This window comes from Emys orbicularis, chromosome 15, assembly GCF_028017835.1.
Source record: "Emys orbicularis isolate rEmyOrb1 chromosome 15, rEmyOrb1.hap1, whole genome shotgun sequence".
NCBI lineage: Eukaryota > Metazoa > Chordata > Testudines > Emydidae > Emys > Emys orbicularis.
The window spans coordinates 4,845,268-4,971,929 of record NC_088697.1 but is presented as its reverse complement, the minus strand read 5'-3'; the positions used below and the strand labels follow the sequence as shown (position 1 = coordinate 4,971,929).

Here is a 126,662-nt window from a genome sequence, read left to right as displayed (position 1 = left end):
TTGCTGCAGTTTAAGCCCATTGCTTCTTGTTCTATCCTTAGAGGCTAAGGTGAACAAGTTTTCTCCCTCCTCCTTATGACACCCTTTTAGATACCGGAAAACTGCTATCATGTCCCCTCTCAGTCTTCTCTTTTCCAAACTAAACAAACCCAATGCTTTCAGCCTTCCTTCATAGGTCATGTTCTCAAGACCTTTAATCATTCTTGTTGCTCTTTTCTGGACCCTTTCCAATTTCTCTACATCTTTCTTGAAATGCGGTGCCCAGAACTGGACACAATACTCCAGCTGAGGCCTAACCAGAGCAGAGTAGAGCGGAAGAATGACTTCTCGTGTCTTGCTCACAACACACCTGTTAATACATCCCAGAATCATGTTTGCTTTTTTTGCAACAGCATCACACTGTAGACTCATATTTAGCTTGTGGTCCACTATAACCCCTAGGTTCCTTTCTGCCGTACTCCTTCCTAGACAGTCTCTTCCCATTCTGTATGTGTGAAACTGATTTTTTCTTCCTAAGTGGAGCACTTTGCATTTGTCTTTGTTAAACTTCATCCTGTTTAACTCAGACCATTTCTCCATGCAGGGAGGGCGGAGCAAAAAAAAAACACGGGGCGCCCCCCCTCCTCCCCGCCACCAGGTGGCAGTGGCACAGCCCCGTCTCCACCCAACTCTCGGCTCCAACCCCCGATACACAGGGCCGGCTTTAGGAAGTGCAGGGCCCAATTTGAACATTTACGGCAGGGCCCTGGCAGGGATGACTAACAAAAAAAAAATGTAAAAAAAAGCCTTTCATTTCTTCCATGTATTATTTACTTTCCATAACTATATAAATAATAAAATTATATATTATGTACATTGCATCATATATGCTGTTGATCGGTTATTAATGAGCTCCATTTCCCATGTGTGGGTCCCCGCCACTCCCTGGGGCTGTGCTAGGGTGACCAGATGTCCTGATTTTATAGGGACAGTCACAATTTTTGGGTATTTTTCTTATATAGGATCCTATTATCCCCCCACCCCCATCCCAATTTTTCACACTTGCTGTCTGGTCACCCTAGTGGTGTGCATATGTGTGGGACCCAGCTGCTCCCTGCCCCCCTCATTGAAGCAGGTGTGCAGGGTTACTGCCCTGGGAACTGCAGGGCACCAGTGGACATGGGGCTGGCTGGAGGCAGGGCAGGGGATGACTGGAGGTAGGGTCTGGCTGCAGGCAGGGCACGGGGTGCAGGGCTGGCTGGAGACAGGGGTGTGTGGGGTGGGCTGGCTGGCTGGCTGGCTTCGGGCAGGGTCGCAGGGGGTGTGGCAGGGGCTGGCAGGGCTGGAGACAGGAGTGCGGGACTGCCTGGCTTCAGGCAGGGGGGTGCGGCAGGGACTGGCCGTAGGCAGGGTGGGGGGGCGGGGCTGGTGCAGGCAGGGCAGGGGGGGCAGGGCTGGAGGCAGGGCAGGGGGTGCAGCAGGGGCTGGCTGCGGGCAGGGGGTGCAGGGCTGGCTGGAGACAGGGGCTGGCTGTGGACAGGGCAGAGGGTGCGGGGCTGGTGCAGGCAGGGGGTTCAGCAGAGGCAGCTGGAGCTCTGGCCCTTTAAATAGCCCCGAGCCCCCGCTATCCCAGGGCTCTGGGGGCTATTTAAAGGGCCCGGGGCTCCCCTTCTTCTACTGCCCTAGCCCTTTAAATAGCCGCGGGAGCCCTGGGGAAGCGGCGGGGCTCCAGCGGCTATTTAAAGAGCCAGGGCGGTAGAAGCAAGGGGAGCCCCAGACTTTTTAAATAGCCCCCAGAGCCCTGCAGCCCTACCCCAGGGCTCCAGCAGTGGGGCTCTGATGGCAATTTAAAGGGCCTGGGGCTCCAGCCCCTGCTGGGAGCCCCAGGCCCTTTAAATTTCCCCCTGGGGAAGCTGGGCCACGCCGGTACACTGTACCGGGGCTTGGGCGCGGGGCCCTCTTAGGCGCAGGGCCCAATTCAGGAGAATTGGTTGAATTGGCCTAAAGCCGGCCCTGGCGATACACCCCCAGCTCCCCCATCCCCTCGCTCCCGGGCCCAGCCTGGGCTCCGAGCTGTGCAGCCGAGCCACGCTCCGGGCCGCTCCTGCAGCTCCCCACCCAGCCGCTCCCAGGCTCCGTCGCCCCGGCCCCGCAGCAGGGGCTGCTCCGCTCCACCCCGCCTGGGACACTCACCCCCCGCAGCCCCGGGCAGCCCCTCTCCGGCCACGGGGAGCTCGGGGACCCACCCGGGCAGGAGGTGAACCAGGCAGCCGGGCCCGGCCCCTCCCGGCAGGAGCGTGTCCGCCCCACGTGTGTCTCCGCCCCCTGCCCGGGCCCTGCCTGCTCCGCATTGCCCCCAGACCCACCGCACTGCCTCGGGGGCTGCAGGGCTGGAGCAGCCTCCGCACTGCACTCCCAGCCCCGGCCATGGCCCGTGTGCAAACCTGGGAGGGAGGAGGAATGCCGCGTGGTTGGAGAAGAGGCGGGGCCAGGACGGGGATTTGGGGAGGGATCCAATGGGTCAGTGAGGGGGCAGGGCTGGGGGTGGGGCCAAAATGGGGATTTGGGGAGGGATCCAAGGGGGAAGGAAGGGGTGGAGTCGGGGCGGGGGGGGGCGAGAGCCCCTCCGGGCTCCACCTGTGAGCCGGAGCAGAGGGCAAAATTCCTTGTTTCTCCAGTGTCTCGACTGAACATCAGTCGGGATGCGGGACAAACAAGCAAATATCAGGACGTCTGGTCACCCTAGGAGAGACTGAAAAGGGGTAAGGAGAAATAAGTGGGGAAAGCAGCACCCCGCTCTTTTCTACTGCATCACCCCTGAGTAGATTGCTCCTGAACTCTGGGTAAATAGCCTCCAGTGTCCAGGATATCCCAGATCCCCCTGCCTCCCCAGGGAATTCATATATGTGTCTCGTTCCTGCCAGACATGATTACAAGCAGCTAGAGGTGTCACCCTTATGCCATGATTTGAGAAAGACAGCAAACCTTGGGAACATGTGTCTGTATTTATAGTCCAGTGTGACAATCCTCGCTCCAGGAGGTGTTTGTTCTCTACTCCTGCTGGATGGGCACAGAATGGGGCAGCAACAGGTTTGTGCCAGTATTTGTTGCTGCAGATTCCTTAACTTAGAATAGGATGAAATGAAGAAAATGGAGATTGAATTAAAGGGAAATATACAAATAAAAGTTCCAGCCTCTGTTGCTTATTGAAAGAAATTACTCAATATCCCAGTTACATGATTTATTAACATGAACAAATAAATCCAAGCGCACACATCACTAAGGCTAAATGACTATAGACACCACTCAGCTAAGGGTTAAACAATACAGTGACAAAGTTCAGGCCAAATCAGTAAATCAATGAGTTAACAAGGATATTGCATTGGAATCAAGTCATCAATTTAGTCAAACCATCAGATTAATATAGCAGAAAACCAACTCTTATAAATCCTAAAAGAGCAACCCAAGAAGGCAGGTTTGTATTTAGTGATGCCAAAAGCCCAGTTAGAGATTTCTACCCAGGCAGTGCAACCCAGGCTAGCTGAATATTTCAATACCGAAACCAAATTATTGCTTACATTTAGCCTACAATCTCAAAGCTAATTACAGTTTTCTCCTTAGATTGTGTAGCTAATACTTCTTGTCTTCTCGCCCCAAAACACATACAGACCTTAGCGAGACATGAGTAAAAGAAGTTCAAACAGCTCTTGCTGAACAATATATATCTGACAGCTCAATTCCTTGCAATGCTTCCATAGGTGAGGAGCATGCATTCAGTCATTTCATAGGGCAGAGTTTTAAGGCTATTAAGATTTGGGGAACTAGTCTTCCTAGCATTGTCACTTTGTAGATGTCAGAGGTGCACACACACATGTGCATGCGCACACACACACACACTCCGCACCACCTCCACCCCCAATCTAATAGAAAGGCTGGCAGGTCTCCAAATTCATAAAAAAGAAACAGACAAAAAATAGAAAAAGGAACAAAACATTTTAAAGATTATAAGGGGTCGAATCTCTGCACCTCTCGGTCTTTGGATTCACCTGGAGTAGGAACTGTCGCTGCAGTTTAGGAACCAGATAATGGTATAGATGGTCCAGCACTTTAGGCTAGCAGGCTTTACAGGTACAGGGAGACTTCTGAAGGCTGCATAGCCTGTCGACGTTGTGCTTCATTCCCCAGAAGTGATCAGTCCTGGGATCCTGGCAGTCAGTCTCTCTGAGCCTATGTCTACACTGGCAGAGCTATAGCGCTGGGAGTTACAGTGCCGCTCAGAGAGCGCTGAAGAGAAATGCTATTGTGTGTTCACACTGCCAGCTGCCTGCGCAATAGCGTGTTCACACTTGAGGCACTTACAGCGGTACTTGGAGCGGTGCACTCTGGGCAGCTATCCCACTGAGTATCTCTTCCTCTTCTGCTGCTAAGAGTTGTGGGAAGGTGGAGGGAGGTGTTTCCTAAGCCCAAAAGTGGTCAGCACCTCCGTGAATGCTCTGTGATGCATTGCCGCACATCTCAGCAATCCCTGGGCTTCCGTCCGCATTTGGCGCCATCTTTCAATGATTTGTGTGCTACGCGCTCTGCTTATTCGGTTTGTGGGAATGGATCCCGCACTTACTAACACATCACGAGTGGCAGTGAAGTTATTCTTTAAACTACAAAGGCAAGAGGAGTTCGACATTGATTTCACCATATATAGTCGCTACAACACAAGATTGCTTGTGGCATTCACGGCGGTGCTGACACAGTGGAACACCACTTTTGGGCTCAGGAAACAAGCACCGAGTGGTGGGATCACATCATCATGCACATCTGGGCTGATGAGCAGTGGCTGCAGAGCTTTCGGATGAGGAAAGCCACATTCATGGGACTGTGTGATGAGCTCAGCCCAGCAATGTGGTACAAGGACACAAGAATGAAAGCTGCGTTGGAGAAGTGCATGGCAATTACAGTATGGAAGCTGGCTACTCCAGACTGCTACCACTCGGTCGCTAACCAGTTCGGAGTGGGAAAGTTGACCATTGAACGCATGTTAACAAGTGTGCAGGGCCATTAATTGCATCCTGCTCTGAAAGACTGAGACTCTGGGCAACGTGTTGACATTGTGGATGGCTTTGCACAAACGGGCTTCCCTAACTGCGGCGGGGGATAGATGGCACACATATTCCAATTCTGGCACCTGACTACCTAGCCACCGAGTACATTAATCACAAGGGGTATTTTTCTATGGTTCTCCAGGCACTTGTGAATCACCATGGGCGTTTCACAGACATTAACGCAGACTGATCAAGCATCTTTCAGAACACTGGCCTATTCAGGAAGCTGAGAGCAGGGACTTTCTTCCCGGACCAGACGATCACTGTAGGGGAAGTCGAAATGCCCATTGTGATCCTGGGAGACCCTGCTTACCCCTTAATGCTGTGGCTCATGAAGCCATACATGGGGAACCTTGACAGCAGCAAGGAACGGTTCAACAACAGGCTGAGCAAGTACAGAATGACTGTTGAGTGTGCTTTTGGCCGTTTGAAGGGATGCTGGTGCTGCCTATATGAAAGGCTGGACCTGGCTGATGACAATATTCCTATCCTTATAGCTGCATGCTGTACGCCCCACAATATTTGTGAAGGGAAGGGTGAAAGGTGAAAGCTTCACTCAGGGCTGGACGACTGAGGCTCAGCACCTGGAGGCTGAATTTGAACAGCCAGAGACCAGGGCTATTAGAGGGGTGAAGCGTGGGGCCATAAGAATCAGGGATACCTCGAGGCAGCAATGTGAAGCTGAAAGCCACTAATATTTCTTGCTATGTATGGGACTGCAGTGCTTGTAATGCTAAGAGGTGATTGTTTCTTTGCAAGGCTCTGTTTGCTTTCCATTAATGGAATGAAGATTGCTTTCAACCCCAAACTATTCTTTTATTAAAAAGCAACCACTGGAGGAGATGAAAGAAACAACAAAAAGAATTCAGCACTGTGGGGGATGGGGGAAGGGAGGGTCCCATGAGGAGGTGGGGTCCAGGGACAGTTAAAGATTTGTAAAAAGCAACAGAGGGTCCTGTGGCACCTTTAAGGCCTGGTCCACACTAACCCCCCACTTCGAACTAAGGTACGCAACTTCAGCTATGTTAATAACGTAGCTGAAGTCGAAGTACCTTAGTTCGAACTTACCGCGGGGTCCAGACGCGGCAGGCAGGCTCCCCTGTTGATGCCGCGTACTCCTCTCGCCGAGCTGGAGTACCGGCGTCGACGGCGAGCACTTCCGGGATCGATCCGGGATCGATTGCTTACCGCCGGACCCGGAGGTAAGTATAGACCTACTCTAAGGCCTGGTCTACACTACGACTTTAATTCGGATTTAGCTGCTTTAATTCGAATTAACGCTTGACCCGTCCACACAACGAAGCCATTTAATTCGAATTAAAGAGCCCTTTAATTCGATTTCTGTACTCCTCCTCGACGAGAGGAGTAGTGTCACAATCGGTATTGTTAATCCGAATTAAGGTTAGTGTGGCCGCAATTCGATGTTATTGGCAATTAGATGTTATTGGCTACCCACAATGCAATGCTCTGGAAATCGATGCTACTACGGTAGCTTGGACGCACACCACCGAATTAATGGTGCCTAGTGTGGCCGAATACATTCGAATTTATAAAATCGGTTTCCTAAATTCGAATTATATAAATTCGGATTAATCCTGTAGTGTAGACATACCCTAAGACTAACAGAAGTACTGGGAGCATAAGCTTTCATGGGTAAGAATCTCACTTCTTCAGATGCAAGTGAAGACTAAGTGAGGTTCTTACCCACGAAAGCTTATGCTCCCAATACTTGTTAGTCTTAAAGGTGCCACAGGACCCTCTGTTGCTTTTTACAGATTCAGACTAACACGGCTACCCCTCTGATACTTAAAGATTTGTGTATGTCCAGGTATCATATGCAACCTTACCCTTTAGAGTACAGTGTAGCGGGTACTGTACTTCAGCAGGAATAAACTACAGAGGGACAGGTGTTGAGTGCACTGGGTACCGGGCGTCCGCAGAGCTGGACTGTGACGGGGCAGAAGTACAGACTGAAGCCAGGAGATTGCTAAGAGTGTGTTGGCACTGTCTAGGGGGTGCATGGCAAAGAGTTTTGCAACAGCGGGTACAGAGGAGGGTGGTCACAGAGCTGCTCAGCTTGCAGTGCTAGTAGAGCCTGGACCATGTCTGCCTGGCACTCCATAATGTTTAAGAGCCACTCCATGGCTTCATTCTGGTGCACTGCGTTCTCCTTTCGGTCACTCTTCTCACTGTCCCACCACTCCATTGATTCTTGTTTTTCAGTTGCGGAGTGCATCATGACCTCATGCAGAAAGTTCTCTTTAGTTCTTCATGGCCGCTTTCTAATTCTGTGCAACCGTTCAGCCGGCAGTAATAAAGAGGGAGGCTGGGATCCCAAAGGCATATCTGTGAAGCCAAAATGCAACATTTTACAGAAGCAGTATTGTTTGCAAAACACAGCCCACTGATGCAGTGATTTAAAACACAGCCACTATTCACATACCTATCACTAACTGGCTAAACCCAAGCAAGCACACATGAGCCACAAGACCCTCAAAATGGTAACAGCAGGGGCAGAGGAAATCACTGTTCCAGGACCATACTGTACACTGGGCACGTGGCTCTTGGGGAGAGACAGAACTGTAGGGGGGACCTTATAATCATGTCTGTGCCCACATTTTCCACAGGCTGTGTTCATTATGGAAGATATCTCACTGCTGAGGGTGAGCAGGGACTCAAGGGAGGGTCTTCTCCAAGACTGCGGCATCTGCCCTGGACCTTATGTGGCTCACCTGTGTGCAGCAATGGTCCCCGCCCGCCCCTCCTGTGATGGCAGAGTAGTGCAGGAAAGTTACCCTTAATGGGGCAAGAAACAAAGCAGCTCTGCCAAAGAACCTGCGGCAGCAGATTGCCCTGTATCTCCATGAGAGTTTCGTGGAGATCTCTGGGGCAGATTCCCGAGAAGTAAGGGAGTCAATCATCACCCTGTTCCACCGTTCAGACTAGGCATGTGGTGGTACACACATCATACAGACACAAGCCTCCTTTCTGCAACCCTCCTGCCCCCAACAACTCGCTTCAGTGATTCCCAAAATCAAAGCCACTTACCAGGGGCCTCCTCTCCTGTTTACGCTTCGCCACGCTCCGACACCTGTGACTGGCTAGAATCATAGAATCATAGAATATCAGGGTTGGAAGGGACCTCAGGAGGTCATCTAGTCCAACCCCCTGCTCAAAGCAGGACCTAATCCCAACTAGTCTCCGGGGTAGAGAAGAACTCCTGGCTGCAAGCATCTCTGACCTCCGACACATCCTCTGCCTCTGGGTCTCCCTCCACATCCTCATCCAAGATTTCCTCCTCCTGGCTCGGTCCACTCTCGACTGGCACGTGAGCCACCGAAGTATCCACAGTGGCCTTCGCAGTGGAGGTGGGGTCACCACCGAGTATCACATCCAGCTCTTTATAGAGCCGGGAGCTCATGAGTGCAGCACCAGAACGGTGGTTTGCCTCCCGCGCCTCGTGGTAGGAGTTTCACAGATCCTTCACTTTGCAGTGTGTCCCAGTCATGGCCCCTTTGTAGGACTCATGAATGAAATTGTTTTTAATTGTTTACTTTATTAATGTAACTTCATAAGTAAAGTTTTATGAATGAAACAATATTCATTCATAAAACCGGTTACCCCAATAACTGGCTAATTAACAGTTAAGATGCTTGTTAAGAGCCATAGCTGTTCAGTCAGCTGCCTTTGTAAGTTTCACTATCAATCCAATTCCTGCTTAAATCACTGAGACTTGCACTGTTTCAGTACTGTAATTTCTGTTCACCATTTATTACACTTGCCTACAGTGTAACTTCTGTTCACTGTTTGCCATCCATTATACTTGTCTATATTGTAACTGCTGTTCACTGTTTGCCATATTGTAATTCAAACCCCATTTTTAAACGCTTACTCCATTTTGTAAGGGCTTGCTGCAACCTTCATTTTTGCAAACCCTGCTGTAATCTTATTAGTTTAGTTTAGATGTGTGAATGAGATATGTATGGATGATGGAATCAACCTCCAGCCCCAGCCTGTCCTGATTAAATAGAGTTCAAACACCAATGGCTGAAGATGCAGACAAGAGCCCTAACAAAGTAAGAAGAATCCACCCTAAAAAGAAAAGGTACAATAGAAGGAAGATCAAAGCCCGGTCCGAGGCTGAAAGTCATGTCTGCAATTGACAGGTGATCAATCACCAAACCTGGAGGCAGCGTGACATAGCAAGACCTATAGACTCTGGATTCAAACTAACGCCTACAAAAAGGATGGGTGAGATGGAAAACTTTGGAGGAGGGTAACATTCTGCTGCCAACATGGAAGGGCATCGGTGCATGCCCAACAGAGACCCAGCTCGTCCTTGTGCCCGGCTTTCCTGGCCAGTTAGCCGCCACAAGCTACGAACCCAAGCTGCAAACTCAAGCCACAGACTCAAGCAGGACTGGTAACTATGCAGCAGCTGCAGAACATCTGATGGATGTGTGTGTGTGTGAATGTGTGTGGGTATTAGGTATAATGTGTGTGTATAAGGATTAAGATATTAGTTATAAGTCATAAATCAAATTGTTATCATAATAAATGTGGCATCTTTATCTTGTCCCCTTTAATAAGATCCTGCTAGTTTTTATTGGTATAACACCTTTCTCTTATGCATCGTGAAATCTGTCCATAGGTATCATAATTCCTACGGCTGGAGCACAGCCTCTTCTCCCCAAATGTTCATGAGGTCCAGCAGCTCAGCATTGCTCCAAGCCGGGGATCACCTGGTGTATGGAGCAGGCATGGTCACCTGGAAAGATGCGCTGAGACCACTGCATGCAATACCGAGCAAACAGGAAGGGGACTTTCAAAATTCCGAAGGAATTTAAGGGGTGGGGTTCATGGCTGGTCACCTGAGGGCAGTGCAGTAGAATTCAAACTGAATTGAGGCAGACTTTGGGCCAATGTCAGTTTGGAAAAGGCTCTCTTAACCCAGCAGGTTTCTCAAAGTATCTGTTGCTGAGAACCACATGTAGTGTGGATGTGTGAACCCCAAAGATATCAAACATGAAAGAAACAAGGCCAGTTTTGGGGAGGTTTCCAGAGCCAGGCCTGAGGGTTAAACAGCTGTGCTCAAAAGGAAAAGGGTCCTGAGCACCTATCAAAATAACTGGTTGCAAAATATAAATTAAATTAAGAAACCAAACCAAACTGAAAAAACAACCCAGAAAAGCTACCATCACACATCCATCACCATTTTAGATTCTGACATCTCCTGCCTGATGTGACATCTTTGCTTTGCAAACAAGAAACCTGGAGAACTCTGTGGCTGTTACCCTCTAACTGGCTAAAAGGTTACACATCTTGTCTCAAGTAATTTTCCTCTAAAGGGAAGATTTATTTTAAAATTTCTCATAATAAATTCCATTTTAAATAGAAATAATTACCGTCTATACTGGGTCTCTATTCTCATACATGCGATTTCTCTTACATATTCCCCCACTCTAATTCCTTTGGAGTGAGGTTTTAATTTCAGGATTAGCCACCATTTCCTATGTAGTCGGAGGGGGCAGGGAGAGAAAACCTGAATTATATTGTAACACTGAAAGTTATCACATGATCAGCATCTTCCGTTACACTAAATAACTTCATGTTTAATTTCATTGTCGCTGGTAACAACTTATTCAAAGATTACAAAATATAAACATATAGGGCAGTTTTCTCTTGATTTTCACACTTTCTAATCTTCCAAAGTAGCAGCAGGAGAAATGATACAAATGCATTAGACTTAATAAGCAAAACGAAGAGACCAAACCACAGACTCTGGACTTAGCATTCATGTATCCTGCAGTCTGAACTTGGAATCTGATACATTCCCTCACTGGCTACCATTGTTTGCCCAACATGGCAGTGCTTCTTGTCCAACAAGGCAGACAGACTGGGACCCATAGGCATGGAATGGCTCTGAAGGAATCAGTGGTCTCTCTCTGTGCTTCATGAAACTTTGGATCCAAATGGTAAAAGACAGTTGTGCCCAATTTAATCATGGCATCCTTTAGGAGTGTGACCAATGCCACTTAACAAAGGAGCAGGGTTCTAAAAATAGTTTACCTGGGCCACAGGTCACCATAGCTTCGATCTCTGGGGTGAAAATCAACCAACACTACCTGCAATTTCTACCTGAGTTCTTGTCAAATCTTTGACATTACTTGGAGTAATTTTACACTTCTCTGGCATACAATTCTTCACCAACCACACAACATATCAGTAGTGATAGTGAGGTATAACTCCCCCAACTATGCCCTTTTATTTTTTAATCTAGTGGCACAGATTTAAATTTGGGACAAAATTCAGATGCGGCTTAGAATCCCTGTAAGACGCCAAATGTCAGGTATCTAATAAAAATAGGTATCTTTCTGCAGCTATATCACATTCAACACGGATTTCATTTTCTACACATTTGCAGCACCTCCCAGGAGTGAGCTGAAGAGAAATGTCACTTCCATTTTTCCCATCTCTACCGAGATGGGGATTGCATTTCCCAAATAATAGGCAACATGCAGCTGATTAGGAAGGAGCTATCTTCAGGAGTGACCTCCTGCAGGGCCTGGGCCACAACTGCTTTGGGAGACCAATGAATGGGTATTTTGCTGAGTTACAAGTCTTTTACTAGGGAATCCTCTTGCCAGCCCTTTAGAAAAAATATTGACCTAACCAACTGAACAACAGGGGATTGGGATGGTGATGGGGAATAAGGGAATCCCTCTGACTTACCCTTACTTCTTCTGTTGTTACAGAGGGTGAAATGACAATTTTTCCTATCCCTGCTCTGTTCCTGCTCTTTGTTATAGTTAAATATATTTTAAGTGAGGAAAATAGTAGTAAAAATATCTGCATTCCAACACAACTTGAAGCAACATCAGAGTAACTGGGAATGAACAATTTGTTTCCGAAGGGGGAACTCGATGACTAACAGTTGCTTTGAAATGGGGGAACAGTATAACCGTGATGCTCAGGGTTTGTTTAGACTAGGAAAAGTCACGGAGTTTAGGTCAGGTCAAGGGGAAAGCTAAGGCCAAACCCTGCACCTGGGCTGCATCTGCTCTACAACTATAATTGTCTTTTTACACTAAGATCACTAACTTGAGCAGCCAACACCATGTACAGTCCTAGCAGATGTAAGGCACAGGTAGTTTTTTGCCTCAGGCCTGGTCTACACTACCCGCCTGAATCGGCGGGTAGAAATCGATCTCTTGGGGATCGACTTATCGCGTCTCGTCAGGACGCGACAATCGATCCCCGAATCGACGCGCTTACTCCACCAGCGGAGGTGGGAGTAAGCGCCGTCGACTGGGAGCCGCGGCAGTCGATTTTGCCACCGTCCTCACAACAGGGTAAGTCGGATCTGATACGTCGAATTCAGCTACGCTATTCGCGTAGCTGAATTTGCGTATCTTAAATCGACCCCCCCCCCCTGTAGTGTAGATGTAGCCTCAGTGTAGCTTGTTGGTATTAAACCTCTCTCTCCCACCTGGAGCTGATGAACATTCCTGGCTGGAGGGACACACACTCCTACGACTCAAAAGGAAAAGAGTTAATAGAAAAAAATCACAGGATTGACCCCAAAGAACGGGGAGCTGCAAAAGGCAGAAGCAGGCAACTCATCTAGGGGAGCTGAGAGACCATGGTGAAGATGGTGCAAAGGTCGCTATGTGGGAATTAGCAAATCTGATTTTTTTTTAAATTTTGCCCAGCCCTAGTCAAAGGATTTATTACAGTTCTCTCTCATGTGGATTTTCTGATGTCTAATAAGGTTTGAGCTGTGATTGAAGCTTTTTGCACACTCAGAGCATGTGTAGGGCGTCTCCCCTTTGTGGATTCTCTGATGTCTGATAAGCTGTGAGCTCCAACTGAAGCTTTTCCCACACTCAGAGCATGTGTAGGGCGTCTCTCCTGTGTGGATTCTTCTATGTGTGCTCAGGGCAGAGCTCTGATTGAAGCTTTTCCCACACTCAGAGCACATGTAGGGTGTCTCACCTGTGTGGATTCTCTGATGTCTGATAAGGTCTGAGCTCCAACTGAAGCTTTTCCCACACTCAGAGCATGTGTAGGGCGTCTCTCCTGTGTGGATTCTTCTATGTGTGCTCAGGGCAGAGCTCTGATTGAAGCTTTTCCCACACTCAGAGCACATGTAGGGTGTCTCACCTGTGTGGATTCTACGATGTGTGATAAGGGTAGAGCTGTGATTGAAGCTTTTCCCACACTCAGAGCATGTGTAGGGTGTCTCCCCTGTGTGGATTCTCTGATGTGTGATAAGGTTTGAACTCTGACTGAAGCTTTTCCCACACTCTGAGCATGTGTAGGGCATCTCTCCTGTGTGGATTCTACAATGTGTGATAAGGTGTGAGCTCAGATTGAAGCTTTTCCCGCACTCAGAGCATGTGTAGGGCTTCTCCCCTGTGTGGATTCTCTGATGTCTGATAAGGTTTGACCTCCAACTGAAGCTTTTCCCGCACTCAGAGCACATGTAGGGTGTCTCACCTGTGTGGATTCTCTGATGTCTGATAAGGTCTGATCTCAAACTGAAGCTTTCCCCACACTCAGAGCATGTGTAGGGTGTCTCTCCTGTGTGGATTCTCCTATGTGTGCTCAGGGCAGAGCTCTGATTGAAGCTTTTCCCACACTCAGAGCATGTGTAGGGCATCTCTCCTGTGTGGATTCTCCTATGTGTGCTCAGGGCAGAGCTCTGATTGAAGCTTTTCCCACACTCAGAGCATGTGTAGGGTGTCTCCCCTGTGTGGATTCTCTGATGTTTAATAAGGTTTGAACTCTGACTGAAGCTTTTCCCACACTCAGAGCATGTGTAGGGTGTCTCTCCTGTGTGGATTCTATGATGTGTGATAAGGTGTGAGCTCCGATTGAAGTTTTTCCCACACTCAGAGCATGTGTAGGGCTTCTCCCCTGTGTGGATTCTCTGATGTCTGATCAGGTATGACCTCTGACTGAAGCTTTTCCCACACTCAGAGCATGTGTAGGGTGTCTCTCCTGTGTGGATTCTCCTATGTGTGCTCAGGGCAGAGCTCTGATTGAAGCTTTTCCCACACTCACAGCATGTGTAGGGCGTCTCCCCCGTGTGGATTCTCTGATGTTTAATAAGGTTTGAACTCTGACTGAAGCTTTTCCCACACTCAGAGCATGTGTAGGGCGTCTCTCCTGTGTGGATTCTACGATGTGTGATAAGGTGTGAGCTCCAATTGAAGCTTTTCCCACACTCAGAGCATGTGTAGGGCTTCTCTTCTGTGTGGATTCTCTGATGTAAGATGAGGCCTGAATGAAGAATGAAGCTTTTCCCACACTCAGAGCATGTGTAGGGCGCTTCTCCTGTATGGATTCGCTGATGTGAGATGAGGGCTAAACTATCAATGAAGCATTTCCCACACTCAGAGCATTCATAAGGTTTCTCACCCGTGTGGATTGTCTGATGTGTGATAAGGACAGAGCTCTGATTGAAGCTTTTCCCACACTCATGGCATGTGTAGTGTGTCTCTTCCAAGTGGATTCTGTCACGTGTTATAAGGTCTGAGTGGCTACTGAAGTTTTCCTCCGGCCTCTCCTGAGTCTCACAGGCTTTTGCTTTTTCTTGGAGTGCACAACTCCCGGAAACATTCCCTTTGGATCTTCCTGATAACGTCCCATGTGGTTCTACTTGCTCAGCATCTTCCTGATGGGGTTTCTCCTCCTCATTCTGACTCACCATCCCATCACCTGATGGGAGACAGATAGAATCCAGACATAGGTCACTCCCTGCACCAGAAAGAAAGAAAATCTCAGAGAGAGGAATGGAAAAAGGGATGAACAAACCAAAATATGTGTGGGAGAGATCAAACCCATCAGGAGCTGATTTTCCCCAAACCCTTCCCCAGAGGAGAGAGGAAGGGATCAGTTTTGGTCTGCATCTCACCAGAACACTCAGGGGTAAGCGAGATCGGGGAGAGACCTGCTGCCAGTTGTCAGTCAGAATAGGAGGGAAGCCATAAGTGACATCTGCCATAATGATTCCACATCTGCAGGGAACAATCCTGAACTTGGAGAGCTCACAGGGTCTTTGTAGGGCATCCCAAATGTTTCCTGCATTCCCAAACAGTTTTTGAGTTGGTTTAACCAATTCCTCACCTGTGAAGGCAGCTCTTGGAAGCACTTCTTTCTCAGAGCCCTGGAGGTCCAGGACCCACGGCTCTTCCCCTCGTTCCAGCTGTGAGATCAAATCAGGTTTGGAATTTGGAAACCCTACTCCAGGCAAAGAAAACAAGGGAGGTCAGTGGAATTTGTGGGATACTTGTCACAAAGAATACTCCATGGTTTTAACCCCCAGCTCATTTTTAAGCAGTAACATTCCAAGTCCATCTTCCTTGGCTCAAAGTGGCACGAGAGTTATTATTATTATAAATCACATGCATTACCGTAGTGCCTAAGGACCAACTAACAGTGGGTCCCCATTGTGCTAGGCAAAGTACAAACAGAAAATAGTAGATGGGCCATGCCCTGAAGAATTTACAATCTAAATAGACAAGACAGACACAAAATGGGGGAAGGGGTAGAACCCAGTCTTAGAATATAGATATTCAGGCCTGCCTGTAAAGCCTATACTTTAAGAACTTAGGTGTATTTTTATCACTTAGCTACTTACAGAACTATAAAAACAAAGAATCAAAATCTCTGTCTGTATTTGTATGGGCCTTCTCTTACTGTGACAGTCTGAGGCCTTGTTCGTAGGCTAAGGCCTTTGGCTAAGCAGCAGGGGCAGCCATAAGCTGGGAAGCGTAGGGTCACATCCTCACATCCCAAAGCAGTCACATTGAAATAAGGTGCTATTTGGCTGTTACGAAAACAATCCTGTCTGGATAGTGCCCATCACCACCAGATAAAGAAACATATTTTAAGATGGTTAAAGAAAACTTAGTTTGATAGCATCCTGTCTGGCAAGAAATCACTTACCAATGCTTGTGGTTGTGAAACCCTCATTTCTGTATTGTTCTCTCTTTATGGCCACCACTTTTACATTGTTAATCAGTCTGGTTCTCTGATTGTTTCTATACAAGTGGGTGGGAGATAAGGCAAAAAAAGGTGGGCAAGGAAACCTGCAAAACTTGTATGATGAATAAAGGTATAAAGTTATTACTACTCAGGTTCTTTAGAGACCTCATAGCTTCTAATAACCCAGGGGACAGGACTCCTTACCCAGCAAGACCACCGTCACATAGTTCTCCTGCATGACATCCCTGTAGAGGGCTCTCTGAGTGGGGTCCAGCAGAGCCCATTCTCCCTTGGTGAAATACACAGCCACCTCCTCGAAAGTCACCAACTCCTGAAAGAGGAAGAGTCCAACACTCAGTACCTGCTGCCCCACTCACAACCCCACTATTCACGGAACAGCAGCACCAGGTAAATGGAAGCTCCATGAGGCACATATTAACAGAGTCCCACCCCACCTTGCCTAGAACAGCCAGGAGGCATCAGAGGGTAGAAAGAGAGAACCTTTGTGTCTTCCAGCCTACAGACAGAGGCAGGTTCATCACATTTATCACATACCTACTAGCCAGAGCTTGATATAGGAGATGGGGCTGTCTCTGGACCCTGCTGGTAGCTCCCTGGTAGGAATCCTTACACTCTCCAAATAAAATATATGGAAGAAAGGGGAAGTCAATAGTCACGAATGTAAGTTAGAAGGTCAGAATTGTAGAAAGTTGGTAAGGGAAGCTGTCAGAAATCCATGCTCAATCAATGAAAATAAGAAGGAAGTTTTTAAAAGCAGATTAAGTACAAAATTAATCCTAACAACGGTAGTGGTAAATTACTAGATGGAAATGGCAGAATTATCAAAAATAATGCAGAAGAGGTAAAAGTGTTCAATAAATATTTCTCTCCTGTATTTGGAGAAAAACAGATGATGTAACTCATATCATAAGATGTTGATGCCAATAGTCTTTCCAATCCAACAATAACTCACGAGGACAGCAGCTATTAAAGTTAGACATGTTTAAATCAGTGGTTCCAGATAACTAGAGTTTTGAAAGACCTGGTGGAGGAGCGTGGTGGACTATTAATGTTGATTTTAATTACGACTTGGAACACTGGGGAATTTCCACAAGACTGGAATAAAGCTAATGCTGTGCCAATATTTAAAAAGTATAAAAGAGATGACGCAGCTAATTACAAGAGTATTAGTCTGAAATCGATACTGGGCAAGAGAATGGAGCACCCGATACACAATTTTATTAATAAAGAATTAAAGGAGGGTAATATAATTAGTGCCCATTAACAAAGGTTTAGAGAAAATAGATCCTATCAAACTAACTAGATATACTTATTGGATGAGATCAAAAGTTTGGTTGCAGCTAATAGTACTGATGTAATATACCTAGACTTCTGTAAGGCATATGATTTGGTTCAGCACAATATTTTGACTAGAAAGATTCAAAATTCACACAGCATACATTAAATAGATTTAAAAATGGGATTGTAAATGGGGAACCATGGTCAAGTGGATTTATTTCTAGCGGGTTCCCGCAAGGATTGGATCTTGGCCCTGTGCTATTTCACATTCTTATCAATGACCTAGAAGAGAATATAAAATCATCACTGATAAAGTTCGCAGTTGCCACAAAGATTGGGGGTGGTGGTAACTAATGAAGTGTCTGTAGATTCAGGCTCCAGCACTGGGAGTCTGGCAAGTTTTCCCAGCCCTGGATGGAGGGTTATTTCCTGTTCCACAAAGAGGGGAAGTTCCGTTCCCAACTCCTGTGCCTTGAAATTAGGCCCTATCTCACACTACACCCCACATTCAGCATAGTGGTTTGATTATAATAGGATTAGGACATAATTATGATGCATTTTGTACAAGATGCGTCATGTGCGGTGTCATTGGAAAAGTTATGATTTATTGAATAAGATTATCCTATTTGTGTGCATGGATCATATTTGTATCTGAAGTTATGGATATTGACTATGTATCTGTATTTCAAATGTGTTTACTCTGGGTAACACCCACAACTAGCCTTTCGGGTACAACAATGAAGAAGCCAGACAGTGCTGATGGCTCATCAACAAAGACAATGGACCGTGGAAGAGCTTAGCCCTCCTGTGAATGTTTCAGCCAGCCGATGAGTCATGGCTACTATGACTTAGCAGGGCATGCTAGGGCATGTGACCAGACCACATGACACTGAACTCCATTTTGCTACCTGTATTTTTCCACAAACTGGACTGGGAACAAAGGGTTCCCACCATATGAAAAAGCTACATAAGGTCGGGTGTGACGTCATCTCTTGGCCTCATTCCCCACACAAGACAACTCCTGGAAGCACCTGAGGAACAAAGACTGAACTGGGGGAAGTGTTGGTCCCAGGGTAAAGGGATTTCCAGCTTGTGTATGGAAACTTGGTGGACTGCTTCAATCATCAGTCAGGGTGAGAAATTGCTAATTCAAATTCTATCCATCTAGTACAGGGGCAGGCAAACTTTTTGGCCTGAGGGGTGCATTGGATTTTGGAAATTGTATGGAGGACCGGTTAGGGGAGGGGGGCGTGGCCCAGCCCCCACTCCCTATCTGCCCCCCCTTCTCACCCCTGACAGCCCATCCCTGGGACTCCTGTCCCATCCAACACCCCCTGTTCCCTGATGGCCCCCCGGGGCCCCTGCCCCATCCACCCCCCTGCTCCCTGTCCCCTGACCGCCTCCAGAACCCCCACCCCGACTGCCCCGCCACACCAGCCAATCCCCCTCCTTCCTGACTGCCCCTCCGGACCCTTACCCCCATTCAACCCTCCCTGTTCACTACCCTATAACTGCCCTGACCCCTATCCACACCCCCGCCCCCTGACCACCACCCCAAACTCCCCGGTCCTCTATCCAACCCCCCTGCTCCCTGCCCCCTTACCGCGTTACCTGGAGCACCGGTGGCTGGTGGTGCTACAGCCACACACCGTGCAGCATAGAGCACCGGGTCAGGCTGGGCTCTCCCGCGGCACTGCCCCAGGAGCTCGCAGGCCCGCCACCCAGGGCATTGCGCTGGCAGCGGGGTGAGGTGAGGCTGCAGGGGAGGGGGAACAGGAGGAAAGGGTCCGGGGGTTAGCCTCCCGGGCCAGGAGCTCAGGGGCCAGGCAGGAGGATCCTGCGGGCCGGAGGTAGCCCGCGGGCCATAGTTTTCCCAAGTCTGATCTAGTATGTTAGGCTTAGTTTGAGTTTTTGGTTATTTGCTAAGTAATCTGCTTTGATCTATTTGCTATCACTTATCTCTGGGAAATTGGCTGTTATCATCTATCTGTCCTTGAGTGGCTTAGGTAAAGCACTCAGGTAGCTTAGTTGAGTGTATGGCACCACCTGCTCTCGTGTTGGGTGATAACAAGGCCTAGAGAGAGTGGCTGAATCTCCAGAAAAACAGTGTGAAAAGGGCCAGCCCAGCTTCAGGGTTAGAGGGCACAGCGGTTCCCAGAAGCCCCCCAGACTGCACCCCGGGGGTGACAACCCATCACACACTAAATTACACAAGTCTCAGCAGGTTTGTCACATCCTGTCCCCTCCCTTTCCCCACCCTAGATATTTCCTGCCTCCCACCACCTCGAGCAGCTCCCACCCTCCTATGCCTTTACTGCTCCTCCCCCTCCAAGCAGAACCCACCACCAGCTCCCTGATAATCCCTTACCTGAGCCAGCTCCATTGCAGCCATTTCCTTCCTGCTGGGAGCATGGAATGATCTGGAGTGAAACGTGGACGTTATTCTGTAGCCTGCCAGGGAGAGAAGGGCACTGTGAGAGCATTCAGATGGGGCTTTTGTTCATTCCACAAGCCGATTCCCCCTAGATTTTTCCCTGCTAATGGACATTCTAGGTTCTGCCAAACTGTGAAGCCCAGAGTGACCTTATTCCAGTACAGGCCTAGCCTCCTCCCACCAGGGTGTAACCCTCTAGACATGGTGAAACCCTCCCAGTACCAGAGTCTCTCTCTTACACTTATCAAGTTTGCGTATGATACCAAGCTGGGAGGAGTTGCAAGTGCTTTGGAGGATATGATTAAAATTCTAAATAAGCTGGTCAAACTGGAGAAATGGTCTGAAGTATATAGGATGAAATTCAATAAGGACAAATCCAAAGTACTTCATTTAGGAAGGAACAATCAGTTGCACACATACAAAATGGGAAATGACTTCTTAGGAAAGAGTACTGCGGAAAGGGATCTGGGGGTCATAGTGGATCACAAGCTAAATATGAGTCAACAGAGTTACACTTTTTTTGCAACAGTAAGTATCATTCTGGGATGTCTTAGCAGGAGTATTGTAAGCAAGACATGAGAAGTAATTCTTCCGCTGTACTCTGCACTGATTAGGCTTCAACTGGAATAGTGTGTCCAGTTCTGGCCACCACATTTCAGGAAAGATGTGGACAAATTGGAGAAAGTCCAGAGAAGAGCAACAACAATGATTAAAGGTCTAGAAAATATGACCTATGAGGGAAGATTGAAAAAATTGTGTTTGTTTAGTCTGGAGAAGAGAAGACTGAGAGGGGACATGATCAGTTTTCAAGTACATAAAAGGTTGTTAGAAGGAGGAGGGAGAAAATATTTTCTTTTTAACCTCTAAGGATAAGACAAGAAGTAATGAGCTTAAATTCCAGCAAGGGCGGTTTAGGTCGGACATTAGGAAAAACTTCCTAACTGTCAGAGTGGTTAAGCACTGGAATAAATTGTCTAGGGAGGCTGTGGAATCGCCATCATTGGGGATTTTCAAGAGCAGGGTGGACAAACACTTCTCAGGGATGGTCTAGGTAATACTTGGTCCTCCCTTGAGTGCAGGGGACTGGACTAGATGACCTCTCAAGGTCCCTTCCAGTTCTGTGATTCTATAAACCAAAGGCCAGAGAAGAGCAGAATCAAAGCAGTCACTTTGGGGGATTCTCCCTGTCATTGTCCCCAAGGCAGCTGTCTCAGGTTAACTAAGTTGTTTGATGCTCCAGCCTTTATACAGTCTCTCCTTGGAGTGCCCCCTTTCATGGGATGGGCCTAGTTTTAGCTTTTGGCAAGCATGACCCTGAGGGCTCTGAGACTGGGCCTCCTTGCCTCAGTCTCTCTGTGGCTCCACAATGAGTCCAAATGAGTAGATACTCCTGATAGAGACTGTGAACATAAGAACGGCCCACTGCGGCAGACCAATGGTCCATCTAGCTCAGTGGCCAATGCCAGGTGCTTCAGAGAGAATCAACAGAACAGGTAATCATCAAGTGATCCATCCCCTGTCACCCATTCCCAGCTTCTGGCAAACAGAGGCTAGAGACACCATCCCTGCCCATCCTGCCTGTGACACTGGCAGATGAGTGTTAGCTCTTGCAGAAGCTCCCATGTCTTAATTGAACAGGGACAAACACATAGCTGGAATCAGTCTGACTCACCTGTGTTAGTATTGTTAAAACAGGTATTAGAATTATAAGAATGTGCTTTATTGAGTTGCTGCCTGGGTTAATATCTGACTAGTTGCATTGTGAGCCTCTGTGGCTATGTAAATTACCGGACAGGAGAGAGACTTTACCTGTGTGAAGTGCTGATTGGCAACAGAACGCATTACATCCTGCCTGGCAGGAAAGGTCCATCAACACCAGATAGACTATTATGGGACATTAAAGAAGACAAAAGACTGTTGTTGTATTCTTGACCTCCCATTAGCTGAGTTTCCAGCTAAGAGCACATGGCAGGAAGGAGATAAAAAACCCCATACAGAAGGAACTGATTATCTGTATGCTGCTTGGACTCTGGGGGAAAAAGTTTCTAGGCATAAGCAAGAGATCCCCAGCTGCTTAGCATGCATTAGTCGTAAAGAATATGTAGAGCTTGCTTATTATAGAAGCTTCTATTACCTTTTGAAATTTAAGACTATAACTCGTCTGCATCTGCTTTAACCTGCTTTAAATTTGTAAACAACTCTCGTTTCCTTTTAAATAAATCTTAATACAGGTTATGACAGGACTGGCTACAAGCGTTGTCTTTGTTGGGAGATCGAAGATTCAATTCACCTAAGGAAGTGACTGGTTCTTTGGGACTGGCAGTAACCTGAACATTGCTGTGATTCATGGTGTAAGGCAGTGGTTCTCAACCAGGGGTCTGGGGCCCCCAGGGGGCCCATGAGCAGTTATCAGGGGGGCTGCCAAGCAAGGCCAGCATTAGACTCGCTGAGGCCCAGGGCAGAAAACTGAAGTCCCAGCGCATGGGGCTGAAGTCCAGGCCCCGAACACCACCTCCTGGGGCTGAAGCCAAAGCCTAAGCAATGTAGCTTTGTGGGGTCCCCTGTGGCATGGGGCCCCAGGCAGTTGCCCTGCTTGCTACCCCCTAATGCCAGCCCTGGCTTTTATATGGAGAAAACCAGTTATTGTGGCCCACGTGGGCCATGGAGTTTTTATAGCATGTTGGGGGGACCTCAGAAAGAAAAAGGTTGAGAATCCCTGGTGTAAGGGACCATCTGTCACAAAGGTGAGCTCACCTGTGTGGTGAGATATATGGGATGAACCAACGGGACTGTCTGTGATTCCATTTTAGTGCTGTTACATTGCCTGAAATGTTTACATTGGATACTTGGTTGGTGAAATCTACATATAGACCTCACAACCAATTTGGGGTTTGTTCCCTGCTTCTTACCAGTCTGCCTGAGGCTGGTGCTCATGCTCTCGAGTCACTGAAGACAGCGTTACAGAGACTTACGGGCGCAACGCCACCAGCAGCAATTTGCAGCAATGCAGAGCAGGCTTTACAGTGACACAGTGTGGGCCAAATGGTCCATGGACTCAGTCAAGCCCCAGTTCTCCGCCAGTGCACGTCAGCATCCCGGCAACCTTCAAGGAGGGTCAAGGCTGCCACTCCTTCAGTGATGATGGATCTCCAGCATAGCATCGTCCGCACCTCATGACCCATCTTGTCTCCTCAGACATAGGTGAGTGACAGAGGGTGCACAACGGATCCTGGGGGGGGTAGGGAAACGGATAACAAAACACACCTTCTGGGGGTCACCCCTCAGGAAGTGAAGGTGCCAGGCATTGTGGTGACAGTAAAGGGGAAGGGGAGGGAGTGGGAGGAGGAGAAAGCAGCACCCTCAAAGGCAATGCTGCCCGTGGGGCGCCCCACCACATCAGGCATTTATATAGCCCTTCACAGGCACCTGAGCCTGGGTGCCTGTGAAGGGCTATATAAATCTCACGCTGGCACAGAAGGGGTTAAAATGCTGCTTTAGTCTGGACTGTCCCAGCTCCTCCCCACCTGCAAACCATGACAGGACTGAAGCAGAGTTAACAGACGAGACCTACTCTACTCAGAGGGGGGCCACCCTGGGAAGGGAACAGTCTGTGGAGCATCTCCCACCCCAAAGAGAGGGCTGGCACCATTCAGGGCTCTGGCCTTCACTGAGAGAGTGTGGAGATCCCCAGATCTCAAAGGGGGAGCAGGCTGAAACTTGCGCTGGAGACCCAGTAAACTCTGAAGGGGACCGAGACGCTCCCACAGCCCCCAGAAGTAAGAGGGGTCCATATCCTGATGGGACCTGTCCACCGTTTCCACCCGCCCATGTTTCTTTTCTTTCCTTTCATTCCTTTATTTATCCCTGTTTGCCGACAGTTGGCTCTTTTGCTGTTTCACTTGGTACCCTGAGAGAGAAAGAAAGTGCCCTGAGGCCTCAGCCAGAGGTTTGAGCCCTGACACACCCCTGGCTTAGCGGTTCTCTGCCAGTAGCAGTGAGGGAACCAGTGTGGGGGCAGGATCTCTGTCAGGGGCTGTGCAATGCCCAGTACAATGTTGGGGCGTGATCTTCATCGGGGGTCACTGCAGTGCCAGGCCCAACGGGGACACAGCACAATGGAGGCAGCAATCTGGGCTACAGTCGTGCGCTGCCTGGCACAAGAGGGGCCGTGGTCTCAGTTTTACCTGGCACAATGGGGGGGGGGGGCCTGCTGTCAGTTGGGGTCTCTGCATGGCCCAGCACTACAGGGCCACAGATCTCAGTTGGGGTTTCCACAGCACCCGTCACAACAGTGGGGTCTGACCTCTGTTGGGGTCTCAGTTTTACCTGGCAGAACAGGACCCAGATCTCAGTTGGGGTCTCTGCAGCTCCAGGAACAAAAAGGTTCCTAATTTTTTTGCCATCTCTGCAGCGCCTGACACAATGGGAGCCTGATTTCACTTAGTGTTGATGCAGGGCCTGGCACAACAGGGGCCCAGAGCTCAGTCAGGGTCACTGTAGCACCCGGCACAACAAGGTCCCTGCTCTCTGTAGGGGTCTGTGCAGTTCCTGGCACAACTAGTGCCCCAAACTCGGTCAGGGTTTGTGCAGTGCCCAGCACACTGGGGGACCTGATCTCAGGCAAGGCTTGAACCACGCTCAGTCTGATAAGAGCCTTGATCTCAGTCAGACACCTGGAGAGAAAAGCGGGAAGATTTTCAAGAATTTGATATTAGTATTTCAGAACTGAGGAGAAAATGGGGCACAAACTAAATATTTGCCAATATAAGAGAGAAGCACCAACATCTGGGGAGATTTTATGTCACCATTCAACAGTTCAAGAGAAAGGAGGGGAAATTTGAGGGGATTATACAGCGATATTCAATCAACAACAGAATGGGATGGATTCTTCTTGTCGCATATTCACATGGTCAGCAGGGAGCCCTGGGTGATGCTGCTTTCACAGGGGAAAGGAGTGAGGATGGAGCCGGGAGGTCACTGGCTGTGGGAAGGGGCTGGCAGTGGCATCTGGGAATGTGACTAGCAGGCTATGGGTGGGGGTGGGGCTGCTGGGCTGGGCAGGGTGGGGGAAGGGGGAAGTAGCTGGGACTGGGAAACCTGGGGCTGGGCCGTCTCCATGGGGGACGCTTGCTCCTCCCTTCCCTTCCTGGGCCTTTCCATGCCCTGTTGCCAGCAGAGAGTGCCCCCCCCCCCCAGCCCAGCCCAGAGGTATCCCTGTCTCAGGACTCTCCCAGCCTCTGCCCATTAACCCTCTTCCCAGTTCAGAAATCACTCAGGGGAACAATTTCCCACCTAAACATGGACAATTCACTGCAGGTAAAAATGGGGGGGAAACAACCAAAACCTGAGATTTGAACTGGACATTGGTGAAGTGGAGGGGAAATGGGGCACAATCGGGGAGAGGAACAGAGACCTTCTCAGGAATTTGATGGGGGGGGGGGGGGATCACCATGGATGTTGATCATTGCTATCTAGAGAGAAAGGGGTCACGACTGGAGGGGATGGGGGGGTCCCCACGGGAGAGGACAGCGGTAAATCCAAGGGGATCTCAGCCCCTCCCCCCTTCTCTCCCCGCTCCTCGGGGATCACCTGCTCTTCTCTCCCTGCCATTTCCTGGCTGCCCCTTTTCCCGGATGCCCCTTTTCCTAGGTTTCCCTCCTCCCTTTTCCCCCCAGCCCGGTCTCACTTCTCCCACCCGGCAGCCTCCCGGCCAGCCCCACGCAGGGACCCCAGTGGGGGCTGGTCCCCTCCCCCCGGGACCCTCCAGCAGCTCCGAGCCCCCCGCGGGCGCTGCCCCCATGGAGCAGATCCCGGCGCTGCGAGATGCCGGGTCCCCCCCACGGACACTGGGGCAGAGTCGCCGCCCGGCCCCGCCCCCGGGGCTCGCTCCGGTACCTGGAGGCTGCAGCTCCACAGCGGGGCGGGCAGAGCCTGGGGCGGCTCCAGCGGTTGAAGGGCCCAAGCCGGGCAGGGCGGGGTTTAATGAAGGTCTCCCAGACACAGACCCTTCTGCTCTGCCTGGGCTCCCAGATCACAATGGAGAAGCAGCAGCGTGGCGCTCACCCAGCGGCTGATCACACTCCGCCCCTCCCTTGTTCTCCCGCCCCCCCCTAAAGCAGGGGGTGGGGGCATGAGCCAGGTGCTCTGGGAAATGCAGCCTCTGTGAGCTCTGCCTCTGCGCATGAGGGACTCTTCTCCCCCGATCCCCATCCCCATCCCCTGCAGTGCCCGGCTAAGCAGATGGTGTCAGCGGAGCAGGGGCTGCTTCCAGCCCTTGCAGACAGCCCCAGCGAGCGCTGCAGCCCGGGTGGGGTTTGCAGGGCACAGGAAGGGGCTGGAGCAGCTGGGAGCGGTGGGTGCCGGGAGGAAGGAGGCAGGAGCCTGGAGAACAAAGAACCGAGAGCATCAGACCCCGGGCAGCTCCTGAGAGACCAGACGCTGCTGCCTCCATTGTGACCTGGGAGCTGAGCAGCTGCTGCTCCCCCAGCGGGGTCTGTGCTGGGGAGAACCCGTCATTAACCCCTCCGTGCCCGGGGGGGGGGGACCTTCTCCGGCTAGAAATCGCCCTGGACTCTGCTGACGGCAACTCCCGAGCTGAGACTCCAGGTGACTGAGACCTTGGGGCTGGGCAGGTACCTGACTCTGCACAGTGCCCCCCCCCCCATCTCTGCTCCCCGGGTGTGCGGGGCCCAGAGCTGCTGCCATCATTAAGGCCAGAAGGATCCTTCTATCAGCGAGTCTGACCTGCTCCCACGGGCTCTCTGTTGTGTCCAGTAACTTGTGTGGATAAAGCAGGTCTTCCTGACTGGTACCTCTTTCCCCGCACGTGCAGAGCCGGGCCAGCCACGGGAGAGAGAAAACCCCCAAGAATGGGATGGTGACCACATCTCCCATCCAGGGGGGTAGGGTGCTAGGAAAGAGAAGGAAGAGATGGAAGAGGGTGTCAGGAGAAATTAGAGGGGGCAGGGGCAGATTTCCAGATCTCTGACCCCCGCCCCCCAGGCACACTCACTGCAGCATCCCTGCACAGGGTCACTTTCCTGTGAACAAGGTGAGGAGCAGAGAGAGGAATAAACAGCCCATGACTCTCCCTGTTCCCCCTGCTGCAGGAGTGTGCTACCCTGGGGACAGTGTCAGGGGAAATCCCCCCAAAGGGGCTCCTTTGGTTCTGGTCTTTCCCAATGTTTAATTCACACTCTGTTCCTGGGAGGGTTTGAAAATGTCTCGGTGGGTTTAGTCCTGGTTGGGGAGGGGGAGGGGGGGCTGGAGGACAGGGGCAAGGTCTGTGCTGCACTATGGGGACTGAGCATGTTCCTGGCATGGCAGAATCTACAATCTGTGTCTGCAGGGAAAGAGCCTGGGGGAATCGTGACGTGAAATGAACTAAAGCCTGTTCTGAAACTTCTACAACTGCCCTTCTCACCCTGCCAGGCTGCAGAATGACACCCACGTCTCGCTCCAGCTCATCCCATCCTCCCATGGACAGGGAAGAGAGATGGCTGCAGTGGAGCCAGCTCAGGTAGGAGTTATTGGGGGGTTGCTGATGGGTTCCTGCTGGAGGGAGAGGGGCAGTAAATACTGAAGAGGTGGTAACTTCTGGGGAGTTAGGGATGGAGGGGGCAGGGAATACCCCAGGTAAAGAAAGGGAGGAGGACAGAGTGCGACAAACCTGCTGGGCCTAGATCCTCAGAACAAATGCTTGGGTGTTGGGGGAGAAAATTCCCTAATTTGTGAAACAGGAAACAGAGAAACCAACTCTCTGGGCAGGGCTGGGAAAACTGACCAGACTTCCAGTGCTGAACCCTCAACCTGCTACCCAGAGGCTGGTGTGACATGGAAAGTGGGCACCCACCAGGGAGGTGTAGGGAAGATGCCCCAGCCCCTCACATCCAGCTGCTGGCAGTGGGGATGGTGTTGGGATTCCTTCATGGGGCTGAGCCTGGACCCTACTGGGGGCTTTATCTCCTGTATCAGCCTCTGGCTAGTAGGTGTGTGATGTATCTGCTGGGAGAGACAAGGGGCTCTCTCTTCGTCCCCTCACCCTGATGTCTCCTGGCTGCTCTCAGCGTGTGGGGATAGGACTCTGCTGACTGTCTCTCTCTCAAAGTGTCCATTTGTTTGGCTCCTCTCCCCCATGAATAGTGGGGTTATGATTGGGGCAGCAGGTCCTGAGTGTTGGACTCTTGCTCTTTCAGGGGCTGGTGACCTTCGAGGAGGTGGCTGCGTATTTCACCAACAGGGAATGGGCTCTGCTGAACCCCACTCAGAGCCCTCTACAGAGACGTCATGCAGGAGAACTATGAGAATGTGACCTCGCTGGGTAAGGATTCCCGTCCCCTCGGTTCTTAGAAGGGGAAATGCAGAGTTAAGGTTTACGCCACCCCCACAATGCCACCTTTGCTCTGCCCTGTTTCAGCATCATCCTGATATGCCAGTGACACACATACAAGCCCTCTCCCCTCCCCTGTTACAGAACACTCTGGGAACAGAGCAGTACAGCAGAAAGTCTAACAACTTCTCTTTGCTAAAATAATATTTCGGTTCCTCTCCGTCATAGCAAACAGAAGCTTCCTACCCCTGGCCTGCGCTCCAGTACTGAACCTCCTGCACACAGATCATGTGAGACTTGCAAAGTGTTACCACCCCTTTGCCCTCAACCTGAGTTTTCTTTTTCAGTCACTGCCTTCACTTACCCCTCACTAAGCCTCACAGATCACTAGAACATACGCCACCAGAGTGCTGACAATCCCCATGGCAAGAACACACCCTTGGGCACCTTTGCTGACAAAGCCTACAACACTCAGCACGGAAATGAGGCAGAATCGCCCCTTCCCCCCCAACCCCGTTTCACATGCACCTCTCTTCATAGCACAGTCACAGCTCTGCCCAGCTGCTCCAACCAAGCCCTCCCTCATCCAGTTACAGCTACAGCTGGCACAGTGCACACAGTTGGAGGGCATGCGGATAAATGCTGGGATTCCCATCTGTGAACACAACACAAACAATGGCACATTCTCTTAGTCTTTCCTCATCTCGATTATAGGTTAATAAATTTTAAGGCCAGATGTGACTATTAGGTCATCTACTGACGTCCTTTATAACACAGACATAGACTTTCATCCCGTTACTGCTGCATTGAGCTGAATACCTGAGTTCCTGTGGCAGTTTGTTAACCTTTGCACCGCCCACACAGAACCATTCTCAGGGGTTCTTGCCAGCTGCAGGGTTAAGGGTTGGGGGCAAAAGTTAAGGTTGCATTGGAGGGGTGGCGTTGACATTAACTTTTCATTTCCTGGTTTGCAGAGGTTTAACTTTAGTCCCCGTCCATACTGTTCAAGGCAGGAGACACCACTGGGCAACTTTAACTCTGCATTAATGTAGCTTATGAGCATTTAGTTTCCTATTTTAAAAAATGGACGCTTTTGCCACTATAGCTGTGTCTATAATTGAGCTTTTGCCAGCAGAGCTATGTTGGATGGTGTGCATGTGTACGCATGCATGTGTGCACTTTTTCACAGCCTTAAACAACAGAGCTGGACTGGCAAAGCTTTTAAGAGCTACCTTAGATCTACCTAACTAGTTCCTCGACAGACACCTGACATGCCACCTTTAGGTGAATTAATATGCGTGTACCTGGTCTGTGGATCCCAGTAAAACATTAGGCACCCTGTATCTTCTGCCAGGTGGTATCAAGAGATCCATGATGAGTCACATCCTCCTCCTTCTCCAATCACTGCCTTAGAGTGTCCCTTAGACTGATCCGGCTCACCCCCATTTCAACCTTCTGTTTGGGTTCCACAGAGCTCTGTCCTTGGTCCCCTTCTTTTCTTCCTCTGCACCTTATTTCTGGGTAATCTCATCTGCACACACACATTCAACTACCATTTCTATGCTCATAACTCACAGTTCTACCTCTCTGCTCCTGACCTGTCTCCTTCTGTCCCAACTGAAATCTCAGCCTCTCTCTCTCTCATCTCCTCATTGATGTCTAGCCATCAGCTAAAGATCAACAGCTTAAGCAAAGCTCTTAATATTTCCCCCAAGCCCTCCCCCCACCTTCTTTCTCTACCATGGCAAACAGCACCATTGTCCTGCCTGTCACTCAGGCCCATAACTGTGTAATACCTTTGTCACAGATCTCCCTCTGGGGTATCCTATCCAGGCTGTGCCTACACCTTGCATTTTCTTTTTGCTTAACATCCTTTCCTATCCATCTGCGCAGCTAGAGCTCTTGGTCATCCTCTCCTGTCTCAGTTACTCCAACATCCTTTTCTCTGACCTCACCTTGCGCATCTCCATTTGGAAGGAAAAAGCTACCTCCTAGTCCTCAAACATGACCTATGAGGGAAGGTTAAAAGAACTGGGCATGTTTAGTTTTTAGAAAAGAGTGAGGGGGGACCTAAGAACAGTCTTCAGATATGTCAAGGGTTGTCATAAGAGGACAGTGATTAATTGTTCATCATGTCCACTGAAGGTAGGAGGAGAAGTAATTGGCTTCATCTGCTGCAAGGGAGGTTGAGGATGGGTAATACAAAACACTTTCCAGCTATAAGGATAGGGAAGTACTGGAATAGATTACAAAGGCCTGGTCTACACTAGGAGATTATGTTGAATTTAGCAGCGTTAAATCGAATTAACCCTGCACCCGTCCACACAACGAAGCTATTTAGTTCGACATAGAGGTCTCTTTAAATCGATTTCTGTACTCCTCCCCGATGAGGGGAGTAGCGCTAAATTCAACATGGCCATGTCGAATTTGGGTAGGTGTGGATGGAATTCGACGCTAATAGTTCCTGGAGCTATCCCACAGTGCACCACACTGTTGACGCTCTGGACAGCAGTCCGAGCTCGGATGCTCTGACCAGCCACACAGGAAATGCCCCGGGAAAATTTGAATTCCTTTTCCTGTCTGGCCAGTTTGAATCTCATTTCCTGTTTGGACATTGTGGCGAGCTCAGCAGCACTGGCAACGATGCAGAGCTCTCCAGCAGAGGTGACCATGCAATCGCAGAATAGAAAGAGGACCCCAGCATGGACTGATCGGGAAGTCTTGGATCTGATCGCTGTGTGGGGCGATGAGTCCGTGCTTTCCAAGCTGCGATCAAAAAAACTGAATGCGAAGATCTACGAGAAGATCTCCAAAGCCATGACGGAGAGAGGATGCAGCCGGGATGCAACGCAGTGCCGCGTGAAAATCAAGGACCTGAGACATGGCTACCAGAAGACCAAAGCGGCAAACGGACGCTCCAGATCCCAGTCCCAGACATGCCGTTTCTACGAGGCACTGCATTGCATTCTAGGTGCGGCCGCCACCACTACCCCACCACTGACCATGGACTCTGACGATGGGGTATTGTCGACGGCCGCTTCCTCGGAGATGTTCGCGGACGGGGAAGATGAGGAAGGAGATGAGGAGGACGAGGCGGTCGACAGCGCTTACAACGCTGATTTCCCCGACAGCCAGGATCTCTTCTTCACCCTCACGGAGATCCCCTACCAACCCTCCCAAGGCGTTAACCGTGACCCTGAATCAGGGGAAGGATCAGTCGGTAAGTGTTTTAAACATGTAAACATTTATTTGGAACAGAACAGGAATGGAATATTAACAATGGGTTTTTCATGATTACTTTGCCCTAGGCGCTTAACTTTTTAGTCCTTGCCAGTGCAACTACTGCAAAAGTATCTCAAAATGTCCGGTTTCTCATGATTAGTTTGCCCTAGGCGCTCTACTTTTTAGTCCTTGCCAGTGCAGCTACTGGAAAATTAGGTCAATATGTCCGGGGATAGAGCTGAAATCCTCCTGGGACATCTCCACGAAGCTCTCCTGGAGGTAATTTGATAGCCTTGGCATCAGGTTCCTGGGGAGAGCGGCCTTATTGCGTCCTCCATGGTAGGAAACTTTTCCATGCCAGGCTATCAGCAAGTACTCTGGGATCAGTGCCTCGCACAGCATGGCCGCATACGGCCCTGGTTTTTGCTGGCATTCACGCAGCATGCGGTCTTTCTCAGTGTCCGAAATCCTCATCAGAGTGATATCACTCATAGTGACCTGCTTTAAATTAGGGGAATGTTAGTATTGGGACTGATTGCCTGTTCCTTTACATAAGTGTAACCGGTGGTTTACAGCCACGCGGTGGAGGCGGGACAGGGGCAGCATACAGGGATCTTTCCCGGGGACAGCTGCGAGGGGGGTGGGACAGGGGCAGAGTTCATGCTGGCCGGATTGCCGGCAGCAGGAACTGGCCAACGCTAGGGGCATTGCTTTGAACGTGAAAGGAGGGCACTGCTAAAAATTGAGCTTTCAGCAGCCAAAAGTCTACGGCTTACCATGTCCGCCTGCTACCCAAATTCCGCTGTCCTGCCCCGCTTGTGTGATCTGTACTCCAAGACCCCAGGCAGTGAATGGGAAGGCCGAAAATTCGACCTTGTCCTGAGTGCGCATGTGATAGGTGCTGTGCATGGTCTTGTTCACAGAGAAAGACTATGTTCATTGTTCACAAAAATGTATCTTTGTGAGGAATTCACTCCCTTTTCCCCATCCCACAGCTGCGAGTGTCTCCCGACCTACCCCGGCATCCCCCTCCCAGAGGCTGGCGCAGATTAGGCGCCGTAAGAGAAGGACACGGGGCGAGATGTTCTCCGAACTTATGGGCTGCTCCCGAGCCGAGGCGGCACAGCATACCCAGTGGAGGGGGAGCATGTCGCAATACCAGCGATCACACAGCAAACGGGAGGACAGGTGGTGGCAGGAAGACCAGCAGGCGACTCAAACGCTGCTTGGACTAATGAGGGAGCAAACGGACACACTCCGGCACCTTGTAGATGTTCTGCAGGACCGGAGGCAGGATGACAGAGCCCTGCTGCAATCTATCTCTAATCTGGAAGGGGGGAAACGGGGTGAAGGGGGTATGTAACTGGAGAGGATAGTCAACATTAACTGGGTAAAGAAACGGTGGCAGGTTCAGCTTCTCTTTAAACAAACTTAATAGTCACAGGTTACCCTGCTCACTGTGGAACCTAGCTTTCAAAGCCTCCCGGATGCACAGCGCGTCCCGCTGGGCTCTTCTAATCGCCCGGCTGTCTGGCTGGGCGTAATCAGCAGCCAGGCGATGTGCCTCAACCTCCCACCCCGCCATAAACGTCTCCCCCTTGCTCTCACAGAGATTGTGGAGCACACAGCAAGCTGCAATAACAATGGGGATATTGGTTTCGCTGAGATCAGAGCGAGTCAGTAAGCTTCTCCATCTCCCCTTGAGATGTCCAAAAGCACACTCCACCACCATTCTGCACTTGCTCAGCCGGTAGTTGAAGAGTTCTTTTTCACTGTCCAGGGCGCCTGTATAGGGCTTCATGAGCCAGGGCATTAGCGGGTAGGCTGGGTCCCCGAGGATCACTATGGGCATCTCCACATCCCCAACAGTTATTTTGTGGTCCGGGAAGTAAATACCTTCCTGCAGCAGTCTAAACAGACCAGAGTTCCTGAAAACACGAGCGTCATGAACCTTGCCCGGCCATCCGACGTTGATGTTGGTAAAACGTCCCCTATGGTCCACCAGTGCTTGCAGCACCATTGAAAAGTAGCCCTTTCTGTTAATGTACTGGCTGGCCTGGTGCTCCGGTCCCAGGATAGGGATGTGAGTTCTGTTGAGATGAGTTCCTGTCTGCATCCTGTAAAACTTGCCCATACCGGTATTGCCCTGGCCTCTTCTTTTGTCATTCAGTGTTGCACGCATTCTAAAGCAATATGCATTTCCTCACCTTTTGGGGACGAAGCCAGACTTTGAGGCACCTGCTCCCCTACTTGGTGTAAACTTTGCTTGTGCCAATCAGAAACGAACACAAACAGGTTTTGGGCCCCGTCCCCTATGACACTTCTATGATGTCATAGTTTGTACTTTATGGGCTGCCTGCCATGTGCAGGCAGGGAGAGGAGAAAGAAAAACGAATCCTGTGTATCCTGTGTACACCCGTAACCGAGCCTGATCACCTCGAAGCCTCTCTCTCAGCTCACGTGTTTCAAACAGAGTTTCTACGTTTGCCGGTCATTATGCGTTGGTTTGTATTTGTAAGTATCAGTTATTACTAATTGCTGCATCTTTGTTTATAAATATTGTTAGTAGATATTTTAGTCATTGTGTGTTTTAAGTTTCATTAACTCTATTAGCTAATCAAACGCTGCTCCCTTACCCCTTGTAATTATCCCCAATAAAACTTTAAATTGATTAATTTTAGTTGTGTGTGTGTGTGTCTGCAGTTTGCATCGTGACCCATACTCTCCTTGCATCCCTTACCAATATAGTCTATTGCCACGTGCAGCCTGGTAAATAACAGGCCTGCATTTTCTTTCGCCCCTGCGTGCCCGTGGCAATCCACAAGTTCCATCTATAGCCCCACCGCAGTTTGGGAATCCCATCACGGTGAAGCCATCTATGATGACCTGCATGTTTCCCAGGGTCACTACCTTTGAGCGCAGTAGCTCAACGATTGCGTTGGCTACTTGCATCACAGCAACCCCCACGGTAGATTTGCCCACACCAAAGTGGTTCGCGACTGACCGGTAGCTGTCTGGCGTTGCAAGCTTCCATAGGGCTATGGCCACTCGCTTCTGGACAGTCAGGGCTGCTCGCATCTGGGTGTCCTTGCGCTTCAGGGCAGGGGACAGCAACTTACAAAGTTCAAGGAAAGTTCCCTTACGCATGCGAAAGTTTCGCAGCCACTGTGATTCATCCCAGACCTGCAGCACTATGCGGTCCCACCAGTCCGTGCTTGTTTCCCGGGCCCAGAATCGCCGTTCCACAGCATCAACATGACCCATTGCCACCATGATGTCCACAGCGCGGGGTCCCGTGCTTTGCGAGAGGTCTGTGCCACTCTCAGACTTAATGTCCTCACCGTGCTGCCGTAGCCTCCTCGCCCGATTTCTCAGCATCTGCCTCTGAAAAAGGTGGATGATAAGGTGCGAGGTGTTGACAACGGCCATAACTGCAGCGATGGTCACAGCGGGCTCCATGCTCGCAGTGCTGTGGCGTCCGCGCTGTCACTCACCAGAAAAGTGCGCGAACTGATTGCCCGCCGGTGCTTTCAGGGACGGTTGAATGACGACAGTTACCCAAAACCACCCTCGACACATTTTTCCCCCAGCAGGCATTGGGGGCTCGACCCAGAATTCCAATGGGCAGCGGGGACTGCGGGAACTGTGGGATAGCTGCCCACAGTGCACCGCTTCCAATGTCGACGCTTGCCCCGTTAGTGTGGACTCACAAAGTCGAATTACTGTTCGTAGTGTGGATGCACATGTTCGACTTTGTAATATCGGTTCCACTAATTCGATTTAAGTAAAATCGAACTACTCTCGTAGTGTAGACATACCCAAAGAGAGGTTGTGGAATTCTTGTCACAGGAGGGTTTTAAGAATAGGTCAGACAAACTTATGGCATACTTATGCCTGATCCTGCCGCAGGGCTATGGGAATGGAATAGATGACCTCTTGAGGTCCCTTCCAGCCCTATATTTGAAGATTTTACTATTCAGTCCCTTAGCCCTTTGCTTTGATCATGTCTCCCGGTGGAGAATGCGGACCATTTTTGCGGATCGGCTGCGGGTATAAATTTTGTATCTAGAGTCCTGAAAATCTGCAGATATCCATGGACCATTTTTGCGGATCGCAGATTGGATGCAGATACAAATTTTGTATCCATGCAGGGCTCTACCTCTCTTACTTCTGTCTATACCTACAACTTAAATCTATTTAATACACATTGATTACATTTGAAATAACATATGGGATGACCATAAGAATGATCAATGAATGATAAAAGGAACTAATTGGCTCCATGAACCATGGAGACTCTTCCTTTTCCATCCCCTCCTGCAAGAGCTGCAGTTTCTTCCCTGCATGCTCTTTGGATCTTCAAATCTGTCCCTCCTGAAGTCACATGGCCTGATTCTTATTTTTCACATTCTCCTTTGGCAGAAGAATTTGTCTGTGGTTCCTGAACTACACCATCTAATTTGCCAGCTTTCTCCACACACAGTGTTTTTTATATTCCCTCCCTTTACACCTGACTCACTAGAGTCCCTAATGCCGCAGTATGTGCTTTCCTGACATCTAATGCTGCTCAGATCCTGCATTCAGTGATAGCCCTGCCCTTCCTGTTCCTTACTCCACTGAACCCCACCAGCCCATGCTTACTGTTCCCAGCTTCCCCAGGACTCTCTCATTGTCTCTGGACCTCTCTGTCAGTTAGAAGCAGAGCCAGGGAGACTTGCCCTCTGTCTGGAGTCTTCACTTTCTGGGACATGCAGTTCCATTCTCTGTATTTTAGGATCCTCTTTGATAATGGGTGTCTAGGTGTGTGTGTTCCCAGCAAAGATGGGAATAGTTAAATCCCTGATAAGCAGAGTGTTCTGCACCTTTGAGCACCTGGGGAGATGGCCCTGCTGTTTTATTGGTTTTAAATGGACTGGGGTTAAACTAATAGAATGTTTTTTTATGACAAATGGCCTATGAATTCCCCTGATCTCCCTTGTTTTCTTTCCCTTGAGCAGGGTTTCCAGTTTCCAAACCCTATGTGATCTCCCAGCTGGAAGGAGGGGAAGAGCCATGGGTTCTGGATCTCCAGGGTTCAGAGGAAAGCGAGATCCTGAGAAGTCCCTGCACAGGAGAGGAAACATTAAACCAACCCAGAAACTGTAAGTGCCTGAGAGAAACATCTGGGATTCCCCACAAAGACTTTGAGCTCTGTGAGCGCAGGGTAATCCCCAGCAGATCTCACTCCTGGCTTCCTACAGATTATGACTGACACTTTGGTAAGAGCTCCCTCCCTTCCTAATGAGTGTTTGGATGGGATGTGGACAGGCCCTGCCTTAGGGAAAATGCCACCCTGGATGAACTTGCATTTTGGTGCCTCTGGCCCCCATGGGTGTGGCACCCCTCCCCCATTTCCCCTGTCCTGCACGGGCTTCCCAGGCTCCCTACCCTCCCTTCCCTGCTAACCCCTGCACTGTGCCCCCTTCGCCCCAACCCCTGCTCCCTCTCCTGCACCCCTAATCCCTATACCCCCTTCACTCTTAACTTCTGCCCCCTCCTGCACCCCAACACCTGCACCCTCCTGTGCCCCAACCCCTGCACTGATCCCCCTGCACCCCTTCACCCTCCTGTGCCCCTAACCCCTGCATTGTGCCCCCTTCACCCAACCCCTGCTCCTCCTCCTGCCTCCCTAATCCCTACACCCTCTTCATTCCTAACCTGCCCCCTGTTGTGCCCCAACCACTCACTGTTCCCCCTTTGCCCCAGCCCCTGCACTCCCCTCCTGTGCCCCAATCCCTGCACCTTCACTCCTCCCTCCTGCACCTCCCTCCTGTGCCCCTAACCCCTGCACTGTGCCCCCTTCACCCCAACCCATGCCCTCCTCCTGCATCCCATCACCCACATGCCCCCACCCCTACATTGTGCCCCCTTCACCCCAACCTGTGCACCTCCCTCCTGTGCCCCTAATCCTTGCATGGTGCATACCCCCTTCACCCCAACTCCTACCCCCAGCACCTCAACACCTGCCCCCTCCTGAGCTCCCAACCCCTGCACTGTGCCCCCTTTGCCCCAACCCTTGCATCCTCCTGCACCCATGTGGGGAAACTGACCTGGATGCACAAAGCAGGTGGCATTGCTGCTGGCTCCCCCACTGGATGCTGCTCCTCCACCCCACACGGCCCTAGGGGGCTGGGAGCGGGGGAGCAAGGAGCAACATCAGGGCTTCCTGCACCCAGATCACTTTCCCTGTGGGCTGCGTAAGAGGAGGGCAGGAGAGCAGCAGCTCCTGATGCCTCAGCACAACCCAGGTGGGGAAGTGACCTGGATGCAGGGAGCCCTGGTGTGTGTGTTGGGGGGACAGTATGTGTGTGTGTGTGTGTGTGTGTGTGTGTGTGTGTGTGTGTGTGTGTGTGTGTGTGTGTGTGTGTGTGTGTGTGTTGAAGAGAGTGTGTGTGCCTGAGTGAGTGAATGCGCTTGTCTCTTTAAGAAAGCTCTCAGGGTCAGGAGCCTGAACTAGGCTTGTTTAGACACAAGCAGCTGCCAGCAGCTCCGGCCACACAGAGGCAGCGGCACACACAGATTCCCCCTGTCCCGTCACCCCAGCATAGTGGAAATCGGGTACCCAGGTGGGGGGGAGGGGGATACCCCCCCATCAATCGGCACCTCCCCCCTACAGAGCAGTCAGGAGGATGCTCCCAGTCCGGAGTGGCCAGGGATGACTCCAGGGATGGGCGGAGGCATGCGGGGACAGGAACAGTAGCAGCTGCACACATGGAGCAGGGCAGAGAAGGGGACCTCCCTGCTCCGGAGCAGTCACCTGGCTCTGACCGCTGGTCGTCCAATTGCCCCCTGCAGCTCGGGTCTCTCCCCCTCCCCCACGCGGCTGCTCACCTGCATTCTGTGCCACCTCCGTCAGCCCAGCGAGCCTCTCGGCAGCAGGTCAGGTGGGAATCCAAACCCTGCAACCAGCACCCCCTTGGGTGGGACTCCCGTATGGCCCACCCTAAAGGCCAGCCCTGGATGTGGAGCAGAATTGATCGCCTCCGCTCTCCCCTATGGGGAAGAGTTTGGGGGACTTCAGTCCCCGATTTTTATTTTCTGTCTCCCCAGCACTTACTTGGGTTTGCTCTCTGCCTTTCCATCCCTAATTCTGAGATTTCTCTTCCATTCTAGCAGGTGATGGGGTGGTGAGGGAGAACGAGGAGCAGAATCCTCAGCAAGAATATGCTGAGCTAGTAGAACCGCATGGGGCATTACTGCGAAGATATTAAAGGAATGCGTCCAGGCGCCAGGAGCCAGGAAAAGCTGATGAAAGTTACCACAGACCAGAGAGAGCAGGGAAACCACTCAGAAGGGAGAGTGGATGAACCCATTAATTGTCAGGGAATTCACAAGGACCTCAAGGAAACTACATCCCAGGAGAAAATCCTCAGGGAAAAGAGAGAGTATACATGCAGTGAGTGTGGGAAAAACTTCAATTACCGCTCAGCCCGTATTCGACATGAGATAATCCACATGAAAGAGAGACCGTATGAATGCTGTGAGTGTGAGAAAAGCTTCAATCATACCTCAGCCCTTATTAGACATCAGCGAATACACAGAGGAGACAGACTCTATGAATGCTGTGAGTGCGGGAAAAGCTTCACTCAGAGCTCAGACCTTTCTACCCATCAGAGGATCCACACAGGAGAGAGACCCTATGAATGCAGTGAGTGTGGAAAAAGTTTCACTGACATCTCCTCCCTTATCTCTCATCAGAGAGTCCACACGGAAGAGAAACCCTATGAATACTGTGAGTGTGGGAAAAGCTTCACTCAGAGCTCAGGCCTTACCTATCATCAGAGAATCCATAGAGGAGATAAACTTCATAAAAACCTTCTCTAGAGCTGTTAGAAGATTTTTTTCTTTAATTCTTTTGACAGTTCCCAGGTAGTGACTGTTAAGGCTATTTGCATCTTTTGCACACTGTAGTCCCTCAGCTCGCACACATGAGTTGCCCACTTTTGAAGCCTGCCCTTCTTTGGGGTGGATCATGTGGTCCTTTCTATCAACTCCATTGTCCTGCGAGTCATGGGAGTGTGTGTCCTTTCTACCAGGAATGTCCATCACCCCAGGTGGGGGAAATAGGGGGTGTCTTCAACCAGCTACATTGAGGTAAAATCTACCTGGGCCTCATCACTGTGGTTTCCATGGAGTTAACTAGCTTGAGTTCACTTTCCTGATGTAAAAAGACAGCTATTCTTGCAGTAAAGACATGGGCCATGGATAGTGGGTGGGGTTATCTAGCACATTTCCTCCTGATCTGAGCTAACCACCACCACATTTCCTCGTCTAAACAGACCTGGAGATTCACATTTATACTCTTCCTCCAGTGCAAAGTTATTGTTCAAGTCGTCAAGTTCCTCTCTGAGGACAAATTGTCTCATTCCCAGTTCTCACATTACCCTGGATCATGCAGAACAGCAGTTATTTTGTTGATTATTTTTCTCATTTAAAATATATTTAAATATAATGAAGAGCTGGAGCAATGTCAGGGAACTAAGTGTCATTTCAGGCTCTGTGACACTGCAAGGAGGTGGGGTGACTCAGAGATTCCCTCCTTCCCCATCACCCCAGAACTGTTACCTTGTGTCTGAGCCATGCAGAATTCACCCCTTCATATTCCTTCACTTCCCAAAGTGTCTGGTGAGGTCGTGTTCTTGGCTGTCCGTGCTTCGGAATGGTGCATGGATGTCTTTGCAGATACTTTAAGGCTCCCTCCGTATGTTCTGGGGACAGTTGCTCACCTCTAGTGGAACGTTCCTGAAATTGGCCTCCATCACCCTGTGGTACATTGATCTCCATGCGGACAGGGCCAAAGGGAGGGCTTGCTGCTGTGGCCACTTCGGCTGTGAGGGAGGCCACTGCTCTGGCTTAAACCATCCTGCGAGCACCTTCCACCTAGCCACCCTATGAAAAGCCCTGGCTGGGATGATTTAGTTGGTGTTGGTCCTGCTTTGAGCAGGGGGTTGGACTAGATGACCTCCTGAGGTCCCTTCCAACCCTGATATTCTATGATTCTATGGATGAACACTAGAGAGGGAGCAGGGGGCCTGCCTAATCTCCTACCCCTTCCGCCACCATTGGCCAACCCAAACCCATTGCTGCACCCAGTGGGCTAAAAAAAAAAAAAAATACGGCCAGATCTGAAGAGTTGGTTGCATTCTCTGTGGTTGCCCTACCATTCCCCTCTGGCCTGCCCTGCTCTCCAGCTCAGCCACCCAGTGAAAATTGAAAAAGAAGAGAGTGGAGCTGTTAAAATGCTTCAAAGCCCACCATGCCCAACCCACCCTCTGTCACTGGCAGGAAAGCCACACTTCTCCTGACTAGGGATGTCCTATTGCCCCACAAGAAGTGGAAGGCCATCGTGTTCAGTCTCTGCAGCACTTGTGGAGCTGGGGAAAATACATGGCTGAGGAAATTTCCTGCGACCAAAAGATAGGTCTTGAGCATGACAATCTTCTGGGCTAATGAAAAGGTCCAATTATGCCACCAGCCGAGCCTTTCCTCACATGTCAGCAACTGCCTCTCCAAGTTCGCATTCCCCACCTCGTTCCTGACCCCAAACAGTGCCCTCAAGATGTTCATCACCCAAGGGGTGCTCCTGTCTTGGCTGCTTACGAATTGCAAACCCCTGATGGGTAAGGGAAAACCCCCACCAGGGTCCGATCCCACCCACAGGGCCCTTCTCTTTTCTAGGTTCACCATGGCTCCGGCTGCAGCCGAGTACCCCTCCAATAGTGTCACCAAAGTGCGGCAGTTGCCCAGGGAGCTCACTGTCACGGTCATGTCATATGCATGGGCAACCGCCTTCAATGCGACAGCTCCCCTGCTCAGTCCTCCCAGACTCTGGTCAGGGCAAACCATGCCCCACATTGCTCTGCTTCTGTGGAGTGCTCTCAGAAAAGAGTCCAAAGAGAGCACCTACAGAAAGGGCTCAAGGGACAGCCCTGTTATATGCCTGCATGCACAGGGATTTTGTTCCCTAGCCAGCCGTTCACCAACGGGCAGACTGAGGCCTGTTTGTACAGCACCTGCAGCCATCTGATAAAGTCCCCCGGAACGCCACAGTGTTTAAGCACTCACCAGAAATAGTTCAGGGGTTGACTTAGGCTACATCTACACTACGGGGGGGATCGATTTCAGATATGCAAATTCAGCTACGGGAATAGCGTAGCTGAATTCGATGTATCTTATCTGACTTACCACGCTGTGAGGACGGCGGCAAATCGACTGCCGCGGCTCCCCCGTCGATGGCGCTTACTCCTACCTGGGCTGGTGGAGTACACGCGTCGATTCGGGGATCGATTATCGCGTCCCGACGAGACGCGATAAATCGATCCCCGAGAGATCGATTTCTACCCGCCGATCCGGGCGGGTAGTGAAGACAAGCCCTCAGTCAAAGGCCTTGGATTGATCCAGAGCCAACAAGTGACCTTCCCACTACTCCTGGTGTGCACATTCACAGACCTCCCTCATAGTGCATAAGGAATCTGTGACTGTCCGACCTCACACCACATTGAATGGGCTACAATGCACCAGTCAGTCTGCTACCCCTCCCAGCCTCCTCTCGAGTGCTCGGTCCAAGATCTTGTCATCGGTATTAAACAGAGCAGTGGGCCTCCAATTTTGGATGTCAGTCAGGTCTCCCATCTTGGCCTGCAATACCAGGATAGCATCGTATTGTGATAGACTCAGTGCCTAGTGGTGCAGAGAGCTGTTGAAGAAATTCATCAACACTGGTGTCAGAGGCTCCAGCAGTTCCCAGTAGAGCTCTGGGCTCCAGCAAACTCCCCCGGTTGTCTCCTGACAGCAGCTGTGAGCAGTCCCTGGCTAAGGAGAGAAATTTCTCCTGGGCCTGCTGAGCAATGTCCCAGCCCTGGAACAGCTCCCATAATAGGCCTCTACGATGGCCAGTATTTGACTGTGGTCCTGCACTACCGGATCTGTGGGTCCCGCCCTGAGTCCCCGCATCCTCCTGCTTTTTCTCTGTTCTCTGCAGGCTGCAAAAATGTCTGGGGAGACCGCCCCTCCGTTCACTTGGTGATCACGCTCAAATCGGGCCCACTGCAGCCTCATCTCCCAGAACCTGGCCAGATGTCGCTTGATATGGTCGTACAGTCACACACTGACTGCCTCCCCTCTCTGGATGGTCTTGTAGAAATCCCACAGGCGCTGCTGCAGGACTTGGCACAGTTGGTATTCTTTAATATTGCAGTGTTTGCCTGGCTGCCGGAACAAAGCCACCAACTCCTCCTTCACCGATGCCCACCAATCCCCCTGGTTGACATAGAACCCTCTGATGCTTTCCTGTTCTGCCAACACCACCAGGCTTGGCCCCCTGCCCCTTTATCTTGCAAGCTCTGGATGTTCAGCTTCCAATATCCTCTGCCATGGGCCAGGGAATTGCCCACATTGAGACACATGGTGAATGCTGCGTGATTGGAACAGTCCATTGGCACTACCCTGCACTGGGCTGTCGACATGCTCTTTCACAAAAATCCAGGCAATGCAACTCCTGGCCTATCCCTGCGGAAAGGTGTACCCCATCTGCAGCTGGTGTGAGCTTGGATCAGAGGAATAGGAGGCTACCGCCTGCCCTCCACTGACTCCACTACAGAGAAACACATCCTCTAAACCGACCTCGCTACAGACCTGTGCCAGGTAGTGCTCATCGTAAAAGAGTTTCCTCTGATAGTCAGGAAAACAGGACCCGCAGTCCTCAGGCTGTCTGATACTATTAAAATCCACCCCCCCCTAACCCCGTGAGGTCCAGAGGAAGGGAACCAGTTCCTTCCATAGATCCTTCCTTTCACACCTTAACTGGGGACCATACACACTAATATAGTGATAACAAGTGCTACAGAACACAAAGTCCACCAGTAATGCTCTCCCTGGAAAGAGCTGAAAGAGTGGCCGCCCTCACAGCAGTGTCAGCCACAGCAGCGAGACCCCCCTTCGGCTTGGTCCGTATGGAGTACAAAGTACCACAGGGTGAGACAGGCCAATTTCAGGGAGGTTCCTCTGAAGGTGAGCAACTGTCCCCAGATCTTACTGACAAGTATTTGCTAATGGCACGGGTTCCCCTTAAGTACGGAGATGTGGGGGTTGGGCACAGTGGGCTTTGAAGCCCTTTACGGCTCTACTCTTGTGTTTTTCAGTTTTCAGCAGGTGGCTGAGCTGGAGGGCAGGGCAGTCCTGAGGGGAATGGAAGGGCAACCACAAAGAATGCAACCGACTCTTCAGATCACTGGACACACTGCGCCTAATCAATGCCATAGCATTGTATCCCCTTTGGCAGAGCTGCTGTGAGGAGCATCTTCAGCGACGAAGGCAGGTCCCCGTAGCAGTGGCCTAACCAGGTTTCTGTGGCTGTTAAATGGCTGGCCATGGCGGAAAAACACCGTGAGTCAGCAGCAGAGCAGAGGCGGGCATGGAAGGGGCTCTGGGCCTGGATGGGCCTTGATTCCATCCTGCTGGTCTCTGATTGAGGGTAGGGAAAGGGTTTTACTGCGGCAAGTGGGAGCAGTTGTGTTTTCTGTTCAGGCACTGGTATCAGTTGCTCCAGGTTTCTCATAAGCACACAGGGACATTAGCAGGTGCTCTCCATGCAGGATTGTCCCAGATACCATAATGTGATGGGGATTGCATTTTCCTTTTTTATATATCTATATCTATATTTATAAATATATATCTCCAATGGCATTTCTGTCTGTGATTTCATTTTGCTTTGTATAACCGTGTTTTCTCCTGGATCCGATATTTAACTAAAAAAAGAAGAAAGTCTCAGGGCACCAGCTGGAGGAGCAGGCTGGGGCTAAGGCTGCTAAGAGAGCGAGAGTAGCAAGTTTTCTGTATTGTTTCTGGCCCTCTTTTTCTTAACTAGTTTCTCTTCTGCACCAAACTTGCCCCTTTCTCATGTGAGTCTGGCTAGCTCAGTTGGCAGAGTATCAGACTTTTAATCTGAGGGTCCAGGGTTCAAGTTCATGGTCAGGTAGAGAAGGGATCCTTTCCCCTTTTGTATCCCCTAAGAACGTCAAGAGGCAACTCTTCAGTACCTTCCTTGACATTACTTTTTCTTTTCAGAACTTGGGCTTTCCTAGGAAAGGCCATTTAGTGCCTGGGACTGAAGGGGCAACTTCCTCACACACCCACTGGCCTCACAGTCTGGAGGAAGAAAGGCCTCTGAGCCTACAGCAAACCACTGCATGCTGAATTGTTGAGCAAATGCAGGGCTGGCCAGAGAGGCCTTGAGCGAGGGAGGCAAAAAATTGTCCACCCAGGCTCTTCTACACTGGAAGTCAGCAGAACATAGCCTGTTCCATGGTGTATGGGCTAGCCCTCAGGGCTTTGAATCCTCCAATCAGAGTTCAAGCCTCAGTGGGATCTTGGGGCAGCTCTTTTGCCACCTAACACTACTGGGTATTCCAAGCCTTCCTCTTGCTCTTTCAAATAACATGGGAGCCTGTCTTTTGCCCACTAGCTGTTGTGACTTGAGTGCAAGAGGGGATGTTTGATCCAGAAGGCTGGCCGTGCTTGGAGTCCTGAAGGTAGGGATGCAAGCTCCATTTCCTCTGAGTCCTGAAGCTGGGCTGCAGCCTGGCCTAGGAGCAACCCTATTGGTTGACCTACTCACCCAAAGTCACTTTGGCGGTGTTGGTGTTCCCCTGGAATGCTGAAGGGCAGGCCTAAGGGAGGGAGAGTTAATACTCCTCCCTGACATTAGCTGAAAAAAGAGCAGGTTGACCCAGAGGCGGATTGAGTAGATGGGATCCTTTATTGCAATACTTGTTCCCCTCGACCCAATTGTTGAATAAGCACTGCAGTAGTTACTGCACACTCTTTTTGTTTAAGTTAGTATTTACATGCCTACATCCGTTACAACACCCCCAAAATCCTTATTAAGTAATAAAACACCCATTCTGTTAGTAGACCCACCCCATCTATTGTTGACAGCATTACACATATTATACAGGCATTTTTTCCTTTAAAATACATTTCTTTGCAACAATCTGTTGCCACAAATCTCCCTGGTCAGCAATTCTCAGGGGAGGGAGGAAGGGGCCATAAGCCAGAGCTTGTTTATGTAGCTGGGAAAGGAAGAGAGGGGGAAATAACATTTATTTTACCTTGTTTCACACAAAGGGCATTATTCGAGAGCTACATTTCTTATGCAGCTGCATTTTTATTAACTCTTACAAGCAACACAGAAGAGAAAAATATGGCAACTTATTTATTAAACAAAGAACTAAAACCTACCTATCCCTTTGTCCCCTAATGCCATGTCAACACATTAGCAGCTTCCCAAGTCTGTTAGTTAACCCTAACATATCCTAACACTCCCCCACTCTCTTCAAAAAAGGCCCTAGGCACCCCTCCTTCTCACACACTGAACGGTGGAGCATTCAGGCTGGAGGCCCTGGCTCCAGCTAGTCTGATACCTTGGTCCACTGATCATGCTACGAGGAGAGAGAGAAGGCAGCTCATAATGGGGTAAGCCACCTAATTTACAAATATGGCTTTTGGGGAGAGACTAAGGCAGTACATAATTTCAAACACCCCATGAATATGATCAATATTACAATTAATAGGAATAACAGTCCTACAACATGAGTAAGATGACCAAGAAGTGAATGAGTGTTCGTTAGGCCTGTTTGAAGGGCACAGGCAACATTAGTCCAGGCACAATCAGCAGGCAGTTTAGTAGCCAGTTGGAAGGCATTCATTCTTCAAAGGCCCTTGGTTTCCAAAATCAGTGTTCAGCGATGCTCCACCTGGAGCTCCCAGAGTAGCTGTATCACATGGTCCCAGTTCATTTAGGTGGGTTCCATAGTCCAGTTAGTAGGCATCGTTGGGTGTCCAGTTACATTAAGCTGATGCATAGCTGATATATGAATCTGGTAAGTGGAGTTTCCCAGCTGCAAGGAAAAGTTTCCTGGTCCAAATTCCATCCACTCCACACACCTTTCACCCTCCAAAACCTGGCCATTAAGCACGGCTGATTCCTCCCAACAAATTTTATTTCCCTGTTCCACCCAATGCTGAGGGGGTACAGGTTCTAAACACTGCAGGGGCGGCGGTTCCTGGGGCCATCCCTTCCAGGTATTTCCCTGTCCCATCCACGCAAGACCCGTGTATGGGTAGTATACCTTGGATCCCATTAGAAACAGTGTGTCATTATTTGTTATTACTGCTTGCCATACGGGTCCTTGGGACCATTTCCATTTGCACCCACCCCCGAACCCTGTCTGTAAAAGGGTGGCTGAGGTCCATTTTCCTTCAGCCTCTAACAGTAAAGGTACACCGGCTCAGTGTACATTCCTCCAAAATTGTCTCCCAGGTGGTTATAAAGGGCCAATACACCTTTAATTGATTTGCTACATTGGTCCCCTTCAACTCAGATGGCCATAAACTCTGGCGGGCATTTTGCAAGAGATTTACAAGATTATTGGTGAGGGCTTGTTGAACCTGGCTACATGCTTCTCCCCACAAAATAGTCTTTACCCTGTTCACCAATTTACTTATAAGGGATTCTGTAATATTCTTGAGGGTTAGAATAACATTTCCCAACAAATGGTCAGTTGAGCTAAGCACAAATCCCTGTAATAATTTCCCCCTCTCCCCCATCCAGTAGCCCCAGGGCATGTTCCAAGCATTGAATTTGAGCTGCTGAGTCAGCTTCCTGCAACAAGTTTCAACCTTCCCAGAGGTAGTTTGTGAGGGCTCGCCATTTTCAGATGTTCTTGTTTAATTCCCATCCATCCAATTTAAATGAGTGTGAAATTACTCATAGCAACATTCTTTCACTTACTTTGGTAAACTGAGAACAGTTAGCAAATGTTGTATTGAGATACCAGTCAGTGGGGAACAGAGTGATAGTCATTTGTAAACCAGTTGCATTAAGAACCACAAGTCTCTGGATGGAGGTAGACCACCATGGGGATGGGTGTGTCACAGACCATTTGGAGGGAGGTGGCGGAGTAAGGAGTGGAAGAAGTTTAATTAGGGTACATTTTCCCTTGGTCCCAAAATGGGCAGCACGACATATCCAGTTAAAAAGGCCTGAAGAATTTACAATATCCACCAAATTAATGGTAATAACAAGACAAACAACACAAACACAGAACACAATTTTTTGTTGCGACGGTAGACCCATGGTGTTATGGGTTGTTCTTCCACTGGCTTGCCCATAAAGTGTCAGAAAACAAAATAAACATTTCCCAGACTCTTGGTGGGGACAGATTATTGCTTAAAAATGCCCCCCCCCCCTTTTTTTTTTTTTTACAATTTTTTTGCTGACTGCAGGTAAACAGAATCACCTGTTTTGTTTTGTTTTATACAAAGGATACTTGCTGCATACCTAGGCAGAGTAGGCGTGTCTATGCAAACACAGTCTGTTCCTTAAGTCTTTCCCCCAGCTCATCACTAGATGTGAGAGGGAGCTCATTCAGACCCTGCTTACACTTAGTATTTAAAAACTCCTTATTGTCCCTACCTCTCCTGGCCTTAGATTTCTCCTCCTGTCCCTTCTTTGATAGATCAGATGCAGTGGCCGTGTGGTTAAGGTGATGGCTTGCTAATCCATTGTGCTTTGCCTACATGGGTTTGAATCCTATCTTCATCGTGCACATTTAGTCTTCTTCTCTCCTTTACAAACAACCATCTTCCCCTTGGTACAATGAAAGACCAAACCATGTTGCTTCCTGCAAACAGAAACCCTCTTAGGATCTCAGACCTCCCTTGCTTTAAATAAAATATGTCTAAATCCCAGATTTCTCGAAGAGTTCTGTATTTCTTGGTTTTTATCTCAAAAGGTAACATCCTCACAATCTCCCCCAAACACCCTGGGACATCCCCAAATTATTAAAATGCCCCCCACCTCAGCAAGGCCACAACAGTGACCCACAGCTAGAGTGTCTAGGCCAAGCTGTTCTGAAGGAGAAACTCAAACATTTTCTTTCTGCTTCCCTTGGCAAGGTCTGACTGGGAAAACAAAATCCCCCAAATTGAAAATTTTCTGCTGAAAAACCAATACTAGTCTGTTTGGGGACTTTCATTTGAATGTATTATTATTATTCTCTTCTGATCTCTGAATTATTTCAGTTCAGTCTTTGTCCTCCAGATGTGTTTCCAGCTATTGAGTTGTGGGGAAGAGAGGCCAAGTCATGATGTCTCTTCTCCTCTTTCATAGTTTCTTCCAACTTGCTAGAAAGCTCCTTTGCTATGATGTGAGTCAAGCAGTGTCCATTGTCTCCGTGCTATCTCAGAGAAGTCTGCATTGTACACGGTTCCTGGGATAGTCCTTGGGAGTGTGGATACCTTTAATGGGCCAGCAGTGAGTTTGGCTCCTCCATTGTTGCACCTGAAAGGCTGGTGGTGGGCATTTCCCAACCTCATAACATATTTCAGTAACGCACACAGAGCAAACTTCATAACTTCCCAAACAATGCTAGCACACAGAATGCAAAAAGACATTAATGTTCAACTGCTCAAGACTTCTGAAATGAAACCTCACAAGGCAGACTTTGTACAAACCATATCATCATTATATGACAGTGGTGAATATGGGGCGTCCAAGGTGCTGCTTTGAGCACATCAAGCCACACCTGGGCTTACATTGCAATGGAGACATACCCTTAGAGATAAAGATTGCAGCATGGCTGGCCTGGGTCATGTGACTTGGGCTCATGGAACTAAAGCTGTGAGGCTGAAAACTGTGGTGCAGATATTTGTGTTCGTGCTGAAGCCTGGGTTCGGAACCCTCACCCCTCGTGGGGTCTCAGAGGTTGGGCTCAAGACCACACCTGCACCATAATTTTATAGTCTTGCAGCCCCAGCCCCATAAGCCTGAGTCAGCTGACTCAGGTGTTGCGACAGGTGCCCTGGGTGTTTTAATCACTGTGTAGACATAATATTAGGATACATCTACAGTGCAATGAAACACCCACGGCTGGCCTGTGTCGGATTAATCAGGGTCATGCGGCTTGGGCTGTAAAGTTGCAGTGTACGTGTCTCAGCTCAGGCTCAGTACCCTGCTCTAGGAGCCCAGAAGGTTGGGAGGGAGTTTAGCAAGTGGAAATGGTAAAACCACAGTGAAGTATTACCCTGGACTCAATGGCATTTCTCCATTGATCTGTCTGCTTTGGGGCAGGGACAATAACACGTCCTGCTGCATTTGTTATTTCAAAGCGTGGTTTAGGATTTTCATTCTCAGACACGGTGCACAAAGTAGGACTCAACCCTCGACATAAACAAAATGAGCCGCCCACAGATTCTGGCAGCCACAATCAGGCATTTGGTGTGAGAGCTCCGACCCACCCCTGTCCCAGAGGGAGGGGGTCATCTCTGAGAGGACTGGAACACTGACCTATAAGGTCTTAACTCCCAAACTTTCAGTAACTCTATTATCAGGACCTGTAAGGGTAATTTAATCATAAGAACAACCATACTAGTCTAGACCAAAGGTCAATCTTGCTCTGTATCTTGTCTTCTGACAGTAGCCAATATCAGGTGCCCCAAGAGACACACAACAAGGCACCACAGGGAGTTGAACTCAGGACCTCCTGGTTACAAAACAGGTGTTTTATCCCACAAAGCCATGGTGTCTGCCTGTGATTAATTAAGGGTGTCTGGCCACACCTGACTCCCTGCCAACCCTCACGGGAGCTTGACAAGTGTTGCTTGTGTTTGGATTCTGTAAAGTAGGGGAACAGGTGAAGTTTTCCTCCCAAGGTGTATGTGTGATTCTACAGGTCTACACTACAAAATTAGGTCAGTGTAACTACATTACTTAAGGGTGTAAAAAATTTACCCCCCTGAGCAATTCAGTTATATCAGCCTAACCCCGGTGTAGATAAAGAAAAAGAGCAAGTTGGTGCAGAGGAGAAACTAGTCAAGAAAAAGAGAGCAGGAAACAATATGGCAGTGGTTCCCAAACTTTAACAACCTGTGAACCCCTTTCACTAAAATGTCAAGTTTCGCGAACCCGCTTCTAAAAATGAATATTTCCAGGGATTTTCTCCTTTACCTGAGTATAAATTATAAAAGCAGTGATCTTGGAAATATAACATTTGTTTTTATGACATGCTTATTCCACACTATTATTAATTATTATTTATCATAACAGTATTGTTAATACATTATGAAAACGGCAACACTCTTCCAAGATCTCACTTTCATAGCTTGTATCACTTTGAATAAGCCTGTTATAAGAAAAGGCTCCTATGTTTCATCAAGGAGTATCAGATGTGAAACAGCATGAAGGTATTTAAGAAGCCAACTCAAAGAGTTCCTCTTTCCACAAGCATTCAGGCCTTGAGCAGTCCAGGCAAACAACACACGTTACAACAAAGCTTAAACTTGTTCTTCATAATAACTTTAAAAACAATACTAGCTGCCTATTTAATTATAAAATCAGCAAAAAATATCCACCTCCCTTTCCATTTCTTATAAGGAGTCTTGAGGTTTAAATCTCCTCAGTGTGATAGATATGCTTGCTTTGATCTGCTTAGCTCTTGGAAGTTCAGGGGCTCCAGGCTGCTGGCCCCATGCTGCCTGGAGTTCCTAGGGACAGCTCTGTCCGCCATTAGGGAATTTTTTCCCAAGAACCCCCTGTAACATTTTGCGAACCCCCAGGGATTCACAAACCCCAGTTTGGGAACCACTGCAATAGGGGAAACCTGCTGCTCTCTCTCTCTCTCTTCCCAGCCCTAGCCTGGCTTGGTATTAGTGCTGGTTAAAAAGAGGGGAAAATATCAGCATCTATCAACCTTTTATACCTGTACAAGAATCAGGCACAATACAGAGATACCCATCTGCAAGTGCCAAATGGTTGGATTGACTAATGCAACCTCTAAAAGTCCAGGGCACACTGGGATATAGAGCCAAGTGTACATCATCATCATTATTTCAAAGTGATAATGATAATGATAGGAAGGTCCACAATTGACTAAGTAGTTACATACAAAGATGTACATTTGGCAGTGTACATTGGTAAATTCTGGCTCCTTCTCAGGCTCAGGTTGGCCACCCCGGTCTAAATGTAGAAGTTACAAAATTTAAACTTGAAAGAGGGCCAATTTTCCCATCATTTCACACCTTTACAGCCAAACATGATGACTTTCTGAATGAACCCTCCTCGTTCAGCCAGAAGATCTTGGGGTGGATGTAGGAGTCACTGGGTAAAATTCTCTGGACTCTGTTATGAATCAGGTCAGAGCAGAGGTACATAGTGATCTAGTCTGGCTGTAAAATCTATATATCAACACCAAATATGGTGTAAATTAATCCTCAGAAACGGCTGTTCCCCACCCAGATCCCAGCAAAGGGCTAGCCAAGGAACGGGGCTGTTTAGGAAGGAGAGAAGAAAGATGTCCTTCTCTCCCTGGAGGAATTGGGCTCTGTGATTTGGACAGAAAGGAGGGGAAGGAAATGGCCACACGATGGCAGCAGAACCTAAGAAATGAAACACAACAGGCTTCTGTGCACATTGATTCTGAACAGTGAACGAACCTGACTCCTGTATCTTGAAAAGCCAAAAAGCCATTTCTCTCTATGGCCGGGAACACTAGGAGAAAAGAGTTCCAATCATTCCTGCCCGTTTACTTTTGAATTATTTGATATTATAAAGAAAATTGTAACAAAATTAATCTGAACTCGAGCTGCCTGTTATTAAAAGCTGATTCCCCAATTCAGTTCCAGCTGCTCTGCTAGAAACAGCCCCAGGTGTCACCCCAGGAAGAGGAAAAAGAGAAACCCCCACCCGGCACTGCCCTTGGCTCCAGGCTGCTGTCCCGGGGTGCGGGTGGGGACTGACTGTTTTCTGCTGAGGGGGGAGCCAGTAGAGGCCTCTGGTGCTATGCTCCTAGCATCTGCCCAGCCCAGGCTGTCCTCTGCCTCAGCTGCTGCTCCCTGCATGCTCTAGAGTGAAACCTGCAGGGCCCCCAGGGGAACAGAGGCTGGGACAGGGCAGCAGCCTGGGTTTGGCTGGGAAGATGCTGGGAGTTCTCGTTCCCTGAGAACTGGCCTGGCTCCCTTCTCAACAGCAAACAAATCAATTCCACATCCCCTCCCCGGAAAAATCAGCCTGGAGCCAAGGGCAGCATGGGACGATTCCCTTTAGTTCCCACCGAGGCAGGAGAGAACCCAGGGCATTTCTAGCAGAGCTTATGGAACTGACGTGGGGAAACCAGCCTTTAATAACAGGCAGCTCAAGTTTAAGCTAAGTGTTTTTAACAATTTTTACAACATTAAATAACCCTTCAATCGTAGTGTCACCATCCATAAAATTGCTTCAGCCTTATAGGTTCCCAAGTGCAAAACTAAACATCTCTTCAAATCCAAGGGAGTGGAGATCAGTCAGTGTTCAGAGTCATCCCACATAAAAGAACCATGTTGTGGTACATACTGGCCCCATCATGTGGCCATCGCCTTTCCCTCCTCTCTGTTAAAAGTTTTGGTATTTTGCACAGAAACTTTCTTCCCTCAGAAGAGACCTGGGAACTAGGGCCAGACAAACACCTTTAAGAGGAGGTGTAACCTGTCAAAAAATGATCTCCCTCCTTCAGTTCAGTGACACTCTGAAATGTTACTTATCCCGGCAGAGCCAGAAGATTGAAAGCCGCTACATCAAACCCCTGTGCAGCTAACAGGAATGAACACAAACACTCCCTTGTATCTGAAGAGATGTTTAGTTTTACCCTTGGTAAACTACAAGACTAAAGGGAAAGATGGTGGTGCCAGATATAAAGAGCGAAACACGAAACAATCATCATAGTTATGCCAGTAGTGACTGCAAAATCTTTCTATATTCTTATTATCATCAGCGTATTATTTGCTCTGGAGTCTAGACATTGACTATACCTTGACCAAGAAATTTGGATCTTGATAAAATAATTGACTGGCCCTGGTTAAGGCAATGCACTTGACACCCACTTGGGTGTCCCCACACAGGCTCAAGTACTAACAACAGTAGCTGCCTTTTAGCCATAGCTTTTAATCAGGGCAATAAATTGATATGAACTCCTGTAAAATCATTTCCCAGCCGGAGTCCTTCACCCACATTCATTAGGGCATTGGGCCACCATGTGGATGTTTCATTTCCCTCCTCAATTTCACACACAGACACAATTTCATTTGCACAGATCCATGAACAGCAAAACCTCCCTGTGTCTCTTGTCTGAGCCAGGGCATTCAATTCTATTGAAACCTTCTCTCCTGCAATGGCAATGGTCAGACAGAGGGGACGTGGCCACCTTCACCTCTGACAGTGAGCTATTGGCTCGGCTCGTTCTTTATGCTGCTGTTATAGTCCATGAAACATCAAGGATGGAATGCAAGGCTGAGTTCACGCACCAACCCCCTGAAAAATTTCAGTGCCCCAGAGAAATCCTGACCCCTCCTATTGGAATGATATGCTAGACATCTGAATAGGAATGGGACTGTCTGAATTGTCAAAGTGGGGAATGAACAACAATCTATAGCAATGTCGTTAACCACAAACACATTCTAATCATACTCCAACTGGAAGGGAAATGGGCAGGAATTCTTGCTGTTCAGCCATGGACACACTTACACTAATGCACAGCTGTGAGTGTGCTGGGGGAGCTGGTCTGAGCAATTTGAAGTGACAATTCAGTGAGAACAGAATCATTGTGTAATCAAGCAATTGTATATCATGTAGTTGTGGCTGAGTGGTTAAGGCAATGGCCTAGAAATCCATTGGGGTCTCCCCACGCAGGTTTGAATCCTGCTAACTATGGAGGCATTGGTGTATTGTCATTACTGTCATCTTAGTGCTTGAGCATCCCCAGTACCAAACTGTAGCCACATCTGGTCTCACTCTTGGGCTGGCTACACTTAAAATGCCGTTGTGACACTGCTATAGCAGTTTGGAGTAGACAGTTGCTACAATAAGTAGAGGAGTTTTTCATCTCTCTAATAGCTACATTGACAAAATCATCTTTCTTTTCATTTAGCACTATCTAACCAGAGTTTAGGTCAGCTTAACTATACTGGTTCGGGGTGTGTGGATTTTTCACACCCTGAAAGATGTACTTGTTAGAGGGTTTATCTCATGACCCTCCCATTCCCTGGTCCTTCTCGCATGAACAGAGAGCAGCAATACCCGAAGTTCAAAGGTGCAAACAATTAGCAGTTTATTGGGGTAAACTTCCAGCAAGCAATGATTTCAATTTCCTTCCTCAGTATCCCCCTTCCCAGCTCTGACACCACAGAGCCTTGCCTGTGTCCCTGTTCCCATTCCCCCCCTTAGCAAAACATAATTCCAATTCCCCACACACTTCCTGATTGACTGCAGGCTATATAGTAAAACTTGCGTTCTGCTTAGCTGTATCTTAACCAATCACTTTACTAAAATTTAACTAACCAATCCTAACATATTGTAACATTATCTAACCAATTATATCCCACCACCTTAATTAGTTTACACCCAACAAATTAATTATACAGCAGAAACAATCACAGAACCAGACAGAGATTATACAGACAAACAATAGGGAAGTGGGGACTACAGTGCTAGAACAACAAAGAAATGAGGATTTCACACCCCAGCTAATGAGTTGTTGCCAGACAGGATGCTATCATGGTAGAGGTTGTGGGTGCTGGTTGCTTAACTATCTGGCCCACAGGGCAGGATTTTGATATTCACCATTACTTCTCAGAATGCTAGCAACCATCTTTTGTTCACTTAAAACGTGAGCAGGGAGAGTACACCACCTCAGAACTCATGGAGCTCCAGGAAACCTGTAACTTTCGGTCTGGGTGAGTGTGTCTAAAGATCAGCTGTGCTGTAGAAGGTCTCTAGGAGTTGAAAGAGATGTGCCATCTCGACCTCCCTAAAGAGTTCATCAAATATTAATGAAAACTAGGGTTGATAAGTTATATTTTTTGTAGCATCAGGATGGTGGACTGGTCTAAAGTGCTAGTTTTAAGACTCTTTTTTTCCTATCTCTTGGGTGTTCTGGTCTCTGCATAGAGACGTGGTTTCAAATCCCACTCCTGACATGACCATTTTCTTCTATCTGGAGAAAATGGCCTCACTTCAATCTCCTTTGCAACAATAAAACACCATTTGGTTAGCATTTCTATTACAGTAGTTGTGAGAGAATTTCCAAACCAGGAGGAAACACTGCCTTTTCTCTCTACTGATCAATTTTTGTCTTCCTTCATTCCAAGCCATTTTCTCAAATACATCCATATTTCCCACCCTTTTTTGTTTAGTGTTCTTTGCTTTTATGAAACTTTAGGGTCATCATTTAATTGCCACACAACTGTACTTATGAAGTAAAGTAAAACACAACATTTTTTTGATATGTTTGCAGAAGAGTTTTGCTTTCTGACCTGGAATTGAACAGGGGCTACCCGAGGGGGACAATGCTACTCCCTTTTCTTGACTCATCCAAAAAACATAAGTTCTTGGTACCCTTTGTTTCCCTGTTCTTCAAAGGGAATCACCTACTGTAGTGGCTCCTGAGAGAGCCTTAGAAAAGGGTCCCAAAAATGACAGTAGTTGGTTTCTGTAATGTAGCGGTTATCACATTTGCCTAACATGCAAAAGGTTGCTGGTTTTAAGCCAGGCAGAAACATTGCTGCTTTCCCTGCTTTGGTCTTTTATCACTCCAAGTCCTTTCTCAACTACATCCATAGCTTCTATGCTTTCTTCCTCATTGTTTTTTTCCTTTCATGGAACTTTAAGTTCAAAAGGAGAGGGTTAGCCTGCATTTTGAGGGAAGGAATAGACCACCATTTGGGAGACTGCCAGCTACATAACAAATCTGAGCTTAGAAGAATCCCAACCCTTTGTCCTGTGTATTTAGCTCCCAGCCAGCAGTTTCCCCCTCACTTTTGTTTATGTTGAGCTAACTACAAACAGCCTCATGTATCCTTTTCATGTCAGAGAAATCTATTGACTGATGATCACATTTCCGCTACTTTTCTGGCTAGGCAGGGTTGGGGGTGTGAGGAATCAGAAAATAATAATTGGAACTCTCTAACCCACCCTTTTAACATACAACATCACATTCCCCTTTTTAAATAACATTTTTCCCATAATATTTTTGAACTCTCATCATCTTGCATGTCTTCAAATGATGTTAACGCAAGCTCTGATCTACAAATTTCCTTACTGTTCCATTGGTATTTTTAGCACAGTATATTGATTTTTATTGCCATCTTGTTTTACTCTCAGGCTGGTTTTTATAAATCATCACAAATGCAGTAACGAGGAGTTAGAGAAATATACAAGAAATGAATACAGTGTGATCCAGTCGATAGGCAGAGAGCTGACTCCGTCCGCAGCCTGAAGCAATCTCCATGAGAATAAAGAGGGCTGGGAAGGATATGACACAGAAGTATTTATATGCCCAATGCAGAGCTGGAGCCAATGTAGGAAGAAGTAGAGAAGCTAAAGATCGCTGAAGGGGGACAGTCAGCTCCTGAAGGGTTATTTTCCCCTCTCTTAGCTAGGCTAGAATAGAAGAGAAGAAAATTCTCTCTTACTCTCAGAGGATGATAGAAATGTCAATTTGACCTCTCTTCCTCTTCTACTAAAGCTCAGAGACAGGAAGAGACATTTCCTGCCTAAGAGCCTTGAGAGAGCAAGGCTAGGGAGCAGGCAACGCTAAAGGCCCTGTTGCATGGAATCTAACTCCTGTCAGCTCATGTGAGGTGGTACCAAAACCCCTCCCTGGGCTTCTAGGAAAGAGGTAGATTGGCTCCAGGTGTTTTCCTGGAAGACCCTCTATAGGAGGAAGAAGAAGTGGAGAGGGTTGCAATGGGCCTAAATGAAAGCAGAAGAGGATTGTTCTTCTTGAGGTTTGTTTGTGTTACTCTTGTGATCCTTGTGGAGGAAGCTGAGGCTTCATTTGAGTTTGTGTCAAAGCCTTTGATTGGGCTCAGTTTGTGACCCTGAGCACAGGGGATCCTTCACCCTCTGTTCTTGTCCCCTCAGGGCAACGGAGAATGGACCAGGTTCTAAAATTAGACAGAGGAGCCAGAGAAAGCCTAGTACAGATGATAAAAACACCCACTGTTACCTCTCTGGTGGTCTAGTCTATTCATTAGGTTTCGGCGCTTTCACCACCGCAACCTGGATTTGATTTCCAGTCAGGGAAAGAAGCTTTTCAACAAATAGCTTCACTTCTTGTCTCCTCAATTGATACTTCATCATGCTCAGATGGGTTTTGGAGACCATGTGAAAATCAAACGGCCTCATAACAGAGCATAGGTATGTTCCCATTGTGGACCTTTCATAGAAGTAGAGCTGGGCAAATCATTTATTTCCTCACTTGCTAGCTAGCCTAACCTATATAATAATAATAATAGTTCAGATTGCTCCGAGATGAATTCTTTTCAGTTTTCTTGTTGAAACAAAACTAAAAAAAAAAAAAAATCATTTTTGGGCACCAAGTTATTTCAGTAAATAAAATATTCATCCAAAAAACATTCACCCAGCTCTATAGACTAGTCTTCGGAATTAACCATCTGGAGAGAAGGATCATTAGCCTCTTCCATTCCTGATGTCTAGCTGCTGAAGGGTTCTGAGGAGAACCAGATTTCATAGCCTTCCACCTGTATACCACTGGTTGCCATCTTGCTTAAGGTGAAAGGCAACGTGGTTTAGTGGCAGCTCTACATATAGCCCTCTGTTCAAATCTCTACAGAGGAGAATTTGTTTTGCATTGCATATAAAAAGAAAATAAATTGTGTTGAAACCTAAACCTGGGATCAAGGTGAAACCTGGTGATTTTAAATTAAGGACAAAATCTCTACTGAGTTGAACAGAAGGAAGGCTTTTTCATCAGGTCCTTTCAAATGCTAAAAGTTGAGATGGTTCTTAGAGGTTCCAGACACATTTTCAGAAGATCTCACACCCACCTCTAGAGCCAGATTTTCAGAAGAACTCAGTTCCCAGTTAGGCACCTAAATTTTTGCCCAGTTTTTCATCTTTGGTCAACCAGAATGTCTATTATTGTTATTATAATGTTGGTTAGGCTAGCTAGCAAGGGGGAAAATAATTTGCACATGTCTATTTGTGTAAAAGGGCATGCAATCTGGACTTCGAGGTGCACAGTGGAAACATGCCCACATTCTGCTACTAGTCAGTGGGAAGCTTTAATTTTTATATGGTCTCCCAAGCCCTTCCCAACATCATGTAGAAGATGGGTGAATCAGGAAAAAAACATGGATTTGTTTAAATTGCAAGTGAAGAATAACTGAAGGTTTTTTCACATAAAGACACTTTTCCCTAACTGGGAATTGAACCCAGACTGTGGCAGTGAGCGTACCAAATGCTAACCACTAGATCATCAGGGAGGTGATGACATTGTTTTTCTTCTCACTTATGTTACACTTTCTTAGGCTACTTTCTGTCCAATTTCTGAAGCTGCTCCTTTGTCCATTCCCTGAGGGGCTAAGAGCAGAGTGCAGGAACCCCTGTGCTCAGGGTCACAACCAGAGCCCAACCCAAGCCACTGAAACAAACTCAAACTCAGCTTCCTCCAGCAGGATCATAGAGCAACACACAGAAAACCCATGAGGAACAATCCTCCTCTGCCTTCATTTACCCCATCGCAACCCTCTCAGCACTGGCAGCCTACCTGGAAGCTCTTTCAGGAAGGACACTGAGTTGATAAAAAGCAACAGAGGGTCCTGTGGCACCTCGATGCCAACTCTGCCCACACATCACAGGACCCAACCAGATCAGCTACAACATCACCGGCTCATTCACCTGCATGTCCACCAATGTTATATATGCCATCATGTGCCAGCAATGCCCCTCTGCTATGTACATTGGCCAAACTGGACGGTCACTACGCAAGAGGATAAATGGACACAAGTCAGATATCAGGAATGGCAATATACAAAAACCTGTAGGAGAACACTTCAACCTCCCTGGCCACACAATAGCAGATGTAAAGGTAGCCATCTTACAGCAAAAAAGCTTCAGGACCAGACTCCAAAGAGAAACTGCTGAGCTCCAGTTCATTTGCAAATTTGACACCATCAGATCAGGATTAAACAAAGACTGTAAATGGCTATCCAACTACAGAAGCAGTTTCTCCTCCCTTGGTGTTCACACCTCAACTGCTAGCAGAGCACCTCACCCTCCCTGATTAAACTAACCTCGTTATCTCCATACTGATTTATACCTGCCTCTGGAAATTTCCATTACTTGCCTCTGAAGAAGTGAGGTTCTTACCCACGAAAGCTTTTGCTCCCAATACTTCTGTTAGTCTTAAAGGTGCCACAGGACCCTCTGTTGCTTTTTACAGATTCAGACTAATATGGCTACCCCTCTGATACTGAGTTGATAGGAGCTCTGGCATAGAGACCAAGGGAGGGGTGTTGCTCCCCCTTGGTGTGAGCTGATCGCATTCTGACTCCATATAATAGGGCTCTGAGCTTTTCCATCTTGTGAGTTCTGTGTCCTCAGCAAGCAGCCAAAGTGCTGAACCCCCCTGACCCTTCTGCTGGGAGCATGGTGATTGCACAAAAGCTGCAAGCCCTTTTCCCCCTCTTCTTGTCCTCCTCAGCTTCCCCAGACCTTCCCCACAAATGGTTATATCAGATGATGGAGGGATCTAAGTACCTGCAGGTTTCCCTCACCCACCTCTTAAGGCAAAGAGTGATTCCCTTCTCTGACACTCTTGGGCCCGGGCTTCTTTTGAGTTTTTCCCCAGGGGGACCTGATTCCCTGTGAAAAATGTATGTGTGGCATGTGGGGAACCAGTTTATCTGCCCCCTCTCTGGGAGCTGAGAAGCTTTTTTTGACTCTCCACCACTAGCTGAGTCCAACAGCACCTCCCCCCTGGTGGGAAAATCCTAAATACCACCCTCCCACACTGGTTACTCTGACCAGCTGATGGCAACAGCATGCTAAATCAACCCCAGCTCTCTAGTCTAGAAAGCAGCATCTAACCAGCATTGTAACAGCTCTGGTTTGCTCACTGGAGATATAACGAACCAGGAAAGAAGGCAAATGTCAGAAAGGGAACCTCAGCTCACAAATAAACACCCTCAGGGGTCCTTCTACACTGAGATGGGGCAGTGGAATGGCTTCATCTCAGACTAGTTCAGTTGGGAAAACATGACACTATTAATACCACAGTTGTGAGTTTGAGCCCCATGTTGGGTGGTAGTGACAGCCCTTAGGTGTCACTCTTTTGCTTAGGCCTGGTCTACACTACGAGTTTAGGTCGAATTTAGCAGCGTTAAATTGAATTAAGCCTGGACACGTCCACACGACTAAGCCCTTTTTTTCGACTTAAAGGGCCCTTTAAACCGGTTTCTTTACTCCACCTCCGACGAGGGAATTAGCACTGAAATCGGCCTTTGCGGGTCAGATTTGGGGTAGTGTGGACGGAATTCGATGTTATTGGCCTCCGGGAGCTATCCCACAGTGCTTCATTGTGACCGCTCTGGACAGCACTCTCAACTCAGATGCCCTGACCAGGTAGACAGGAAAAGCCCCGCGAACTTTTGAATTTCATTTCCTGTTTGCCCAGCGTGGAGAGCACAGGTGACCATGCAGAGCTCATCAGCACAGCTAACCATGATGGAGTCCCAGGATCGCAAAAGAGCTCCAGCATGGACCGAACGGGAGGTACGGGATCTGCTCGCCATATGGGGAGACGAATCAGTGTTAGCTGAACTCCGTAGCAGTAAACAAAATGGCAAAATATTAGAAAAAGTCTCAAAGGCCATGAAGGACAGAGGCCATAACAGGGACGCACAGCAATGCCGTGTGAAAATTAAGGAGCTAAGGCAAGCCTACCACAAAGCAAGAGAGGCAAACAGAAGGTCCGGAGCAGAGCGGCAAACATGCCACTTCTACGCGGAGCTGCATGCCATGCTAGGGGGTGCAGCCACCACTACCCCAACCGTGTGCTTTGACTCCATCAATGGAGAATCATGCAACAGGGAAGCGGGTTCGGGGTACGAGGAAGATGATGATGAAGACAATGAAGATAGCTCACAGCAAGGAAGCGGAGAAACCGGTTTCCCCAACAGCCAGGATATGTTTATCACCCTGGACCTGGAACCAGTAACCCCCGAACTCACCCAAGGCATGCTCCCAGACCCTGAGGGCACACAAGGGACCTCTGGTGAGTGTACCTTTGTAAATATTACACATGGTTTCAAAGCAAGCGTGTTTAATGATTAATGATTAATTTGCCCTGGCAATACAGTACAGCTACTGGAAAAGTCTGTTAACGTGTATGGGGATGGAGCGGAAATCCTCCAGGGACATCTCCAGAAAACTCTCCTGGATGTACTCCCAAAGCCTTTGCAAAAGCTTTCTGGGGAGGGCTGCCTTATCCCGTCCGCCATGGTAGGACACTTTACCACGCCAGGCCAGTAGCACGTAGTCTGGAATCATTGCATAACAAAGCATGGCAGCGTATGGTCCCGGTGTTTGCTGGCATGCAGACACATCCATTCCTTATCTCTCTTTGTTATCCTCAGGAGAGTGATATCATTCACGGTCACCTGGTTGAAATGGGGCGATTTTATGAAGGGGACATTCAGACATGCCTGTTCCTGCTCGGCTGAACAGAAATGTTCCCCGCTGTTAGCCACGCGGTGGGGGGGAGGGGTCAAGTGATCATCCCAGAGAATTGGGTGTGGGGGGGGGTAGTTGGGTTTGTGCTGCATGTTAACCCGGAAACCGCAGCCCCTCCTTTTACATTTCAAACCCATTTTAAATGGCCAACCCAACAGGTGCTTGGTAAGGGAAATGAGGGTGCTGCTGTTTGAAACCATTCCCACATGTTATGAAGGTTAAAAAAGCCAAAAGACTGTGGCTTACCATGGCTGCCTGCAAGCTGAAGTCTGTTGCCTGGCACTGCGTGAGTGATCTCTCACACCAAACCGGCAGGCCCTCAATATAAGAGGAAAAATGCGACCTTGTAACGAAACCCCATGTGCCGTGTAATGTGAACAGCAAAATTTAACGTGAAAGAGTGTACCCATTGTTCTCTAAAATGTGTCTTTTTAACCACCTCTCCCTTCTCCTCCACCAGCTGCAAATGTTTCTCCTTCGCAGAGGCTAGTGAAGATTAAAAGGAGAAAACGGCGGACTCGGGATGATATGTTCTCGGAGCTTCAGATGTCCTCCCACGCTGACAGAGCACAGCAGAATGTGTGGAGGCAGTCAATGTCAGAGTGCAAAAAAGCACAATATGAACGAGAGGAGAGGTGGCGGGCTGAATCGCGGGTTGAAGAGAGCAAGTGGCGGCCTGAAGAGGATAGGTGGCGTCAGCTTGCTGACAGAAGGCAGGAGTCGATGCTCCGGCTGCTGGAGCATCAAATTGATATGCTCCAGTGTATGGTTGAGCTGCAGGAAAGGCAGCAGGAGCAGAGACGGCCGCTACAGCCCCTGTGTAACCAACAGCCCTCCTCCCCAAGTTCCATAGCCTCCTCACCCAGACACCCAAGAACGCGGTGGGGGGGCCTCCGGCCACCCAGTCACTCCACCCCAGAGGATTGCCCGAGCATCAGAAGGCTGGCCTTCAATAAGAGTTAAAGTTTTAAAGTTTTAAACTGCAGTGTGTCCTTTTCCTTCCCTCCTCCTCCACCCATCCCGGGCTACCTTGGCAGTTATCCCCCTAGTTGTGTGATGAATTAATAAAGAATGCATGAATTTGAAGGAACAATGACTTTATTGCCTCTGCAAGCGGTGCTCGAAGGGGGGAGGGGAGGGTGGTTAGTTTACAGGGAAGTAGAGTGAACCGGGGGGAGGGGGGGGAAGTTCATCAAGGAGAAACAAACAGAAGTTTCACACCGTAGCCTGGCCAGTCACAAAACTAGTTTTCAAACCTTCTCTGATGCGCACCGCACCCTTCTGTTCTCTTCTAACCGCCCTGGTGTCTGGCTGCACGTAATCAGCGGCCAGGCGATTTGCCTCAACCTCCCACCCCGCCATAAATTTCTCCCCCTTACTCTCACAGATATTGTAGAGCGCACAGCAAGCAGCAATAACAATGGGGATATTGGTTTCACTGAGGTCTATCCGAGTCAGTAAACTGCGCCAGCGCGCTTTTAAACATCCAAATGCACATTCTACCACCATTCGGCACTTGCTCAGCCTATAGTTGAACATGTCCTGACTACTATCCAGGCTGCCTGTGTACGGCTTCATGAGCCATGGCATTAAGAAGTAGACTGGGTCCCCGAGGATAACTATAGGCATTTCAACATCCCCAACGGTTATTTTCTGGTCCGGGAAGAAAGTCCCTTCCTCCAGCTTTTGAAACAGACCAGAGTTCCTGAAGATGCGAGCATCATGTACCTTTCCCACGTTGATGTTAGTGAAACATCCCTTGTGATCCACTAGGGCTTGCAGCAGCATTGAAAAGTACCCCTTGCGGTTTATGTACTCGGTGGCTTGGTGCTCCGGTGACAAGATAGGGATATGGGTTCCGTCGATCGCCCCACCGCAGTTTGGGAATCCCATTGCAGCAAAGCCATCCACTATGACCTGCACGTTTCCCAGAGTCACTACCCTTGATATCAGCAGGTCTTTGATTGTGTTGGCTACTTGGATCACAAGAGCCCCCACCGTAGATTTGCCCATTCCAAATTGATTCCCGACTGACCAGTAGCTGTCTGGAGTTGCAAGCTTCCACAGGGCTATCGCCACTCGCTTCTCAATTGTGAGGGCTGCTCTCATCCTGGTATTCTGGCGCTTCAGGGCAGGGGAAAGCAAGTCACAAAGTTCCATGAAAGTGCCCTTACACATGCGAAAGTTTCGCAGCCACTGTGAATCGTCCCACACCTGCAACACGCATCTTCGCAAGCAGGCTGGCTAACCTAGTGAGGAGGGCTTTAAACTAGGTTCACCGGGGGAAGGAGACCAAAGCTCTGAGGTAAGTGGGGAAATGGGATCCTGGGAGGAAGCAAGAGCAGGAGAGTGCAAGAGGGGAGGACTCCTGTCTCATACTGAGAAAGAGGGACGATCGATGAGTTATCTTAAGTGCCTATACACAAATGCAAGAAGCCTGGGAAACAAGCAGGGAGAACTGGAAATCCTGGCACTGTCAGGGAACTATGATGCGATTGGAATAACAGAGACTTGGTGGGATAACTCACATGACTGGAGTACTGTCATGGATGGATATAAACTGTTCAGGAAAGACAGGCAGGGCAGAAAAGGTGGGGGAGTTGCATTGTATGTAAGAGAGGAGTATGACTGCTCAGAGCTCCGGTATGAAACTGCAGAAAAACCTGAGAGTCTCTGGATAAAGTTGAGAAGTGTGAGCAACAAGGGTGATGTCGTGGTCGGAGTCTGCTATAGACCACCAGACCAGGGGGATGAGGTGGACGAGGTGTTCTTCCCGCAACTAACAGAAGTTGCTAGATCACAGGCCCTGGTTCTCATGGGAGACTTTAATCACCCTGATATCTGCTGGGAGAGCAATACAGCGGTGCACAGACAATCCAGGAAGTTTTTGGAAAGTGTAGGGGACAATTTCCTGGTTCAAGTGCTGGAGGAACCAATTAGGGGCAGAGCTTTTCTTGACCTGCTACTCACAAACAGGGAAGAATTAGTAGGGGAAGCAAAAGTGGATGGGAACCTGGGAGGCAGTGACCATGAGATGGTCGAGTTCAGGATCCTGACACAAGGAAGAAAGGAGAGCAGCAGAATACGGACCCTGGACTTTAGAAAAGCAGACTTTGACTCCCTCAGGGAACAGATGGGCAGGATCCCCTGGGAGAATAACATGAAGGGCAAAGGGGTCCAGGAGAGCTGGCTGTATTTTAAAGAATCCTTATTGCAGTTGCAGGAACAAACCATCCCGACGTGTAGAAAGAATAGTAAATATGGCAGGCGACCAGCTTGGTTTAACAGTGAAATCCTTGCTGACCTTAAACGCAAAAAGGAAGCTTACAAGAAGTGGAAGATTGGACAAATGACCAGGGAGGAGTATAAAAATATTGCTCAGGCATGCAAGAGTGAAATCAGGAAGGCCAAATCGCACTTGGAGTTGCAGCTAGCAAGGGATGTTAAGAGTAACAAGAAGGGTTTCTTCAGGTATGTTAGCAATAAGAAGAAAGTCAAGGAAAGTGTGGGCCCCTTACTGAATGAGGGAGGCAACCTAGTGACAGAGGATGTGGAAAAAGCTAATGTACTCAATGCTTTTTTTGCCTCTGTCTTCACAAACAAGGTCAGCTCCCAGACTGCTGGACTGGGCAGCACAGTATGGGGAGGAGGTGACCAGCCCTCCGTGGAGAAAGAAGTGGTTCGGGACTATTTAGAAAAACTGGATGAGCACAAATCCATGGGGCCGGATGCGCTGCATCCGAGGGTGCTAAAGGAGTTGGCGGATGTGATTGCGGAGCCACTGGCCATGATCTTTGAAAACTCATGGCGATCGGGGGAGGTCCCGGATGACTGGAAAAAGGCTAATGTAGTGCCCCTCTTTAAAAAAGGGAAGAAGGAGGATCCGGGGAACTACAGGCCAGTCAGCCTCACCTCAGTCCCTGGAAAAATCATGGAGCAGGTCCTCAAGGAATCAATTATGAAACACTTAGAGGAGAGGAAAGTGATCAGGAACAGTCAGCATGGATTCACCAAGGGCAAGTCGTGCCTGACTAACCTAATTGCCTTCTATGAGGAGATAACTGGCTCTGTGGATGAGGGGAAAGCAGTGGATGTGTTATTCCTTGACTTTAGCAAAGCTTTTGATACGGTCTCCCACAGTATTCTTGCTGCCAAGTTAAAGAAGTATGGGCTGGATGAATGGACTGTAAGGTGGATAGAAAGCTGGCTAGATCGTCGGGCTCAACGGGTAGTGATCAATGGCTCCATGTCTAGTTGGCAGCCGGTTTCAAGCAGAGTGCCCCAAGGGTCGGTCCTGGGGCCGGTTTTGTTTAATATCTTTATTAATGATCTGGAGGATGGTGTGGACTGCACTCTCAGCAAGTTTGCAGATGACACTAAACTGGGAGGCGTGGTAGATACGCTGGAGGGTAGGGATCAGATACAGAGGGACCTAGACAAATTGGAGGATTGGGCCAAAAGAAACCTGATGAGGTTCAACAAGGACAAGTGCAGAGTCCTGCACTTAGGACGGAAGAATCCTATGCACTGCTACAGACTAGGGACCGAATGGCTAGGTAGCAGTTCTGCAGAAAAGGACCTAGGGGTCACAGTGGACGAGAAGCTGGATATGAGTCAACAGTGTGCTCTTGTTGCCAAGAAGGCTAATGGCGTTTTGGGCTGTATAAGTAGGGGCATTGCCAGCAGATCGAGGGACGTGATCGTTCCCCTTTATGCGACATTGGTGAGGCCTCATCTGGAGTACTGTGTCCAGTTTTGGGCCCCACACTACAAGAAGGATGTGGAAATATTGGAAAGAGTCCAGCGGAGGGCAACAAAAATGATTAGGGGTCTGGAGCACATGACTTATGAGGAGAGGCTGAGGGAACTGGGATTGTTTAGTCTCCAGAAGAGAAGAATGAGGGGGGATTTGATAGCTGCTTTCAACTACCTGAAGGGGGGTTCCAAAGAGGATGGAGCTTGGCTGTTCTCAGTGGTGGCAGTTGACAGAACAAGGAGCAATGGTCTCAAGTTGCAGTGGGGGAGGTCTAGGTAGGATATTAGGAAACACTATTTCACTAGGAGGGTGGTGAAGCACTGGAATGCTTTACCTAGGGAGGTGGTGGAATCTCCTTCCTTGGAGGTTTTTAAGGCCCGGCTTGACAAAGCCCTGGCTGGGATGATTTAGTTGGGAATTGGTCCTGCTTCGAGCAGGGGGTTGGACTAGATGACCTCCTGAGGTCCCTTCCAACCCTGATAGTCTATGATGCAGTCCCACCAGTCTGTGCTTGTTTCCCGGGCCCAGAATCGGCATTCCACGCCATGAACCTCCCCCAGTAACACCATGATTTGCACATTGCTGGGGCCTGTACTTTGTGAGAGGTCTATGTCCATGTCAATTTCCTCATCACTCTCGTCGCCGCACTGCAATCGCTGCAATCGCCTCCTCGCCTGGTTTTCCTTCGGCATGTTCTGGCTCTGCATATACTCCAGGACAATGCATGTGGTGTTCATAGTGCTCATAATTGCCGCGGTGATCTGAGCGGGCTCCATGATCCCAGTGCTATGGTGTCTGGGCTGAAAAAAGGCATGAAACTATTGTCTGATGGAGGGAGGGAGGGAGGGGCGAATGACGACATGGCTTACAGGGAATTAAAATCAACAAAGGTGGCTGTGCATCAGGGAGAAACACAAACAACTGTCACACAGAATGGCCCCCCCAAAGATTGAACTCAAAACCCTGGGTTTAGCAGGCCGTTGATTTCACGGAGGGAGGGGGAAGCAAATGAATACAGAACAAATCTGGTCCATCTATCTTTTACATCTTAGGCTGGCAGCAGACGGTGCAGCATGACTGATAGCCATTGGCATCTTCTGGGTGCTTGGCAGAAGATGCTGTATTACGACTGCTAGCCATCATCGTCAAGATGGTTCAATAGGACTGCTGGCAGGACTGAGTCTCCAGGAGACAAAACATGTCTGCCCAGGTGCCTATGACCGAACTCACTGAGGAATACGACGACAATGGATACCAGTCGTAATACACCATCTACTGCCAAAAGGCAAGGAGCTGCTGCTGTATAGCAATGCAGCCCCACTTCTGCCAGCACCCAGATAGCCGATGACGGCTACCAGTCATACTGCACCGTCTACTGCCAAAAGGCAATTAGCTGCTGCTGTGTAGCAATGCAGTACCACGTCTGCCGGCACCCAGATGACATATGGTGACGGTGAGCTGAGCTGAGCTGAGCGGGCTACATGCTTGCCGTGGTATGTTGTCTGCACAGGTAACCCAGGTAAAAAGGTGCGAATCGATTGTCTGCCGTTGCTCTGATGGAAGGGGAGGGGCCTGACAACATGTACCCAGAACCCCCTGCGACACTGTTTTTGCATCATCAGGCATTGGGATCTCAACCCAGAATTCCAATGGGTGGCAGAGACTGCGGGAACTGTGGGATAGCTACCCACAGTGCAATGCTCCGGAAGTCGACACTAGCCTTGGTACTGTGGACGCAGTCAGCCGACTTAATGCACTTAGAGCATTTTATGTGGGGGGACACTCAATCGACTGTATAAAACCGATTTCTATAAAACCGGCTTCTATAAATTCGACCTAATTTCGTAGTGTAGACATACCCTTACAGTCAGAGCCCAAAATGAAATAAACTCTCTGTCCTCTCTACAATCTTAGGCAGGTAATGTCTCTTCCTCTCTCTGAGCTTCAATAAAACATGAAGAAAGAACAAACAGACATTTGCATCCTCCAATGAGAGTTGAGAGAGGATTTTCTCCTCTTTAATTCTACCCCAGGCAAGAGAGGGGATAATAAGCATTTAACGGATGATTGCAGAGAGAAAAGTTTGGTCATTATAAATAGGACAATATCAATTGTTCTCCATGTCCACTGACGGTAGGACACGAAGTAATGGGCTTAATCTGCAGCCAGGGAGGTTCCCGTTAGATATTGGGGAAAGCTTTCTAACTATAAGGGTAGTTAAGCTCTGGAATAGGCTCCCAAGGGTGTCTGTGGAGTCTCTGTCCTTGGAGGTTTTTAAGAACAAGTTGAACAAATCTCTGTCACGGATAGTCTGCATATACTTGCTCCCATAGACAATCTGCTCTGGCTCTGGCTCCCACCTTGTGCTCTGTGCCTGGGCCAACTGTTGAGGGCACTTGACCCCACATGCCCTCCCGACGCATCACCTCTGCTTGGCCCTGCCTCAGCAGAGAGGGCTGGACTTGATGACCTCTCCAGGTCCCTTGCAACCGCACATCTCTATAATTCTATGCCATAGCACTAGAATATAAAAAACAACAAAAGTGAAAGCACCGCAATATAACATCTAACAATTCAGCATGAAATGACATTCCACAACGCAAAGTGACAATATGTAGGAGTGCAAAGCCCTACAATTCAGCACAGGTCAAATGAACGTGCCATAGGGCAAAATGACGCACTGCAAAAGAGCTCAGCTCAAACCAATGCAACACAAGGCAGTGCAAAAATGATACAACACGAAACAATGCATCAGAGTGCAAAGTGACACTATGCAAAACAGCGAGTCAGGACCAAGTATCCCTAGGCCAGACCTGACAGGTGTTTGCATAACCCCTTAAAATCCTCCAATGAAGGAGATTCTGCAACTTCCCATTGAGGCCTCTGCCATGCAATCGACAAAACTTGGCTTGTGGTTAAGGGCCAGGCAATGACTCATAAAATATGGATTCAGTTCCCAGTTTGGCCCCATTATTCTCTGTGCAAACATGGACAAATTACATCACATCTTTGGGCTCAGTTTCCCCATCTATAAAATGGGAGCCACCCTCCCACACTTCGTCTATTTTGCCTGTGAGCTGTTGGCAGCAAGGACTCTCTCTTGCTTACCCTGGCGAGCCGCGTGCCGAACGTTGCCGACCCCTGGTGTAAACTATCACTGTGTAGGCTTCCTGCCATATCCCATGTAAATGTTATAAAAGGAATCTCATGCAATGCTTCTCAAATACAACTGTTATATTTAATCCCAAATATGCAACCTATCAGCTCCCAGTGTTCAGTCCCAGAGCCTGGCTCTCCCCTCACTCACACTGTTAATACAGAATTAATGGGACCATGGTTCTGATCAGAAAGAGTGTGGTGGTGGTGGGGAATTTCATCCCCCATGCAACCTCCAATATGCAAAATCATAGAATCATAGGACTGTAAGGGACCTTGAGAGGTCATCTAGTCCAGCCCCCTGCACTCATAAGTATAATCTAGACCATCATTGACAGGTGTTTGTCTAACCTGCTCTTAAAAACCTCCACTGACAGAGATTCCACAACCTCCTGGGAAATTTACTCCAGTACTTAAACACCCTGACAGTTAGGAAGTTTTTCCTAATGTCCAACATAAACCACCCTTGCTGCAATTTAAATTAAATTAAATTAAATTAATGGAGATATCCCATCTCCTAGAACTGGAAGGGACCTTGAAAGGTCATCAAGTCCAGCCCCCTACCTTCACTAGCAGGACCAAGTGCTGATTTTGCCCCAGATCCCTAAGTAGCCCTCTCAAGGATTGAACTCACAACTCTGGGTTTAGCAAGCCAATGCTCAAACCACTGAGCTATCCCTCCCCCCATTGCTTCTTGTCCTATCCTCAGATTAAGAATAATGTGTCTCCTTCCTCCTTGTAACAACCTTTTATGTACTTGAAAACTATCATGTCCCCTCTCAGTGATCTCTTCTCCAGACTAAACACACCCAATTTTTTTTCAATCTTTCCTCATAGTTCACATTTTGTAGACCTTTAATCATTTTTGTTGCTCTTCTCTAGACTTTCTCCAATTTGTCCACATCTTTCCTGAAATGTGGTGTGCAGAACAGGACATAATACTTCAGCCGAGGCCTAATTAGCGTGGATTCCCTCCAGAAAAGAAGGGCTGCAATTAAAAACCGAGGGAACACCTCAAACCTGAAAAGATTTTTAAAAAATCAGTATATGATAATTATACAGGAAAGAGCAAAATCTGAAATTTGATAGCTGTGATTAATGATTAAAAAGAAAAGGATGCAAATATGAGCAATTTGAGATCCACTCTCACAAATTAGAGGAAATGCCGGGTAGGCAGGTGGCATGGCCCCCGGTGGCCCCAGCACCCGGAGTGCCGGGTGGGTGGGTAGTGCAGCTCCCTGCGGCTCCAGTGCCCAGAGCACCGGCTCCCACACCCTGAGTGCCAGGCGGGCATCGTAGCCCCCAGCGCCCAGAGCACCAGAGGCACGGACCCCAGCATCCAGAGCACTCTGCGTCATGAGTACCGGCCCCTACCACCTGGAGTCCTGGGCCACAGGCCAACCCCCACTAGCCCCATTGGTCTGACCCAGGATGGCCGTTCTTCTGTTCTTAGAAAGTGTGTGAGAACATAAGAACATAAGAAAGGCCGTACTGGGTCAGACCAAAGGTCCATCTAGCCCAGTATCTGTCTACCGACAGTGGCCAATGCCAGGTGCCCCAGAGGGAGTGAACCTAACAGGCAATGATCAAGTGATCTCTCTCCTGCCATCCATCTCCATCCTCTGACGAACAGAGGCTAGGGACAACATTCTTACCCATCCTGGCTAATAGTCATTTATGGACTTAGCCACCATGAATTTATCCAGTCCCCTTTTAAACATTGTTATAGTCCTAGCCTTCACAACCTCCTCAGGTAAGGAGTTCCACAAGTTGACTGTGCGCTGCGTGAAGAACTTCCTTTTATTTGTTTTAAACCTGCTGCCTATTAATTTCATTTGGTGACCCCTAGTTCTTGTATTATGGGAATAAGTAAATAACTTTTCCTTATCCACTTTCTCCACATCACTCATGATTTTATATACCTCTATCATGTCCCCCCTTAGTCTTCTCTTTTCCAAACTGAAGAGTCCTAGCCTCTTTAATCTTTCCTCATATGGGACCCTCTCTAAACCCTTAATCATTTTAGTTGCTCTTTTCTGAACCTTTTCTAGTGCTAGAATATCTTTTTTGAGGTGAGGAGACCACATCTGTACACAGTATTCGAGATGTGGGCGTACCATGGATTTATATAAGGGCAATAATATATTCTCAGTCTTATTCTCTATCCCCTTTTTAATGATTCCTAACATCCTGTTTGCTTTTTTGACCGCCTCTGCACACTGCGTGGACATCTTTAGAGAACTATCCACGATGACGCCAAGATCTTTTTCCTGACTCGTTGTAGCTAAATTAGCCCCCATCATGTTGTATGTATAGTTGGGGTTATTTTTTCCAATGTGCATTACTTTACATTTATCCACATTAAATTTCATTTGCCATTTTGCTGCCCAGTCACTTAGTTTTGTGAGATCTTTTTGAAGTTCTTCACAATCTGCTTTGGTCTTAACTATCTTGAGTAGTTTAGTATCATCTGCAAACTTTGCCACCTCACTGTTTACCCCTTTCTCCAGATCATTTATGAATAAATTGAATAGGATTGGTCCTAGGACTGACCCTTGGGGAACACCACTAGTTACCCCTCTCCATTCTGAGAATTTACCATTAATTCCTACCCTTTGTTCCCTGTCCTTTAACCAGTTCTCAATCCATGAAAGGACCTTCCCTTTTATCCCATGACAGCTTAATTTACGTAAGAGCCTTTGGTGAGGGACCTTGTCAAAGGCTTTCTGGAAATCTAAGTACACTATGTCCACCGGATCCCCCTTGTCCACATGTTTGTTGACCCCTTCAAAGAACTCTAATAGATTAGTAAGACACAATTTCCCTTTACAGAAACCATGTTGACTATTGCTCAAGAGTTTATGTTTTTCTATGTGTCTGACAATTTTGTTCTTTACTATTGTTTCAACTAATTTGCCCGGTACCGACGTTAGACTTACCGGTCTGTAATTGCCGGGATCACCCCTAGAGCCCTTTTTAAATATTGGCGTTACATTAGCTAACTTCCAGTCATTGGGTACCGAAGCCGATTTAAAGGACAGGTTACAAAGCTTAGTTAATAGTTCCGCAACTTCACATTTGAGTTCTTTCAGAACTCTTGGGTGAATGCCATCTGGTCCCGGTGACTTGTTAATGTTGAGTTTATCAATTAATTCCAAAACCTCCTCTAGTGATACTTCAATCTGTGACAGTTCCTCAGATTTGTCACCTACAAAAGCCAGCTCAGGTTTGGGAATCTCCCTAACATCCTCAGCCGTGAAGACTGAAGCAAAGAATCCATTTAGTTTCTCCGCAATGACTTTATCATCTTTAAGCGCTCCTTTTGTATTTTCATCGTCAAGGGGCCCCACTGGTTGTTTAGCAGGTTTCCTGCTTCTGATGTACTTAAAAAACATTTTGTTATTACCTTTGGAGTTTTTGGCTAGCCGTTCTTCAAACTCCTCTTTGGCTTTTCTTATTACACTCTTGCACTTAAGTTGGCAGTGTTTGTGCTCCTTTCTATTTGCCTCACTAGGATTTGACTTCCACTTTTTAAAGGAAGTCTTTTTATCTCTCACTGCTTCTTTTACATGGTTGTTAAGCCACGGTGGCTCTTTTTTAGTTCTTTTACTGTTTTTCTTAATTTGGGGTATACATTGAAGTTGAGCCTCTATTATGGTGTCTTTAAAAAGGGCCCACGCAACTTGCAGGGATTTCACTTTAGTCACTGTACCTTTTAACTTTTGTCTAACTAACCCCCTCATTTTTGTATAGTTCCCCCTTTTGAAATTAAAGGCCACAGTGTTGGGCAGTTAAGGTGTTCTTCCCACCACAGGGATGTTGAATGCTATTGTATTATGGTCACTATTTCCAAGCGGTCCCGCTATAGTTACCTCTTGGACCAGCTCCTGCGCTCCACTCAGGATTAAATCTAGAGTCGCCTCTCCCCTTGTGGGTTCCCGTACCAGCTGCTCCATGAAGCAGTCATTTAAAGTATCGAGAAATTTTATCTCTGCATTTCGTCCTGAAGTGAAATGTTCCCAGTCAATATGGGGATAATTGAAATCCCCCACTATTATTGGGTTCTTAATTTTGATAGCCTCTCTAATTTCCCTTAGCATTTCATCATCACTATTACTGTCCTGGTCAGGTGGTCGATAATAGATCCCTAATGTTATATTTTTACTAGAGCATGAAATTTCTATCCATAGAGATTCTATGGAACATGTGGATTCACTTAAGATTTTTACTTCATTTGATTCTACGTTTTCTTTCACATATAGTGCCACTCCTCCCCCCCCACCCCCCCGGTACGACCTGTTCTGTCCTTCCGATATATTTTGTACCCCGGAATGATTGTGTCCCATTGATTGCTCTCAGTCCACCAGGTTTCTGTGATGCCTATTATTGTGAGGGGCATTGTGGGTCCAGATGGGAATGTAGGAGAGGGAGAGGGAGTGGGGGCAGGTCTTGGGGCATTTGAGCTGCAGCAGGAATCATACAGGTGAAGGTTTGGAGTGCACAGGATGGGGTGGAGCTGGATGGGGAATGAGTCTGGGGTCCCAGCTCCCAGTAATGTCCTGAGCTCCCCAAGTCCCACTGACAGCTGAGCACTTTCTGCCCATTGAAGCCAGGAGAGAAATTGGGTGGTGGGTGAGTTTGTTTCCCAAATGACTGACAGAGCCAAGCAAGGAGCAAAGAAATGTTTCCTTCAGTCACTAGGTCTCACTCCCCTTCTCTGATAATGAGCAATGGTAAGAGAAGAAGAGGTTAAAACATCTGCTAAGTGGTGGCTAGGTTTGGATGACAAATTTAAAACCATCACAGCACCCTCTACTGTGGCACTAACACTATCAGATTCTGACCTTTCACTGACACATCATTAATAAATATTTCCCTGAAGTACGTTGCTATGATTATTTCAATGGCTCCTACACCGATACCTGCTGCCCCTTCTGGCTGGTTAACTGCACTATTTGGAACCTGCACCTCAAATTACACCCTTCCTGGGAGCAAGATTCAAACTGCCCAGGGAAACCCCATTGGGTTTCAAGTGCAACACAGGCAGGGAGGTGAGGGGACAGCACAGGGGTCTCTGAGCTTCTTCTTTGTCACAGGGAGTGGGGTCTAGTGGGTTAGAGTGGGGGGCTGGGAGCCAGGACTCCTGGGTTGTATTCCTGGCTGTGGGAGGAGAGAAGGGCTTAGTAGGTTAGAGTAGGAGGAGAAAAGCTGGGCATGAGCAAAGCAGCAGGGCAAAAGGAGAACCTGGAGATGATGGGGATTCAATCCAGGGCCTTATATATGAAAAAATGTGCTCTACCATGGAGCTACAACCCCACACAGGCCATGGTAGTTAGGTGTTACATTCAGAGCCCTCCTGTTTCCAGAGCATCCAGTGGCCTATAATCATAGAAGTTTAGGGTTGGAAGAGACCTCAGGAGGTCATCTAGTCCAGCTCCCCGCTCAAGGCAGGACCAACCCCAACTAAATCATCCCAGCCCGGGCTTTGTCAAGCCAGGTCTTAAAAACCTCTAAGGATGGAGATTCCACCACCTCCCTAGGGAACCCATTCCAGTGCTTCACCACCCTCCTAGTGAAATAGTGTTTCCAAATATCCAACCTAGACCTCCACCACTGCAACTTGAAACCATTAATTCTTGTTCTGTCATCTGCCACCACTGAGAACAGCCAAGCTCCATCCTCTTTGGAACCCCCCTTCAGGTAGTTGAAGGCTGCTATCAAATCTCCCCTCACTCTTTTCTTCTGCAGACTAAACAAGCCCAGTTCCCTCAGTCTCTACTCATAAATCATGTGCCCCAACCCCATAATCATTTTCGTTGTCCTCTGCTGGAATCTCTCCAATTTGTCCACATGCCTTCTGTAGTGGGGGGCCCGAAAATTGGATGCAATACTCCAGATGTGGCCTCACCTGTGCCAAATAGAAGGGAAATAATCACTTCTCTCAATCTGCTGGCAACGCCCTAATGCAGCACCATATGCCGTTAGCCTTCTTGGCAACAAAGGCACACTGTTGACTCTGATCCAGCTTCTCATCTACAGTAATTCCCAGGTCCTTTTCTGCAGAACTGCTGCTTAGCCAGTCAGGCCCCAGCCTGTAGCAGTGCATGGGATTCTTCCTTCCTAAGTGCAGGACTCTGCACTTGTCATTGTTGAACCTCAGATTTCTTTTGGCCCAATCCTCCAATTTGTTTAGGTCACTCTGGACCCAATCCCTATCCTCCAGCGCTTGGATTCTTTACATGCCTTCACAGAGCAAAGATCACATGTTCCATGATTTCAGGGGCAGAGTTTTAGGTCTATTTTCATTCAGGGAACTATGCTATAGGGTGCCATCCCGGTGTGGACATGACAGGTGGATCAACATAGATGCACATTGTGACCCTTCTCAGGGTGCTGAGGGCTGTGAGTCTCCTTGTTGCCACCTGCCACTAGGAAGAGGGACTTTTGCATTTGGCAGCTGGATGTTAGCGACCAAACTCACCCAGCCTGTCAGGCACTCAAGCACCCTCCTCTGAGCTACAGCAGCCCTGCCAGTCGACAATAGAGGCACCCTAAGCCCTGAGTTCCTTCAATGTGTCCCCCTCTGGCGTCCAGCCCCGATCACCAGATACTCAGAGAAATCCCAGATCCTCTTTTCCTGAAGCAATGGTATATCCCAGGTTACCAGTTTTACTGTAGACCACTGCTCCTGTTTCACACACAGCACTTCAGTACACTTATCGAACAAATGGAAATTTATTTAAAAAGGGATAGAGATTTAAACAGAAACAAACATGTATGATGGAAACCAACCGTTACCCAACAGAACATAATTACAAAATGCAACCTACACTTTTTAATAGTTATCTTTCCCTATCTAAGTAGATTCTCACCTCACACTTCAGTCTATTGCAGTGATTGCCTTTGATGAAGCATCACTGGTTGTTAGGGATCTCCTTGGTGAATGGACCCAGAGTGGTTTTCTCCACCCTGTTATAAACTGATTCAGTCTTTTGTCTTTATTCACAGAAAGGACGATCTCCTCATTGTCATATTGTCCTTTTCACTTCCACAGGGTTTTGATGTTTATAATTTGTCTTTGATAGTTTTCTGTCGGCTTTTCTGGGTTGGTGCAAAGGTTGACAATGGAGCAACACATCGCATAGCTGGCTAGCAAGGGACGGGTGACAATTCCCTCCCACTGGAATGGACCGTCCCCACCAAGACCAATGATTGGGGTGACACATTTTCATGACAATACCATATGGGCATAATTTTCCATGTACTTACATTACTCCTTCAGTATGACTCGTACACACCTCTCGCAGTGACTAGGCGTAACAATAATTTACAAGCTTTCAGTAGAAATCTCACTGCTACGCTTTCTGGATAAATATAATAAAAATCAGTGTACTAGGTGTGGCGAGTTTGTCAGGTCTGAGACAGGAGTTACTTGTGAATAACAGTGACCCCTTTGCCAATTGGCACCAATGAGCTTTTGTCACACATGCACTGAGCTATACAGTCACATCCTGATATAATAGAAAGGCCAGAACAAAAAATATAGAAAGGAACAATAAGGTACTAAAATGACAATGGTTGGAACGCTTCATTTCTCTCTTTGGACTGATGGGTATGAAGAGCTGTAGCTACAGTTGAGGAACCAGGTTATCTGATAACTGGCTCAGTCCTCCATACTAGGAGCACTATCACATACAGGGAGAAAGGTCAAAATTGGAATTGATGTCATGACTTGATTCCCATAGGGCCACATCGAAGTGTGAAACTGTATGGAGGGCCGGGTAGGGAAGGCTGTGCCTCCCCAAACAGCCTGGCCCCTACTCCTATCCGCCCCCTCCCACTTCCTGCCCCCTGACTGTCCCCCACAGAACCCCTGACCCATCCAACCCCCCCGATCCTTGTCCCCTGACTGCCCTCTCCAAGGACCCCATACCCCAAACCACACCCCAAGGACACCACCCCCTATCCAACCCACCCTGCTCCCTGTCCCCAGAATGCCCCAACCCCTATCGACAGCCCCGCCCCCTGACAGCCCCCCAGGACTCCCATGTCCTATCCAACCCCACCTATTCTCTGTCCCCTGACCGCCCCCCCCCCAAACCTCCACCCCATCCAACCGCCCCCTGCTCCCTGTCCACTGACTGCCCCCTGGAACCCCCTGCCCCTTATCCACCCCCTCCCCCCACCATGGTGCTCAGAGCAGCAGGAGCTCACAGCCGCACTGCTGGCATGGCGGCGTGGCTGCCGGGGAGGGCGGACAGCAGGGATGGGATGGGGGCTAGCCTCCCTGGCTGGGAGCTCAAGGGCCAGGCAGGATGGTCTAATGAGCCGTAGTTTGCCCACCTCTGCCATAGGGGATCAATTGTCTAAGGCTATGTCTACGCTTCCAACACTGGAAATATTTTTCTGACAACCTAACACTGTCTACAGTGGGGCTCAGGTCACATTAACTACTTCTCTCAGTGAAGTGGATTTTTCACACCCCTGAGAGATGTGGCTATGACAACATAGCTTTTCAGCAAAGACCAGCCTTTAGATGGCTTTTTGATATGAATGGCAATAGACTTCAGCCTTTTCCTTGATATTGATGATTGCAACTTTCCTACCTGCTGGACACATCCTATGACCGATGTCATGCCTTTCCTTTGCAAATTAGAGAAGTAGGGAAGTCAGTGACCCTTACAGGCTAAGTGGGTAAAAAGTTATACAACTTATCTCCTCGGGTAGTTTTCCTTTTTATAGAAATTGACTCTGAAGCTAAGCAAAATAAGTTCTATTTGAAATACAAAAAATTAAAATCTATACTGGGCCAATATTCTCTTATACACTATTTCTCACACACATTCTCCCACCCCAACCTTCGGAGGGAAGTTTTCTATAAGAACTCCTTACACTAAAGGGGATAAATTAAATCAAATTAACTTTTCAATATTAGCCATCATTTCCTGTACAAGTAACAAAACAAAAAAAACAACTTTCAGTTTTCCAAAATAATTCAGATTATCACACAAATTAGTCTGTTACTCTTTAACCAATAACTTCACCTATAATTTCATTTTCATTAGTAACAACAACATATTCAAAGATCACAAATTCTGGTCACATATGTTAGTTTTCTTTTAATCCCCATTGCCAACATCTGAACCTTGGCTCAAGTTGTGGTTTGTCCCAACGTAGGTCTCAACCACTTCTGTGAGTTCATATATCTCTGGTTCTTCTGCCATGTGTGTTGGTGGAAGGGGTCTCCTATGTGGGAGTGTTTGCATCACATGTTTTAATCTTTCAAAGTAGTAGGAGGTAGAGGAGAAGTGATGTAAATGCATAAAACAGAAGAGAAAACAGTCTGGTCTACACTAAAGACATTGATCGGTATAACTATATTGCTCGGGGGTGTAAAAAATCCACACTGCTGAGCTACGTAGTTAAACAGCCCTAACCCCCTGTGTAGACAGTGCTACATCAGCAGGAGAGCAACATAGCCACCACCGATTGCGGGGACTGGACTAATGAAGTCCGATGGGAGAGATCTCTCCCATTGGGTGAGAGCATCTGTAATAGGAGTGGGGGAGGGATAGCTCAGTGGTTTGAGCATTGGCCTCCTAAACCCAGGGTTGTGAGCTCAATCCTTGAGGGGGCCATTTAGGAATCTGGGGCAAAATCAGTACTTGGTCCTGCTAGTGAAGGCAGGGGGCTAGACTCAATGACCTTTCAAGGTCCCTTCCAGTTCTAGGAGATGGGATATCTCCATTAATAATAATAAAAAATACAGTGGCGCAGCTACATTGGTGCATCAGCTTTATTGTGTAGCCATAGCATCAGAGAAAAAACCATGGAATGAGGACTCAATATGCGAGTATCCGGAAGTCTGAAATTGGAGCCTGACACATTCGTTGCCTCATTGGTTACCATCATTTCTACAGCCTGAAAGTCCTTGTTACCCAATCAGGCAGCCAGTTTGGGATCCACGGGGAAGGAATGTCCTATGAAGCACTCTCTCTTTGGATCCAAACGATAAAGGATGTTTGTTCCCGATCTAACCCTGGCATCCTTTGGAAGTGTAATCAGTGACACTGAACTAGGAAGTGGAGTGGTACAAACAATTTTCCTTGGGTCATTGGTCACTATAGCTTCCTTTACTGGGGTGGAAGCCAAGAACTGGGTGTGGACTCTTTCAACCCCAGTTCTTTCCAAATCTTTGGCCTTGGTTAGGGTAAATTTACACTTCTCTGAAGTAGAATCCTTTACAAAACCACTCAAAATCTCAGCAGTGTTAGTAAGAAATGGCTTCCCGAAACATGCCCAGCTTTTCTTTAATTCGGTGGCAGAGGTCCAGGCAAGGGACTGGATACAGGCCTGGATCAGAATTTCCATTAGTTACCAGAGCTGGAGTTTCTATTCAAGAATATCTATTTTTCTGAAGCTATTACATTTTCAACACTGATTTCATTTTATAGACGTTTTTAGCACCTACAAATGGTAAATTCAACACAAACCCCATTTCTATTTCCTCAACATCTGTGCCATGAAGGGCAGCATTTCCCATACCATAGGATTAGCTAGGACAGACCTTCTGTAGGGCCTGGGTTACAAATGCTTTGGGAACCAAATCATGGGCATTTTCCCTACTTCAAAATCACTTAATATGGAATTCGCTCCCCAGATCATCTGAGACAATATTGCCTTAAACAAGTGAACTACACTGTGCTCATATACACTTCCTTCAGTTAGTTGGGGTTCTGCTGTTGTTCACCATTTCCGAATGGAGATTTTAAATCACTACTGTTTCTTTGTTAGCATATCCAGTAAATTGGAGAGTTCTCTCCTGTTGACAGAGCTTTCTCCATGTCATCAAGGAGGGATGGAGAAAAAGCAAAGCTGAAGTGAGAAATGATGACTTTAGCAAAGGGTCATTGGTCTTAAATTCTCCAATAAATCTGAGCTACATCCTATGAAACTGAACTAATATCCAATTGGGCGACCAAACAGCCTTCAGGAAAGATAGAAACCCACATCAGAGAGAGATAGAATACATGACAATGGAAGTGTCAAGTGAAATTCCAGAGCAGGTTACATCTGAGTTTTCAGAATCAGGACATGAGATTCTCCCATCACATTCTCCTCTGATTCATTCAAACCTGCTTCACTCAGCACTGTCTCAATAGTCAGTTATGTTATTTAGAATTTTTTTTAGTATCCGAGCATCCCCATAATGAGGGGGAAACAGCCCCCTTGCCAGAAGTGGCTTTACCAATAGATGGAACTTGGGATTTAAACTCCAAATAACCACACTGTGTTTGGGATCCATTTGAATTCCCGTCCCAGGTCTTTGACACTTTCATCTCCAGTCATAATGACTCTGATATAGGATTAAAGAAGTCAAAGCATCATCTCCAAGCATAGACAATGGAGAATGCTTCATCACATGACAGTTTGAGAAGTAGATGGATAGAATGTGATGAATATAAACTCTACATGGCTCAGGCAAAAGGTAAGAGTTCTGCAGTGATGGGGAAGAAGATAATCTCTGAGTTACTCTGTCTCCTTCCAGTGTCAGAGAGGCTGCCCCTGCTCTTCATTTACATATAATTTGAAAAATTCCCAATAATAGCTGCTCTTTAGCAAAACCCAGGGCAACATGAGAACAACTGGCAATGATAAAATCTGCATCATTGGTGACTAACAATAACTTTGCAATAGGAGGAATGGTATAAATGTGATGCTCCCTGGTTCCTGATAGGAAGAGTACACTCAAATTACTCGTGGGACAATACAAAGGACAAATAGGTCCACCTCAAGAGAGGGCGAACTGCAGAAGGCAAAAATGGGCCACTCACCTGGACAAGCTGAGGGTTAACAGTACTGAAAACAGTTCAAACAGCTTTAAAAGTTAGTATGTGGGAATCAGGAAAAGTATTAAAGAAAAAAAAGGTATTGATAGCCCTACAGGTTTTTATGGTGTTGATCTCCCTTGCAGATTCTCTGATGGCTAACATGGGCTGAGTGCCAAGAGAAAGTATTCCCACACTCACTGCATTCATAGGGCCTCTCCCCTGTGTGGACTCGCTGATGTTTAGAAAGGTCTGAGCTGCTAGTGAAGCATTTTCCACACTCACTGCATTTGTAGGGCCTCTCACCTGTGTGGATTCTTTGATGAACAGAAAGGGCTGATCTTTGAGTGAAGCTTTTTCCACACTCACTGCATTCATAGGGCCTCTCCCCTGTGTGGAGTCTCTGATGTTCACAAAGGGCTGATCTGCGAGTGAAGTTTTTCCCACACTCGCTGCATTCATAGGGCCTCTCTCCTGTGTGGATACTCTGATGACTAATAAGGCTTGAGCATTGACTGAAGGTTTTCCCACACTCACTGCATTTATAGGGCCTTTCCCCTGTGTGGATTCTCTGATGAACAGAAAGAGCTGATCTGTGAATGAAGTTTTTCCCACACTCTCTGCATTTATAGGGCCTCTCCCCTGTGTGGATTTTCTGATGACTAATAAGGTGCGAGCTGCGATTGAAGGTTTTCCCACACTCATGACATTCATAGGGCCTCTCCCCTGTGTGGATTCTCTGATGGTGAAAAAGGCCTGATCTGTGAGTGAAGCTTTCCCCACACTCACTGCATTTGTAGGGCCTCTCCCCTGTGTGGATTCTCTGATGAATAGAAAGGGCTGAGCTGCTAGTGAAGCATTTTCCACACTCACCACATTCATAGGGCCTCTCTCCTGTGTGGATTTTCTGATGGTGAGAAAGGCTTGATCTTTGAGTGAAGCTTTCCCCACATTCACTGCATTTGTAGGGCCTCTCCCCTGTGTGGATTTTCTGATGGTGAGAAAGGCTTGATCTTTGAGTGAAGTTTTTCCCACACTCACTGCATCTGTAGGGCCTCTCTCCTGTGTGGATTCTCTGATGACTAAGAAGATGCGAGTTGCGATTGAAGGTTTTCCCACACTCACTGCATTCATAGGGCCTCTCCCTTGTGTGGATTCTCTGATGTTGAAAAAGGCCTGATCTGCGAGTGAATCTTTTCCCACACTCTCTGCATTCGTAGGGCCTGTCATCTGTGTGGATTCTCTGATGTTTAGAAAGGTATGAGCTGCTAGTGAAGCATTTTCCACACTCATGGCATTCGTAGGGCCTCTCCCCCGTGTGGATTCTCAGATGAACAGAAAGGCTTGATTTGTGAATGAAGTTTTTCCCACACTCAGTGCATGTATTTTTTCTCTTTCTCCTGAGGATTTCCTGCTGTGCTATGGTTTCCTTGAGGCCCTTTTGAGTTCCCCAACAGGAAATAAATTTACCCGCTTTCTCCCCTGGCTGGTTTCTCTGCTCTGTTTCTGGTCTGTGCTGAATTTCACAGGATTTTCCCTGCTCATAATCCCTGGACACATTCCTTTTCGATCTTTGCGATAATGCTCTGTGTTTTTCCACTTGCTCAACATTTTCCTGCTGAGAATTCTGCTCCTCCTTCTCACAAAGCATTGCATCACCTGCTGTGATAGAGACAGAAACCTCAAACAGGGATGGAAAGGCGAAGGCCAAACCAAAACAAGTGTTGGAGAGAGGTCAAATAAAAATCACGAACTGAACTCCCCCAAACTCTTGCCCCAAATAGGGGAGAGGAGGAGGATCAATTCAGCTTCACATCCCATCCAAATTCACAGGGGGAAGTGAGCAAGCTACTGCCTGGTGTCTGCTAGGATCTACAGGAAACCATGAGCTATAATTACCCCAAGGATACGACCCCTGGTAGGAACAATAATGAACCGAGAGACCTCCCAAGGTCTTTGTAGGGCATCCCAGATGTTTCCTTCAGGCACTTACAGATTCTGAGTTGCTTTAATGTTTTCTCACCTGTGCAGGAAGCTCTCAGGATCTCTCTTTCCTCTGAACCCTGGAGGTCTGGAACCCATGACTCTTCCCCTTGTTGCAGCTGGAACATCATATTAGGTTGGGAAACTGGAAACCCTGCTCAGATGAAAGAACAAAGGAGTTAAGTTGATTTCATAAGACTTGGTCATAAAAAAACATTCTATTAATTTAACTTCAATGCTTAGTGTGACCTGGTGTGCCTGGGGCAGTCCTGACTAAAAATGCCAAGGTCAGGGTAGGCTGAAAAAGGGAGAGCAGATGCTCCCAAAACTGGTGGTTAACACTGAAGTTGAAAGCAACAGAGAGTCCTGTGGCACCTTTAAGACTAACAGATGTATTGGAGCATAAGCTTTCGTGGGTGAATACCGACTTCGTCAGACGCAGCTTATGCTCCAATACATCTGTTAGTCTTAAAGGTGCCACAGGACTCCATTGCTTTTTACAGATCCAGACTAACACGGCTACCCCTCTGATACTGAAGTTGAAGTCACTGACCAGTCACAAACTGTGCTTCTGATCATCCACACTGGTTATCGAGAAGCTGAAAAAAGAAATCTCACAGCCCCCTTTATTGCATTCCAGTTCTCTGACTCCCAATCAGCACCTAGATCCAGTACAGTGGGAGGTTATTTAAAATCTCTGTGCACATAGACAAAATGTTCTTCTTACCCCAAAGGGTCAGCCACAGTACCAAGTCACTACAGGTTTGGATCTTACCCAAAATACCATGCTCCTAGCCAATCCTTTTGCATCTAAACTAAAGGTTTAGAAGAAAGAAAGAAAAGAGAGAAAGAAGTTAAATGGGAAGGTGGTCCGATACATTCTGAAATCTATACTGGGTTCTTAGCAGTATTGGTGAGTTGCTGGCTTGAAAGCCTGTCTGGAAGACATCCACAGCTTGGATGGGTCATTTAGTCCTTTATTCAAGGCTTCAGTTTGTAGAGAAGTTGCTCCAGAGGTAGGAAGAGGGATTGAAGACAAAATGGAGATGATGCAGGTGCCCTTTACACTCCTTTTGCCATGTGGCCTGTACTTCCTGTGTCCCAAACACAAGCTTCACAGCACATGGCATGGAAAAACTGGAGTTCTCAGTACACAGGCATACCCCAGCATGTCTTGCTGACTCAATAGGTGTATTCTCTTGGTCCTTTCCATGGGCTCATTGTACAGCTGATGACCCTGGATGGGTCATCAAACAGGCTAGGCAGTGCTGATGCCAATATGTCTGGGGGTGTCAGCCAGAAACACTGCACAAGTCTGGAAATACAGATATACCCTACATATCTATAACTCACAATACAAAGGTGATACAAACAGAAACAAACTTATCATACTTGGAAAATCATAACATTTTCACTGACACCTTACATGGCATATCTAGCACAATTCATTGCAATTTTATCACATTGGTATTAATAATAAAATAATAATAATAGAAAGTGTCTCAATTCCACACAGTGTCACACTTAGTAAACCAGTGAATTCCCAGGACCAACTCTATAGGACCTTGAAGATGCAAAACACTCTGCTTATGAGGGATTAAAATACCCACATATCTGCTGGGAACATGCAGACAGACAGACACTGCCAGTCTGTACCCCTATGTTCACTCTTCTACAAAATTATGATCAATTTTATACATAGTATTGCTTCTGAGGTACCATTTGAAATCACATAATCTACTGAATATTATCCTCTTGTTAAAATGTGTAGCAACACTGTATGTAAAGTTATCAGATTTTACTGTATGATATTACTGAAAAAGTTACAATTCTGGGGAACACCCACAGACCAGTTCTTCAGAGAGAGCAACGCAAACAGCTGGTCAAATAGCCATTCTGCGGCAGGGGGAAGGTGTGAAGAAGACATTTACATTCCTTCATAGGGACCACTTGAGGCTTCTATCTACAACAGACAGCCTGTCACCATGACTCAGCTGAGAACTGAAGTTGTTTCTAGTACAAAGGACTGAATTATAAAATGAGGTGAGGAAAATGCTTGAGCATTTCCCTCTGCTCATGACAACTCCTAAAGAACTGAACTTGGGTGGCAGGGGTGGCTGAAAGGAAAGCCAGCCTGTCGCAGCATAGGGTGAGAGAAACATTTGCTTTGAATCCATTTTTGATTGTTAAGTTAGATGTTAGTTTGTGTTTTATCTTGCGTTTCTTTTGTAAACAATTCTGACTTTTATGCCTCATTACCTGTGGTCACTTAAAAATCTTTTTTCCCCCGGTAGTTAACAATTTTGTTTCATTGTTTTATAAAACCGGTGTGTTTGGATTAAAGTGTGTTGGAATCTCCATTTGGGATAACAGGGCTGGTGCATGTCATTTCCCACTAATGAAATGACAGACTTCATATGAGCTTGCGTTGTTCAGTAGTGTGCTGGACAATGCAAGATGCACATTTCTGGGGGAAGTCTAGGACCAGAGAATTTTCTGGGGTTCTCCTGTGGGGTACTGTAATTCGGGAGTCGCTGACTAGCAGCACTCAATACTGTGTTGCTGGGAGCAAGTTACATGCTGGAGACTGTGGGTATGTCTACACTACGAAATTAGGTCGAATTTATAGAAGCCGGTTTTATAGAAATCGGTTGTATACAGCCGATTGTGAGTCCCCCCACATAAAATGCTCTAAGTGCATTAAGTTGGCGTACCGCGTCCACAGTACCGAGGCTAGCGTCGACTTCCGGAGCGTTGCACTGTGGCTACCTATCCCACAGTTCCCGCAGTCTCCGCCGCCCATTGGAATTCTGGGTTGAGATCCCAACGCCTGAATGATGCAAAACAGTGTCGTGGGGGGTTCTGGGTACATGTCGTCAGGCACCTCCCCCTCCATCAGAGCAACGGTAGACAATCGATTCGCGCCTTTTTACCTGGGTTACCTGTGCAGACAACATACCACAGAAAGCATGAAGCCCGCTCAGCTCAGCTCAGCGTCACCATATGTCCTCTGGGTGCCGGCAGACGTGGTACTGCATTGCTACACAGCAGCAGCTAATTGCCTTTTGGCAGTAGACGGTGCAGTATGACTGGTAGCCTTCATCGGCGATCTGGGTGCTGGCAGACGTGGGGCTGCATTGCACACAGCAGCAGCCCCTTGCCTTTTGGTAGAAGATGGTATATTACGATTGGTATCCGTCGTCATTGTACTGCAGTGGCTGTCAATCATGGGCACCTGGGCAGACATGCTCAGTCCTATCGAACTGTCTTGACGATGATGGCTATCAGTCGTAGTATGCTATTTTCTGCCAAGCGCCCAATATTTTCTGCCAAGCACCCAGAAGATGCCAAGGGCTATCAGTCATGCTGCACCGTCATCTGCCAGCTTAAGATGTAAAAAATAGATTTGTTCTGTATTCATTTGCTTCCCCCTCCCTCTGTGAAATCAACAGCCTGCTAAACCCAGGGTTTTGAGTTCAATCTTTGGGGGGGGGGGGGCATTCTGTGTGACAGTTGTTTGTGTTTCTCCCTGATGCACAGCCACCTTTGTTGATTTTAATTCCCTGTACCTGTACCTGTCATTCGCCCCTCCCTCCCTCCCTCCCTCCGTCCGTCAGATACTAGTTTCACGCCTTTTTTCAGACCAGGCGCCATAGCTAGCACTGGGATCATGGAGCCCGCTCAGATCACCGCGGCAATTATGAGCACTATGAACACCACGCGCATTGTCCTGGAGTATATGCAGAGCCAGGACATGCCAAAGCAAAACCAGGATCAGCCGAGGAGGCGATTGCAGCGCGGCAACGAGAGTGATGAGGAAATTGACATGGACATAGACCTCTCACAAGGCACAGGCCCCAGCAATGTGGAAATCATGGTGTTACTGGGGCAGGTTTGTGACCTGGAACGCCGATTCTGGGCCCGGGAAACAAGCACAGACTGGTGGGACCGCATCGTGCTGCAGGTGTGGGACGATTCCGAGTGGCTGCGAAACTTTCGCATGCGTAAGGGCACTTTCATGGAACTTTGTGAGTTGCTTTCCCCTGCCCTGAAGTGCCAGAATACCAGGATGAGAGCAGCCCTCACAGTTGAGAAGCGAGTGGCGATAGCCCTGTGGAAGCTTGCAACTCCAGACAGCTACCGGTCAGTCGGGAATCAATTTAGAGTAGGCAAATCTACTGTGGGGGCTGCTGTGATCCAAGTTGCCAGGGCAATCAAAGACCTGGTGATATCAAGGGTAGTGGCTCTGGGAAACGTGCAGGCCATAGTGGATGGCTTTGCTGCAATGGGATTCCCAAACTGCGGTGGGGCGATAGACTGAACCCATATCCCTATCTTGTCACCAGAGCACCAAGCCACCGAGTATATAAACTGCAAGGGATACTTTTCAATGCTGCTGCAAGCCCTGGTGGATCACAAGGGACGTTTCACCAACAGCAACGTGGGATGGCCGGGAAAGGTACATGATGCTCGCGTCTTCAGGCACTCTGGTGTGTTTCGAAAGCTAGAGGAAGGGACTTTCTTCCCGGACCAGAAAATAACCGTTGGGGATGTTGAAATGCCTATCGTGATCCTTGGGGACCCAGCCTACCCCTTAATGCCATGGCTCATGAAGCCGTACACAGGCAGCCTGGACAGTAGTCAGGACCTGTTCAACTACAGGCTGAGCAAGTGCCGAATGGTGGTGGAATGTGCATTTGGACGTTTAAAAGCGTGCTGGCGCAGCTTACTGACTCGCTCAGACCTCAGCGAAAAGAATATCCCCAGTGTTATTGCTGCTTGCTGTGCGCTCCACAATATCTGTGAGAGTAAGGGGGAGACATTTATGGCGGAGTGGGAGGTTGAGGCAAATCGCCTGGCCGCTGATTACGCGCAGCCAGACACCAGGGCGGTTAGAAGAGCACAGCAGGGCGCGGTGCGCATGAGAGAAGCTTTGAAAACGAGTTTTGTGACTGGCCAGGCTACGGTGTGACATTTCTGTTTGTTTCTCCTTGATGAACCCTCCGCCCCCCCCCCACCCAGTTCACTCTACTTCCCTGTAAACCAACCACCCCACCCTCCCCTCCCCCCTTCGAGCACCACTTGCAGAGGCAATAAAGTCATTGTTACTTCACATTCATGCATTCTTTATTAATTCATCACACAACTAGGGGAATAATTGCCAAGGTAGCCCCGGATGGGTGGGGGAGGAGGGAAGGAAAAGGACACACTGCAGTTTAAAACTTTAACTCTTATTGAAGGCCAGCCTTCTGATGCTCGGGCAATCATCTGGGGTGGAGTGACTGGGTGGCCGGAGGTCCCCGCACCGTGTTCTTGGGCGTCTGGGTGAGGAGGCTATGGAACTTGGGGAGGAGGGCTGTTGGTTACACACGGGCTGTAGCGGCGGTCTCTGCTCCTGCTGCCTTTCCTGCAGCTCAACCATACGCTGGAGCATATCAGTTTGATGCTCCAGCAGCCGGAGCATCGACTCTTGCCCTCTGTCTGCAAGCTGACGCCACCTATCATCTTCAGCCCGCCACTTGCTCTGTTCATCCCGCGATTCAGCCCGCCACCTCTCCTCTCGTTCATACTGTGCTTTTCTGTAGTCTGACATTGACTGCCTCCACGCATTCTGCTGTGCTCTTTCAGCGTGGGAGGACATCTGGAGCTCCGTGAACATATCATCCCGAGTCCGCCGTTTTCTCCTTCTAATCTTCACTAGCCTCTGTGAAGGAGAAACATTTGCAGCTGGTGGAGGAGAAGGGAGAGGTGGTTAAAAAAGACATTTTAGAGAACATTGGGTACACTCTTTCACGTTAAATTTTGCTGTTCACATTACACAGCACATGTGCTTTCGTTACAAGGCCGCATTTTTCTTCTTATATTGAGGGCCTGCCGGTTTGGTGTGAGAGATCACTCACGCAGTGCCAGGCAACAGATTTCGGCTTGCAGGCAGCCATGGTAAGCCACAGTCTTTTGGCTTTTTTAACCTTCTTAACATGTGGGAATGGTTTCAAACAGTAGCGTCCTCATTTCCCATACCAAGCACCCGTTGGGTTGGCCATTTAAAATGGGTTTGCAATGTAAAAGGAGGGGCTGCGGTTTCCGGGTTAACATGCAGCACAAACCCAACTAACCCCCCTCCCCCCCACACCCAATTATCGGGGATGATCACTTCACCCCTCCCCCCCACCGCGTGGCTAACAGCGGGGAACATTTCTGTTCAGCAGAGCAGGAAGGGGCACCTCTGAATGTCCCCTTAATAAAATCGCCCCATTTCAACCAGGTGACCGTGAATATCACCACTCTCCTGAGGATAACGAAGAGCGATAAGGAATGGATGTTGTCTGCATGCCAGCAAACACCGGGACCATACGCTGCCATGCTTTGTTATGCAATGATTCCAGACTACGTGCTACTGGCCTGGCGTGGTAAAGTGTCCTACCATGGCGGACGGGATAAGGCAGCCCTCCCCAGAAACCTTTTGCAAAGGCTTTGGGAGTACATGAAGGAGAGCTTTCTGGAGATGTCCCTGGAGGATTTCCGCTCCATCCCCATACACGTTAACAGACTTTTCCAGTAGCTGTACTGGCCGCGATTGCCAGGGCAAATTAATCATTAAACACACTTGCTTTGAAACCATGTGTAATATTTACAAAGGTACACTCACCAGAGGTCCCCTGTGTACCCTCAGAGTCTGGGAGCATGCCTTGGGTGAGTTCGGGGGTTACTGTTCCAGGTCCAGGGTGATAAACATATCCTGGCTGTTGGGGAAACCGGTTTCTCCGCTTCCTTGCTGCTGTGAGCTATCTACATTATCTTCATCCTCATCTTCCTCGTACCCCGAACCCACTTCCCTGTGTGTTTCTCCAGTGAGGGAGTCATAGCACACGGTTGGGGTAGTGGTGGCTGCACCCCCTAGCATGGCATGCAGCTCCGCGTAGAAGCGGCATGTTTGCGGCTCTGCCCCAGACCTTCCGTTTGCCTCTCTGGCTTTGTGGTAGGCTTGCCTTAGCTCCTTAATTTTCACGCGGCACTGCTGTGCGTCCCTGTTATGGCCTCTGTCCTTCATGGCCTTGGAGACCTTTTCTAATATTTTGCCATTTCGTTTACTGCTACGGAGTTCAGCTAGCACTGATTCATCTCCCCATATGGCGAGCAGATCCCGTACCTCCCGTTCGGTCCATGATGGAGCTCTTTTGCGATCCTGGGACTCCATCACGGTTACCTGTGCTGATCAGCTCTGCATGGTCACCTGTGCTCTCCACGCTGAGCAAACAGGAAATGAAATTCAAACGTTCGCGGGGCTTTTCCTATCTACCTGGTCAGTGCATCTGAGTTGAGAGTGCTGTCCAGAGCGGTCACAATGAAGCACTGTGGGATAGCTCCCGGAGGCCAATAACGTCGAATTCTGTCCACACTACCCCAATTCCGACCCGCTAAGGCCGATTTTATTGCTAATCCCCTCGTCGGAGGTGGAGTAAAGAAACCGGTTTAAAGGGCCCTTTAAGTCGAAAGAAAGGGCTTCGTCGTTTGAACGTGTCCAGGCTTAATTCGATTTAACGCTGCTAAAGTCGACCTAAATTCATAGTGTAGACCAGGCCTGTGTGTTAACTGCCCCGGAGTGGCTTTTCTCACAGTAAAGCAGTGTAAAAGGCACCCCAGCTTGGGGAACTGAGGGGACACAGCTGTTCAACTGTCCAGATTGTACTCTGGTTAATGTCACAGACACTCAATTTCAAAGAGGCTCCTAAAACACAGAGAAAGTAAATCCATGTCCCAGAAATCAAAGACTCCAGACAGAGGGCAAGTCTTCTTGGCACTGCTTCTTGCTGACAGAGGTCCAGAGACAATGAGAGAGTCCTGGGGAAGCTGGGAACAGTAAGCATTGGCTGGTGGGGTTCAGCGGAGAAAGGGAACAGGAAGGGCAGGGATATTACTGAATGCAGGATCTCAGCAGTACTAGATGTTAAGATAACACATATTGCAGCCCATTGGAAAACATAATCCCAACTACACATATAAAATTATGGGGTCTAAATTAGCAGTTTCCACTCAAGAGAGGGATCTTGGAGTCATTGTGCATAGTTCTCAGGAAACATCCACGCAGAGGCAGTGAAAAAGCGAACAGAATGCTGGGAATCATTAAAAAAGGGATAGATAATAAGACAGAAAATACAGTAACTCCTCACTTAACATTGTAGTTATGTTCCTGAAAAAATGCACATTTAAGCAAAATGACGTTAAGTGAATCCAATTTCCCCATAAGAATTAATGTAAATGAGGGGGTTAGGTTCCAGGGAAATTTTTTTCACCAGACAAAAGACTATATCTACACACACATACACACACACACAGTATAAGTTTTAAACAGATAATTTAATTCTGGTACACAGCGATGATGATTGTGAAGCTTGGTTGAGGTGGTGAAGTCAGAGGGTGGGATGTTTCCCAGGGAATGCCTTACTGCTAAATGATGAACTAGCAATTGTCTGAGCCCTCAAGGGTTAACTCGTTGTTAATGTAGCCTCACACTCTACAAGGCAGCAGGAATGGAGGGGGGGGAGACAGCATGGCAGACAGAGACACACACTGTGTGTGTGAGAGAGAGAGATGTGCATTTCCCCTTTAAGTATGCTGACCCCACTCTTAAGTACACTGCCTTGTTAATTAGATCAGCAAGCTGAGACCGCAGCTGCTGCCAGGAAACTCCCTCCATCCTGAGCCTTGTCATGTGTCCCCCCTGCTCTATGGAAGATGGGGTAAGTGGGGTGCAGGTGCAGGAGCAGGGGGGAGGGGAAGACCCTGACAGCCCCCTTCTTCCCCCTCTCACCCCACACAGCAAGCAGAACTCTCAGGGAGCAGCTCCAAGGCAGAGGGCAGGAGCAGCACATGGCAGTGGGGGGAGGGACAGCTGAACTGCCAGTAATTGGTAGCCTGCTGGGTAGCTGATGCACAGGGAATTTAGGGGAACATAGAGCTGATAAGGGGGCTTCCGGTCCACCCTGGTTCCAAGCCCCCACCAGCTAGCTGCAACGGGCTGCTCTTCCTGCAAGCAGTGAACAAAGCAGGCGGTTGCCAAACGACATTACAAGGGAGCATTGCGCAACTTTAAACGAGCATGTTCCCTAATTGATCAGCAGAAGAACAACGTTAACCGGGATGATTTTAAGTGAGGAGTTACTGTGTTATATTGCCTCTATATAAATCCATGGTTCGCCCACATCTTGAATACTGCGTGCAGATGTGATTGCCCCATCTCAAAAAACATATATTGGAATTGGAAAAGGTTTAGAAAAGGGAGGGGGGGGAACAACTCGGGGTATGAAACAGCTTCTGTGCAAGGAGAGATTAAAAAGACCGGGACTTCTCACCTTGGAAAAGAGACGAAGAAGGGGGGATATGAGAGAGGTCTATAAAATCATGACTGGTGTGGAGAAAGTAAATAAGGAAGTGTTATTTACTCCTTCTTATAACACAAGGACTAGGAATCACCCAATGAAATTAATAGGCAGCAGGTTTAAAACCAACAAAAGGAAGCATTTCTTCACACAACGCACAGTCAACCTGTGGAACTCTTTGCCAAAGGATGTTGTGAAGGCCAAGACTATAACAGGGTTCAAAAAAAGAACGTGATAAATTCATGGAGGATAGGTACATTAAAGGCTATTAGCCAGAATGGGCAGGGATGGTGTCCCTAAACTCTGTTTGCCATAAGCTGGGAATGGGCGACAGGAGATGAATCACTTGATGATTACCTGTTCTGATCATACCCTATGGGACACCTGGCATTGGTCACTATTGGAAGACAAGATACTGGGCTAGATGGACCTTTGATCTGACCCAGTATGGCCGTTCTTATGTACTAGGGAATGTAGTGAGTCCAGCGTAATGGAAGGGAGTAGGAAATACCTGGGTGTGGAGAACACTGGGAAATTAGAAGCTGTAATTCAGGAGCAACAGAGTCTAATTAGTCTGGAAACTCAGAATGTAAAAAGAAGAATCAGGGTCATGTGACTTTGGCAATGAGGGACTCAAAAATCCAAAGAGCCTGCAGGGACGCGAGATTGGGGCTATTACACATGGTGATGGGGGAGCAAGACTCTCCATGTCTCAAGAAGTTTCACGACCAACCTAGGCCATTTTCACATGCTGGGGTGCAATCCAGAATAGTGAGGATTTGTATCATCTGTAATCCTGGGTGAGATTACATGTTCTGCTGCTGGAGCTCCCTTTTCTGGATACTCCCAGCCAGCATTCAAGGGTGCACTGAGTGTCTGTGTGATAAGTAACCCTGGACCAGCAGTTCTGACTCCAGCAGCCTGCTTGTTACACCCCAAGGACATTCTGGTCTGGGTGGAGAAGGCTCAGGTTTGAAGAGAAGGTCAGGGGTAGGAAGCTTCTGTTCGTTATGCTGGACCTAACCCCCAGTTTTACTTGAGCAAACCAGAGATATTTGATACACTGCGATACTGCTCCTGTGCGCTGTTCCCAAAGTGTTCTGCAGCAGGGGAGGGTCTCTGGTAGTGTGTGTTTTACTGGCATATTGGGGTGATGCTGAAACAGGACAGAGTAGAGGTGGCATTGTGGGGCTGGCATGAACTTTAACTTCATTTCCCCTTCCAAGAACCGAGGGAACAGTAACCCTTACCCAGCGAGATCACATACTCATAGTTCTCCTGCATGACGTCTCTGTAGAGAGTTCTCTGAGTGGGGTCCAGCAGAGCCCCCTCTTCCCTGGTGAAATACACAGCCACCAACTCGAAGGTCACCAGCCCCTGAAAGAGCAAGAGCCCAACACTCAGTACCTGCTGCCCCACTCACGGCCCCAGTATTTGTGGGGGAGAGGAGCCAATCAAATGGAAGCTCAGGGTGAAGGGACAAAGAGAGCCCCTTGTCTCTCCCAGCAGATCCATCACACACCTACTAGCCACAGACTGATACAGGAGATGGAGCCTCTAGCAGGGTCTAGGGAGAGCTCCCTGGTAGGAAGCCCCAACACCCTCCTCATTGTGAGGAGCTGGATATGAAGGGAGGGGAATCTCCCCTAAGCCTGACTGGTGGGTGCCCCTTTCCTATCTCACAGCAGCCGCTGGTTAGTCAGGTCAGGCTCGAGGACTAGAAGTCTGGTCAGTTTTTCTAGCTCCATGTAGGTGAGTTATTTTCTGTTCAACAAATCAGAGCATTTCCACCTCCGAACCTCATGGGTCTGTTTCTAGAATCTAGGCCACTTATTAAACAACTCCCAGCAGGTTTGCCATACCCTGTCCTCCTCCCTTTCTCCACCCTGTGCATTTCCTGCCCTGCTCCAACCTCCAAACCAGACTGTGCAAACCTTCCCATCTCCCGTATATTTGCTGTCCCCCTCTCTCCTGCAGGAACCCACCAGCATCCCCCCAATGATCCCTACATAAACTGGTCTCCTCTGCAGCCATTTCTCTACCCTGTCCCATAGGAGGCTGCGATGAATTGGAGCGAAACATGGACGTCATTCTTCGGACTGTATGGATTAGAAGGGCAGTTCTGGAGGATTCAGAACAGGCTTTAGTTAATTTCACAGCACGATTCCCCCAGGCTCTTTCCCTGCAGACAGACACTCTACATTCTGCCATGCTGAGAAAATGCTCAATCTCTTTATTACAGTGTAGACCTGGCCCCTCCTGCCAGGCTAAGCCCACAGAGAGATTTTTAACCTCCCTTCTCCCTCCCCCCATCCCATAACAAAATCTCTGAACACAAGGCTAGAACAAAGGAGTCACTTTCGATGATTCCCTCTGACAATGACCCCTTGGCAGCCACACCCCAGCAAGAGGGATATGGAGTCAGGAACTGGGTTTTCCTAAGTCTGATCCTCATCTTGTCCACAGGACAGTGATTCTACCCAGGGTGCAGTAATTAATCTACCCAGACAGATGCGAGATCTGGAAATATGTCTTGAAACTGTTTTCTCCCACGGACGCTTTCAGTCTCTTTCTCCTATCTCCTTTCCCTTGTCCCCTCTCCCTGATAGACTGTTAGGAAAGTCCCATTCCTGGGTTGTTTGCTCCCCCATGGTTGCAATTGCTCCTGAAATTGCTAATGGGAGGAGAAATGGGGGGGGGGGGGGTTGTGTAGAATCATTTTAATGCCAGACCCCAGCATTTTCCCTGGGTTTCTTTTAGTTACCTGGAGTCTCTGGCTCAGAATTTAGTATTAACAGGGCCAGGGCTGCCCTACGGGGCTAATACCAGCTGGAGAAAGTCATCACCTAGGCTGGGCAGAGAAGAAGCTTTAATTAAGGTCACTTCCCAGCACAGAACCCCTGCTGGGGGAGCAGCAGGTGCTAAGCCTGGTCTCCCAGATCACAATGGAGACTGCAGCTTCTGACAGAGGAACCTGAACCCCAATATCCTGAGCAGAGAGGGACAGAGCGTTTGAGCAGCTTCCCACCTTTAGCTCTTTGGGGAGAGCAGCTAATGAGAGCCCCTCCTCACAGGGAGAATTGCTAATCTCATTTGCCCCACTGTCCATCTTGAGTCTTTCCATACAGTGACTTTGGATTAACATTGGTCTCAATAAAACCAGATTTCAGAAGGAATGCTCTGGAAGAGACCATAGTGTGGCAGTGCTAACCCTCTTCCAACCTCTCTCACCCCCATCTAGGACAAGGACTGGGGGCATGAATTTTCCCAACAGAACTGGAAGTTCCTGCAGTTTTCAAGAGGAGAGAAAAGCAAAATCTGTGATTTCACCTCACAGTGTTTGATAAGTGGATAGAAAGTTATCACGGTGACTGGGTGGCGGCTGGGGCCTGCCTGACAGTGCTTGGAGCCAGGATTCTGGCACAAACTGATCAGGGAGAAGGAATACGGTTAGTAGCAGCCCCCAGAGCCCCCAAACACTCTCCAGTACCCAGAACCCCAGCCAGGGTCCCACCAGATATTCCCTGGGACCCATCCGCCAGAGTCCCTGGCAAGGGATCCCAGATACCCCTCAGAGCCCCACTGGCCAGGGAAACCCCCCCCACCCCCAGACAATCACTGCCAGGTTGGGAATCCCAAAAGGTTCCGCCCACCAAGAGCCCCCAGAAGCCAGGGATCCCCCACTGGGAACTCAGTCCCTCACTGCCTCCCTGGGATTCCCCCACTGCCTGCCTAGGACCCCCACCTGCCCTCCAGCAGGATCTGCCATGCCATTTGCCTGGGATCCCCTCCTCCCCCCAGCAGGACCCCCTGATGGTTCACAGCGGGACCCCTCAGTCTGCTTGCCTGGCATCCCCTGACCTACTGCTGGGGATCCATCCTGCCCCCCCCCCCCCCAACAGCTCTGTGCACTGGGCATAGCAATGATCCCAGGAGCAAGTGGTGGAAGTCCAGACAGAGCCCCTGGCACAGCACCAGGCAGCTTCTAACCCCCTGTCCCACCTCCCCAAGATACACCCATCCCCACTGTTCTGCAGCCAACAGGCCCCCAGCAATATCCACCTCCAGGACCCATAGCCTCAGGGCTGGGCACCTCAGAACCACCCCCCAAAAGCCCAAACCTCCAGAACCCACCAAGCTGACTAGGGTACCCCCTGCCCAGTCACCCAGAGGCCTGCCCCTACCACAATGCCCCTTCAGCTCCAGCTGCAATCTCCCCCCCCCCCACACACACATACACACACACCTCCCCCAGCAACAGTGTTACCTCACAGTGTCTGAGAAGTGGATAGAAAGTTATCACCACCCCCTGCTGGCCAGTCGCACAGGCAGAGGGAGCCCTGGGGGATGCTTCTTTGACAGGGGAATGGAAGACCTGGACGGCCAAAATAGGTAAGAAATTTCCATGCCCTGTCACTAGCAAATAATGGCCACCATGGATCCACCCCAGAGATGGCTACATCTTAGCACTGCGGGAAGCAACCCCTCAGGGAGACCATTTGTCATGGGGTTTGGGATACTTCTGGACCCACGCTGCACTCAGAGTGACCTCATCCCGTGCCAGCTGGAGAAAATAAAAGGTCCAGACAACTCTCCCATTATCAGCTGTGAACCACTGATCCCCCAAACAGGGGGAGGCCTCTGGCTTTGATGTGTATTAAATATAATATGTGGATGGTCTCTTTCATCAGCAAACATTTTAACAGAGGTAAAGGAGGGAACAAATGATTCTCAAAGGAGAGGGGAAAGATGATCACTGAGCATCTAGGATGGAGAAGGACTCAGGGCTACAGGGTCCCTCCAAGGAAGGAGAAGTTGCTGGGATTTAGGAATAGAGGGAACAGCCCCAAACCCAACAGGATTTTTAATTGACATTTGATAAAGACATAGAAAGAGGCAAAACCTGAGATTTGAGATCAATATTCAGAAATGAAGAAAAATGGTGGAAATCTGAGAGATTTTGGATCAATTTTTACAGATTATAGAGGAAAGTGGAAAATCAGAGGGGTTTTATGTCAGTTGTTGATATGAGGTAAAATCTGAGTGTATTTCACATCAGTGTGTGATAAATGAATAGAAATTTGAGAATTATGGAGAGAACGGGGCAAAATCAGGAGATACAAGAGAGCTGATCATTTGAGGGGAAAAGGGGGGGGGGATCTTCCCGGATTTTATAGCCACGTGTGAGATACTGAGAGAGAAAAGGGGCAGAACTAGAGAGAATTTGTATCAGGGGGTGAGAGGCAAGTGGCACAAACAGGGACAGGATCCAATTAACTCCCCTCCCCCCGCCCGCCACTTCTCCCCCAGGGATTTCCTGGCTGCACAGAGACAGCTCAACCCCCCCGCAACTCCGGCTTCTCCCCTCCCTGCCCGACACCCCACAGGGGACCCCCCGCCGGGCCCCAGTCTCTGCCCCCCCATCCCAGCGGTGCCGGGGACAGATCCTGCTACAGCTCCACTGGGGCTGAGGCAGCTCCGAGGCTTCTCCCAGGGTCCCCGGGGCGGAGAGTCACTTTCCTGCCCGGCCCCAGCGCCCCCCACCCGGGGTCTCTCACTCACCGGGGGCTCCGGCCCGGGGCCTGGTGCGGGCTGCCCAGGGGGCGGGTCCCAGCTGGAGAAAGCCCCCCCGGCTGGGCACGGAGAAGTTAATGCCGGGCTCCCCCCAGCACAGATCCCGGGGAGCAGCAGCTGCTCAGCCCGAGCCCCCGGATCACACAGAGGCAGCCGCAGCAGCTTTGTTCTCCCGCCCCCACGGGGACTCGCACGGAGCATGCGCAATTTCAGCTTATCTGGACTGGAGAGGGCGGAAGCACCCCCCCGGAGCAGTCTGGGAGATGTAGTTCCTAACTCAGCAGCGAGCGGAAGTGACGTTGGACAGGGAGGAGGAGGAGGAGAGCTGCTGTAATCCTCCCTTACCTGAGCTGAAGAGGGCGGAAGCGGCCTCCGGGGCAGGCTGGGAGATGTAGTTCCTGCCCCTCCCGGGAGCGGAAGTGGCGTTGAGCGGAGGGAGGACGAGTCGAGCTGTGAACGCGCGCGGGGTGCTGCGGCTCTGCCTGGCTCGTGCGGGGCCGTTGGAGCCTCTCCCGGAGCCGGAGAAGTTTGTGTCTCCCGGCTCTGGGCATGCGCAGATCTGGGGTGGGGGCAGTCACGCATGCGCAGAGGCAGCGATCACCCGCTGCGGCGCTGCAGCCTCCAGGTACCGGAGCGAGCCCGGGGCGGGTCCGCGCGGTGACTCTGCCCCAGTGTCCGTGGGGGGGACCCGGCATCTCGCAGCGCCGGGATCTGCTCCCTGGAGGCAGCGCCCGCGGGGGGCTCAGAGCTGTTGTCCCCGCAGGAGCCCAACGCCCCTGGGCCCGGCCAGGCTCTGCCCTGGGGCCCCACGGGGGATCCTGGGGGGAGGGGACCAGCCCCCACTGGGATCCCTGCGTGGGGCCGGGCGGGGGTGAGACCGGGCGGGGAGGGGAGACCTGGGATGGAAAATGTCTGTGCAGCCCGGACATGGGGGGGGGGGAGAAGAGCAGGTCATCCCCGAGGAGCGGGGAGATAAAGGGGGGGGGCTGAGATCCCCTCGGATTTACCGCTGTCCCCTCCCGTGCGGACCCCCCCATTCTCTCCAGCCCTGCCCCCCTTCTTCCTAGAGAGCAACGAGCAACATCCAGGGTGACCCCCCCCCTTTTTCCCTCAAATCCCTGAGAAGGTCTCTGTTCCCCTCCCCCAATTGTGCCCCATTTTCTCTCCACTTCACCAATGTCCAGCTCTTATTGTGTCTGGTGGGGGTCTGAGGGGTATCTGGGGTCCCTGGCCAGGGACTCTGGGGACTGGATCCCAGGGAATATCTGGTGGGACCCTGGCTGGGGGCTCTGGGGGCTGCTACTAATAGTATTCCTTCTCCCTGATCAGTTTGTGCCAGAATCCTGGCTCCAAGCACTGCGCGGCAGTCCCCAGCCACATGGCCAGTCACTGTGATAACTTTCTATCCACTTATCAAACACTGTGAGGTGAAATCACAGATTTTGCTTTTCTCCCCTCTTGAAAACTGCAGGATCTTCAGGTTTCATTGGGAATATTCATGCCTCCCACTCCTTGTCCTAGATCTGAGGGGTGAGGGAGGTGGGAAGGGAGTTAGCACTGTCATACAATGGTCTCTTCTACAGCATTCTGGACTCATTCTTTCTGAAATCTGGTTTCATTGAGAACATTGTTAATCCAGAGTCACTGTATGGAAAATAAGCAGATATTCCAGATGGACAGTGAGGCAAATGAGATTAGTAATTCTCCCTGTGAGGAGGTGCTCTCATTAGCTGCTCTCCCCAGAGAGCTAAAGGAGGGAAGGCTGCTCAAACGCTCTGTCCCTCTCTGCTCAGGATATTGGGGTTCAGGTTCCTCTGTCAGATGCTGCAGTCTCCATTGTGATCTGGAAGACCAGGCTTAGCAGCTGCTGCTCCCCCAGTGGGGGTTCTGTGCTGGGATGTGACCTTTTAAATAAAGCTTCTTCTCTGCACTGCCCACTTGATGACTTTCTCCAGCCTTGGGGCAGACCTGAGCCCTGTTTATACTAAATTCTGAGCCACAAACTCCAGGTAACTGAAAGAATCCCAGGGAAAATGCTGTAGTCTGGTATTAAAATGACTCTACACAAACAGCTGTGCCCCCTTCCCCGGTCATTTGTCCTGCCATTAGCAATTGCAGGAGCAAATCCAGCCATGGGGAGCAACCAATCCAGGAATGGGACTTTCCTACCAGATCGGCAGGGAAAGGGGACAGGGAAAAGGAGATAGAAGGAGAAAGACAGACTGAAAGGGGCTGTGGGAGAGAAGAGTTTCAAGAGAGATTTCCAGATCTCTAATCTGCCCAGACAGATGTATTAGTGCACCCTGGGTAGAGTCACTTTCCTGTGGACAAGATGAGGATCAGACAGAGGAAAACCCAGTTCCTGAGTCCATATCCCTCCTGCTGGGGTGTTGCTCCCGTAGGGTCAGTGGCAAAGGGAATTGTCAAAAGTAACTCCTTTGGTTCTGCTTTTTTCTAGCCTTGTGTTCAGAGACTTTATTACAGGATGCAGGGAGGAAGAAGGGAGGTTAAAAATGTGTCTGTGGGCTTAGCCTTGCAGGAAGGGCCAGGCCTACATTGTAATAAACAGATTGAGCGTTTTCCCGGCCTGGCAGAATCTAGGATGTCTGTCTGCAGGGAAAGGGCTTGGGGGAATCATGATGTGAAATTCACTGAAGCTTGTTCTGAAACCTCCACCACTGCCCTTCTCACCCAGACAGGCTGCAGAATGATGTCCATGTTTCGCTCCAGCTCATCCCGTCCTCCCATGGGATAGGGAAGAGAAATGGCTGCAGTGGAGCCAGCTCAGGTAGGGATCATGGGGGGGAGCGGTTGGTGGGTTCCTGCTGGAGGAGAGGGACAGAAAATACACCGGAGATGGGAAGGTTTGCACAGTCTGATTTGGAGATTGGAGCAGGAGAGGAGATGCACAGGGTAGAAAAAGGGAGGAGGACAGCTGTGGCAAACCTGCTGGGAGTTGTTTAATAAGTGGCCTAGATTTTAGGAGTAGACTCATGAGATTCGGAGGTGGAAATGCCCTAATTTGTTGAACAGAAAATAACCCACCTACATGGGGCTGGGAAAACTGACCAGACTGATAGTGCTGGAGCCCGACCTGACTAATCAGCAGCCGCTCTGAGATATGAAAGGGGCACCCACCAGTCAGGCTTAGGGAAGCTGCCCCTCCCTTCATATCCAGCTCCTCAAAATGAGGAGGGTGTTGGGGCTTCCTACCAGGGAGCTCTCCCTGGACCCTGCTACGGGCTCCATCTCCTGTATCAATCTGTGACTAGTAGGTGTGTGATGGATCTGCTGAGAGAGACAAGGGGCTCTCTCTTCGTCCCCTCACCCTGGTGTTTCCTGGATGCTCTGAGCGGGGTGGGGTGGGACTTTGTTGACTGCGAGCCACCCAGCACTTCCATTTGGCTCCTCTCCCCCACAAATAGTGGGGCTGTGAGTGGGGCAGCAGGTATTGAGTGTGGGACTCTTGCTCTTTCAGAGACCGGTGACCTTCGAGGAGGTGGCTGTGTAAAAGAGTGGGCTCTGCTGGACCCTGCTTAGGAGCCCTCTACAGACAAGTCATGCAGAAGAACTATGAGAGTGTGACCTCGCTGGGTAAGGATTGCTGTGCCCTCGGATATTAGAAGGGTGTAACGATGCTGGTTCTGGCGGGATCCAACTGAGAGTGCCAATTCAGGACAAATTGCTTCAAGCTGGGCAATTACAGCCCAAGGCTGGGGTTTTTCCATCTCTAAGGCAAACCAAACCAGCCAAACAGGGAAGACTTTGGTTTTACCCCACTGGCTAACCACAAGTCATACAAGCAATTCCCTTAGACACTCCAGTTTCCCAGTATCCCCACCAGTGCCATTTGTTATGGGGACAAATGGTTATGAAAACCAATACCCCAGTAAAAGAAAAAAGGTTCGATCCCAAAGGACCAAGCCTCAGACCCAGATCAGTATACAAATCAGATCTTACCCATGAATCACGTCATTGCCAATCCTTTAGAATCTAAAAATCTAAAGGTTTATTCATAAAATAAAAAGATATAGATGGGCTAGAATTGGTTAAATGGAATCAATTCCATACAGTAAAGGCAAAGTTCTTGGTTCAGGCTTGTAGCAGTGGTGGAATAAACTGCAGGTTCACATCAAGTCTCTGGAGAACATCCACTGCTGGGATAGGTCATCAGTCCTTTGTTTAGAGCTTCAGTTTGTAGCAAAGTCCCTCCAAAGGTAAGAAGCAGGATTGAAGACAAGATGGAGGTGAGGCAGCTGCCTTTTATAGTCTCTTCCAGTTGTAAGGACACCTCTTTTGTCCTTACTGTGGAAAATTACAGCAAAATAGAGTCTGGAGTCACATGGGCAAGTCCCTGCATACTTTGCTGAGTCACAGGGTATTTCTGCCTTCTCTCAATGGGTCAGTTGTATAGCTGATGGTCCTTATGGGCCATCAATCAGGCTAGGCAGAGCTAACGCCAACTTGTCTGGGATGTCACCCAGAAGCATAGCATAAGTTTGAGTTACAGACAGTATAAAGCCAATATTCATAACTTTAAATACAAAAATAATACATGCATACAGATAGCATAATCAGAACCAGCAAACCATAACCTGGTCTTAGACATCTCATTTGTCCCCCTTTATATAAGATTCGGTGCCACTACAGGACCTTGGTTGCAACAATGATCTATACGGTTCCAGTTCTTGTCAATAACATCAAAAAGGGGGAAATGAAGAGATAAGGTTCACGCCAGTCTCACAATGCCACCTCTACTCTGCCCCATCATGCCACTGACACAGACAATACCACTCTACCCTCTTCTCCTACAGAACACTTTGGGAACAGAGCACAGGAGTAGTATCGCACAGTGTCAAATATCTCCTGTTTGCTGAAGAAAACTGGGGGTTCGGTTCAGCATAACCAAAAGAAGGTTCCTACTCCTGGCTCTCTCTCAAACCCTGAGCCTTCTCCACCCAAACCAGAATGTGCTTGGGGTGTAACAAGCAGACTGCTGGAGTCAGAGCTGCTGGTCCAGGGTTACCTGTCACACAGACACTCAGGGTGTCCTTGAATGCTGGCTGGGAGTATCCAGACAAGGGAGCTCCAGCAGCAGAACAATGAATCTCAGCCAGGATTACAGATGACAACTCCTCACTATGCTGGATTGCACCCCAGCATGTGAAAATGGCCTAGGTTGGTAGTGAAACTTCTTTAGGCCTGGAGAGCCTTGCTCCCCCTTCAGCATGTGTAATAGCCACAAGCTCTCTTCTCGCTCTATTCCTGAAGTCACATGACCTGATTCTTATTTTTCACATTCTGTCTTTCCAGACTAATTAGAGCCTGTTGCTCATGAATTATAGCTTCTAATTTCCCAGTGTTCTCCACACGCGGGGATTTTCATACTCCCTCCCATTACACTGGACTCATTATATTCCCTAGTACGTAAATCCAGCCTCACTGGGTCAGATCAAAGGTCGATCTAGCCCAGTATCCTGTCTTCTGATAGTGGCCAAAGCCAGGTGTCCCAGAGGGAATGAACAGAACAGGCAATCCACAAGTGATCCATCATCTGTCATCCATTCCCAGGTTCTGGCAATCAGTGGCTAGGGACATCATCCCTGCCCTCCTGGCTAATGGCTATTCATGGACCTATTGTCCATGTATTTATCTTGTTCTTTTTTTGAACCCTCTTATAGTCTTGGCCTTCACAACTTCCTCTGGCAAAGAGTTCCACAGATTGACTGTCCGTTGTGTGAAGGAATACTTCCTTTGGGTTGTTTTAAGTCTGCAGCCTAGTAATTTAATTGGGTGACTCCCAGTTCTTGTGTTAGGAGGAGTAGCAAATAACACTTCATTATTTACTTTCTCCACAGCAGTCTTGATTTTATAGACTTCTATCATATCTCCTCTTTTTCGTCTCTTTTCCTAGCTGAAAACAGCCAGTCTTTTTAATCTCTCCCCATAGGGAATCTGTTCCATACCCCTAATCATTTCTGTTGCCCTTTTCTGAACCTTTTCCAATATAACTTTGAGACGACATCTGCACTCAGTATTCAATATGTGGGTGTACTATGGATTTATATAGAGGCAATATGATATTTTCTGTTATTATCTATCCCTCTCTTAATGATCCACAACATTCTGTTCGCTTTTTTGACTGCCGCTGCACATTAAGTGGATATTTTCAAAGAACTGTCCACAATGACTCCAAGATCCGTCTCTTGAGTGGAAACAACTAATTAAGACCTTATCATTTTATATGTATAGTTGGGATTATGTTTTCCAATAGGCTGCACTATGTGCTATCCGGACATCTAGCACTGCTGAGATCCTGCATTAAGTGATATCCCTGCCCTTCCTGTTCCCTTTCTCTGCTGAACCCCACCAGCCCATGCTTACTGTTCCCACCTTCCCCAGGACACTCTTTGTCTCTGGACCTCTGTCAGCAAGAAGCAGTTTTAGGGAGACTTGCCCTCTGTCTGGAGTCTTCAATTTCTGGGACACGGATTTACCTTCTCTGTGTTGTAAGAGGCTCTGTCATAATGAGTGACTGTGACATTACTCAGAGTCCAATCAGTTCTCCAACCTGGGGTGCCTTTTCCACTGTTTTACTGTGAGAACAGCCCCTCTTGGGCAGTAAACACAGTCTCCAGCATGTAACACTCTTCCAGCTACACAGTATTGAGTGCTGCTAGTCAGCCATTCATGAATTACACACAGAAGAACACAAATTGTCAAGTGCCAGACTTTCCCAGAGAAATTTGTGTATTCTACTCTCCAGTATGCTACTGAACACCACAAGCTCATATTAAATTTTTCATTTCATCAGTGGAAAATGATATGCACCAGCCTTGTTATCCCAAATGGAATTTCCCACAGAGTTTAATCCAAACACACTGGTGTGACGTTCTCCCTGGTGTTATCTGGACTGGTGATCTGCTCGGCCTCCCCAATCCTTGGCTTTGGGAGCCAGCCTTACTCTGCTCTACTGTGAAAACCCCCACTCCTGGTGTGTTCACACACAGCCTCTTGCATGTAAGCTTTCCCCAGCTACTGGCAAGCTAATGACACTAGCCAATATCTCTGGTCCCAGACACAACCTTAGGAACTGCCATCTTGCAGTGTCCAGTAATGCTCACTGGACAATGCAAGATTATATAAATTCGTCAGTTTAACAAAGAAATTCATATGTACCAGGCTTGTTATCCCAAGGGGAGCCTCTGACACACTTCAAACCAAACACTGCTTCAGGTAGCATAAACAAAGATTTATTAGCTATAAAGAGAGATTTTAAGTGATTATAAGTCAAAGCACAAGTCAGATTTGGTGAAATGAAATAAAAGCAAAATACATTCTGAACTCATCTTAACACTTTCAATGTCCTTACAAACTTTGATACGTTTCACCACAGGCTGGCTAGTTACTTTTCAATCAGGCTCTCCCCTTTGATCAGCGCTTCAGTCACTTGATGGTTGGTGATGTCTGTAGATGTAGGGGAAGAGAGAAAAATGGCAAATCTCTCCCTTTTATCATGTCCTTTCTTCCCTTGTGGCTTTGCCCCCTCCCCCCCCCACCCCACCCCGCTCTGCTTCAGAGTAAGGTGAGCATTTCTGAGTCTATCCAAGCAAGGTTGACCAGTTCTCCTAGTGTGGCCTCATGCAGGTGAATCTTTGCATTGTAGCTCCCTTGCCGGACAATGGCTGTTGCTGGGTTGACACCCCACCCGGGCATTGGTTACTTTCCTTGCTCTTGCCTCTGGGGAGCTAATATCAAGTTGATTGGTTGGCAGGGAGTGAATTATTCTTTAAATATTGGCTTATAAGGAGGGCTGCATTTTTTTTAATTGCTTTAATTATCTGGGCACTAAAAGTTCCCAGAAGCAGGTAAAGCCAGACCTTATACTGGAGTCTCATTTTTTGTGGATTAAAATTGTGGTGGTGAAGCAGCACCTCGTGCTCAGGTTCCGGGATGTCCTTTTCTGCAAAGAATTCAAACATTGTTTATATAAACAGTTTAATTTGTGAAATGTACCCATTTCAGTTTTTTTTTTTTAATGCAGTATACCAATGGGCTAAGGCAATCCACTATGGATTAAGGGCCTATCCATTTTGATTCTAGTGAGTGACCCCTTCTTCCCATTTTAAGGTTCCCTTTTTAATATTTTGTAATAGTGTGGCAGCCAAAGCCATGTTATTGGCTGCCAAACATTCATTTGTTTTTTAACAAAAGGCTGTGATTCATCAGGGAAACACAGGGCTGGGGCTGTGAGAGCCTTCTGTTTTAGCAGGGTTAAAGCAGAGTCCTGTTCTTTTCCCCATTCCCATTTTGGCTTTTTTTAAAAAAGTTTCCACAATGGGTGAGTTATTTTAGCACATTTATAGATGTGTGGTCTAAGAAAATTGAATCCTCCTAGCAGTACTCTTAAAGAGTGGGCATTGGTAGGGGCGGGCATTTCTACTAGTGCCCTTACCCTCCTCTGATCTACCTGTCTCCCATCTTGTGCTTTGGTTTGACTTCTTTGTACTGCAATTTATGGGCAGTTCTTTTCTTCCTTTATCAGTTAGGTAATTTACATTAAACACAGATGCTTTGGGGCTTGCTTTTGGATTTAAAGCCATTAGCAGCTTAGAGACTGTGTCTTAAAAGGGACACAATTAACTTCGAGTTTTGATTACTTTTAACTTTTAACTTCTGCTTCTAAAACACATAGCTATCTGAAAAAGCAGCAACCTATTCTGGCTCCCTCTGGAGTAGTATGGTATGTTTTTGCATTTCGTTTACCCCTTCTACAATATACACTGCACATATTCTGGGGAAAATGCACATTCCTTCCATAGTTTAATTTATAGAACATTATCTGTATTAATTTTTACATAAGGTGTAACTTTCTTTTATGCTCAAAGTTTTTATGTACTCTTATCAAAGTGACAATTTGATTACACAGCCACCTTAAGGCTCAGTGTGGGGCGCTGTATACTTTTTAAATTTCTTATTTTTTTTACCCAAAAAAAAAAAAATCCAGATTTTTTTCCCCATTCTCCTGGTTTTAACTGCCCTTCTGCAGCCATGACTTTGGTCTTTTAAAAAGATAAGGTACCTTAATGCTTTATAAGTTCAATAAGGGTTAAACACTAAATACCAAAACAAACAACACTTGTTACCTGTGTCTGGCAAAAAGTGTTTCTTGGTTTTGCAACTTTGAATGAAAGATTCAAATGGATTTTAGTGTTATTTAAAAACAAAACCAATTCATCTTAAACCTGCAAAACAAGTATTTTACAAACGCGAGTGTTGCTTTAGGTCCTAAACACTCCACATATTTACACAATATATTTATACACACTTTTTCTTAACCTTCTTTACGCTGCTTTAATTTTTATGTAGCTGTACATAGATTACATTTGTATTCATTTGGGGGCAGTTAAGTTCCAATAGAAACCCCTTATGTTTTTAGTGAATTCGACTAAATTGTTCATAGTCAAATGATTTAAATCCGATTGTCTCTTTGCCTGGCTTATTTACAGACATTCTTTTGGAAAAGGGCCCATTTTCCCTTCAGAATGGCTACAAAGAAACCAAGAGTTCTCTTTCTATAAGACTTTTCTCTTTCTTTTAACATTTTTACAGCGTTCAACTGCTTAATTCCCTCCAGCCTCTGCAGAGGGAACTTCTCACACTTTTTTAAAATCACTTGCTTATCTCCCAAAAATGACACTTTCATCAACTCAGATTTCACCATTCCAAGTATTGTTCCAGGGATCTGAATTCCCCATGACCTACACTTACTTTTTTTTTTTTTTTTCCTTTTTCTTTTGCCACTATGCCCTCAGGGCTTCCAACCTGTTTTCCAATTTTTTTATTTGTTGCCTACCTGTTTGTCAGGGCCCGACCCTGCTTTCCTTGCTGAACCATCCCTTTTCATGGACACAGGCTTTGTTTCACTACCAATTTAGCAAGGGGGTGGGGTCCTCAACTAGCCCCCACCCCTCCTGGTCCCTTTCCTTAATCATTTCCTTTAAAATTGTGAAATCATCACAATATCATTGACAAAACATACTACACTGCCCAAACTCCTAGATCCTTCAGAGTTTAGTTTAACAGAGTGTAGCAGCATCGAGACTCACCACCGCGACGCCTCCTGCTGGTCAGTCTGGGAATTAGCTCTCACCAGCCATGGAGTGCCCTCTGTGCGTGGTGTCTCGCCCATTGTCTGCTCTGCTGGTTTTGGACCTGCGTTGCTCCCTGCTCGGCAGCGTCCGCTTCAGGACACTACCCTCCGGCAGTGCCCACTACTCCATTCTCACCCCCTTCCAGGGAGGGTAACAGTCCTTTGGCTTGCACCTGCCTCGGTGGCCAACCACAACCCCAAAGTCTAGCCCCTCCCCTCGGGCATGTTGCAGTCTGTCTCTGCCACGCTTCTCTGCAGCCAGGTGCAGTACAAGGGGGGGGGGGGAAGGGGGACCCAGGCCCACCCACTACTCTGGGTCCCAACCCAGGGGACCCTCTAGTAGCAGCTTCTCTGCCCTTCTTCTCCAACTATTTTCCCCGGGCCATTTTCCCCTTGCACTTTCTCAGCCCTTCTAGTCAGGGACCGCAGCCTGGCAGGTAATGGGCCAGAGCTCTCATCTGCTCCTCCAAGCCTGCCCAGCACTGCTCTGTCCAAGGTGCTTACCTCCCTACCTCAGGAGCCAGTCCTCCTCCCTTGCTAGTCAGGGAAAGACTCCCTTCTCCTTCATTAGGCAGTCTTTATATAGGGCCCAGCCTGGCCCTTATTGGCTGCCTCTTCCTTGGCCCTGATTGGCTCTCCACAGGCCTTTGCTGATTGGCGGCTGGTCTGCGCAGCCTCTCTGGCTGTTCCAGCCCTTTCTCTCATGGAGTGGGGCAGCTGCCCCACTACACAGAACATGATCTGTTTAACAGGAGTAATCTCTTGAACAAAGTATCATCTTTGGATTGCTTCCTTTTAAACATTTCTTACACAGGTGCTACCACTATTTGCCCACACTCCTATATCTTGCAGAGTTGGGTCTCACATAGAAAATACTGCCTGAACATATATTTTTATGAATTTATTTTACCTTTATAACTTCTCTGTGCCCATGCTCATGCTGGGACTTATAAAACAGAAAAGTCTCTACCCACTAAAAAGAACTCTGCCTGACAGAGCAGGACGGGGAAATGCTAAGCCCCCTACCCTTTGGGCTCTATCCTTCTATGACTGAGGGTATATTCACCTATGCAATTTTCCCCTGACAGACGGATAGGAGCAAGGACTCTAACCCTCCCCCTTATGGCCCGGCACTTCTAGGACCGGGGGCTCAGGTGTGGCAGGTTTGTAGACATTTTGGTGGTGCTCAGAACCTGCCCCTCCAACTCTGTCCCCCCAAACTCCACCCCCCCCCCACCTGCCAATGGCTCTGGGAGGGAGTTTGGGAGGGGGGGAGGAGGTCCTGGGCTCGGGCAGGGGATTGGAGTGCAGGACAGGAGACAGATTGGGCTTTGGAAGGGAGTTAGGGTGGGGGAGGGGGTCTAGGATGCAGGCTTTGGGATGGAGTTTGGGTGCTGGGTGCAGGCTCTGGGGGTGCAGGAGGGGGTGAGGGGTGCAAGCTCTAGGAGGGAGTTTGGGTGCAGGAGAGGGTGTGTGGGAAGGGGGTTGGTGTGCAGGCTCTGGGTTGGAGTTTGGATACTGGGTGCAGGCTCCAGGCTAGGGCAGGGGGTGGGTGTGCAGAAAGGGGTGAGGGGTGCAGGCTCTGGGACAGAGTTTGGGTTCTGGCTCTAATCCTCCCCCTATTGCCTGGATCGTCTATGACAGGTGTCCACAACCCCAGAGTGATTGATCACTTTATACGTGTGGTATACCTGGGGGTGCAGGCTCTGGGAGGGAGTTTGAGGGGCAAAGGGGTGGTACAAGCTCTTGGGGGGGGGGGTGCAGCGGTTACCTGGGACTCCTAGGCAGGGCAGGCCAGGAGTCTCCATGTGCTGCTACCCCCAGGCACTGCCCATTGGCTGCAGGGGCACTTGGGTCAGGACACAGCCCCCCCACTCTCCCCCCCCCGGGGATGCAGGGAGGAGCCGGCAGACACGTGGAGCAAACAGGGAGGAAGCCACTCAGCTCCACTGCACTGCCAGTGGTGAGTGGGGGCCCCGGACTGTTTTAAATGGCCCGAAGGATGCGTGGGGGGGACCCAGGGGCAGAAGGTGGGGCCGAGGGAGAGACCCAGCCCCAAACATTGCTGGAGCCGGGCCCTGGGCCAGGAATATTCCTGGTGCCCAGGCACCATGGGCCCATAGGACTCGCCGCCCATGCCGGGGGTGTATATACCTAGACAGTTTGTATATATCTTATCTGTATAGTTTTCCCCGACAGACGGGTCGGAGCTAGGACTCTAATCCTCCCCCTATTGCCTGGATCTTCTATGACAGGTGTCCACAATCCCAGAGTGATTGATCACTTTATACCAGGGGTTGGCAACCTTTCAGAAGTGGTGTGCCGAGTCTTCATTTATTCACTCTAATTTAAGGTTTTGCGTGCTGGTTAATGTTTTTAGAAGGTCTCTTTCTATAAGTCTATATTATATAACTAAACTATTGTATGTAAAGTAAACAAGGTTTTCAAAATGTTTAAGAAGCGTCATTTAAAATTAAATTAAAATGCTTATCTTATGTCACCAGCCTGCTCAGCTCGCTGCCAGCCTGGGGTTCTGTTCACCTAGGCCGGCAGCGGGCTGAGCAGGACCTGCGGCCGGTACCCCAGACCTGGGGGGGGGGGCATGTTTCAGGGGTCAGGGCAGAGGGCTGGGGGAGGGGGTTCAGGGATCAGGGCAGAGAGCTGGGGTGTGTGGGGGGTGTAGGGCAGAAGGCTGGGTGTGGGGGGGGGTTCAAGGGTCAGGGCAGAGGGCTGGGGGTGGGGGGTGCAAGGCAGAAGGCTGGGTGTGTGTGTGGGGTTCAAGGGTCAGGGCAGAGGGCTGGAGGTGTGTGGGGGGTGCAGGGCAGAAGGCTGGGTGTGTGGGGGGTTCAAGGGTCAGGGCAGAGGGCTGGGGGGGTGCAGGGCAGAAGGCTGGGTGTGTGTTGGGGTGTGGGGGGTTCAGGGCAGAGGGCTGGGTGTGTGTGGGGGTTCAGGGCAGAGGGCTGGGAGCTGTGAGGGGTGCAGGGCAGAAGGCTGGGTGTGTGGGGGGGGTTCAAGGGTCAGGGCAGAGGGCTGGAGGTATGGGGGTGCAGGGCAGAAGGCTGAGTGTGTGTGCGGGGTTTAGGGCAGAGGGATGGGGCTGTGGGGGTGCAGGGCAGAAGGCTGGGTGTGTGTTGGGGTGGGAGGGTTCAGGGCAGAGGGCTGAGTGTGTGTGGGGGGGGTCAGGGCAGAAGGCTGGGGTGCTCGGCTCGTGGGGGTGCTCCCACCCCCTGCCCTGAGCGGCTCATGGCAGGGGGCTGGAAGGGATATGCCCTGTTCCACCCCCTTCCCCCAGGCTCTGTCCCTACCTCTCTCTGCGTCCTCTACGGAGCTGTGTGGACGCTGCCGCTCTTCCCCCTCCCCCTCGCTAGGGCCATCAGCTGATTGGTGCAGGGAAGGAGAGGAGGAGGGGCAGGAAAGCACCACGCTGGGGGAAGAAGCAGGGGAGGGGGGAAGCTTGGCTGCCGCAGAATCAAGCTTCTGCCTCCTGCCCCCGCAGGGGAGAGCAGTGGGTGGGGGGCGCTGAGTGGGGCTGGGGGCCAGGACCGTGGCAGGGAGCTGCGTGCCACTCAAAATCAGCTCGCGTGCCGTAGGTTGCCGACCCCTGCTTTATACGTATGGTATACCTTTTAGCAATATTTAGCAGTATGTCCAATAATCACAGTGCATGTCTTCACCCTTTTGCAATTCTCCACTAAAAATGTTATGCTTATAGGAAGCATATAGGATCTTTTTCAGGGGAAAAGTCAAAATGCTGCATTTATTGAAGATACAACACACCATATCAGTCACACCACACACAAACATACTGTTCCGCCAGTCGATGTTATAGTTGCCAGTCCAGAGTCCGGATCCATCTAGCGGCCAGCAAGGTTGATCACGGGTAGGGAGGAGCCGGGTTCCATTGGTCATGACACAATGCTCCCGGCAAGTCTTGGCAGGTCAAACCCAGAGTTTCATGGCAAGGCACCTTGTTTATATACTGATTTTCCTTAATTGAGACCAATGAGTTTTGCACGGTCATACTGTAATCAATTGTTGTTTGACGAGTGCTTATTTTCTTAAATTGTCCTCATCCTTTATCTTGTTCTTTCATCAAGTCCCTCAGGGAGTTATCCCATCCTGGTTTTGATCATAGCTATATTGTCCCCATTGATAGGTGCCTGTCTCATCTTTAGAGTCATCAATCTGCCCTCCTCTGACATTTCACTAGGGGCGTGTTGCAGCCTTCTGGCGCCCTTGCGTCTGTCTCCAGTTCTTCCCTTGTACATCTGGTTCAGCAATGGCCTTCACACTTATTTCTTAAAACACACATTCCTCATTCACACACAATACAGAATTAATTTACACACAACATTTTGAACAGGAACATCAAATTGCAATGCAAAAGAAAACAATCATGGCATTCTTTTACTTATTTTACAATGCTAAACCTACAACAAATTGGTGACCCTCGAAGGTCTGTTACTGTCTTGAAATCAGTCCAGACACAGATTCTGGCTGATGTATCTCTACCCGTTGGCCTATTAGGCCATTCCTTTCTGTTATTCAAAAAGGGTGGCTGGCAGGATATGATCAGATCATACACCAATACATTTAATACATGCTACATTCTTATTCTTTATCCTTCATTCTAAATCAGATAAAACATAAACATAAAATCCTACTACTACATTTGGGGGAAGAGTTTGGGGGAGTTCAGTTCCTGATTTTTATTTGACCTCTCTCCAGAACTTGTAATGGTTTGGTCTTCCCCTTTCCATCCCTGTTTGAGGTTTCTCTCTCTCTATTACTGCAGGTGATGCAATGATATGTGAGAAAGAGGAGCAGAATTTTCAGCAGGAAAATGTTGAGCAAGTGGATAAACACAGAGCATTATCACAAAGATTGGAAGAGAATGTGTCCAGGAGTCATGAGCAGGGACAATCCTGTGAGATTCAGCGCAGACCAGAAAGAGAGCAGGGAAACCAGCCAGGGGAGAAAGTGGGTAAATGTATTTCCTGTCGAGGAACTCAGAAAGACCTCAAGGAAACCACAACCCAGCAGGAAATCCTCATGGGAAAGAGAAAAAATACATGCACTGAGTGTGGAAAAAACGTCTGTGACTACTCAGCCCTTATAAAGCATCAGAGAATCCACACAGGAGAGAGGCCATATGAATGCAGTGAGTGTGGGAAAAACTTTACTCGCAGATCACACCTTATTACCCATCAGAGAATCCACACAGGGGAAAGGCCCTATAAATGCAGTGAGTGTGGGAAAAGCTTCACTACCAGCTCAGCCCTTTCTGAACATCAAAGAATCCACACAGGGGAGAGACCCTATGAATGCAGTGAGTGTGGGAAAACCTTCACTCGCAGCTCGCACCTTACTAGGCATCAGACAATCCACACAGGGGAGAGCCCCTATGAATGCCGTGAGTGTGGGAAAAGCTTCAGTACCAGCTCAGCCCTTTCTGAACATCAGAGAATCCACACAGGGGAGAGGGCCTATGAATGCAGTGAGTGTGGGAAAAACTTTACTCACAGATCAGGCCTTTTTCTACATCAAAGCATCCACACAGGGGAGAGGCCCTATGAATGCTGTGAGTGTGGGCAAACCTTCAGTCGCAGTTCACACCTTAGTACGCATCAGAGAATCCACACAGGAGAGAGGCCCTATGAATGCCGTGAGTGTGGGAAAAGATTCACTACCAGCTCAGCCCTTTCTGAACATCTGAGAATCCACACAGGGGAGAGGCCCTATGAATGCCATGAGTGCGGGAAAAGCTTCACTGTCAGCTCATCCCTTTCTGAACATCAGAGAATCCACACAGGGGAGAAGCCCTATGAATGCAGTGAGTGTGGGAAAACCTTCAGTCGCAGCTCATACCTTTTTCAACATCAGAGAATCCACACTGGTGAGAGGCCCTATAAATGCACTGAGTGTGGGAAAAAATTCACTACCAGCTCAGCCCTTTCTGATCATCAGAAAATCCACACCAGTGTGAGACCCTATAAATGTACTGAGTGTGGGAAAACCTTCAATCACAGATCAACCCTTATTAGACATCAGAGAATCCACACAGGGGAAAGGCCCTATGAATGCAGTGAGTGTGGGAAAACCTTCATAAACAGTTCGAACCTTATTAGGCATCAGAGAATCCACACAGGAGAGAGGCCCTATCAATGCAGTGAGTGTGGGGAAAGCTTCACTACCAGCTCAGCCCTTTCTGAACATCAGAGAATCCACACAGGGGAGAGGCCCTATGAATGCAGCGAGCGTGAGAATACCTTCTCTTGGCACTCAGCCCATGATAGGCATCAGAGAATCTGCAAGGGAGATCAACACCATAAAAACCTCTAGGGCTATCCATACTTTTTTCTTTAATACTTTTCCTGATTCCCACATACTAACTTTTAAAGCTGTTTGAACTGTTTGCTGCACAGTTATCCCTCAGCTTGTCCAGATGAGTGGTGCATTTTTGCCTTTTGCCATTCACCCTGTTTTGAAGTTGACCTATTTGTCCTTTCTGTCAACTCCATTGTCCCATGACTATTTCAAGTGTGCCCTTCCTATCCGGAACGAGGGAGCATCACATTTATACCATTCCTTCTATTGCAAAGTTATTGTTAAAGTCACCAATTATACAGATTGTATCATTTCCAGTTGTTCTCACGTTGCTCTGGGTTGTGCTGAAGAGCAGTTATATTGGGAACTTTTCAAATTATATTTAAATGAAGAGGAGCGGGGCAGGGGGAAAGGGGGTCATTTCGGCCTCTGTGACACTGGAAGGGGATGGGATGACTCAGAGATTACCTCCTTCCCCATCACTGCAGAACTGATACCTTTTGTCTGAGCCATGCACAGTTTATCTTCATTACATTCTACCCATCCACTTCTCAAAGTGTCATGTGAGGAACAGTTTTCAGCTGTCTGTGCTTGGAGATGTTGCTTTGACTTATTTAATCCTAAATCAGAGTCATTGTGACTGGAGATGAAAGTATTAAAGACCTGGAAGGGGAATTCAAATGGGACCCCAAACACAGTGTGATCATTTGGAGTTAAAATCGCAGGTTCTATCTGTTTGGTAAAGCCACTTCTGGCAAGGTGGCTGTCACCCCCCCACATCCCCATTATTTGGATGCTAGGATAGTATAAATGTTGTAAATAACATAACTGACTATTGAGACAGTGCTGAGTGAAGTATGTTTGAATGAATCAGAGGAGAATGTGATGGGAGAATCTCTTGTCCCGATTCTGAATAATCAGATGTAACCTGCTCCGGAATTTCACTTGACACTTTCATTGTCATGTATTCTATCTCTCTCTGTGATGTGGATTTCTATGTTTCCTGAAGGCTGTTTCGTCACCCAATTGGATATTAGTTCAGTTTGATAGGATGTAGCTCAGATTTATTGGAGAATTTAAGACCAATGACCATTTACTAAACTCATCATTTCTCACTTCAGCTTTGCTTTTCCCCCATCCCTCCATGATGACATGGGGAAAGTTCAAGTGCAGTTCTGTCAACAGGAGAGAACTCTCCAATTTACTGGACATGCTAACAAAGAAACAGCAGTGATTTAAAATCTCCACTCGGAAATGGTGAACAACAGCAGAACCCCAGCTAATTGGAGGAAGTGCATATGATCACAGAGTAGTTCAATTGTTGAAGTCAATATTGTCTCAGATGATCTGGGGAGCGAATTCCATGGTAAGTAGTTTTGAACTAGGCAAATTGTCCATTTATTTGATTCCCAAAGCATTTGTAACCCAGGCCCCACAGAAGATCTCTCCTAGCTAATCCTATGGTATGAGAGATGCTGCCCTTCATGGCGCAGATGTTGAGGAAATAGAAGTGGGGGGTTTGTTGAATTTATATTTTGTAGTTGCTAAAAATGTCTATACAATTAAATCAGTGTTGGAAATTTAATAGCTGCAGAAAAGTAGCTCTTTTTTAATAGAAACTCCAGCTCTGGTAATACTGAGAATTCCACATTAGGTGATTTTGAAGTAGGCAAAATGCACATGTATTTGGTTCCTAAAGCATGTGTAACCCATGCCCTAGAGAAGATTTCTCCTAGTTAACCCTACATTATGGGAGATGCTGCCCTTCACGACACAGATGTTGAGGAAATAGAAGTGCGGGTTTAGTTGAATTTATCCTGTGTAGGTGCTAAAAATGTGAATAAAATGAAATCAGTGTTGTAAGTCTAATAGTTGCAGAAAAATAGCTATTTTCACACCCCTGAGCAATGTAGTTATACCAATAAATGTCTTTAGTGTAGACCAGACCAGTTTTCTCTTGTTTTGTGCATTTACATCACTTCTCCTCTACCTCCTCCTACTTTGAAAGATTAAAAAGTGTGCACATAGAAGAGGGGTGTTTTTCCTCCTTATGCAAACATTCCCATATAGGAGAACCCTTCCACCAACACACATGGCAGATGATCCTGAGATATATGAACTCACAGAAGTGGTTGGGACCTACATTGGGCCAAACCACAACTTGAGCCAAGTTTCAGTTGTTGGCAATGGGGATTAAAAGAAAGCTAACATATCTGACGAGAATTGGTGATCTTTAAATATGTTAGTGTTACCAGTGAAAATGAAATTGTAGGTGAAATCATTGTGTGATGATCTGAATTATTTTGAAAAACTGAAAGTTTTGTTTTTTGTTAGGTCATCTCCCGTATGATTAACCAGTCTCCCTGTATGCGAGAGAGCTCCTAGTATGGAGGGCTGAGCCAGCTGTCAGATCACCTGGTTCCTCAACTGTAGATACAGCTCTCAGTACCCATCAGTCCAAAGACTGAGAGAAATGGAGAGTTCCAACCATTGTCATTTTAGTATCTTATTATTTGTTTCTCTGTTTTTTGTTTTTAATAGCTAGGAGAGGTGCTAGCCTTTCTATTATATCAGGGTGTGACTGTATAGCTCAGTGCATGTGTGACAAAAGCTTTTTCATGCCAGTTGGCAAAGGGGTCACTGTTATTCACAAGCAACTCCTGTCTCAGATCTTTCAAACTTGCCACACCAAATACACTGATTTTATTATATTTATTCAAGAGCCATAGCAGCGAGACCTCTACTGAAAAAAGCTTGTAAATTATTGATACTCCTAATTACTGTGAGAGGTGTGTATGAGTCATATTGAAGGAGTAATGTAAATATATGGAAAAATATGCCCAAATGATATTGTAATGAAAGTGAGTCACCCCAATCATTGGTCTTGGTGGGGACGGCCCATTCATGTGGGAGGAAATTGTCACCCGTCCCTTGCTAGTTAGTTATGTGATGTATTGCTCAATTGTCAACATTTGCACCAACCCAGGAAAGCCAATGGAAAACTATCAAAGACAAACTAGCAACATCGAAATCCTGTGGAAGTGAAAAGGACAATAGGACAATGAGTAGATTGTCCTTTCTGTGAATAAAGGCAAAAGACTGATTCAGTTTATAACAGGGTGGAGAAAAACACTCTGGGTCCATTCACCAAGGAGATCCCTAATGACCAGTGGTGCTTCATGAAAGGCAGGGCCTGGCTCCTAGGGCCTAGCAACCGCTGCAGTAGACTGAAGTGTGAGGTGAGAATCTACGTAGATAGGAAAGGTAACTACTAAAAAGTGTAGGTTGCGTTTTGTGATTTTGTTCTGTTTCAATCTCTATCCCTTGTTAAACGTCCATTTGTTTGATAACTACTCAAGTGCTGTGTGTGATACAGGAGCAGTGGTCTACAGTAAAACTGGTAACCTGGCATATACCATTGCTTCGGGAAAAGAGGATCTGGGATTTCTCTGAGTATCTGGTGATCGGGGCTGGACCCCGGGGGGGGTCACATTGAAGGAACTCAGGGCTTAAGGTGTCTCTATTGTCAACTGGCAGGGCTGCTGTAGCTCAGAGGAGGGTGCTTGAGTGCCTGACAGGCTGGGTGAGTTTGGTCGTTAACATCCAGCTGCCAAATGCAAAAGTCCCTCTTCCTAGTGGCAGGTGGCAATGAAGAAACTCACAGCCCTCAACACCCTGAGAAGGGTCAGAATGTGCATCTATGTTGACCCACCTGTGAAATCCACACGGGGAAAGCACCCTATAGCATAGTTCCCTGACTCAAAATAGCCCTAAAACTCTGCCCTACAAAATCATGGAACGTGTGCTCTTTGCTCTGTGAAAGCATGTAAAGAATCCAAGTGCTGGAGGGTAGAGATTGGGTCCAGAGTGACCTAGACAAATTGGTGGATTGAGCCAAAAGAAATCTGGAGAGGTTCAACAAGGACAAGTGCAGCGTCCTGCACTTAGGATGGAAGAATCCTATGCACTGCTACAGGCTGAGGACTGACTGGGTAAGGGTTAGGGTCCTGTGCTCCAGCCCCTAATCATTTTTGTTGCCCTCTGCTGGACTCTTTCCAATTTTTCCACATCCTCCTTGTAGTGTGGGGCCCAAAACTGGACACAGTACTCCAGATGAGACCTCACCAATGTTGAATAGAAGGGAATGATCACATCCCTCGATCTGCTGGCCTTGCCCCTACTTATACAGTCCAAAATGCCATTAGCCTTCTTGGCAACAAGGGCACACTGTTGACTCATATTCAGCTTCTCATCCACTGTAACCCCTAGGTCCTTTTCTGCAGAACTGCTGCCTAGCCATTCAGTCCCTAGTCTGTAGCAGTGCATGGGATTCTTCCATCCTAAGTGCAGGACTCTGCACTTGTCCTTGTTGAACCTCATCAGATTTCTCCTTGCCACTTCTGCTGGCATGGGCATCTTGGAGGCCTTTCTAGAAGAGAATTTGGAACTGAGTTGAGAAAACCAGTTTCAAAACAGGAAGCTCAGGTTTAGTTTCATTTATTTATAATATTAAATAATCCTTTCATCCTAGTATCACAATTACAAGTGCTTCAGCGTTACGGTTTTCCAGAGGGAAAACTTAACTTCTCTCCAAAGGGAGTTGAGAGAAAACACTTTTCAGAGTCCAAAAAAGACAAGATGGGTAAGAGCTTGTAGAGGACCCTCAAGGTTCGGTTTTGGGTCCGATTTTATTTAATCTATTTATTACTGACCTCGGAACCGAATGTAGAAGTGGGCTGATAAAGTTTGCGGATGACACAAAGTTGGGAGGTATTGCCAATTCGGAGAAGGATCGGGATATCCTGCAGGGAGACTTGGATGACCTTGTAAACTGGAGTAATAGTAATAGGATGAAATTTAATAGTGAGAAGTGTAAGGTGATGCATTTAGGGATGACTAACAAGAATTTTAGTTATAAGCTGGGGACGCATCGGTTGGAAGTAACAGAGGAGGAGAAGGACCTCGGAGTCCTGGTTGATCGCAGGATGACTATGAGTCGGCAATGTGATGTGGCCGTGAAAAAAGCTAATGCGGTCTTGGGATGCATTAGGCGAGGTATTTCTAGTAGGGATAAGGAGGTGCTGCTTCCGTTATACAAGGCACTGGTGAGACCTCATTTGGAGTACTGTGTGCAGGTCTGGTCTCCCATGTTTAAAAAGGATGAACTCAAACTGGAACGGGTACAGAGAAGGGCCACTAGGATGATCCGAGAAATGGAAAACCTGTCGTATGAAAGGAGACTCGAGGAGCTCGGTTTGTTTACCCTAACCAAAAGAAGGCTTTAAATATATCAGAGGGATAAATACCAGGGAGGGAGAGGAATTATTTCAGCTCAGTACTAATGTGGACACGAGAACAAATGGATATAAACTGGCCATCGGGAAGTTTAGGCTTGAAATTAGACGACGGTTTCTAACCGTCAGAGGGGTGAAGTTCTGGAACAGCCTTCCGAGGGAAACAGTGGGGGCGAAAGACCTCTCTGGCTTTAAGATTAAGCTTGATAAGTTTATGGAGGAGATGGTTTGATGGGATAACGTGATTTTAGTCAATAGGTCAATAACGTGCCATCGCAGGTAATTAGTATCAATGGTCAAAGCGGGTCTGGCTGGAGAATCTTGCCAACATGCTCGGGGTTCTGCTGATCGCCATATTTGGGGTCGGGAAGGACTTTTCCTCCAGGGTAGATTGGCAGAGGCCCTGGAGGTTTTTCGCCTTCCTCCGCAGCATGGGGCAGGGGTCGCTTGCTGGAGGATTCTCTGCGACTTGAAGTCTTTAAATCATGATTTGGGGACTTCAACAGCTGAGTCAAGGGAGAGAATTATTCCAGGAGTGGGTGGGTCAGCTTTTGTGGCCTGCATCATGCGGGAGGTCAGACTAGATGATCATAATGGTCCCTTCTGACCTTAAAGTCTATGAGTCTATGAGACCAACCTCTGTTGGTGAAAGAGACAAGCTTTGGAGCTAACCCAGAACTCTTCTTCAGCTCTGTGTAGCCCCAAAGTTTGTCTCTTCCACAAACAGAAGTTAGAACATAAGAATGGCCATACTAAGAGTGCTCCAAAGAGAATGAACAGAACAAGTAATCAAGTGATCCATCCCCTGTCCCCCATTCCCAGCTTCTGGCATAGAGAGGATAGGGACACCATCCCTGCCCATGCTGGATAATAGCCATTGATGGACCTATCCTCCATGAACTTCTCTAGTCCAGTTTTAAACCCTCTTCTAGTCTTGGCCTTCACAACCCCCTCTGGCAAAGAGTTTCCCAGGTTAACTGTGCATTGTGTGAAGAAATATTTCCTTTTTTTTTTTTCATTTCAAACCTGCAGCCTATTCATTTCATTTGGTGACCCTCCTAGTCCTTGTGTTATGAGGAGTAAATAACACTCCCTTCCTTGGTCCTTTAAAAGATATTATGTGACCCCTCCCCCTTGTCTCTCATGTCCTGGGACCAATATGGATGCAACAACACTGCAAACAACAAGGTTCAAAGTCGATGCACATGGAAGAAATATTTTGCATTTCATTCCTTATGTCCTGGTCCCATCCTGTGGCCATTTCCTTTCCCTCCTCTCTGTTACAAGCTTTGGTGTTTTGCACAGAAACATTATTTCCACAGGAGACACCCAGGAGTAGGGGTGCATTCCTGTACCAAACAGTCACTAGAAGGGGGTAGACAAAGGCCTTTAGGACAAGGCATCCAGTCAAAAAATCATCTCCCTCCTGGAGGTCACTGGCAGCCTGAATTTGTTCCTTAGCCTCCCAGAGTCTGGGGGCTGGACTCAGCACCATCCAGCCCCTCCATATGTACCAGGAGCAAACAAACCTTGTCTTTAAAACAAGCTGTGCCTTCCTTCTCAGGGAAGAATGATTGAAATTGAGCTTCAGTTCCTCTCTCCTAGTGATGGGTTGGGTGTGGGGCATTGGTGGTATAGTGGTGAGCCTAGCTGCCTTCTAAGCAGTTGACCTGAGTTCAATTTGCAGCTAAAGTAATAATGGCTTTTGTCTTTTGTTGGTTCATTGTCTGGAAGTGATTTAATTTCAGTCATATTGTGTTATAATCATAGTATCAATAGAATAAGACAATAAATGTTTCAAAGCCCAGCAGGTCATACAGGATGGAGACATACAAGGGGCTGGAATGTGTCATCTGAGAAAGACAGAACGCTTGGAAACCTGCATCTCCCATCCCTTTCCCTTCAGTGTTATGATTCCTGCTGTGTGCAATGTTTATCTGATGTTCCTGCATGATGGGGAGATAAAGTTTTGGGTCAGTTTTTGCTCCTGCAGCTTCCTTTGCTGTTAAAATTATAATGACAGGAACAAAACGGAGGCAAAATAAAAATAAATGCAAAATTGCAATACCGTCAGGGAAAGAGAAGATCATGGTTAAGCCAAACACTTCAAAATAAAAATACTAAAAATTACCCCCCTCCCCCACTAAAGGAGGTGGGGTACAGCTCTGACTGAGAGGCCCCACAGGAAAAATTTCAGCCCAAAGACAAATTTGTGTGAAATGTTGAGAAGTGAAGAGCCCCCTTCCCCCCCCCCCCCAATCCCCAGAACTCTAGAGTCACCCCCATGGCACCAGCACAGGAAACCCAGTGGGATAGGATTATAGAATACAAGGGGGGAGGCAGCAGGGGAGAGAGGTGTCAGGGAGTCTCTCTTTTTCCTTCTCTTCTCTTTCTGTTCTTCTCTTCCGAGAACTGCAGTCACAGCAGGGAGGGGTTTGTCTCATTGTCTGTCACAGAGATTGTGGCAGTGATGGATTCTGTGTCTTCCTGCGACCTCTGTGACTTCTGTAGTGGCCACTGTGGCTGACTCCAGGGCTGCCCAAGCTGCTGGCTCTGGGGACCGCCCAAGGAGCGGTCAATGCAGCTGGCCCTGGGGACCGCTTGACCAGTTGTTCCAAGGGCAGTGGGAGCAGCCGCAGCTCATTGGCCCCCGGCAGCTGTCCCAGGGTGGCCGGAGGAGCGGCTGGCCCCCTGGGGCTCCCCCCCAGCAGCAGCTGGAGTGGCAGCGGGCCACCAGGGCTTCTCCCCTGGTAGCTGGTACTCATTATTGATCAAATAAATTGAAACGCTTCCCCCTGCCAGTGGATTTAGCCCAGGACCCTCAAAGTCAGCAGCTGTTACACCCCCCCCCCCACTGAGGTCTCTGGTCAGGTGTCCTAGCGCCGGAAGCCTCTTGTTTAGATCCTAAAATAGCGTTTTTTCACTGGGGGGCTGAAATTTTGGACCGGACATTGTAGCTCCACTGTTATTTTATTGAATTGCTTCAAAGCAAGAATGTCCCCTAAGGGCCAGGCTCTCTGCCATGGAAACAGTTGCCACTGCTCTGCAGGAGTCTGTGTGTTCCACACAGCAAAGTACAAACCTGCTCCGAACTGAAGGGGGGTCAGACAGTGACGGTAATGCAAATACTTCAGACTATTAACCCTGGGTCCCTTTTATTCTTTAACCCAGGACATGCCAGTCAGCTGTTAGCCATGGCGTTATCTTCATCTTAAAATACCTCTCAGGACATATAACAGAGGAAGTGAAACCCCCTCCCCCAAATGGCTCCCTGTTGAGGAGTTGTACCATACCTGCCCCTGGACACTGTCTGGTTTTATACTCTTAGAGTTTTTTCTCTTCAAACCCATCCTTATCCCAATCTATGGGCCAACCTCCACATTTCAGAGTTTAGAATTTACTCTCATCACCCTAGTGTGTCAATTCCCATGTGAATGAGACAAAGTAAGTGAGGGAAGCTCCATGGCTAATGAAAACCGATGCTCTGGGTGAGGTCTCAACTCATAACTGCAGCAGTGCATCTCACTGCACTAGCCAGTTGTATCCCTCTAAGTACTTAATAGACAAACTTGGGCTGTGGGCAGTTACCTGTGTGTGTGGTTAACAACTTTGGTGGCTAATTGAAAGGCTGATGGTTCAAACCCAAAAGATAGCGGTGTTTTTTTTAGTGATGAGGATCCAGTACATTTTAACAGGCAAAAAATCTCTATTCTGGTCTAGCCTCATTTGACTCCTTCTGCCCATCTTCTTCCTCCCCCCTCAGTGTCTTTCCTTCCCCACTGGGGACATGCAGAGATGAACCCTGGTCAGTCTGTGTCACAGAGTCTGTATCCCATAGAGCCGTGTTTTTCAAACTGCGGAATGTAAGGCACTCAGTCGCGGTGGCTCTGGTCAGCACCACCGATCTGTCTCAAAAGACCCGTCTGTGGTGCTGCCCAGTTAAGGCAGGCTCCGCAAGCTGCCCCCGACCAGTCCAATGGGAGCTGGGGGGCAGGGAGGTGCCTGCGGGCGAGAACCATGTGGAGCCACTTGCACACCTCCACCTAGGAGATGGACCTGCTGCTGGCCGCTTCCGGGGCGCAGCACAGTCTGCAGTGCCAAGACAGGCAGGAAGTCTTCCTTAGCACCCCCACTGCGCCGCTGACCGGGAGCTGCCTGAGGTAACTCCGCACCCTTGCCCCCTCCCCCTAGGTGCTTTGGGGTGCCCTAGGGCCCACCATGGAGCTGCTGTCCCTGCAGGGTCCCTGGGAGTCACAAAGGGGTGATGTGAGGTTACTGGAGCCCCCGGAACAGCCCTGTGGGGACTCAGCCCGGTGGGGAATTCACTGTGGAAAAGCACGTCTAGGACTGGGGATTCCCAGCTGCATTAAAGCGGCATGAAGGAGAAGGAAAAGTTAAAGCTTTACAACAGTCTGGGTGTGGAGGATGGTGCCAATCTGCAGAACGGCCAACCCCCAACGTTCAAAAAGCCTGAGTCAGGCTCACCAAAAATCATGAGATTGGCTTTAAAATCATGAGATTATGTAAAATTAATAGATTTGGGGATCTTTTTATTTGCCTTCTGCTTGATGAGCCTTTAGGGCGCACTGGGGTCACATTTTGAATCTTCAAAGCCACAAGGGCTAGAAATGTACTGTGTCTTTAAAAGTGAAGGCTGAAATCATCACATCTCCACCTGACTCCAGGAGCTGGGGCATTAAGGAAAACAACAATTCTCATGAGACTCAAGACAAAATCATGACAATTGGCAACACTGAGTCGGTTGGAGTGTTTATTCTCCGGGATTCCCTATCTTTTTCTTTCTGTGGCCCCCGCCCAACATGGTATAAAAACTCCACAGCCCACCTATGCCACAACAACTGCCCTGGTTCCCTGCTCAGCAGCAAAAAAGTCAATTCCCCCCACCCCTGATGAATCAGCCAGGAGCTAAGTGCAGTGCTGGAGGTTTCTCCTTTCACTCCTGCTGGGGAGTGGCGGGGTCCCAGGGGCATTTCCAGAAGAGCATTTGGAACTCAACTGGGGGAACCAGCCTTTCAGAACAGAAAGCTCAAGTTCAGACTACATGTTTATTTACAATTGTTTATAATATGATATAATCCTTCAATCCTAGTGTCACCATCGATAACATGGCTTGTTCTGCCTGGTAGTTTACCAAGGGTAAAACTAACCATCTCTTCAAATACGAAAGAGTGGAGATAAATCACCTCTCAGAGTCAATGAAGGGTAATCAATAGCAGATGGAGGGCCAAATCGCTTTTGAATGGCCCCCAAAATCTTTTTATTTACTTATTATCATTATTGTTATTTTTTATTATTATTTTCTCTGGAGTCTGGACCTTAACCAGATCTTGACCAACAATTTTGGACCTTGACACAAAATAATGGATTACCCCTAAGAATTGTGTTGTGTTACATTCTTTATGTCCTGGCGCCATCTTGTGGCCATTTCCTTTCCCTCCTTTCTCTGAAAAACTTTGGTATTTTGTTTAGAAAGTTTATTTCCTCAGGAGAGACCCAGGAGCAGGGGCTGCCTGCATGTACCAAGCACCCACTAGATTAGAAGGTGACAGACAAACACCCTTAAGATGAGGCAGCCGTCCCTGTCAAAAAAATCACCTCCCTTCTTCCCTTGAGTGACAGGCTGAATCGTTCCTTATCCAGGCAGAGCCCAAAGATTGGAATCAGTGGCAGCAACAAACCCTTCTGTACGTTGCAAGAACCAACACAAAATGTGCTTTACAAGGAGCTGTCTCCTTCCTTCTGGAAACAAGCAGTTGACCTGGGTTTGATTCCCAGCCAATGCAGTGATGTGATGTTTGCTTGGCTGGGAATTGGTTTAATTTCAGTCACGTTGTATAAGTTTGTCAATGGAATGAGAGAATTAATGTCCCGAATCCCAGCAGGCCATTAAACACACAGTGGAGGAAAGAAAGGGAGGAACTATACCAGGGGTGGGCAAACTATGGCCCGTGGGCCACATCAGGCCCACGGGACCGTCCTGCCCGCCCCTGAGCTCCTGGCTGGGGAGCCTACCCCCGGCCCCTCCCCTGCTGTCCTCCCTCCCCCACAGCCTCAGCTAGACGTGCCTCCAGCACTCTGGGCAGCATAGCGGCATGGCTGGCTCTGGCCGGAGAGAAGCGGTGCTTTGAAGGGGAAACTGCCGTTTCTCTCCGGCTGTGCAGCTGCCCGTGTTCACAGGGCCGCATTCTGAAAGGGGCTTTAGAGGTGGGGTTGGATACGGGGTAGGGTCCTGGGGGGC

At 48.3% G+C, this 126,662-nt stretch overlaps 3 protein-coding genes and 1 non-coding gene across 8 annotated transcripts; 2 read left to right on the top strand and 2 right to left on the bottom strand.

The window, feature by feature from the left end:
- Window positions 1-12,789: 12,789 nt before the first annotated feature.
- LOC135889452 (zinc finger protein 436-like) lies at window positions 12,790-22,734 on the bottom strand. Its single transcript, XM_065417323.1, has 8 exons — window positions 22,710-22,734; window positions 19,735-19,817; window positions 18,970-19,122; window positions 16,272-16,398; window positions 15,207-15,320; window positions 13,845-14,798; window positions 13,239-13,508; window positions 12,790-12,902 (listed from the first exon to the last, which is right to left on the bottom strand). Exons 1-8 carry the CDS (start codon window positions 22,732-22,734, stop codon window positions 12,790-12,792), a joined length of 1,839 nt encoding a protein of 612 aa, XP_065273395.1.
- Window positions 22,735-54,046: 31,312 nt separating this feature from the next.
- TRNAS-AGA (transfer RNA serine (anticodon AGA)) lies at window positions 54,047-54,128 on the top strand. The gene has a single exon. It is a non-coding gene; the product is annotated as a tRNA-Ser (tRNA).
- A 27,676-nt stretch (window positions 54,129-81,804) lies between these two features.
- LOC135889511 (zinc finger protein OZF-like) lies at window positions 81,805-101,347 on the bottom strand. Its single transcript, XM_065417378.1, has 4 exons — window positions 101,321-101,347; window positions 94,306-94,432; window positions 82,748-83,354; window positions 81,805-82,579 (listed from the first exon to the last, which is right to left on the bottom strand). Exons 1-4 carry the CDS (start codon window positions 101,345-101,347, stop codon window positions 81,805-81,807), a joined length of 1,536 nt encoding a protein of 511 aa, XP_065273450.1.
- LOC135889371 (zinc finger protein 883-like) lies at window positions 99,063-117,046 on the top strand. 5 transcript variants are annotated; one of them, XM_065417239.1, is made up of 5 exons: window positions 99,063-99,254; window positions 101,325-101,417; window positions 102,108-102,223; window positions 113,578-114,678; window positions 116,231-117,046. In XM_065417239.1, the coding sequence occupies exons 3-5, from the start codon at window positions 102,190-102,192 to the stop codon at window positions 116,341-116,343; spliced, it is 1,248 nt and encodes a 415-aa protein (XP_065273311.1). In that variant the 5' UTR covers window positions 99,063-99,254; window positions 101,325-101,417; window positions 102,108-102,189; the 3' UTR covers window positions 116,344-117,046. The 5 variants fall into 5 exon arrangements, with proteins under 5 accessions (XP_065273311.1, XP_065273307.1, XP_065273308.1 ...); XM_065417235.1 differs by lacking the exon at window positions 116,231-117,046 and adding an exon at window positions 100,423-100,638 and having other exon boundaries at window positions 113,578-116,214; XM_065417236.1 differs by lacking the exon at window positions 116,231-117,046 and having other exon boundaries at window positions 101,329-101,417; window positions 113,578-116,214.
- Window positions 117,047-126,662: the final 9,616 nt, after the last annotated feature.

Excerpts from the sequence above, each read along its gene's own strand:
- LOC135889452 (XM_065417323.1), bottom strand. The coding sequence starts at position 22,734 with ATGAGCACCAGCCTCAGGCAGACTG. Across the intron at positions 19,818-22,709 it reads CACCAGCCTCAGGCAGACTG|GCTACAGAATAACGTCCACG; the intron begins GTAAGAAGCAGG and ends TCTCCCTGGCAG. Across the intron at positions 13,509-13,844 it reads GAGTTCAAACCTTATTAAAC|ATCAGAGAATCCACACAGGG; the intron begins ATCAGAGAATCC and ends ACCTTATCAGAC.
- LOC135889511 (XM_065417378.1), bottom strand. The coding sequence starts at position 101,347 with ATGGACATCATTCTGCAGCCTGTCTGG. Across the intron at positions 83,355-94,305 it reads TGAGTATGTGATCTCGCTGG|CAGGTGATGCAATGCTTTGT; the intron begins GTAAGGGTTACT and ends TCTCTATCACAG. Across the intron at positions 82,580-82,747 it reads AGAATCCACACAGGAGAGAG|GCCCTATGAATGTGGTGAGT; the intron begins GCCCTACAGATG and ends CACAGGAGAGAG.
- LOC135889371 (XM_065417237.1), top strand. The coding sequence starts at position 102,190 with ATGCAGAAGAACTATGAGAGTGTGACCTCGCTGG. Across the intron at positions 102,224-113,577 it reads TGAGAGTGTGACCTCGCTGG|GTGATGCAATGATATGTGAG; the intron begins GTAAGGATTGCT and ends CTATTACTGCAG.